General features: G+C 39.3%; 1 protein-coding gene and 2 long non-coding RNA genes across 3 annotated transcripts; 1 reads left to right on the top strand and 2 right to left on the bottom strand.

Moving 5' to 3' along the window:
• Positions 1–31,509: 31,509 nt before the first annotated feature.
• Positions 31,510–112,665, top strand: phf24 (PHD finger protein 24). Its single transcript, XM_017697225.2, has 8 exons — positions 31,510–31,949; positions 58,670–59,079; positions 73,822–74,007; positions 94,044–94,122; positions 97,263–97,465; positions 100,044–100,210; positions 110,663–110,755; positions 111,420–112,665. The coding sequence occupies exons 2-8, from the start codon at positions 58,672–58,674 to the stop codon at positions 111,514–111,516; spliced, it is 1,233 nt and encodes a 410-aa protein (XP_017552714.2). The 5' UTR covers positions 31,510–31,949; positions 58,670–58,671; the 3' UTR covers positions 111,517–112,665.
• Positions 80,059–81,877, bottom strand: LOC119266026. The gene is made up of 2 exons (XR_005131812.1): positions 80,994–81,877; positions 80,059–80,453 (listed from the first exon to the last, which is right to left on the bottom strand). It is a non-coding gene; the product is annotated as an uncharacterized LOC119266026 (long non-coding RNA).
• LOC119266027 lies at positions 88,228–89,512 on the bottom strand. Its single transcript, XR_005131813.1, has 2 exons — positions 89,163–89,512; positions 88,228–88,622 (listed from the first exon to the last, which is right to left on the bottom strand). It is a non-coding gene; the product is annotated as an uncharacterized LOC119266027 (long non-coding RNA).
• Positions 112,666–124,086: the final 11,421 nt, after the last annotated feature.

The following is a 124,086-nucleotide window of genomic DNA, read 5'->3' on the forward strand; positions in this document are numbered from 1 at the left end:
AAAGAGTAAAGTCCAGTTGCTCTGGGACAGATATGTGTACATCTCTTTTTCATATGGTGCCAATTTTTTCCAATTTTTACTGAAAATAATGACTTACTTTTTTTAAGTATTGTCTCCAAATAATGATTTATTTCCTTAAGATTTTGAGTTATTATTAATAAAGCAATTAGCCATGAGGGGCCGTGTGTTCCTGCGGGAAGGGTATTCTTAGGCAGCGTGAAGCGAAGTGCCTAAAACTCTTTTCCCTGTGATAAAATCATGGCAACGCACAGCCTCAAATGATTTATTGTGTTCATAAAACAGCTGCCAAAATAAAGTTTCATAAAAAACCCACCATTTTATCGATTATTATTATTAATAATAACAATTGACATGAACAAGTATTCTGTCAAGAAATGTAGTTTGAGTATAATATTCTTGGCACGCTGCCATATTTCGCTGAATGAGGAGAATGTTCAGCCCTCCATCGCTGTGTATTGCAGTCATTTCAAGAATTTTTCAACTTTCTGTCCTATAACAATGAACACAGCACTGTTTAATGCAAAAACCTTCGCTTTATAAGCACTTTTCAGTCAGCAAATTACCACCAAGAGTGGTAACACTTTATTTGAAGGCTACCTACATAAGAACTTAATGACGCATTCATAAGCACTGAATAATGTGTTTATGAAGCACTACTTGAACATTTATTAAGTGCTTATGTCGGTTCTCCCAACCTGACATAAGATGTTTTATGAAATAAATGACATTGTACTGACATAATATGAATAAACGTTGAACATATTTACAGCACTAAACATATTTAAAACACTATACATGACTATATATGTCAGCATTCTTAAGATCATTGTACTGATATCAGGTTAAATATGCCTGGAAACCACCCCCTCTTCGCTCCATGGCGTGGACAAGATGATTGATGCAATTATGTATAGGGTTTAAATATGTTTAGTGCTGTAAATATGTTCAACGTTTATTCTTATTATGTCCAATGTCAATGTCAGTACAATGTCATTTATTTCATAAAACATCTTATGTCAGGTTGCGAGAACCGACATAAGCACTTAATAAATGTTCAAGTAGTGCTTCATAAACACATTATTCAGTGCTTATAAATGCATCATAAAGCCCTTATGTAGGTAGCCTTCAAATAAAGTGTTACCCCAAGAGTGTTATTTAGCACCAATCCAGCGGTGTCCCTCTTCTCCTGCAGGGGCAGAATCTCAAATGCCTCCCTGCTCCCTATATTTTCTATGATGGCCGTGTGACTCCACACACCCTGTCTCGTCTCCAGGATTGTTATATTATTGTTCTGTTTAGATTATGAAAACGTACAAATACATACTTTTCACCTGGAAAAACGTACTTAAGGTGAACGATCGGACCTTAAAACCACTATTATACCTATGAGGGTGCATTTACATTGTTTGTTCCTTGATTCCTGCACAGAACCTTTATTTCTAACAGTGTAGAGTCGTGCGAGCCATTGGTGGGACCCTATAATACTATTTTGAATGAATGAGTTATTGAATTTCAACAAAGTAAGCAGATATTATGAGATAAATGTTTAATTTTGACATAGTAAGTCAAACTGTAAGAAAAGCGTTGTTTTGGGATCATAAGCCATTATTTTAAAGTTTTTTAAATGACATAAAAATAAATCAATATTTTGTTATACTTATTGTTTTCATGTAGTATGTCAACATTTCATGAAAATAAGTAATCAATTCTAAATAGGTCATTCTTTTGACATAGTAAGAGGACCTGAAGAAAACAAGGCACCAATTCAAAACAGTAAGTCTAAATGATGAAGAATGAAATAATTATTTAAAGATAATAAGTCATTCTTTCAATATAGTAGGACAAAATTTTAAGAAAATAAGTCTTATTTTGAGATGCGGGAACAGCACAAGTTTCAGTGACTGTAACCATAGACAAATTCCTGGTATGTACAAAGACACTCACCAGACCAAAGGCTGGAAGACAGTTAGCTAATGATGCCGAGTATCTCACTGAGATTGTGTAACAGTTTATTAACAGTCAAATCGTCAATACAGTGGCATGCATGGATTCCTTGAGCCACAGAAATGACTCCCTACTTACACCTAACTATACAGATGATGACATGATACATGGTAAAGTCAGCATTTTGGCTAACTAGCTAGCTAACGTAGGAGTACAGCTTTGCATATACGTTCAACTTTTACTAACTGTGTAATAAAAAACACTTTTTAAACATTTTTCAATGACACATCTGTTACACTGCAATAACTAATGAAACACAAAGTACCAAAGCACAGTACAGAATACTGCACTCTTACTCTAGATACCTTAGCTCATCTCAGCTCCTTTTCTCTGGCTTCTTATGTATTTCAATGGCGTTGATGGCATTCACAATGGATCATTATCTGCACATCTGACAGCTAGCTGTGAACACAGTGGATTATTTGTCATTGTTGAGGAACTCTGGGTTAGTGTGTTTTGGGCTTAATAAGCTAGCTTTGTTCAGGCAGCTCTTCAAACCACATATATTTAGGGCCTGTGTATCCCCTGCCGTCTGATGCAATTGAGGGAGGTGGTAATGCCCCAGCTGACAGGCCGAAGCACGACAAACTCTTATTAGCTCTGTTAATCAGGTAGATCAATGTGTCACGAAAGGGCCATGAGCAGGCTCCCCCCTATTGCGTTCCATAATGAGGAATCTATTCACAAGCCAATTAATCTCCCTTCTCAACCTCTGACCATACACACGGCTCTGCCTGCGACTGACGCCGGGCAGAGAAGGCCTGCTATTCCACGCCGCCGCGTCTAATAGAGCTGACAGCCGGCTTTGAACGCCAGAAAGAACATCCTGTGCTGTCTTTTAATGTCAATAAGCTCTTGTCATGGGTTTTTACTTGGTATCCAAAATGAATATTAGGCTCAAAAGGTAGTGAAATGCATTTACAAGGAAGGAAAGAGTGCTTCAGTGAAAATTTAAAATAAGAATTCAGCCAGAAATGTACTTTCAGTTACTTTTTTATAACGTTTCTTTGGTCTGGGGCCATGCACAAAAAAACATTCGTCTCAAACGAGAAGAGACGCTTTGTACCAGAGGTAGAATAACATAATTTACCATCTGTAGTTCCTGGGCAGGTGAACATATGACTAATATTAAAAACAGGAACACAATACAAAATTACGTAAACCACATGCTAACAACCCAGTATCAATTAAATATACAACCCCCTCATGCCCCAAACTTTATCTCCCATTATTCCAAATAGTTCATCAGTCAAAACAAGCGGATGCCTGAAGGTTTGTCTAGTAAAATGACAACTTTGCGAGTGAGATTGTCTCAAATCTAGTCTAACTGTCAAATGTTTCTTATTTTGAGAGGGCTGTTGGAAGATTATAAGATTATATGACTCATTCATTTTGTTTTATAGTTATTTCAAATACTTTTTGTAAGTAAAATTCTCAGTACATTGGCAGACAATGTCAATTACTGAGTGCTTAATCCTTGTTTAAAACAAGTAAAAATATCTGGCCCATAAGTTAAAGGATCTTATCGTGATGTTGGAGGAATGTAGGTCAGTTGCTGGTTTGAGATGGCTTTATTTGGGGCAGTCCAAAACTAAGCACAACCACAGGCAGGCGTGATCAGAGACATATTCATATTAAAAAAAACAAGGGTCAAAGTCAGTGTCTGTCAGAGGAAAATGTCAGGTTGTATTCATTAATAAACCAACCCAATATCTCTGACTTCTAACTTAATCTGCATGGTGACATCCAGGAGCATGTACCAATGTATCAAGCTTTATTTAAACTCAGAATATACTGAGGGAGACTCTCATTTACAATCAGTGGTGGACAGTACCTAAGCAAATGTAATTCGTTACTGTACTTAAGTAGCTTTTTTGTGTATCGGTACTTTACTGAAGTATTTCCATTTTGGGCGACTTTTTACTTTCACTCCATTTCATTTCAAAGTCAAATATCACTACCACTTCATTTAGCAAAATCTGTCATTCCCTTTGGCTTATGTGTGTATAAACACGTAACATGTAAAAATAAAAGAAGCATGAAGCAAAAACACCAATCAGGACACAGTGCGCACTTTGTTTTGAGCTTGAGAGGTTAAACTTTTGGACATACTGACCCTGTGCAAGCACACGGTTCAACGTAAGGCTAACTTAAATGGTGAACTAACCCAACTTTGTGTAAACAGACCACAATATAGAAATATGTACACATATGCAGTCGTGACTGACGTCTTTTTTCTGAATTTACACAAACACTTTCATTTTATAGTAAATTTGTTTTTGCTAGTTTGTGTTTATGAATAGAGATCTACAGATTTAATATCTGGAAAACTCATAAAAACTTGTTTCATACAAGTTTTTATTAAACTTAAACTTGCAACTAAGTTGCAAATAAATCTTAAACTGAAATCTGGCTTGTTATTAAAAAGTTATTTCAGAGCTACTCAGTTCTGCCTAATGAAAACTGTTTGCCTTCAGTGTTTTGTGATCATTTTAATAGACATCAGTGTCAGATTAATTAATGTCATTCTATTAAAAGATTGTTTATCAAGAGGGACGCTTGTTACAGAAATGGTAATAGGACATAAAAGTCATGATTAATCTTTTAATACTTTTACTTTCGATACTTAAGTACATTTGAAGACAAATACTTTTGTACTTTTACTCAAGTGGAGGTCTAAAGGGAGGAACTCTTACTTTTACTGGAGTGATATTTTACCTTCGATATCTCTACTTTAACTCAAGTACATGATTTGTGTACTTCATCCACCATTGTTTACAATAGAGCCAAAAAATTGGATTGTAAAAGCATCAAATGTTAAAAAAGTAATAACAATAATCATAAAAGTAAATTTAATAGTAAAAAAACAATCCCATGCTTATATGGCCATATACTTCCCAAATTGTGAAAGTTAAACTTATTGTTTTACAGATTTACATCTATGGTAGAGATTACTTTCAATGCTATCTTATATTAGCAAAGTTAGCTAGCAAGCCCGCTTACAATAAAACATACAAGCAACAACTTTAAATCTAATAAAGAGCAGGGTTGCTTTCTACTCTGAAAGAACAAAATAAAAAGATAATAAAAAAAGTCTAAAGCCGCCATTTAGCTAAGATTTGTAATGTGCTAGCCATGTAATTGGTTCCTCAGGTTAGAAGTTGTAAAAAAATTACTTTTATTGTTTTTACTCTGTAGCAATTACTAAAACTAAAATCTCTGAGTTGTATACTTTACTGGAAATCAACTCAAGAAAAGGTAATACATATAATTTTATTACACATATTACTTTTAAAGGTGAAAAGATGGCCAAATTACTAGTTTCTTTGCAGCTAATTCTCCACTTTCCGCTTCTGCATATCAACCTGTTCACCATTAGGTTTTGAGTGCCCTCTGCTGCGGCTCAGTGGGTGACTAAAGGGCTTCTTTAATTGATGTGCTTTTAATGATATAAGCAGTGCTTTCTCATGGTAAGAAGATGTGTATGGATTCTTTGATTGACTCTGCTTCTCCTGTAATTCCCTTAAGTGCCCTACGCATGAACGTCCATGGAAAAAAAAAGGGGGCAGTGCTGGACACTGGCCCTGAGGCCCTTCAGAAGTGCAGGAACGCTAACGAGCTCTGCAGCAGAATGGCCTAATTGATGGCTGAGCAGGAGATGGAGGATGGAAAGTGGCTTCCTTCAGGTACTCTCCATTAGACGACTGCCATTATGCATGGACCTGGAAGGAAGCTTCTCGTGCTTCTCCTGTATGCTACTTCCTCAGAAAGAACAACAAAAAAGTCAGCAGATCGATAGCTTTGGGAAATTTATGGCATGTTGGGAGCGAGAGCGAGGGAAGGTAAAAGAGAGATGCTGAAACTGAAGTGCTGAGATAATGTCGTCTTCAGTTCTTACCATGTTGTGGTGAGTTTTGTGTCATCTATCTTGTTTTGAACCCAGCAGCCAGTCTCTTGATTGCTTTTCTGGCTTCACAGATTGGAGCAGCAGAACTTTGCTGAGCTAGACCATGCTCACAGAGAGTGGAAAACAGATAGCAAGCCAGAGTAAACATGAACAGATAGTCATTTAACACCAAACGCATTGGATCGCCTTGCTGTATGACCGCTCGCCAACGACTATGCACTTCAGTATTGAATGAATGTGAGGAAATCTAATAGAAAAACCAAAGATTCATTCATATGGATAAACCGGCCCTGAAGCATGTCTTAGGGATGGGGATATGGGCTTAGATTATGTGTCATATAACCACATATGGGAGAATATGGAGAAGAAAAAAGAGCCACAGCAGCTATCTGACCTCAGACACCATGCTTAGGAATGATTAATGAGCAATCCATGGCACAAGCTCATTTGCATAACCCACTAAGAAGTGCACTACTCTGCGGTTCCCATCATGCCTTCACGTTTTGCTCTTTTCGTCGTCGTCTCACTTGGCCACTAAACAGAGACTGAAAAAAAGAGAATAAATCTTCTTGGCGGCCTCAAGGCCCCATGGCATAGCTTAGCAACACGACTCTCACCACACCTGATTCCACTCATCAGTTAATTATCAAGCCCTTCATGAGCTCAACTAGATGTGCGAAAAAGAAAAAATAGAAAAAATTCTGCCTGGTGTAACACTGGAAATGAACACCATTGTGTAAATACGTTCACTGGCCACATTATTAAAAATACCCACCTTGAGCTTCAACTCACTGGCCACTTTATTAGAAACACTGACCTTGTACTTCCACTTACTGGCCACTTTATTAGAAACACTCACCTTGTACTTCCACTTACTGGCCACTTTATTAGAAACACTTGTCTTGTATGTTGTCTCACTGGCCTCTTTATTAGAAACACTCACCTTGTACTTCCACTTGCTGGCCTCTTTATTAGAAACACCCACCTTGTACTTCCACTCTCTGACCACTTTATGAGAAACACCCAAACAAACACTCACCCTGTAAATGTCATATGTATACAGTACTGCTCAAACGTCAGAGATCACTGTTCATGTATTTCATTTTCAGCAAATATTGCCATTAAATACAAACTATTCATTTTTCAGCATCTGATAAAAATATCAGAAAATATATCTTACATTACACAGGAACCTCAGAAACTAAATATAATATCAGTTTTTCTGAATTTATTGTGTCCACTCGTTAATACAGCTTTCATTCTTATCAGGAGACTTTCAGTTTTTCAAATAAATCTGCAGGGACATTTTCTACACCTCCAAAGTTCAGTCTTAGAAGCTGGTTGATCATTTTCTGAAGTAATCCAAACACATACAGTCATGTTTGGTCATAAGGTCTGGACTCTGGGGTGGTCAGTCCATTGTTCAGCTTGTGTCCGTCTCCTTTTCTCAGTGAGGTCTTCTTGACAGCTGCACATCCTTTCAGACCCACAGCACTCAGTTGTCTTCTCACAATGGAAGGATGGACAGAAACACCTGTGGTTGTTTTCAGATCTGAAGCAGCTTGATTTTCTCCTCTCTCTCAAAGATGAAAGCTTTAAGTGCTGTTTGTCTGATGGGGGCAGTTTTTGTGTCTAGCAGGTCTTTGCAGGTGATCGTTAGAAGTCACATTTTCTCTGTAGCTGTTTTTTTTTCTTTGACCTTTTCGTTCATCATGAGTGGATCATCTTATTTCGAGTGTTCTCAGAGACCTCTCCTTAACAACAAATTGTTTGTTTTGACTGGAAATTTAATAAACCTAGGCAGGTCTCTAATTTTTGCACAGTACTGTATGTGACAGTCTGTTAGAGATGATGGACTGCTGAATTGCTCCCTTTAGAAAAATATGTTTATGCCTTTACACTCATAGGCATTGATATTTTTTAGTGGCATCGGTAATGTGGGCTCAAGGACACTTCAGCAATGCTAAAGTGAATATAAGTGAATCACTGTGGTCTGTCAGCAACTGTATGTAGAGTGTGGAGTTCTTTAGTGCAGCATTTTCTAATGCTTGTGTTGGAGCGTGCCTGTGGTGTTCTTTCTCTGATTAAGCACCCTTTTTGCCAGAATTCAGCAAGGCTTGTCAACAACAAGGATCTAATGGACCTGGTGCAATGCCATAGCAAATAACTGTGTTTCTTGTTTACTCACTATTGTACTGATGCTCTCAAGGCATGCCATTTCACCTACTAGCATCCAACCTTAAATGTCTTTATTAGACTATTTATTGAGAATTTTATCATTACAAATAAAGAGTATGTGATGTCAGTTGTAAAGGACCCATTTGAAGATTTGAAGGATGAGCTGCATTATGAATAAGAGGGAGATAAAAAGATGTCAGCTGTCTCTGTCTAGTGTTGATGGAGGATAGCCGGTGAGATATGCAGGTAAGAAAATGGATCTTCCTGTGAGTGGTAGGTGTCAGTTTTGTCAGTATCTGTTTAAGCAGCCCTATGATGGTTTTTAAGCAGCCCTATGAAAGGGTTTGTTCCACTGTTCCATAATCTGAGAGTATGAGATTCGTTAAAAAGCTCTTCTCCCCTTAATAGTAGCAGCAATGAATCTTGAACATTTGCTATAGCCTTCAGCAAATCGCCCAGGGCCGTAAACCTTTCATTACAGGTCCCTGCTCTCTTTAACCTCTTATTAACCTTCTGATCTCTTTGATTTTTATTCCGTCCCAGTGCGAAAAGAGCCATAATCGGTACGTTGGCTCATTTCTTTTACCAGACTCTCTGACAGTTTCTTAAAAATATAAGTGCTTAATAGGTGGAACCACCTTTGGTTAAGATAAATAATCTTTCTCATACCGGCCCTTTAGGATGGTCCACATTAATACTCAAATCAGCATCTCAATACAAAGAGATAGTCTGTGCTGAGTCTTCATATATGCAAACTGTGTTAGTTTGGTAAAGGATACTGAGTCATGACATCGCCTTTTATACTGACCCCATTTTTATTCATTGACAAATATTGTTAAAGTCAGACGTGAATGGATACATTCTTTTTTTTTTGTTATTAAAATACACCATCCACCTCCTTGTTTCTACACTCCTTGTCCATTTTATCACTTCCACTGACCATACAGCAGCACTTCATAGTTACAGACAGTTTATTAGCCCCCTTTTACCCTGTTCTTAAATGGCCAGGACCCCCACAGAACAGGTATTATTTGGGTGGTGGATTATTCTCAGCACTGCAGTAACACTGATGTGGTTGTGGTGGTGTGTTTGTGTGTTGTGCTGGTGCGAGTGGATCAGACACCTCAGTGTCACTGCTGGACTGAGAACCAAAAACATCCAGCCAAGAGTGTCCTGTGACCACAAATGAAGGACTAGAGCAGAGGTAACTAATAGATGCGCTGCGTTCTGAGTCTGGACCCAGACGCTGTCCTATACAGACCTGCTTTAGCGGTCGGGAAACTCACAGACCAATAGCATGCGTTGTAAAAATCACACGCGATGCTACTCAGCTCATCAGATCTGTGCATTATGCTGAGCACTGAAACTCAAGTGAGTGACGCACACACAGCGGAGGGACGAGGAGAGAAATAGCAGTTGGAGAAGAAAGTGAGTCAAAGGGAAGTTATTTCACATGGTGTGCTCTAAAAAGAGAAACTAACAATAAATGTTGTTGAAATATGACAGAATTATACTTAAATTGATTTGACATTCAGTTGCAGTACACACTAACACACCACCACCATGTCAGTTTCACTGCAGTGCTGAGTGATCCGCCACCCAAATAACACCTGCTCTGTGGGGTTCTGACCTAATCCCTGAAGAACTAGGTAGCAAAGTACAGAGAGAAACAGATGGTCTACAGTCTGTAATTGTAAAACTACAAAGTGCTCCTATATGATAAGTAGAGCTGATATGGACATTAAGTATAGAATCAAGGGGGTGGACTTAATGAAGTGTCTGGTTGACACATATATAATGCTACACAGCAGTAATTATAGAGATTTAAATCACTGAGGATGAAGTCTGGAGATCTAGAGCTTACCTCCATTATGGGCCTCATATCATAAAATGACAAATGTTGCTTGGACTTTTTGAGTGAATGAATAAATAAATTTATTTGATGATTAAAATGTATATAATACTGCGCTGCAGCCATCACTCACATTAAAATCTCAGAGGATAAACATAGGATTAGCCTTAGAGCTTATTTCCATTCTGTTATTACTATCATAAAACAAACACAATGTGACATCACAAAATACAATAGACACAACACAAAATATGTAGACAATCGACACTGAATCATCTGTTTAATGCTTTCTACATACACGATGAAATATATTAAATTGATAGTGTGACCCCCTTAAAGTGTGATCACATTTAAGTAATTATTTATTTTACATATATTTTATACTTATGTTGTTTTGGGTTTTTGTATGGGTTACTGTACTGTAATGTGATGCCTCCAGTCCTGTAGAGGGAGCTGTGCCAGGGGGCGGGTGCTAGACTGTGGCTTAGGTGGGCAACAGGAGAATGTTCTCAGATGAATCTGAGAGCTCAAGCTGAGCACAGTGTCTCATCGTGTCTTCTGTATCCTGTTACCCAGATTTGATCTAGGCCCTACTAACCCCAGGGTCGCATAACTGTTATGTCCCATCCCGTACACCACGGGGGGTGTAACAATAGCATAGCAAAAAAAACCCAACAAAAAAAACATAATAACTTCCTGTGCTTTGAATTTATTAAACACAATAAAAAAGCCAAATCATTTTGGATTCCCATCACGTACGTATATAATACTTTTAATTTCAGCACCCACAACTTAAAACATCTTCTCACATCTCTGTGCCCTGAAACATACACTGGTATGGTGTGATATCTACCTGCTGCAGCAGCACAGTGTGATGCCCCCCAAGTCCACCCTCACTTCAAACACATTTAACCAGTGCAGCTCAACAGCCACATTTTAGTACATCATCATCTAAGGCAGATTACAATTAATGTGGTTTTGATGTTAGATATCATATCACCCAACATGTTATGATGGGTTAAATATTACATATTTTAATGAAAGTGAAAGTGCACATTGTATTGCGCAATTTCTATTTATTTGTGGAATTTATGTCGGACATGCCCATAAGTTAAACTGAACAATTGTCCTCTGCAGGGGGTGTGTCAATAAAACATCAAATTTTTGCTTACAACAACATATTTATACTGGAGAATATCAGTGCCTTGCTATGGCTTGCATGAAATAAATCAATTAAAGAACAATGTTTCTTAAAACTGGCAGGGTTTTTACTGTCTTAATGATGTCACACATTTAGCCCTGTGTGCTCAAGCACTGCTGTACATGCATTGCTTGGGTTCATTACAGAAAGCAATGAGCTGAGGTCACACATCAGTGTCACTGCTAGGTAGAGAGTGGACCGCTACCTAAAAATATCCAGCCAAGAGCAGCTCTGTGGTCAGAAATAGAGCACTGATGAAAGGCTAACACGAACTGCGTACAGCCTCTAACTGTACACCAGCAAGGTGGAGCTACAAGGGAGTGGTTTCCGATAAAGTGGCTGGGGAGTGTATGTTATCTTTATAGCATGTAGAAATAGATCTATGACACAGTCCACTGGAAGCAATAAATAAATAAGTGGAGGAGTTTGTTATAATGTTGCTGAATGTCTTTCATAAGTCCATTATCATCAGCTACATTACAACATCATTCTCTCTGTTCATTAAAGGGCCCATATCCCAATATTTTTCTCATTTTTATTTGTTACCCCGAGGTCCATTTATGACATTGCTGAGGTGTTATATGCCAAAAACACTTGTGATTCATTTTCCATGCCCATTTCCAACCTCTCTTTATCCCTTAAAGTTAAACAGGCTGTCTTTGATACTGTGCCTTTGGGATTGATACATGTAAATAAGCTTTGTCCTGATTGCCCTGTTTTCTTTGCTCAGTCAAAAAACAGTTCAAGCTAAAACACCCCTCTTATCTCCAAAGTGAATGGGTGGGGCTCAACTGCTATAGGCGGAAATATGTAAATGTCTTGGTTTTCTTGACATGAATAAATACATTTGAAACAAACTGTTCTTGTAGGTTAGGGAGTGAAACGTTTTGAAATAATGTAATGTTTATTTACTCCATCAAACTTTTTTATTTGATTAAATAAAGCAAGGAAAATGTAGCTTTCCACAACATGGGCCCTTTAAAGCCAAGTCATCCAAGCAGTAGATATTTATCGAGACACCAAGATGACTTTTTGAACGAATTTAAAAATCTATTCTCTATTTCCAGTAGTTAGATCTCAAACAGCTCACTATTATGAGGTGAGCTACAGCCAATCAATGGACTGTACATTGTATACCCAAAAATAACCCTTCAAATGAGTGAATTCAGCTACTTTGTGCACTGATTGCTGGCATGGGTGTTTAATTGTGCTCATGTCATATGTGTAATCTCCATAGAAAAGCACTGACCAATAGAATGGGATGCTCTGCTCAACACTGGGCTGTGGAGCAGTGGAACTGTGTTCTCTGGAATAATGGAGCTCCATCCAACACCTTTGGGATGAGCTGCAAGTTGGAGTTACTAATGCTCTTGTGGCTGAATGCAAATCCTCACAGCAATGTTCCAACATCTACAGTTAAGCCTTCCCAGAAGAGTAGAGGCTGTTACTGCAACAAAGTGGTAAAAACTCCCTATTAATACCCTTCACTTCAGAAGAAACCTTAGATGAGGTGTCTACTTTTAGACCTACAGTATATGTGCAGCAAGTGGCTAAATCCCAGCCTATGGCCAGTCCATGGCTGAACTGCTCTCTGTTAGTACACTATTTCAGTGTAGAAGCTAATAATCAAATAATTCACAATGTATATAGTGCACTACTTAAGTAATAGGGTGCCATATGAGATGCAGTCAGTGGATAATCTGTTTTTCTTTTATCTTCAGATTCAGAATCAAAATCCCTTTCTTGGCGTGGAAACTTGCAAGCAAGTTGTCTTAATGTTGTCTGAGATGTCTTAATGTTGATTTTAATTTTGTTTTCTGATGCACTGTCGTAAAGTACTCAGTGCTGTATATCAGATGTTGTTACTCCAGAGACAGTGAAGACACTTTTCAGCTCGGACTATCACTGAGAAAAAATTTCTCCCCTCCCACTCCATTTCCTAAGAGTGGTCCCTGGCCTGGCAAAGTGTAAACACACCGTTACGAATGCAGCGAGTTATCGGCGGGGACAGGCGTACGGTAATTGTGGAGGATGTGCGGAGGTGGGTAATCACATCAGCGTAATTGGGAATTTTCCGCTCATTTGGGTCCAGCAGAGAAATCTCCTCTTTAATAACAGAACACACTACTGCTGCTCTACTTTCACTCAACAACACTCATCAACTTAGCATACACATACACACAACTGTCCTCATTTCACTCTGATGCAGTTTGTGCCTTCCCTCACATCAGTAGCATGTCAGCAAACATATTAATGACCAGTGACACTCCAACGATGTATTAAAGCATGTTGTTGTGTAATGCAACATGTTGGGACTGATTGGTCAATTAGTTCTGGATAAAGTATGTAAATTTTCAAAGTTCCCTCAGAGAGCTCGAACTGAGAGGTCATAGCCTGGATGTTCATGTCAACATTCCATCACAGGACTCAATAACAATAACAACACCCCACCTCACCATGTCAGTTAGTAGGATTTGTCATTCCATTAAACTGTAAAATCTAAACACACTGCTGGTTTATACTGGATTAAAATCACTCCACAATTATTACAGTCAGACTGTAAAAACCACACAATGCAGATTCATACTGGGTTAAAATCACTCCATAATTATTAGTGCCAGACTGTCAAACTACATACACTGCAGATTCATACTGGATTAAAACACGGATCTTGTTGGTCAACACAATCAACCTGGGTAAAACATCCAGCTCCAGCAGGGTTTAAAAGCATTATGCCTTTCTTACTGATGTAATGATGTGGATGAAGGGAGACCTAATCAAAGCACAGATGAGCAGGGCACTTTCACTCTGCTTTTACCAGAGCCACGTTTGAATGTTTTTATTTTACCTGAATAATTACACTTTTGTAGATCTAGACATTTTGCTCCAAAACAATGAAATATGTCCTACCTTTCACTCCTGTGATGTTTTCCAACACCTTGTTAACTGTGCAAATTTGAAAGTTTAGTGAATCTTATGTGGAAACCACCAATTGTTGGCTTTTAGTATATAAAATATAATTATTCTTAGATTATTATGAAATATATTATTCTTAGACAGAATACACTCGTCAGTCAAACTACCACATTAACTGTGGTCGTTTGCACACAACTATGTAAATATATACATATAGATGTGTGCAAATGTTTGGGCACACTCTAATTCTACACTGTATGGATTTTGAAAATAATCCACAGAGAACACACTTTAGCACAGTCACTGTTTATTTACTGAACTCAACCTATTTTACCATATAGTAAATTTGGCAAATAGAAGTGTGTTCTCTGTAGAGGATGTGTTAACTTATTTGCAAATGAAAATAAAATAAAATCTGGTTACATAACTTTACACTCCTGGGCCAAAATGACAAAACATTAAGCTTTTAATGGTCTTACCAACAAACCATTAAACTGATAGATAAAATAACGTAGTATGAGAGAGCTTTAAATGTTGGTGTCTTGAGCGCAAATTTGAGAAAAAGAAAGAAAGTCAGTAGTTTTCCACTCAGCACTGATGGCGTCAATCAGTTGAAAAACATTGCCAAGTTTGTTTATGTTGAATGTGAGACTAAATATTTCTCTATGGGGTTCAAATCTGGACTCTGACCAGTCAAAACCATCAGTAAAAAACATATATTGCCTCATCTTTTGGGCCCAGGAGTGCACATTCATTTGAGAATTTTTTTTTTCTTCTTCTATAAATTTGCCACTTTACAAAGTTTTGTTCGGTCAGTGGTGATACTGCAGACTATCTGGAGGGTATAGAATGTACTTTTACTCTTACTTAAGTGCATTTAGTATGTAAGTACTTTAATGCTTTAGTTCAAGTGGTTTAAAAGCTGGACTTTTACTTCTATTAAGTTAATCATAAGCTACTTCTACTTTTGCTGTAGTAAATAGAGTTTGTGAATGGATGGAAGAACCACAGTGGTGTGGAGTTACCACATATGAGCTGGATGTGGTCCTCTGATGAGCTGCTCCAGCGGTAATGATTCTGGTAATGTCTTTCTTCCTGGAACTTTGTGTTTCCATGAAAATGCAACAGTGAGATGAACTGCCCAGCCTTTACACTAAACTCAACTTGTTTTTTCACCTTCTGGCAAAATAAGTGCTCAAGGCACATGGGAAATGGGAACATTCTTCTCTTTTACTGACAGATACAAATGTAGTATAGACTGAAAGTTCAGAATTGATAACGTATGACTTAAGTGCTAAACGTTCTGTTGGATTCATGTTTTAGAGCAATCTCACTTACTTACTTTGAAGTTTTAAGAACCCACATTTGTTACGGTATAGAGACTTTGCAGGTGAGAGAGTTCACTGTGGGAAAAAGGCTGTACCGTTCACCGATAAACGATAGGGATGCCTCCTCTTACCGTAAACACTATTAACTTTGGCATTAAGTGATAATCGTATGAGACGGAAGCTTCTCCTGCCCGTTCTTCTCCTCCATCATCACTCCACCCACCTCTCAGCGTCCACCCTGATGCGTTTTCAATTCATTATGCCCTCAAACTCTTAAGAGCATCCCACTTTAAAATAGTCTAATCTAGCTGAAGTGCGGTGCTGATGAATTAAAGATGCATTGCTGCTTAATTCTGGAAAAAGAAGGCTAAGTACAGGTATGAGATCACACACACACATGCTTGTTTTCATACAGTGTCAGGACGTGCAGAAACATGTTCCCATATGTATTGCTAAAACTGTCACTGTCATCTAACTTAGATATATTTTCCATTCCACTGTAAAGTTACTTTTTTGGAGATACAAAGTTTTATTTTCTGACAGTAATGACAGTAAAACTATTATTTATATACAAATAGTATTAACACTACTAAGTAGTGATTTTATGTGTGCCAATATTTTTACTCAGCATTACTTGTAGTTATCAATACCTGATTTGTTTAATCAATAAATCTTTATATTCAATTGTTAAAGTGGAACCTATGTGACAGCTGAAGGCAACCACAAGAAATCTGGAGCCCAATGTTTTATTTATGCTTGATTGCAATTATTCTAAAGATGTAACGTGTTTTTAAATTAAAGTAAAAAGAAAGTAAAAACAAACTTTACCGGCAAGAAAGCTTTTACAGTACAGTACTTATAAACACTTGTACATAATAATAGTATTATGCATCTATATGTAGTAAGAATTTTTCCAAGCTTAACCTTAATGTTAACCACAGGAACTGGAAAAAAGTGGTTTTGCTTTTTCCGTTTTAGGAGCAACAGTTTCTCTTTTATTTCTCTGCAAAGTCAGGAACATCAGTGCTAAAAATGTAGAAAAACTAACAGAAACTCTAACTAGCTTGTTTCTTCGCTTGGATACATCACAGTTTTCCGCTCCATCTGATTGAATTTGGCGTTTCCTTGAGATTTAGTGCTCCTAATACGCTTTTAATTGTGTTAAATCCTTGTGTATTTTCATTACAGAACCAAAGTGCGGTTCAGCCCCAATTAAAGGATCCTTCTGCTCCCCTGTCACTTAATTTCTAATTAATTGACTCAACCAGACCATCAGAGGCTACAGCAGGAGAAATGAGTTATCCTGCACTGTCCATCAAAAGTTTGGGAACACATCGCATTTCCAAATGCTTGAACATGAATGAGTATGCTTGCTTCTTCTCCCTATACTTAACACTGATTTGGCTGTAGAGGAGCGTCTGACGCTGCAGTGTTGTCAGCTTCATCAGATGGTCTTTTCTTTTTGAATGGAGAAAAAGGACGTACTCTGTCTCACCATCTCAGACATTAAGATATGAGTTTCTTTTTAAGTTAACTTTTTGTTGGATCAAGTTCCAATTAAATATTTGCTCTTCTCCTTTGCCTGTGTGCTACCATGGCTCGGTTTTCACTTTTCTCCCAGTTCTTTTTCTTCTTTTATTGTTTAAAGGGTGATGATAGCTTGCCTCAGCTTCCTGGAATTGGTCAGAAAGTCTGAACCATTCAAAGAAAGTGTTTTCACCCTGCAAACAAACCAAACCATGGCTCAGTTTGATCCAGACCGAGACCACCACTTTTGGCCAGACCAAATTTTGGTCCTTTGCTGCTATTTTGGTTCGGATCAAACTGAAAAGTCTGAAGGTTTGGAACAAGCACGGCAGGTGTAAACGCACCCTGAAACTACCGGTCCACAGGCCACATAAAACCTGTCAAATATTTACCATTTATCTTTAAATCAGGCCTGCAAAATCTTTTTTTTCTTTTGTCTGCTGCTAAAATGTACATTTGATAGGTGGACTGGCTTCACCCACCAGACACTGGCTTGGATATCCATCATTAGCTCTATGAAATCAGCTTAGACTTATATTAATGATTTTAAAAGCAGAAACATAGTGTTGCATGGAAGAAGCATTCAAATGAAAACCTGATGCAGCATGATTGCTCCATGCTGAGCAGACATGAGTCTAATTTAGCCTTAGCTAACTTGGTTCTTGTTTAAACCAGTGGTCAGTTAAATCTGCCTGTGTGGATTCGTTCATTCAGTCTTAGAACTAGAAAATGAATGTTGTTGTTTTTTTAAAGAATTTATTTGAGTTGAATAAAGACTCAAATATAAAACAGGCTGTTCTGGAGAAACACTACCGGCTGGAGTCGGGACTGACTTAACAGCACTATATAATAATAATAATAATGGGAAGAATAGTAAGAGTAATAGGAATAAACTACTTCAAACACATACTCAACTCTTACGTTGAACTGACAAACCTTTTTTTACTGTGTTTTTTACTTAACCTGTGTTTTTATTGCTATAACCTGAGCAAAACACACAAAAGCTTCAACATTAAAATATAGACACTTGTAGTAGACCTTGAAATATTATATGAATACACGATATATTCAACATTAAAATGTCCTCAGGAGCTCAGTCTCTTAAAAAGATCTATTTGCTTGAACTAGAACCCTGGCATCTTTTCTTTGCTGCAATTTCATTTAAACTTGGGCTGAATTTCTAAGCTGTTATGCCAATATTAAGTGTATATTGTACATACTATATGTATGTAATGTATGTACTGTAGTGTATTTGTTGAACTGTAACTGAAATGCAGCTAGTTTGTTTGGTGATATGACTGATGTGAAATTGTGTAGAACTGAGGTGTCACTGCTGTCCCAGTGACTGTTGTTGGGGTAGGAGAGTTGGATTGCACATTACGTTGCAGTGCATGCTGGGAAATGTAGTGCAGTGCACTGTGAAATGGGCTACTGGAAAATGGAAATGCTTCTTTGGGCCGGAGAGGATTGTGTCGTGGAGCTTGTGTTTGATGCATGGGATTTACATGAAGAGATGGCCCTGCATTCAGCCGTGCACAAACATGTGAGTGTCTGCCTCAGCCTTAGTTACACATCACTCAAGAAAATGTCTTAGATAAACAAATTGAACTAATGATACTGAACAATACTTTGCAAGTCATTTGTCACACAAATGTCTTCCTCTTGAGACACAGCAGCCTGAATTGTGAATTCATGTTCAGCCCTTTTAAGCTTTTCTTCTAATTAGCTGACCACAATAGCGACTGCCCACAGTGCCAGTTATGGCCATAAATAAGCCTGAAACGTCCAACACACTTAATTAAAACAGCTGCTTGTGCTATGTTAAAGCTGTGCTGACTTGTTGTAACAGTCTTTAATGGATGTCTGCGGTCCACCCAGCAGAATTATGTGTTGGTGTAGCATACTCTCCATAAGCAAACTCTCTTAATACATCCAGCAAAAAGCCTGAAGCCTGGGCTGCAGTTCAATTCACTCCACTTCACACAGATCTATCAGGTCTGGGCCTCGGCCTGGACGGTAATATAATGCAGCAGCAGATGGACTGTCATGAGTGTCCTCGTGTAGGCACTGTACACAGCTCTCCACAGGCGTAAATGAAACACATCGACAGGTTGAAGTGATGCGAAACAAAACATAGGGTGGTCCGACAGCTACCGCAGAAAGGAGTCGACCGCTTTGGCTTTCATTTCGGGTTTAGATAAACATATTTTAAAGCCATAATTAACACCAATTTTCTGGTTATCCCAAATGTAGTCAAATTAGTCAAGACATGTTTGGTGTGAAGTTTGTTTCTTGTGTTTTGGACTGCAATGATGCGAATGCAGCTACTAAGCAGTGAAAACCTATAGCCATTAATTAGCACTGTGCTAAGTGCATCACACATTTGTTTTAAATGGTGTCGAGGTGTTAAGTAGGGCTGTTCAATTCCAGAAACTTTTGAGTCGGCTCCATTTCTTATTCCACCACATATGGCAGAGAATCAGTGGGGGGCATCTAAGAATAATTGGACTATGTACCAGTGTGGGGGTAATCGGGGAGTCACTGTGTGGGGTAATCGGGGAGTCACTGTGTGCTAATGTATAATGTGCACTCACACAGATAAGCACAAGAACACTGAGACAAACTATAAATGTTAATGTAAGTGTATATCTGTTGCAATTTAACCCCTTTGTTTCCAGGCATGTTACATGCTAAGACTTCAGTGCTGGCTGGGCTATTCTTAGGTTGTAGAAGTGTGTAATAAAACTTTGGCCATAACCAGTGAGGGATATGGGGATAACCAGTGAGTCTCATACAGTGGCCACAAGCTCGTCTTTCTGATACGAAGGAAAACAATCATGTTGTGCAGTTTTTTTCCTCATTGCACCGAGGACAACTTTATTCTCCATAGCATGCTCTCTCATGGACAGAACCACAAAAGCTAAGTGAAATGAGTCAGAGTGAAACACCCACACAGTGCATGAGCAGAGTTTAACCTCAAGACAGCTTCTGAATTACCAGTGAAACAAAAGCAGTGAGGAAAACAATACAGCAGGAGAGTTGAAACATGGAAAATCGTGCATAAATAACTTGCAGCTTTAATGTAGACAATAATACAGATACAAACTCTATAACAGCTGTTTTTTCTTCTGCAGTGGCGGGAGTGAAAAGACTAATAATGCTTTAATCACTGTCTCATTACGGAACTAATGTTCTTTAAAAGATGTGATTAAAAGATTATCAAGCAAAAAGTCAGTATTTTCAGGATATTACTCTGCTGTGTAACACAGTGTTGCTAAGCTGCCTCTATCTCCTGCAGATATCAGGAGAAGATGAAAATGAGGAGTGATTGTAGTGCTCTCTATCAGATTTCAGCATTACTGGCCTTAACACAATTAGAGATCCATTCTATTATGTTGAGCTGAGAAGCATTTTCTTTTCATATCCTGCCTGTGCGGATGCAGGGTGTGGCTATGGCACGCTTTGGACATGTTATGACGTTATGGAGGAAAACATGGAAGAGGGAACGTTATGTTTTTAAGGCAGAGATCGTTAGCTTTTGGTATATATATATACTAAGTGGTCAGTTAGCAGAAGTATATGGTGGCTGTTCCTAAAAAAATGGCCAGTGAGTGGAAGTACAGGGTTGGTGCATTCTATACTATCCGTGTGCTATTTTGCAGTTTATATATACACACACACACACACACACACACACACACACACACACACACACACATATATATATATATATATATATATATATATATATATATATATATATATATATATATATATATATATATATATATGAAATGTTTGATGTTTGTCCAATACTTGGTCAACATGACTGTTACTGTTTGTTTCATATGGGTGCTGCTTTTGAATATAGGCAGTGGTGGAAGTTCGCAGGCCTGGCACCGTCCTTTGCAAATGGGACAGAGCTAAAATCAGACAGAGAGAAGGTTGCTAGGCAACACTTTTGGCAGAAAAAAATGAGAGATTGTTGCTCTTCTTCCTCTCAGTAGGAGCTTCATGTTGTTTTTCTTTTTGCTGTGGCGTAGCCACTGAGAGAGCGGTGTTTAATGAGTGTTTTATCTCTGTGGGTGTGGTTCTGCTTCTTCATGTTGCTCTACAGTATCCTGCGAGTCTTCTGAACAGCCTGGCTTGGCAGACGCTTCTCCATTTGTACCTTCATTTCCTTTTTACAATCATACTTATTTCATTCTTTTGACTTTCTCATTATTTTAGCGTTTAATTGTGGTTATCTTCTTCTGTAAAGCACTTTCAGACTTAGCAACTAAAATGAAATTTGCAATATTATTAATAGTATTGTTTCCTAGTCTTGTTTGAGCTATGAATAATGACACTAATAGACTGACCGACATCACTGAACATGTTTGATCACTTATAGGGGTGGTTAAATTAGACAATGCAAAACCAACTTCTAAGACTGAACTTTGTAGGCGTGGAAAAATATTCCTGCAGATTTCTTTGAAAAACTCACAGCGATGAACGTGATTATTGTTTATGTCTTTTAAATTCTGCTGTATGTAGTTGTGGGCGTTCTACATCTTTTCTCTAAATCATGTTATAATTAAAAAAGTAAGAGTGAAAGTGTCCATTGATAAAGTTCTATCATCAATCTTAAAAAAAAAAAACTTCTACTGGTAGGAAAATGGAGTTACAAATACTAAAGGTGCTCTATGAAGTGGGGTTCAAAAGCTTGAAGAAAGGTTAAATCCATGGCACTCCTCATATATTTAAAAAAACCTTCAATGCAAACAAGAAAAAGAAGAAGTTACAGTCGATTTTCAGCTGGCTGGGTCTCGTTTCTGTGCGCATGCCTTGCCTTTGTGCTTTAGTAATGCATGAAGGCTGTGTCAAAGCAGGGAATTAGCCCAGAATCAGCTCTAACTAATGCTGACGGGCCTGCCGCCGCCACTGAGGGGGATACACACTGGAGCACGCCCAGCGTCAAGGTGAGGACAGTGTGAGCCACTCAGCAGACATCATCTACTAAAACTGGGCTCAGAAGAACAGAGGTTTTAACACCAGGCCTTTATTGCATCATCCAAGTGTGTACTTTTAGCTTCAGAGACATGAGTGTGGGAAGGTGAGGGAGATGGACACTGCAGAGTTGGAACCCATGCACATGCAGGTAAATTTATACATTACATAGATAATGTTAGCTGTAGTGGCTAGCTGATTCTTGGGGCAAAATTAAAGCTCTGGCAACGGCAAAAATTAGTCTTAGTGAGGTCAACCCAGGTATCCTGTAATGTTTGTATCAAGCAGCTATGTTATGCTGTTTCTATCTTCTGGATTGGAAAACATTATTAGACTAATTAGTAATCAACTTGTACATTTTAGTGTCTTCCCCACAACCTCTTGCTCTCTCACACCATCCCCAGTGCAAATTACACAGAGTTCAATTGAAAAGTGTACTTTGTTTGCGTACTTTTTGCAACAATAGTGTTGATGTAACATATTTTGTGGAAATTATGTACATCTAATGAATGGATGACTGAAGGTTTTATATATATATATATATAGAGTGCAGATCCACAGGGAGAAAAGGAGGTGACTCATGCAGTACATAAGCTGCCAGAGCTGTACCTGAAATACTGAAGCATATTTTGCCATGATATGTTTGTATCACTGGATGAGTAGTGAAGATATTTACAAGCCAAAAATTACATTTCCAAAAAAGTTGAGACACCCTGCAAAATGTATATAAAAATAGCAAACAATGATATGCAAATCATGTAAAGCATATTTTAAAAGGAAACTAGCCCAAAGATAACATATCACATGGTGAAACTGACAAATGTTATTGTTTTTTTGAAAAATATATGCCCATTTTGAATTTGATGCCAACAACACATTCCAAAAAAGTTGGGACGGGGGCATGTTTACTACTAGTCAACTCTTCTTTTAACCTCTTCTCTGTAAAGGATTTCAGCTGCTCCTCAGGGTCTCCTTTGTCCCCTCAGGGTTTCCTTTGTCTCCTATATATGTGTGTGTGTGTGTGTTTGTGTGTGTGTGTGTATGCATACATTTATTTATACATATGTTACATATATACACACATTTGCACATAACTGCTGTCAGACCAAAACATTGTATCTCTATTTTTGCTTTTCAATTATACTTTTCAAATATTACTCACCAAAAGGTGTTTTTTGTTATTTTATTCAATATTTCTGGAACCTTACATGCAGCTCTCTTTAGAGTCTATAAAGTGCTCTAACAGTGTCTGTGAAGAGCATTTGGGCATCATGCTGTTGTTTTTTCCCCATCAGCACCATCTGCAGTGGAACAGAAGCAAAGGTCAAGTGAAGTCAATGACATTCATAAACAAAGTTGTTGTTTTTTTTTTAATTTAATTTTCACAATGGAATCTTCAGAAAAAAACACAAGGGGCTGACATTCACTTGTGGAAACACTACAAAAAAATGCATTAACTGTGTTTTCATTCACAGCTAACCTAATTCCCCCATGCCTTCAGGCTGCTACCTCTGACAGATCCTCAATAAATTGAATGCTCTCATGACTCTATCAACAGCTAGAATAACATGTAGCATGACCTCATTCGGGGCTCAACACTCTCCTGGAAAGTCCCCTATATATTGACCCGAACTGGCCACCATCATAGGTATAGATTCAGTGACACATAAGGATTCAAAAGGGATGTTGTTTTTGTTTGTTTTTTTATATATAAATGAGTTTGTTTTGAATGACAGTGCACAATTTACTATACTGAGGAGTCTATGTTCTTCTTTTTGCACTGAGACAAATGACAAAAGTACAGTTTACAATAATTTATTAGCAGAGTTGTTATTGTATAAATAACAATAAAGTATCTATCTATCTATCTATCTATCTATCTATCTATCTATCTATCTATCTATCTATCTATCTATCTATCTATCTATCTATCTATCTATCTATCTATCTATCTATCACTGCTGGGCTTTAGTTACATTGATAGTTATTTATTATTGCCCACCCCTGATTATTTGGTGATATGAAACTGAAGTCAACTGTTTGGCAGCTTCTCAGTGGAATTTTTCTGTTCTACCATATCTGTCTATAAATAACAGTACAGCATATATACAATGAAGTACTTTAAAATATTTACTGGAAGAACCTGTGTAACACACTATATATTTGCTTCACATTGATGTACTATATACTGTTCCACTATGCATGGCATTGCTGTTATGTTACTGTAAAGCAATGCTCTGCTTTTAATGACCAATCTTTCACAGTATGATCCTGTAAATTCACAAACCAGAATTTCACTGAAAAATAAACACTGTAAATTTACAGCACCATATATTTTGGCCTTGTTTGACCCCGCTGCCCAGCCCCACCTAGCAGGAGTGATGTGTGTGTATGATTAGAGTGTAGTGTATGTCTGGCGCTGAAGCACATCCATTCATCATGGTCCTGGACAGAGTGGCTGATGTGCTCGGCCTCCTCCCCTGGGTTCTGCCAAATGAACACTAATGGTGGAGCGATTGCTGCACTGATGGAGCTCTAATGTTGATGGAGGCACTGCGACTGCGCCCTCCTCCACAACTTTCACAGAAAGAGCTTAAACTTATTATTCAATAACTAGTATGAAGGATTTGATAACTCTTTAGAAACTAATATGTGAGTGATTTTGTGCCAAAGAGCTTGTTCTGACTGGTCTTAGGCCCAATTGCATTTCTTATTTTTACCATTACCCCTTGTTTTCGAGTGTCACCTTGTTCCTCAGAACTGAATTACAGTGGTGGTGGTTGAAATCTTCTGCTACATAATGGGACCCTCAAATGAAAAAGAGCATTACTTTATTAACAGGCTACTAGTGGTGCTCTGTAGATGAACCTGGTAGTCTGCAGTGATATTAAAGGAGGGTAAAGTTCAGCAGCCTCACTACTGCGCTTTAGTTACATTTAGGGAATCATATGCTTTTAAATATGGGGGGTGTGATAATTATTTATTATTGCCCTCCCCTGATTATTTGATGATATGAAGCTGAAGTCAACTGTTTGGCAGCTTCTCAGTGGAATTTTTCTGTTCTACCATAAATGGAGCAGTAGGTACATTCTGGAGTTTCAGGCGTCTGTACTGCTCGGCTATTTAAGGTGGCACCGGAAATGTTGCTACCAAGACATTAGCATGCTGTTAGCTCAATATCAAAATATATGCTATTTCTATGATTGTTATGAAGGAAATGATCGTAATACATTGAAACAACATTAAATGCAAATGCACGGCCATCTTGCCAGTTTTTCTCATAACACTCCATTTGGATTGTGCCTCTGAAAACCTCTGTTTGGAGAGTCATGTAGCTCTAACACTTTGTCCTACCTATCTATCTCAACAAAAATCGGGACACCCTACCCCTAGGAGTGAACAGGCAAAATGGAGAGCTAAGGGCTAAGTGGTAGGGACGAGGGATGAAATGGGTTTGGGCCTATGACAAGAAATTTTGTGTAGCTATGCTTTGAATGAACAACTAAAAGTAACCAATTTAATTTTCAGTATCACTTTATTTTGTGGTATGGTAAGTAACTAACATTTATTAGATAAATATGAAGTACTTGAAATACATGTATGTGTATATGAAATACATTTATGGTACATACTTTGCACAAACTTAGTAACTATATGAAAAGCATGAGGTATGTACAATAGAACTTACTCAGAATTGAATGCTAAATGTTTAGTACTTAGTGGTAGTTCAAGATTTCTATAAGTACATGCATATGTGATAGAGGAGTACAGAGTAAAATAGACTATATATATATATATATATATATATATATACATTGCGTTTATAACCATACATAGTGTTCATAAGCATACATAGTGTTCATAAACATACATAGTGTTCATAACTATACACAGTGTTCATAACTATGCATGGTGTTTATGACTGTACACAGTCTTCATTACCATACACAGTGTTAATAACCATATATAATGTTTGTAACTATGCAGTGTTCATAACCATGCAGTGTGTATAACCATACACAGTGCTCATAACCATACATAATGTTCATAACCATACATAGCATTTATAACCATACATAGTGTTCATAACCATGGTATATACCCAATAAGTGAACAATAAATAGACAATATAATAAATAGACAAAAGGCAATAAATACAGAATAAACTACAGAATAAACTGTATACATATTACACAGTACTTGCTGTTAATGTGCCATTTAAAATGAATCTATTGTTATGCTGGCCATAAATACACATATATAATATATATGAGTATTCAGTGGTAGGTGCCCTGCCATTTGTACGTTTGGTCACCTATCTACTCTTCTCTATCATAAAGGCATATTTCCCAGAAGAATTTGGGAGTGCTTGCCACTATGTAACTTCTAACCATGAATTATTCAAGATCTACTATGAATTATTCAGTAGCTACTATGAATTATTCTGTAACCACAATGAATCTTTGATTAATTAAGTTTCTGCCTTATTTTTACATTGTTCACTATAACCTGGTAATTTATTATACTGGAATCAAGTGATCTTAGTTCCCAATTCAGCAGATACTCTCACTTTCACTTTGACACAGGTTGAATATATTGTGGATGAACACGCTGAAACTACTTATTTGACTGAATCCTCTGATTGTCTGCTGACAATTGACAACCAAAGACAACAAAATTTAAGAAATGTATGCAGAAAGAAATGAGTAGTGCGTCCTGCTATGATGTATGGTTTGGAGACTGTGGCTCTGTCTAAAAGACAGGAGGCTGAGCTGGAGGTGGCGGAGATGAAGATGCTGAGATTTTCGTTGGGAGTGACTAGGCTGGACAAGATTAGAAATGAGCAGATCAGAGGGACAGTGAAGGTGGAGCAGTTTGGAGATAAAGCCAGAGAGGCCAGGTTGAGATGGTTTGGACATGTGTTGAGGAGGAATAGTGGATATATTGGTCAAAGAATGTTGGAGATGGAGCTGCCGTGTAGAAGGAGAAGAGGTAGACCTCAGAGAAGGTTTATGGATGTAGTGAAGGTTGACATGGAGATGGTTGGTGTAAAAGTAGAGGAGGCAGGGGATAGGGCAAGATGGAGGCGGATGATCCGCTGTGGCGACCCCTAAAGGGAGCAGCTGAAAGAAGAAGAAGATGCAGAAAGAAATGACCACTGTCCATTTGCTGTGTAGTGATCAGCTAGGTCAGAAGATTCTGCAGATGTACTGGGATTTCACAGGAAAGTTTTACCCAATATCTCTTATGTGTCAGGAGAATAAAAAATGTGCTTAAATATGGTGAGTGTGTGCTGCTGTGACTTGCCCTATGATGCCTCAAAATAATTATTTAAAAGTCAGAGGCTTTGGGTGTCTTTTCACACCACATAATCCATCTTTATGGATTAATGTCACATAATGACTGAAAAAGAAGGTCTGTCTCGATGTTTAGGCCTCAAAATCAAAGATTATACTCATGAAGACGATCGTAGATAATAGGCTAAATTTTAGATTAAGTTCACTTGCAATTCTCTTTAGATTGTCTGATACATCCGCTTGGGGAAGGGGTCCAAAGCCCGCTCTACAAAATGTTCTTCTACACGTTGCATGCAATTACATATTTTCACCAGAGAGGTCTCCAAATCCCCAAATCTTACATAGTGCAGCTTCTTTGGTCAGCTTTTTGGATTAAAGTGGAATTTGAAGTGTGTTCTCTCAGACAATCTACTGATAAAACTAATGCATTGATTTTATTGCATGCAGCCATTGTGTGATGCTTTCCAAGCTTACTGCATCTGCTCTGCAGACTGTAATCTCAATAAGAGTCCATGTTAAGCTCATTTGCATATCCAAACTCCCCAGATAAGTCCACAAGCTGCTAGAAATCGGCAGGTCAAAGTAGAGATCAGCACGTGCTGCCAGTGGTTGTTTAAACCAATAATGCTGCATCTTCTCTTCAGCCAGCCATAGAACAAACAAATGTAATTAAATAGAGTGCTTACTGATTATGTATTGGGTTTCTAATGATTCCAAATCTATATGTATGATTACTTGTAAATATGGGATTAAATAGTCTGATTCTATCATAAAATGGCAAATGAAATGCATCATAAGCGCATCAGCCTGTCACAAAGCAGGTTACAATAAAGTGAACAGATTCTGTACTTTGGCCTTGCAGTAGTTTTCATTGTACATCACGCAATGAAAAAGGATTCAATGATATATATCCACACAAATAAAATACATTTGGGAATATAAAGCCCCCCAGCATTGGGCTGTTGAGCAGTGGTGCTGTGTTCTCTGGAGTGATGGAGCTCCATCCAGTTCCTTAGAGTCAGAGTGATCCAGAACTGATCATCCAACATCAGTACCTGATCTCACTAATGCTCAATCAATGTTCCAACGTCTAGAGTAAAGCCTTCCTAGGGGTGTAGCGCTAAAGAGTGATAAACTCCCTATTAATACCAAAAGAAATGCTAGACAAGTTGTGTCTACACACTTTTGGCCTCCTCGTCTTCTCGTGAGGAAGATGGTCAGAATAGAGTCTCATCCCTCACTCTTACAGTTCTGACCTTCTGGATGAGGTTATTCAGCTGCTGTTTAAAGTGGTTTTATATTACAGAGGCTGTAAAATGATACAGGTGTTCAACAACTGGCTCATCTGGACTGAAGAACAGAGGTTTTGTATATCAGTGATTGAATCTGAGAAAGTATAGAACAGGGCAGCTTCAGCAACAGGAACCCATTTGTTTCTTCTTCTTCTTCTTCTTCCTCTTCGTCTTCTTCATTCGGGTTACTGTATGTCTGGTTTATTAATCTCTTCTGCTATATTTTTGATCATTTGTACTTGATCACTTTTGTATTTTTTCTTATACTCTTTATGTGACCCGTTTTAATGTTTGTAACTGAAACGCTGAATAAATAAACGATGATATCCTTCCCTCCTTTTTTATTTCCTCTTCTTCTTGTTCTTCTTTTACCCCTCCTCCTCCTCCTAATCCTTCTTCTTCTTCTTTCCCTTTTTCCTGTTTCTTCTTCTTTCCCTTCTTACTTTTTAACCTTCTCCTTATTTTCCTTCTCCTATTTCCTCCCTTTTCTCCTCTTCCTTCTTCTTTGTTCTTCCCTTTTTGCTCCCTTTCTTGCTTTTCCACTGACTTCTCCCCCCTCGTCCTCCTTTTTCTCCTTATTTTCCTCTTTCTTCTTCCTCTTCCTCCTCCTCCTTCTTCATCTTCTTCTTCTTCCCCTTTTCCTGTTTCCTTTTCCTAACTCCTTTTTGCTTTTCCACCTCCTCTCCCTCCTCATCCTCCTTTTTACTCCTTATTTTCCTCCTTCTTTTTCCTCCTGTTCCTCCTAACCTCTTTTCACCTCCTCCTTTACTGTCTTCCACTTATTTGTCTTCCTTTTCTTTCTTCTTCTTCTTTTTCTTCTATTCTCTCTCAAGGAAGTAATAAAGCAGGAAATAGTAAACAATGTTTTTGAATGCCAGCTTAAGGAATGCTCTCCCTCTCTCACTCTCTCTCCCTCTCCCTCTCTCTCCTTCTCTCTCTCTCTTTGTTTGTTTCTCTCTCTCTCTCTCTCTCTCTCTCTCTCTCTCTCTCTCTCTCTCTCTCTACCTCTCTCTCCCTCTCTCTCTCTCTCTCCCTCTCTCTCTCCCTCTCTCTCCCTCTCTCTCTCTCTCTCCCTCTCTCTCTCTCCCTCTCTCTCTTTCCCTCTCCCTCTCTCTCTCTGTTTCTCTCTCTCTCTCTTTGTTTGTTTCTCTCTCTCTATTTGTTTGTTTCTCTCTCTCTATCTCTGTTTCTCTCGTTCTCTCTCCTTCTCTCTCTCTCTGTTTCTCTCTCTCTCTTTGTTTGTTTCTCTCTCTCTTTGTTTGTTTCTCTCTCTCTCTATCTCTCTCTCTATCTCTTTCTGTTTCTCTCTCTTTTTGTTTGTTTCTCTCTCTATCTCTCTCTCTCTCTCTCTGTTTCTCTCTCTCTCTTTGTTTGTTTCTCTCTCTCTTTGTTTGTTTCTCTCTCTCTCTATCTCTCTCTCTATCTCTCTCTGTTTCTCTCTCTCTCTGTTTCTCTCTCTCTCTCCCCCTCTCTCTCTATTTCTCTCTGTTTCTCTCTCTCTCTTTATTTCTCTCTCTATCTCTCTTTCTCTTCCTCTCTTCCTCTCTCTCTCTCTCCCTCTCTCTCTCTGTCTCTCTCTTTCTTTCCCTCTAAGGAGCTCTTGGATGAAAGTATGTACATTTAGCTGACCATTAGTTTTGCCCAGTCCATTTAACTGGGCTTATACACATATGGACCACATGAAGGGAAGCACTGGACATTACAGTTACTTAGAATTCATAATCTCATCATTAAAGATTTATTTACTTTGCTTACTGCTTGAGCTAAATAAGAATCATAACCGTTACCCTAGTTGTGAATTTATCACAGCAACATCACAGACATAATAGAGAACATTGTCATTGTTGTTATATAAGTAGTGTCAATATAAATATTACTATTGTCAATGCTGTTGTTGACATAGTATCTGTATTATTATTGGTGTTAATGTCATAGTATAAGAAGATGGATTCGTTTTATTGTTGTTGTTGACGCTGTTGTCATCGCAGATGCAGGACAAAAATTACAGCGTACTGTGCAAAAGTTTTAGGCACCTGAGGAAGTGGTTTATGTGCATATATTTGCTCAGACAAACACTAATATTAGAGTAAACACAAGTGATATTGACAGTGATTTTATGGTTCAATACGTTTATTCAACAGTTTCCAAACCTCTCCAGGAGGAAGATCAGCATTTTTCATGGTTGTAAGCAATGTGCTTACTTTCCCTCTAGGTTCACAAGAAGGTACACGCTCAGAAATAAACGTAGTAAACTGTCACTGGGGCAGTACCCCTCTTGTCTCTGGGGTGGTCCCCTCAAGAGTACATCTCAGTACCTTTAGTCAAGGAAACATAACTGTACCATAATCCATTCAAATGATATTTTCTAAGTTGTACTGACTCCACGTCCTCCGTCTCTTCTCCAGGCTTTTGATTTTGTTGTTTAAAATATTAGTTTATGAAGAGGGACAGATATAGACTTTTCACCTGGAAAAAACATATATAGTATACAGTTGGAACCTTAAAACCACTGTTGTACCTTTAAGGGGGACGTTTACATTGTTTGTTCCTTCGTACCTTGCACAGAACCTTTTCTGGCAGCCTGTTCTAGCCTTTGAGAAATAATTCTTAAGTACATCTCAGATGAAACATCCGACATCTGCCTGTGCATCTAATGTGTCCAACCCCATCAATATTCTAGCTTTATAAATATTCTCTCTGCTTCATCCTCCGTCCTCTGAAACGCCAAAGCAGCCCACATGAGCAGCCCTTTAAGGCATTTGATTTGTGTCAGTGTCTCTGTTCGTTGAAATGATAATGATGATGGTGTTTACAAGCAGTGAAGACGAGGACTCTTCACATTTCACATTTCAGAGGCTGTTTGACGCTCGCAGGCTCACTATAGACGTATTGGTTCTTAGCACGGACGTCATTTTTTTTGCTTCCATTCAGGCCAATGAAGAGCCTCAAGTTTTGCAGGTTACAAGCCCCTCCCCTTCACCCCCCCTCCATCCCACAATCCAGAGGAGCTGAAAGAGCTTCGGTGCCCTGATGAGAGGCAATTAGAAGGCGGACGGATCCCCGTTCATGCAACTTTTACTGCGTGCTGTTTATCGCTTCCAGCCAAGCAGACATCGCCGGCCGCAGACGCTGCGAAGATTTCAGCACTGGCGCTGTCCACTGCGCCTACTACTGACCTGACTGGACGGTCAACTTCAAACTTGTCTCTTCCCAACGCGGTGGCCGAAGGGGGACTGGGCTACAAAAAGGAGACCCAACACTAGTGTGCGGTGCACCGTCACGACCACACACACACACTCACACGCGCGCGCGCTACACACACCCTTCCCACTGCAAGCGAAGCCTTGCAATGCCGGGCTGCAGCGCATAAGGAAACGAGGAGAACCCGAGCGCCAGGTCCAGGAGTACTACCAGAACCCCAGCCAGTCTTAGTCCAGGTATGTACCCATTTCCTTAGAAAACTCTCGCGCAAAAGGCTGGAAGGCGTTTGCTTCCCGCGAGGCTGTGCACGAGCTTCTCGCGGAACGATCTGCAGTGACCGGCCTCCCCTCTGCCCGTGTCTTTGCAAACTCTCAGGGAATCAGCAGGAAGGCTTTGCTCGCTTTTTTTTCAGGATCGGGAATCCGAACCTGCGCGCGAGCATCTCGCAGACAGCGTCCCGGATCTGCAGTGACCGCGCGCGGATGCTCTTTCTGCAGAAAAGGGAGAGTTCTCTAATGTTTTTGTTTTTTTCTTTCTTTCTTTCATCAGCCTCTTTCACCGCCCCTATAAGCGCATTTGAGCCTCTCTGCGCGCAGCTCGAGGCGGCGAGGGTGTGAATTACTGGCCGTCGTACGCGTCCCACTCGCTCGATGTAGGTCAGCGAGCAAGCTGAAGGGTGTGGATGGGCTTCTACACCCATACAAACCCCCCAGCGCTTCTACACCCATACAAACCCCCCAGCGCTTCTACACCCATACAAACCCCCCAGCACGACCCCGACTTCGTGCATCACCTTCTCCTGCAAAAATAAGGTGGCGACCAACTTAAAAACAGGCAGAACTTTAGTGCTGGAGTTATTATATGTGCAGTGAAATCTCCACCGCGTGCTGTATCAGCTCAGTCTGGGTTATCATGGTAAAATGTTCGTGCATCAGCTCGTGACGTATTAACCCCCCCCCCACCTAAAAAAAAGACATAGACTCTTTATGCCTTTAGGGCCATTAAGGGTCCTGTAGGATTTAGAGGGTCCTGTAGTGGGTTCCGCATGAATGGTTTTACACTGTCATTCTGTTTTTGCATGTCCTTTCAGTGCTGGCTATCTGGTGACACAGTGGACCGAGGTTTACTGTGATATATACAGATCGAAAAATGTGTTCAAACTGTGCAAAATTGAACGCACATTTTCTATTTTCTTGCTGAATTTTATACTGTGCTCTTGGTTTAGAGTTAGACACGGTGGAGGCCACTGTTCAACCACAGGAGGTGCCCTTTATTAAACACCAGGCGGAAAGACGCATAACATAGAGGGGGTGGTCACCATCAGTCACAGGATAAACCTTCACAGTGACCCCCTCACGCACAAATAACCTGCGCCCTCGACACCCTAAAACATAACTAATACATTCTTACAACTTAGACGAACAAACAGCAACAGTGACAATAAACCCTTTAGGAGGGTGCATCCCTGCCATGAGGCTCCCAAGCTTCTCAGAGGCAGTGCAACCCCCCCCACAGCAAAAAACACGGTGTTCTCTTTTATCTGCAGCGCCTTTTGCCGGCCTCCCTTTTCCCGTCAAAGCCGTCATGCTTGCCGTGCTGCATCCAGTATCATCAAGCCTCACGCGGCAGCTTCATTGTCGAGTCAACCTGTGTCAGCTCTGTAATTGAGCCTTACCATGCTGTCTCACCTTGAAGTTCTTTGTAGCATAGTTTCACTCTGGACTGTTGAGAGGCACTACTCCACTTCTGACACCACAGTGGTGTCAGCGTGAAGTAAGACAAAAGGGAGGCCATAATCTCACCACAATAAGTGCTCTTTATTAGAAAGACGGTAAGGCATGCAACATCCAGCCAGCCCCAAAGGGCACGTTACCACCAATCACAGGCTTCAACTTCTTGATGACCTGTTATTTGTTAATTGAATTGTTAAAAGCAGTGTACATAAGCTATAGAATGGGTTTAAGTAACCTATTTAGAAGCAGTGATGTGATATTAATGTGATGTGATGGTTTTATTAATGTGAGTGATGTTTTATGATCATATGTTTCTATGTGTAAGTGTGGCAGATCAGACTATTTTAATTAAATATCTGCGCATCAGTTGTGAAGCCTCTAAACCACACTGGGCCTTTCTGGGTTAAAAACACTGTATATTGTCTTTATGGTAGAAGTTGCTACATTACATATTTCATTTAATCAAGATTCCAAATAATGCTTAACATATTTGCAGTTTCCAAGTCACCCCCAAAATAACCCAATTGATTTTTTTTATGCACATATGGTATTTTTGTCACATGTCATGATGTGACGTTAGAGTTGGCTATATGGTGTAACAGTTAAAAGTGTGAATTTGATGTGTATCCATGCTGAGAACATCCTGTCTAGAGAAAACAATCTGTTTACAAACTCCTGTTCATGTTTACTGAGGTGTAATTGAAGAATTAGACATTATTATTGCATTTACATTACATTTATAGCTTTTGGGTGACACTCTTATCCAGAGCGACTTACAATTTGATTGTTTTACACAAGTAGGCCAAGGCGGTGTTAGGAGTCTTGCCCAAGGACTCTTATTGGTACAGTGTAAGGTGTTTGCCCCAGTTTACAGTGTAGAAGGCAGAGGCGTTAACCACTACACTATCCCAACCACCAGCATTATTGCTGCACACCATGATGCTTTGATTTATTTATGGACATTTTTTGTGATTAAATGTTTTTATTTTTTAAGATACAGACCCAAAATAATGACATCAACAAAAGAAAAAAGAAGGCAAAACAAATAAATAAATAAACAAATTAACAAGTTGCAAAATGGAGCACATTTATTTAAAAAAGAAAAACCAAAGAAACAAAAAACATCCTCTGATAAGTATATCAAGATGGACAGAATTTCAGACAGTATTTTGAGTGTCTTGACTACTTATAACATCCAAACATGACAGAAAAGTGGGGATGAATAAAAACAGCGGTCATCTTCATTGTTTTATTCAAATACTTGTGTAGCTTAATTGATCTGTCATCAGAACCCTGAACCTGCATGAAAGATCCTTTATTCAGAGGATCCTCTCTATATCCTACATACATTATTCATGCTAATAAAATCATTTCATTTATACTTTTAAATTCTATTTACACTGAAAATCAGGCAGAAAAGCATAACGCATCCCCTTTTCACAGCAATGTCTAATCTAGTAATCTGCTTTTTAAACCAACATTTCAATAATGCTCCTTTTTTCACCAGGGGAGCTAGCTATGTTAGCATCAAGCTAGCTAGCAAGATTTTCTTGCCACTATAGGAGATTTTATGCAAGCTCTAGTTTAAACAGACATTGTTCAGCTCATAACAGGCATGTAAGTAACATTCTTTGTTTCGTATATCTTTTTGAAGTAATAGGCCTGAACATGAAGCTCTCTGTTATTGTTGTAGCGTTAGCCTGATAGCCGGTTAGCTTTCTGCTATCTGCTCTTCCTACTGGTGAGTTATGAGGAGAATATAACATGTAAACCTGTTAAAGTGAGTCTGTTTTCACTAGCAAATAGTAAAAATGAACTGGAAGTTCATCATCTGGTTGCATTTTATGCTAAGATTTACACTCTTAGCAACTGGGCTTTTTAAAGGAGTCGTTCACTGCTGAAGCTCTGTGCTATTCGTGTTTGTAGTGTTGTCATCATTACAATGGAGAGAACTGATCACTCAAGCCACAGAAATGTCTAGTCCAGGGGTGGCCAACCTTTCAGACACCAAGAGCCAGAACAAAATGCTCATTACTACTAGGAGCCACAGGCTATATTTACACAAACATTTATAGTTTTTAAACCCATTTTCCTGTAGATGAGTTTAGTGGGATTTCTGGCATACTTTGTTTTCCACAATCCATTTCAAATCTGGCTTGTATTCAGTTGGTGCTACTTGAAGCAGTTCTTTCACACGTTTCAGGGTGGAAAATCCTGATTCACAAACATAGGTTGAGCCAAACATTGACAGGAGCTTCAGTGCAGCTTGTTTTACACTGGGATACTTCTCCACAGGCACGATTTTCCAAAATTCCAGGGTTCCCTCATGCAGAACAGACCTGAGTCTGTCATCTTCAAAAAGTTCAATCATCTCCATTTCAGATGTAGCTTCATCTGTCTCCAATGGGGCTTTCAAACAGTCTGAATCAGCAGCAAAAGGGTTAACAAGGAATGTAATTTGTGGCCTTTTCAGCCTTCTGTCCTCAAGGTTCTGTTGCAGACTTTCAAGAAGTGTTGCATAGTGTTCAGTTCTCCCTTTTAGGACCTTCGCTGCTTGGGCATTTGCATTTGACAGGAAATGGGACTGGACTGGAAATGTGTTAGCTCTCCCTTTTTAAGATGAGTTTTAAACAGCATGAGTTTCTTAGCAAATGCAAATACTGACTGCACTAGATCAGGTAGCATCTTTAATTTCCCCTGGAGATCAAGGTTCAGGCTGTCCAAGTGGTGCAGCATGTCCACCAGGTTGGCGCGCAGTGAGGTAAAGTGGCGCTGAAGATTGGAAGCTTTAAAATTGGATAACAACGTTTGGCATATCAAACAGAACGGCTTCCCTTTCCACTCAATAAAAAAATACAGATCCTCCCTCTCTGGTAAGAAGGTTCTGTGTTCATCTTCATATTTTCTTTTGGCTTTACATTTGCCCAACGCTGCCATGTTTTGGCGGTTGGATAGCTGGTAGCCAGACTCAGCGCGTGGTTCTGCTGCGACGTTCTCCTTGCAGGGGGAGGGGCGAGGGTGTAGCATCACCGAGGCAACAGACTTTGGCTTCTTCCAGCACGGAAAATATGACAACGTATGCATGCAACAAAAATAAATATATATTATATATATATTTAATTGTAAGTAGAAGAGCCGAACATATGCAGGCAAAGAGCCACATGCAGCTTGCGGACCGCGGGTTGGCCACCCCTGGTGTAGTCTGATTGATGAAGACGGCGACATGCTAAAAGCCAAAGTTAGCAAATTTAGCAAAGTTATATTAATGCTAATTAATAATTAATGCTAGCTTGATTGTGTTGATTGGTGGCTAGGCTAAAAGTCATGATTGGTTGAGCCCACAGGGATTCTCAATGGCTATATGATGTATGGTGGAGCTTCATGTGTCTCAGGGGAAGCTTGTGGTAGCCTTCACCCTCTCAACTTGGTAGCACCGTGTGAGAGGAGAAGTCCTAGCAAACGGGTGGAGCTGGCAAAATTATGGAAAGTGAATAGTTTTCACAGCAGGGGCTCTCACCCCTGCCCTTTCACGCCTCATTGCCTGCTAGCAGCTCAACAGAGTCACAACATTCAGAGAAACAGTACTGTCCTCGTTCATCTGATGAGTTAAAGGGTTAAATATCTTATTAGATTATGTGAATTTAAAATGTCAGAGCTGATTTCCAGTCCACTGGTGGAAAGGACACTACAGAGGCCGCAGAAAGAAATGTGTCCAGCTGTAAACACATCTACTCATAGTAGATTCCTTTTTCAAGTAGCCTTGTCATTGGCTTTATAGCCAGGCAAATTCATTCACAGCTTATAGGTATAAATCTGTCATATACAAGTTCTTTCTGAGCAGCAAATGACCTTCAGTGGGATGTCTGGTCTGTCATGTGGAGGTCAGCTCCCCTGACCTTCTCCCAGCAGTAATCACTGCAGGTTGTTGGCAGTGTTCCTGTACCAGTTTACTGGTCCTCTCTCTGTCATGTAACACTTCTTTTTTTTTCTGAAGAAGAAATGACCTTCTTTAGGAGACTCCTTTCCGGTCTTGCGTTTCCTGACCACATCACTGCTGTGGGAGTAAACCTTGTCTTTCCTAACGTCTCATCAGCTGTCCATTCAGAGTCTTCTTTAACTGATTAAGTTCATATTTAGGACATGATTCACATCACTGTAACGGGGAGCGAGGAGGCAGACGCGTATGCGGAGATAAGCTTTTTATTATGGGCAAATCCAGGGTCATAGTCTAAACGGTCCAGGGTCATAGAACCAACACGGACTGATCAGGGGGCAGACATGACAGAAACCAGAATCAAACAGAACAAGCACAACAGTACAAACAACAGTACATAGGCCAGTACAAAGACCAGCAACCAGACAGGGGAAAGCACAGGCTTTAAATACAAGAGGAACAGACGGGAACACATCAAGGGTGGACTCACAAAACGAGGGGGCTGGACTAAAAAACCAAAACAAAGAACATGTGGGCTAAACCAAAACAACACGAACACATGGACAGGAATGGGAGGGACCAATCGTGACAATCACTATAGAATAATTTGTTTCATCAGGGTAAAAATGATTGTGAAGTGTATCTTTTTTGTGGTTTTGTTTGTTCAAAATGATCATTTGTAACACACAAAAATGTCTACAGTATCTACATATAAAAATGAAAGTGAAACAGCATTGAGAAATCACAGTATTACAGGTGAAGGTGTGGAATAAAAAGCAGAAGTCACTTTTTGCTTTAGCTCTAAAGAGGACATAAATAGGAAAAACAAATTGTTCTCACTTTCTTCAAGTAAAAGCATTTGATGTCATATATAAACTGATACAAATGCAACCTTTTTCCCCAGCCTGTCCGTTTCACATGTAGACACTGAGCTGCATAGCAGCCCTATTTGAATTTGTACTTGTGATGACACAAAACCAAGCTGTTCAGCCTACAGCTCATCGGCCCTCCACGTCATGCCGACGTTATAAGGAGTATTTAACCTAGATTGTTTTTCAAATGAGGCACAATACAAGGCTTCCATCCAGAACAGAGCTCATTTACATATTTCAGTCTCAAAGGCTCAGTGACAAAAACAGCTTGTTTAATTCCAAGACAGCTTGGAAAAGGTAATGTAAAAATGTATTAGAACTGTTTTTGGTGTATAAAAAGTTATATTAGTGGACCTCGAGTGAAAAAATCTTCACCAAACATGCAAACATGAAACAAAGCTATGCTGAGAAAAGATGAGTGGAATTTGCTTGAAATGACCTTGAATGTAAAGAGCAGCTTGTTTGTTCAAATGAAAAATAAACTAAAAAAAAGGTCAAAAAATAAAAATTTTATGTTATATTGAAATGTGAAATGATATTATAAAAAAAATACCAAATTGTCTTTCATTAATAATATGAATGAAATAATAGAAATAATAATAATAATTGTGTCAATGTGCCACATATTACCATGGAAATTGTCATTTCAATCAGATGAATTCAGAACATCGCTTTTTTATTGTAGAAAGATCTATAAGCATGACTCAAGACATAATGCTAATTCATGGCCATTCGTTTTTATTCATAGCTAGCAGCAAAAACCACTTTTACTGATCTATTATTTTAATAATAATAATAATAATAATAATGTAACATCACATGTAGAAAAAGACAAAGCCAAAAAAATATGTAAATAAATAAAATAGCACTGAACCACTATAACGTTTAACAAAAGGCCTTCCTAAATAAAAATGTCTTCAGGCAGATTTAGGAACAGGCCAGTGTTGGGTGTGTTTGCTGTTTGTAGCTCCTGTTCTGATTGACCTTTTTTTCAACAGCTCAGTCCCAACACTCAGATAATCTGTCTGATCTGCCTCCCTGCCTCTAGAGCCTCAACAGCTCATTCACTATTCTCTGCTAGAGCCACAAATCCTGCTCCTCTTAACTGCAGCTTCTTCAGCAGATAGAGAGACAGACATACAGATAGATAGATAGAATGACAGACAGACACTTGGTTGTTTTGGGGGTTAAAGTAGCAAAAGTCTCTGGACACTACGTACACGAAGGCTGCACAACATGGACACGGAAAGGTCAACAATTGAAAAAGTAATAAAACAGGAAATCTCTCTCTCTCTCTCTCTCTCTCTCTCTCTCTCTCTCTCCCTCTCTCTCTCTCTCTCTCTCTCTCTCTCTCCCTCTCTCGCTCTCTCTCTCTCTCCCTCTCTCTCCCTCTCTCTCTCTCTCTCTCTCTCTCGCTCTCTCTCTCCCTCTCTCTCTCTCTCTCTCTCTCTCTCTCTCTCTCTCTCTCTCTCTCTCTCTCTCTCTTCAGATCATTTTCATTCAAATTCCTCCATGTCTGTGAGCCGTCATTGGGCCAGCGTGAGAATCCACTCACAGCTTACCCTGTGTGCTGTTTGGCTGCTCTTGTTTAGAGCATCTTAGGGGGCCCAGGGTTACAAACACAGAAGCAGAGTGAGGGAGAATGCAGGACAAGAGCTCTGTGTGACTTGTGCTTGGTAGAAAGATTAGAAAATCTAGACAAACGAAACAAACAAACAAACAAAAACAGCACATTTACTCTCATCTATTCTGCTCAGGCTCCTCGGTACAAGCCAATGCTGCACAGAGTGACGAGATTATGCAGTTATCACTCCGCGGCTCGCGCTGTCTTACAGCACACGTTGCCGGTGCTTTTGTTTGGCTGAGTTTTTTTCGGGTGGGTGTTTGTGATTCTGCTGGCGCTCTGGCAGAAGGTGGCCTTGCTGAACTCGTTAGAGTGATTAGTTCCAGGGCTTTTGCTCCATGTGCTGCGGAGATGAGGGACTAGAATCAATGGGAAAAAGCGTTCCCATGGAGAGAATAAAAGCTTTGTAGCCGCCTCATTCACACAGCGTGTCCCTGCAGGAGAAGGGAATGAAAGGCTGAGCTGGTTGGGATTCCAGTCAGTGTGATGCGGAGTGGTGGTGAAGGAGAACACGGTGAAACATGATATTACAATGATGACAGCATGTAAAAGCAATGCCTCATTTTGGTCGGGGTAAAGTGTCACAGACCGTAACACATGATTTGGAGTGTTTCTTGGGAAAGCAAACAATTACAGGCCTGTTGGAGCAGGATTCATTTCAGGAATTATGATAGAAGTGATTACTGACAACAATTTAGCCCAGTATAAATTCTACTTCTGATTCAATGGTTTTTGCAGTCTAACACTAATAATATTGTAATACTGAATAATTCACTTACACATGCTCTGTCCATTAATGCATCCTGTTACAGAGCACTGGCCAAAATCCCTTTCAACCTAGTGAGTTCATACTGGAGCACTTAAACATTTGTTTAGGTTTGCTGCATTGCATTAAGCTCTGCGCTGTGGTAGCTAATTAAAAGTTCTGTAAAACTTCTCCAGATCTCACAATAGCAGCGACATAACAAAACAAAACAAAACATTTCTGTGAGTGGAGCATGGATAAGTCACTACTAGGGTCAATTGCCTTATTGGTGGTATTGATGGACAGAAGCTTCCCTTACTTGGTTTCTATGGTTACTAGTACCCTCTTAGCTCTTAGCTAAAGTGTAAAACTAAAGAAGTCAACTTTGAACCCCATACACATCTGAATGACTACATTTGTGGTAAGCTGTAAGATTCGTAGGGGTCATTCTCCATTTGGAGTGTGAATTCAGGTGAATACATTTTTAAAAAATTAATATATTTAATCCCACAACTAAATAATCTTAATATGTCCATTATCAACTCCTATTATCACATATACAGAAAGGAGATCTTAATTCCAAACATGTTACAGTCACTGGTGTTATATGAAAGCGATGTAACACCAGTGACTGTGACTCCAGTGACATTCTGGCTAAAACTGAGGATTTTGTCAATTGGACTCATTGGTGATCAGGTGACCTTATGCAGCTATCAGTAATAAAAAATGATACTTTGCCAAAATTTGAATTACCCAGATATTAGGGCATGTAACACATAAGGTGTGTGCTACCTGATAAAATTATTGATAAATTCATCAAATATAGTCAGCAAATGTGGACTTTCTCATGCCTTGAGATGCTTCCTCTCTGACTGAGCCTTGACTCAGAAAGAAGCAGTTTAATAGAACTGGCAATATGTTAAAATGGGATAGAGTCCTGATAACAGCAGTGACCATAATGAATTCTTTAAATAAAATACATATTTTTAAAATGTAGTATAACAGTAATGATACAAAAACCAAACATTAATCTGTTTCATACAATTGCCTGAGATAAACCTCTTAAAAATGTGTTTTATATTAAAAATGGTTTTTCAAATGTTGAAAATAGTTTTTGTGACAAGCTGTTTTACATATGCAGAGCGACTATAAAAGAAAAATCAGAGAATCATGAGGGTAAAGTATTATGTAATCTTCTATCTGTAATCAACTATGTAAGTGTACTGAGGTGTATTTACACTCATCTTGCATTTGTTATATTGTAATAATCATGTTTTTCTCTATCTGTTATATTTACGGACTACTAAGCTTTTTTTCCTCTGTGTGTGTGTGTGTGTGTGTGCGTGTGTGTTCTGTTGAAGGCCTCTTCTGCTGCTTCCTTTAAGAGAGGAAGCTAATGTACAGAATAACATGTCAAGGTTATGAGAACAGTGTTTGCCAGGGGTATCTGTTTATGTTGAAATAAGCTTTTCCAGATGTTTCCTTATGGGATGTATGGATGTGTGTGTGTGTGTGTCCCTAATCATCTTATGTGTGTTTGTCTCTAATGTATGTGCGCACATTCACTGTATATAAACCAGAGTCATCTCAGACTTTGGGGGGATCCCAATTCGGCCTTCGGGACTCTCAACTATCAGGGCTTTAACACTATCTTCTTAATTTGAAATAAAGTTGTTCATGTTTAAATCCAGATAGTGTCTACAGGGCTTTCGTCTCCCCACCTACACAACTTAGAATAAACAAGGGCACTGACTTTTGGAGCTGTGCATAATATTTTAAGCATATTTTTAAGCCCTGCAAACTTTGTGATGTGGCCCCCCCCTCCAAATGGAGAATCACCCATAGACCAACAAACTATTACTTTAAAGTCAATCTAAAATCAATTTTTTACTTTGTTAGTTCATGTACCTGATTATATTAAGCATGATTTATTGCATCACATCAACTGAAGGAAAACACGTTTGTTTTCGCATAAGCTTCCATCAACATTTGTCCACCTCAAAATCATTGGAACCTGCTTTATAGTTGACCTAACCATGTCATAAACATGCTGTGGCAGAGGTCGTATTCTGTCATGAGTTGTTGTCCTACCAGCATCATCAATTGTCATGAAGGATGTTAAAATGTTTGATGTCATGACAGCTTAAAGAATACGTTTAGCTAAAATGATGTGACATAAGCTGTCCTGACATCAGTCATTTTAACATCCCTCATGACAGTTACTACCAATTAAAGCTTGACACTGTTATATTAATGAACAAAACCTGTCACGACAACATTACAGCATGACATCTGCCATGACAATGTATCAAAAGAGAACTTCCAGATGTGCAAGCAGGATTCAGGAAAGGCAGAGGACCGAAAATGATCATTGCTGATGTCCACTGGATTGTTAAAAAGCCAAGGAGTTCAAGAAGGAAGCCAACATGTGAATCATTCACAACAGGACAGCCTTTGATTGTGTTAACTATGTGCAATTATTGACTATTCTCAGCAAATTGGGAATACCAGAGCACCTGAATGGCTGTGTTCACATGCAAAGATTTTTGCCAATCCAATTGAGTGCATTCCGATTACAGATTCAGACTGAGGTGTTTATATGCTCATTCTATTCAACAATCTGATGGAAAATCTTTGTTCACATGCTCGCTACAAGTAATCCGATGCAAAATGACGCGCATGCGTGGAGAACCACTTAGAGTAAACATTACCATGACAGCCAACATCACATGAGGTCCAGTCCGAGTGAGCTGAGTTTCCAGTAGGCGCGCTTGTGTTTTTAATTACTTTAAAATTATGTCAGACTCAGAAAAACGTCCTTCACATGTATTTATTAAAGAAGGCCGAGAGGAAGACGCTGTGATCCAAGACGCATAAGCTGGACGTCCGTCCCACCGCCGTCTTTTAAAGAACAAAGCATAAACCTCGTCTCCTCTGCAGATCAGTTTTGCTCCGCCATGTTGAACAGTATAAACTTTTGCCAGAGCCGTTTGAGTTCCTGCTTTCGCTATGACACGACACCCATGCGCAGAACATACACATTCCGATTGGAATGTAATCGGATTCAGGCATTTACATGGCTGTGAATCTTCTATTTAATGGATTATTTACAGGATTACCCACCTCGTTCAATCGGACAGAAATTGTATTCCAAATGAATGTTTGCATGGATGTATTCTGTTCCGATTGAGCTATTAGTTGGATTATTAACAGATTATTTGGTTACATGTAAACATGGCTAATAATCCGATAACTGCAGAAAATCAGATTTTCTCAGAAATACAATCAACAAATTTCTATGCAATTGAGCAATCAGATAACAGGAAACTCTGGGTCTACATAAATCAGACATTAATCAGATTTCTGCTTTACAACCAGACAATAAACTCACAGAAGAAGAACGTAAACGTGAAGTAAATCTCAAACTTCATGCTGTGGCTTTTTTTAAAAAATGCTGCACCACTTTAACTGAAAATATAAACATTGAAAGATGAAGAATATTTAAATTCTTGTTTTCGTAGAGCATTTGGTTTCAGCATCTCTCCAAAGGTGTTTTGCTGCTGTCTCGCGGCAATTTCCAGTCCTGCTGTCTGTTTTCACACATGCCCAGACTGAGAAATCCGAAAGAAATGAGAGTAAGGGACTGAGAAATCTGACTACTGAGCCAAAATACAGGTCTTTTATTGGACTTCTGAATCAGATTTCTACTAGAAATCGGTGGATGTTGTTTACATGACCATTTGACAAGTCTATTATCAAATTATTGAGTGCATGTAAATGCCCTCACTCAAAGAAGCAGATAATTGACAAACAAACTGGTTCCACATCAGAAAAGGAGATTTGACAAGGCTATGCCTCACAGGACTGTCAGACGATGAGGACTCAGGATTGGTGGAAAAAACATCAATAACCTTCGACATGCGGATAAAACACTCATAGTGGAAAATCTAGATTTTAGAGATTTTTTAGATGGGACTTCTGTTCAACATGCCGGAGGCTAATGTTAGGACAACGAAAAGACCACTAACTGATGGAGAGGATGTGGAAACAATTGACAGCTTTTGCTTCCTCTGATCATTTATTTACAACAACGGATCCAGCTCAGGAGAAAAAGGAAGGAGAAGCTTGTGAAGATCTTCAAATGCAATGACTTGTCTCAACAAACAATACTCGGAATTCTGGACAACAAAGAACTGAGACACAAAAGATATTGGTATCTTAAACTTTTGTGTGGTCATAGACTTTTAAGAGAAGCTTGGATGGCACAGAGAACAAGACATTGGATTCTCAATCAATTTAAACCTCATCTCTCATTTGAAGCCCAGAGAATCTGAAGCTGGCATATTTTGTACATATTCTTAGAATTCATCAACACCATTATACTTGGAACAGTTGAAAGCAAAAGAGGAAGAGAACAGCGAACCAGATGGATGGATACAAAGGACTCAAGAACAAGACAATAAGAATCCTAAAGACAACATATTCTGGAAAAGCACTATCCATAGTAGTCACTTAAACGTCAGAATCGACATAATGGCATGTAATAATAATAATAATAATAATAATAATAATAATAATAATAATTGCATGTCAATGTTATGTAGTAAGGTTAACATTAAATGTTAACAAAACATATTATGAGTTTCACTCAGGAGTAGGCCACACAAGGAAAGTACAATTTCTCATTCATATTCACTTTAAGTGCTTTGCTCATTTAAAGCCATGTTTGAAGATCAAACCCTTGACCTCTTGACCCATGTCCAAGTTTCCTGGCTTGTAAAGTACCAGAAATGCCAGAAACACAGCTTGTCCTCCTACTCTGAGCTCCTGTGTGAAGCAGCAGGCCCTGGTTAAGAGGATAGCCAGAGAGTAAGAACACAAATGGAGAGAGTATTTGCAGTGGGATGTGGGTTTGATGAAAAAGTAAAACATGGACAGCTATGAGAGGCTCGCTGGGCCTCTGGAAAATGATCTGAATCTGCCACCTCTGAGATTATGACAGAATCCCGTTCATCTCTCTGCAAATTGACTCCTCTCGCAGAATATACCCCCACAGCTACTAGAACGCCACACACATCCCTGCTTCTTAATATTCTCCACTGGGAGACGGTCTCTGATGTAAAGAGGAAGAGAATATTCTGAGCCAAACCTATGAATTTTAAACGGAAAGTCTAATTATTTTCCTCTTCTCTGGCAGGTTTGATGCCAACATCTCTATCAGTGATTCCATAACTGAGTTTAGGGATGGAAAGTGGACTGAATAACTTACCACTGGCTTTGCAAACTAGTACAGCGAGCGATTTCCAGCAGCCATTGTGTGGATTCTAATGCCATGGATACAACTGGCAGACCAATTTTAGCCTTTATAGAGCTTTTTGGTAGTACTTTACTGTGGAGCAGTGTTCATAAGGCTTTATGACACCTATATAAGCTTGTAATGACAACCGACAGACTTATAGAAACATTTATAAACACTTATTCTAATAGGCATGATTTGTCATAGAGATTGCATTTGCCTAATTTGATGTTATGTTGACATAACATCTACACCAATCTGCAAATCTGTCTATCTAGTGAAGGAAAAAAACTACTTTTAATGTCAGTCAATGGAACCAGATTTTCTTCCAAGTCATTTTGAGTCATTTCTTTTGGTCCGTTCTTCATGAAATTTACATATAATGTGAAGGCCATCAGGGATTTTCAAATTATGTCAACAACTGAAAAATGACAAAAATGGAGATATGAGGTTTTCTTCCAACAGCAGTGATATGTGTATTAATAAACTGTATAATTGAACTGGCAAATTATTACGTTTGTATGTATGTATACATAATATTGTCGCTGTCCAATGAAAAACAAACACATCTCACAAATATGAGCTTTGCAAGAGAGAGCAAAAACACTGTTACCTTTCAATGTAAGTCAACGTAAAGAGATTTTGTTCCAAGTGATTTTAGAACGTTTCTTTTGGTGAAGTCGTCATAAATTTTTTACACAACACAAAGGAGAGCTGGTGTGTTGAAATGATGTAGAAAACTAAAAATCAACAGAAATGGAAATACATGCTTTTCAGTGGACAGCGACGATATGCATGTGTAAAGTGACAAATTATTGCCCACAAACCTTGTGCTCAGGCAGTCGGCATCCTCATAATCTTGGCTCTCGGGGAAAATTGAAATGCCTCTGGTTTAAAAACAGATTTGAGGGGGAGGGGAAAAAGATGTCAATCCCAAAGAAAACTTGACATGAGTGATGGCTGCTTATACCTCTGAATGAGTGCAGACTCTATATTCAAATTCCATAGAAGGACTAGATTATAAATCACCAAGACAGTGAGTTTATTTCCAGATGAAGAGCTGTTTAGCCTGTTTATGGCAGTTAATGTTTAGAATGTCACAAATATGCATTGAATGCTTTTTACATTAAATCAGCTTTAAAGAAGGCCAAGAAAGACAAAGGCAATGTAATTACCTGATGCCTGAGTAGTCTTGTTAAACATTACAGTGTCGATTTTTTAAGAGCTTTCAGCAAAACTCGAGTTAAATGAAATATTGATCAAGTCTAAAAGACAAAGCAGGGCATGTTAGGCTTTCTGCTTCAGTGATGTTGGCCTGTCTGATCATGTTGCAATTTTTGGGGAAGAATTCCATCTATTTTTCACAACGGCTGCATAATTTAATAGGAATAGGAACCAGGGGTTGCCTTGTCTACAACACAAATATAGCCATTTACTTTACCAAGCAAAACCATCAGTGAACCTATACGCATCTTCTGAGTTTTTATATGTGATGTTAATTATTGCAAAATATTGGTAAATCAGAAAAAATAATGTTTTCTTTTGGGACTTTTCTGGCTTTTACTTCTCTGCCTATACATGAAAGGTAATGTGTTCATAACTTTTTTATTTAATAACTTTCTGGCATGAGGATAATAAATGGCCTATAAGGATAGATCTAATATATGGCTTTCTAGCAGTGATATCTGGCTTCTGTCACGATTGGCCCCTCCCAGGCCTGTCTATGTGTTTGTGTTGTGTTTTGGTCTAGTCCATGTGCTTTTTGTTTTGATCCCAGTCCGGCCCCTTGTTTGTTTACTCCACCCCTGATTGTTCCCATCAGTGTTTTCCACCTGTGTCTTGTGAACCCTTGTTAGGCCTCTTGTATTTAAGCCCTGCGTTTTCCTTAGTCTAGTGCTGGTCTTTGTTTGAATTGTTTGGATGTTTATGCTTGTTTGAGTTGTACTTTTGCTATTAGTTCTCTGTGTTTAGCCTGTGTTCATTTTGTCATGTCTGACCCCCATTCTCTCCGTGTTGGCTATTTGAACCTGGACCATTTTGACCATGACTCTGGATCAGCGTATGCGTCTGCCTCCTTGCTCCCCAGTGTTACAGCTTCCATCCTTCAAGCTGGAAGGAACACATTTCACATAGCCCCTGATAAACACCCCAAAGCAGCTGTAGTTTTTCAAAGTTCTTTTACCTTCAAGACGCATAATCAAAAGGAGGTTTTCCAGTGTTTAAAGAAGAAAATCCCACTTTGGAGACCATTGTGGCACTGAAGTAGGAGGAAAGTAGACATCTTTACAACAGATGAAGTACTGATTGAAATGTTAATTATGGCCAGAGTGCTTGTGTAAAGTTTAAATTATACAGGGATTTTGAAAAAAAAGTTCAACTTTGTGATCCTCTGCAAACACATTAGTTTACTAACACAGAACAGAAGTCATTAAATGGTTATTAACAGCTACCCACTGCAAATCCAATTTCATTCCTTAAACAGGTTTATTTCCTTCCAATTTATTATTCATCATGTTGGTCAAACTAATTATATGCTGTGGAAAGTTTCCCTCTGATAAATTGTGTCAGGGAATTGGACTTTCTTGGCTGTGTACCTGAGGACACTTGGGACACTTTGCTGTCCAATTAGTATTCAGCAGGTGCTCAGGTGTTTCCGTGTGATGTTATTATTGTTTATTCCATATAGAGGCCTCCTCTGCATTAATAATGTGTGCCCAGGCATGCCATCAAATACAAGTACTGCGTGTGCTTGAGTATGTTCTATTAAAGTTTTGGTTGCACAAAAACCACTGAGGATCTCAAAATATGGTCTTGAAGAGTTATTAAAGGAATATTTTCATAAAAGCATCAAACTAGCACAACTTTCTACTCCGAATAATAGTTAAACAGCCAAGACATGTTTGGTTTTCAAATGTTGCTTCTTGGGTTTTGCACTGGAGTTACAGGGCTAATGTAATGCAAGTGCATGCCTGCATCATCACTTGACTCTTGTTTACTTGTTCAGTAATTTCTAGTAGACTTGCTTATGTGGTTTCTGACACTGCATGACACACTGTTATCGATATAAATGGACAAAAATACAGGCAATGTTCAGGCATCAGCAGTTTTATATATATATATATATATATATATATATATATATATATATATATATATATATATATATATATATATATATATATGTGTGTATATATAGTGGCATATTGTCTATTTTTCAAAAGGTTTAATAAACCAGGGTTTCTGCAGACATTCTCATATAAAATTTAATACTCGAGTTATATAATAAAATGTCATTTCAAACCAGATTTGCGGTGATAGCAAAATAAAAAAACAACTTTTCAAAAGACCCACATCACCAAATCTACGCATATGTATGCTAGATTGAAAGCAGCTAACGTTATTTTAAAACAAAATATGTTAAGTTTAAAATGAGTTTAATACACCTCCTTATGTCCCTATAAGCATATCTCTTCTGTGTTTCTGTATTTGTATATTTAAAATATACTTTTATGCCTTTAATTTAGCTAACTAGCTAACTTATCTTGCTAGTTTTGTAGCTAGCTTGCTGCTATGCAAATTAGGTAAAGTAGCTAATTGAACTGGATATTAGTTTGCTAGCTGGCTGAATAACACCAGCTGGATAAGGAAGGTAAGTTCGCTAACTTTAATATTTTTATTTTCAAGCAACTAAAAACCTCATGGCAGATCAATGATTGATCAAGTGTTCCTGTTTTATGCAGATGATAATTAAGATGAGAAAAGCTGACCAAGCTATCAAACATAGCAAACATTAGTGATCACTTACTAAATAACTATTTCTAACTTGAAAAAAGATTTTAAAAATAGTCGGTCAGTTAGAAATGTTACTTCTTACTTAACAAAGCTTTTGCTGGTAGGATTTCTTCTAAATCATTAAAAACGTTGACAGGCTCATTTAACTAATTTAACTAGGCATAGTCAAGCTACTAAGCCCTGTAGAGAGCTTATAGCTGAGCTTGGGCATATGGGTAAAACAACAACTTTGACTCATTGGCCATCCTGATTGGCTGATGGAGATAGCACCTCATATTGCCTACCTATGCTGCCTTTATTGTGTGAGAAACTGGGAAATACCAATTTTCCCACTTGTAAATTGTGCTCAAATGGCTGACAAAGTTGTATTTACCACTGCTAAACCCTGGATTCTATATGAATCTTCTTCTCTTTGTGTTTGGCGTATGACAGTGGTGGACAGTAACTAAGTAAATGTAATTAGTTACTGTACTTAAGTAGTTTTTTCGTGTATCTGTACTTTACTTAAGTTTTTCCATTTTGGGTGACTTTTTCCTTTCACTCCACTACATTTTGAGAAATCTGTCGTTCCTTTTGGTTTCGGTGTGTATAAAAATGTAACATGTCAAAACGAAATAAGCACAAAGCAAGAACCCCAATCAGGGCACAGCGGTCACTTTGTTCTGAGCTAGTTTTGACCTGTTGGTCATACCGACCCAGTGCAGCACAGGGTTCAATGTCAGTGCAGCAGCATAAACATTTGGGAGCACATACGTCACCTAAATGATGAACTAACCTAACTTTGTGTAAATAGACCACAATATAGAAATATGTCCACATGTGCAGTTTGACTGGCATGTTTCTTTTTTTCTGAATTCATACAAACACTTTCATTTTATAGTAAATTAGTTTGGGTTAGTTTATGTTTATGAACAGAGACCTACAGATCAGTACAGTAAAGGAAAACTTAATTGTGATCCTGAGTTTAAAGCAAGTTTTTATTCAACTTGTAACTAATTTACAAAGTAATCTTAAACTGAAACTTTGCTTGTTTGTAAAAGTGATTTCAGAGCCACTCGGTTCTCCCTGATGGAAACTGTTTACCTTCAGTGTTTTGTGCTTATGATCATTTTAATAGACGTCAGTGTCACTAATTAATGACGTTGTATTAAAAGACTGGTTTACCAAGAGAGACACTGGAGGATCTTCACCTGAAAGGAGTTCATGAAGAGAGTCTTGTTATAAAAATGATAACAGGACATCAGAGTCATAATTAATCTTTTAGTACTTTTACTTTTGATACTTAAGTACATTTGAAGCCAAATACTTTTGTACTTTTACTCAAGTTGAGGTCTGGATTAAGGACTTCTACTTTGACTGGAGTAATATTTTACCTTGGGTATCTCTACTTTAAATCAGGTGCATGATTTGTGTACTTCGTCCACCTGTTGCATATAAGTCATATTTACTGTTTAACTACGTATTACATACAGCTTTCTGATGTGCACCTGAACATAGTTTGTAAGCTATTTTAAGTAAGAACCTGTAACTTTTTACAATACAGACTCTACAGTTGTTTTCTGAATTATGAACACTCAAAGAATCCTTTGCATGATCAAAAGGTTCTTTGCGTGGTAAAATGTTTTTTCAGACCGATGGAAAATGTGCTGTAGATGGTTCGACATAGAAGCTTTTTGAAAAGGGTTCTATATAGCGGCAAAAGGAGTTCTTCTATTGTTACAGGCTTCACATCCTAACGATAGCAGAACCCTTTTTGGTGCCATGTAGAACCCTTTTAAAAGGTACTATATAGAACCATCTACAACACATTCTGAAGAACCATTTCACCATGCAAAGAACCCAATAATCATGCAAAGGATTCTTTGAGTGTTCATGATCCATTTCTTTTCGAAAGAACCCTTGAAGAACCATCTTTTGTTAAGAGTCTACATGAGCTCAGCGCAAAAGTACAGAGGCAAACTTCAGACACCAAACATGCCTCGGCTCCATTTTTGTAAGTGGAATATTGAATAAATCGGATTTTTTAATACCAAACTATAACTAACACAGGGAGCTTGTTAGTGAATGTAAGCTAATTGGAACAGAAGCATGATGAAATGCAGCTTTCTCTGTAAATCACTCACAGAGGCTGATGTTAGAGCTACCTGGAATGCTTTATGAGCACCAGGCCTGATCTATTATAAGTCAGAGCTGCAGGATTTTACAATTTATTGATCATCGCTTAAATCAAACATATTAATTCATAAATCGAGCAGACAGAGACTCCCGATCAGCGTGTTTCTCCCTCATGGCTGTCTGAAAAGCCAGACTTGTGTCTGCTCGCTGGCTGATCCTGAAGAAAACAGTGCCATGTTGTGTTTGATAGTAAAGCTCAGATTGAGTCCACAGGACTCAGATTAATTATTGCAGTGAGCTTTCTGTCACACACATGCGGGGCGAGTGGGGATCTGAAGCTCCAGAGCGCTTTCCCGCCTTCGCCGGTAATTAGAGTTGGCCACAGAACTCCCAGCCCTCAGGAAACAGTGGTGACATAACAGCACTGATTGGCAAGAAGAGAGAAGAAAGCTGTGTGAGAAGGGCTGGCTGAGGACAGCGGGCAGTCACAGCTCCGAGATGATCAAACTCACTTCCACAGAATCTCTCTGATATCCCTTCTGTTTCTTCTTTCAAATCAGCACCAGACTTCTCTCTTTTCTGCCTGTTCCACAGAAATGCTCCTAAATGAGTCTTGGCCTGGATGTTGCATTCTAGATAAAGCCTTCAAGTGTTGTAGAACCTTAATATGATGAAAAGGATATATTAAAATGTTTTTAACACTATTTATTCTATCTAAGTAATCACTCTATCTAAGTTTTCAGCATCAGAAAAACAGCTAACAGAAAAACTACACAACAGCCTCAACAACTAAATATTATATCACTCCTTTCATTATTTATTGTGTCCAATCTTTGTCTTTATTGCACCTTGCATTCTTTTCAGGAGACTCACTTTCAGTTTCTCAAAGAACTCTGCAGACACGCCTCCACAGTTCACTCTTTTAAGTTAGTTGATCATTTCCTGAAGTAATGCAAACACATTCAGTGATCTTAAGGCCTGGACTCTGGGGTGGTCAGTCCATTGTTCGGCTTCTTTGTTTGGTGTGTCTGTCCCCTTTTCCAGTGATGCTTCTTGGCAGCTACGCATTCTTTCAGACCCATAGTACTGAGTACTGAGGATGGACAGAAACCTGTGGTTGTTTTCAGATTTTTCATATTTCATATTTCAATTTCATATTTTATTTATTTACTTTAACACAATACTCTCTTTCAGTACTTTTGGCAAGGGTCATTTTTGATGTCATTTATTTTATCAAGCCAGAAATTGTGTACATATTTGGAAATTTACTGCATTATTTCTTTTTCACTGTTGAATTCAAACACTCTGGTACAATTCAATGTAGTTGACAAATCACTCATTATATACAACAACATGCCTTGTTCAGTTTGGGATTTTCAGCTTAAAGTTTTGAATTTTGGGCAAAAAACTAGATGCATGCTTTGAATATTATATATTATAATCAGTTATAACATAACAAATCAAACAATTTGCCATCTTCAGATGCTTGTTCACGCCTGACTAGACCAAATACGGGTCTGGTTGATGAGTTTCATTCACAGGAAATGCTGTGGAGAGAGAGAGGACTGTTTCAGGATCTTATTCAGATCAAGTTTCACACAGTTAGCTCATTTAACTGCGATTCAGATTGAGGCACAGCTGCTGTAAGTGCTGCGCAATTATAGCGCCAGCGCAGAAGAACCTGGCCAAGCAGAAAGCTTCAGATTAGGCTCATGCAGCGCTGTCATTGTTCTGTTTCATTTTGATGAAGCATGTTCTTTATCCATGACTGGTACACCTCTCAGTATAGACACTGGGCTTATTGCAGCTGATCACATGACCCAGAACCTGAGAGACACTGGAGGAGGAAGGAGGAAGGACTTAGCTGAAGTAAATGCAGGTGTGTGCTTGTGATGGTAACATTGACTCAAATTATATTTTATTTAGCATTTTAAAAGAACAGTTGGAAAATCTAATTTACACAATTTTAGCGATGGGGCTAATTTTGCAAAAACTAGTGAGTAGTCACCTAAATCCTTTCTGTAAATACCTCCTCACAACTTCTCTCAACCCACATCAAGGTCTTCAAAAAGACTGTAGATGCTTGTTTATGTAGTTTTGGACACAGTAGGATTTAAGATATGTAGTTGTAAGGGCTGTAACTAGGTTCAAATGTTTAGTGAGGTCCATTTTGCTGAAAAGTGACCTACATCTCAGTTAGTATAAACTAACTGTTGATATATGAGTATTACACCACCTATAAGTTCCATCCTAAGGTTTTTTTTTTAAACCAAATCTTTGCACCTTTTTGGCCACCATCCATAACTGTTATGCATCTTTTCCTTTCATTTGTTTCTTCCCCATCACTCCATTCTTCCTTTAACTGCTATTACGCCTCCATAAACATATTTGACTGCAGTTGCCCTGTTTACGTTTATTTAAGTAATGATTTAACTATTTCTATGTTTATTTTCGGCTGAAAAAACACGTTGAAACCTACATTAAATCAAGCGAGAGTTTTATTTTATTTCATTTACGTCTCTCTTTTTCTCTCTCCCCCTCTCAGTCTTTGCTGATGTCTTTAGCATCTCTGTTCTCACTGATAACTGAAAAGGCACGGATTTCACATAAGTTACAAAAAGCTGTCTGTACCCCAGAAAACGGGAAAGGCAGCTACTCATACAGTTAATGAGACAAAATTCAGCCTAATGTACCTTTTGATTCCTTAATAATGTTAGCTACATGATGCTCTACCATCACTATGCTGGTTAACACTTTCTCATGCCAGTTGTTCTATGTTATGAGTTGGTAACACAATATAACTTTGATCATCTAATCACTAATATAGCCAACTACAGAGCCTGTAGATTAAACTGAGCAGCTACTGGAGCTAGACTAAAGCATGCTGATTTAATTGGCAACATTAGAAGCAGTCTAAACAAATAATGAAATATGGAATTTGCATTGTACAACCTTAATATGTTAATTGTGCTCACAAACTCTCAGCCAACTACATTTGTACCATAGCAATGTCATTTGTTAGCCTACAGCATGTGTGCTGCATATCTGACAATGTCTAGAAGTCAAAGTTACTCTGGTGACGTTACTCAGGGCAGTGTAACGCGTACAGAGATAAACGGTGAGGGCAATTACATCTTTGGCTGAGCCACAGCTGTTGTGAGGTTAGCTGAGATCCAGTCATTGCTCACTGGGTAGTTTTGCCACTTTTGTCCATACTGAATCTCATAACACCCTTCAGAAATCTCTGAGGACCTCAGAGTCTTAACACTAGTTAAGCGTTACAAACGTGACAGGTGCTGGTTACTGAAGCAATTGCGGATGGCAGCGGTTGCTAAGCAGTTATTGGAGTGTTAAGAAAAATAAGACAGAGCTTGGCAAATTTTGATGGGCCAGAGTAGAGAAAAAATAAGACATTGTAAATATTCTGTCCCCATTTGATTGGGTGGTCTGTAAGACCACTGTATAGACTACTGTATTTTCATAAAGGTGCTGTTTCTATGTTTAACCTCATGGATAGAAAAAAGTGAAAAAAAAAAACATTCCTTTGGAAACTACCAAGGTCCGTACCTCTGTGTCCTCATAACTAGTTACAGCCATGGTAGCCCTATGATACAGTTTGGGCACCCCTGGTTGAGTTTTTTTTTTTTTTGTAAGTGAAAATACATTAATCCATCTAAAAGCTGCACTACGTAAGTTTAAGGGAAACTTCTTTCTACTTCTAAAACTGTACTTCTGTGGCTGTGTGACTTACATATTTGTAACTATGGCTGCTGGGTGTTTGCTTTTGGAGCAGGGAGTCTAATTGTGATCTCTGGTTACTATTGACGACCAGATATTAAATGTCCAGTTGCAAGGACGGACCCTAGAAGTTGTGCTGAAATTTTATGCAGCATGTATGTGATGTGAAGGAAGGCAAGATGGTTTGCTTTTTTATTTTATTTCTTTTTTTTTTGATCATTAAGCAGAATGTACCATCATATGCAGTCATGTGGCGAGAAATAATAATGCACATATAACTGACACATCAAAGCTGCTCACCCTGCTGTCTTTCCTTCTGGACTAACTTCATGCAAATGAGCTGCGTGACTGTAAATGAGCTGAGGTAACTGATTGTGTCACATCCACAGTCACACACTGAGATTCAACACTAGAACACACACAGCAGGAGATAAAAGAGTTGGAAAGAATTTTATGTATTCAAAGGATAATTAGCTTAGCTTTTTAAAAGTGAACTTTTAACGTTAAAACCTGCATTAGCAGCTTTGTGGTACAGAAATAGCCTGCTTTGTAAACATGTTCCCGTTTTGCATCTCAACCTCAGCATGCTGTAATGGAAACACATTGTTAGTTTAAACAGTGCAGAGTCTCAAATTGAAACAAATTTGATGTTGAAAACATCTCAATTAAAAAGCTCCACTCTAAATCAAGCACACATAGGCCTTCCCTACATTCAAATCATTTCAAAGTTCAGACCATATTATTGGTATTATTATTATTATTATTATTATTATTGGTATTATTATTATTATTATTATTATTATTATTATTATTATTATTATGGTAGCAGTCAACCTTCCTACATCCCTGCCTAGTTTAGTTTCAGTCTAAAGGCCCTGGAGTTGCTGAAGCTGATAAAGTGCTGTTCTGGCCTCATCATCGCTCTTCTCTCTCAGCACTCTGTCAAACGGCTATACTGATCTGTGTTAGAAAGATCAAAGACCTGTACGTGCAAATGATAAAAAAAGGAAAGAAATGAAGCTGAAACTGATATTAGATTTTTTTGGAGCATCAAAATGTAATGATAAGTCAGGTGGTGTGAGCAGTGCGTCTAGACCTAAAGCGGAAATGAAACGGCTACTAATACTGGCTTTATCTTTGCACTGTACTTTTATCCTTATCAAAGGGATGTTCTACATAGAACCACCTACAGTGCATTCTACATCAACATAAGAACCCTTTCATAATGCATTCATAGAAAAAACATTGAAGAACCATCTTTTTAAGAGTGTAGTCTACGTATGAACTCACAGGTGGAGTAAACGCCCCCCTGTTCTGTTGTTATTTCGCTGTTACTGTTTTTAGCAGTTGCAGTAAAATAATCGGGGGGGGGGGGGGGGGGGGGGGTGGGGGTAGGTATGGGGGGGTTACCCCTACTGTCCATATCACTGTCCTTTCTTGTTGATTCAGAGTCAGTGCTTCTCTTTTGAGATGCTAAATAACAACAGTGTGGATGGGTCTGCTCTACAAGAGTTCAATAAATACATTATCAAATGTTGCAATGAAATATTGGTTAAATCTGAGTACCTGTCCAATAGCTGTAATTTTAGGCCAATTATCTATGACGATTTTTAGAGTGGTCCTTTGTAGATGATTAATAAACTCTTAACAGATTATCAGTAACACATCAACAACATACCAGGGATGTAGCAGTAGTGAATCATCTGAATACACTGGTAAATATCTTAAAGGTGTGCTGTTGATACATTGCTTAAATAGATTAAGTAGATGTGCTGTTAATATGTTACATACAACTTCGTACATCACTGCAAAACCTAACCTTACCAAACCTTACCCAAAACCTAACCACAATGCTAGTCCTAATACTAACTCTAATTTTAACCTTGACCCAAAACCTAATCCTAACTTTAACCTTAACCCAAAACCTAATCGTAATTTTAGCCTTAACCTAAACCTTCACTCTGGCCCTAATCCTAACCCTAAACTTGAATTCAACCTTTACTATGGCCCTATCCTTAACCTTAACCTCAACAGCTAATCCTAACCCTCACCCTGCCCCTAATCCTGACCCTAATCTTAACCACAACATAATCCAGTTAAGATCCAGTTACAGGATGGTGTTAATGTGTCTGCAACAGCTTGTTGAGGATGTTGAGTTAAAGTGATACTTTATTAATCCCACAAACGGGGAAATTCCACCTCCGCATTTAACCCATCCGTGAAGTGAAACACCACATACACACTAGTGAATAGACACACGCACACTAGGGGGCAGTGAACACACTTGCCTGGAGTGGTGGGCAGCCCTATCCATGGTGCCCGGGGAGCAATTGGGGGTGAGGTGTCTTGCTCAAGGACAAGCTCAGTCATGGACTGTCAGCCCTGGGGATCGAACCAGCAACCTTCCGGTCACAGGGTCTGTATTAGACCTGTCACACGTTCAGTTCCCCACAGGTTAAAACCTACAGACACCAAATAAAGAGAAAAACAGCTGAATTTGGTATAAACACATTTTATTTACTCAGTTAATGAAATGTCTCTTCAGTGATCTACTGAATGTATTCCCTGCTGCTACATCATTGAGATGTTGTTGACGTTGCTGATGCTGTTGAGTGTTTATTTCATCTAAAAAGACCCACTCAAAATAAAGCATTACCCAGTTATCTGCCCATACTGATGGAATTCCTATGTCCATTAACAGTATGTCACAGTGTCAGAAGCCACATAAGCAAGTCTATTAGAGATTACTACATGTGGACATCAAACAAGATTGCCTGCATTTGGGCCAAGACGGGAAAATTTTAGAAATCACATTTTTCACTTTAACCACTTCACGCAGCACTCAACACTCAAGTGCTAAATGACCTCTTTCTTCAAAATTCAATCACCCAGCTCATCTTCTAGCACGCTCTTCTCACTGTAATATATAATGTGAATTGCTCAGCATTTTAAACCAGTCAAAAAAAGAGCAGCTGATACAGGCTGATTTGCGCTGATTAAACAGCTCAGCTCTGTGAGTGGGAAAGACAGCTAAAGCAAGGTTTTCTGCTGATTCCTGATTCTAATCTCTCTCTCTTTCTCTTACTCTCTCTCTTTCTGTGCTGCAGCCATGGGCGTTCTGATGTCCAAGAAGCAACAGGTGGAGAAGGTGCAGAAATGCAGCGTGGTGGTCTCCGCCTTTCGAGAGGGCCTGAAGAACCAGTCCAGCTCTGTCCAGGCCCACAACGGTGCTGAAAATGCTGGAGATGAAGCGCTGGAGCAGCTGGACACAGAGGAGTCCGGGCATAAAGAGGATGAGGGGAAACCCGGCCCGTCCTCGGCCCAGCCTGCCTCCGCCCCGACCAGAGAGGAGAACAAGGTCAATCAGGAGGCCTGGGGTCGGCTCCGCGACGGAAAAGGGGTGGAGCCAGAGGAGTTAAAAAAGGCACATCAGCTCACGCCCCCAGCGTTCGTGCGGCCGAAAAGGCAACCCAACGACGACCAACCACTACAAATAGAACTCGGACAGAGAGAGCAGGTAAGAGCGCAGCACAGAGGGAAAGTGGGGCTATCCAGTGCCAAATTAAAGGGCTCTTATCCTACAATTTTCCTTGCATTCATTTTTTCCACTTAGGTCCACTTTTATCTTGGTCTGGGTTTAACATGACCATTTTCCAACCCCTCTTCATCCTTTACCATTACACAGGCTTTTTTTGTTACTGTGCCTTTAGGACTGATATGTATGAATGACCTGTGTCCTCATTGACTTATCCTTACAGTGTCTTGTTCACAGAAAGCAGCCCAGGCTAAAACACTCTGTATAAGTGGGCAATGCTAAACTGCTGCAGTCTGAATAGGTGGATATATGCAAACGCTCTGTTTTTAGTGACATCATAAAAACAGTACATTTCAAATGGTCTGTTTTGCAGGTTATTTCTAAATTTTGGACTGCAGTGACTAAGGAAAGAGAACAGTATGCTTGTTTTAAAAAGTTTTTATTTTTACTGTGAGACCAAAGTTTGAGCCAATTTGGCATAATGGTCCATGTCATCGCAGTCCAAAGGAACACAAGTATCTCCAAAATGGTAACTTTACAGGAGAGGGCAAAAACACCCTTAACTTTAATGTAAAGAGATTTATCTTGATTGATTTTGAGGCATTATCGGTCCAGTCATCATGAAATTTTCACACTATGTAAAGAATAACTGCCACGTTCAAATAATGTAGAAAAATAAAAATGGACAAAGGTGGAGATTCATGTTCGGCTCTGTATTAGTTTTTAAGGGGGGAACCTAAGCATGCTCCAATTTGGCATGACAATTCTTTGAGGATATGTTTTTAGCTGATATACCATGTTTAAGGCGGTATTGTGGAAGGTAAAATGATGTCTGCAGAGTTAACATCCCACCTTCTTGAAGTCATTGTTCCACATTTAGATGTGCGCCTACACAGTGTATTTTTTCCTGTGATACATCCACCTTGTGATACATCCACCTTGCTGTTAGTACACTGTGCATGATTTTACATTCAGTAAAATAAAATTATGCTGATATTTCTAAAGAGATTCAGTAGCTGTATGATCCAGACTTCCATTTGCAGGAATATCTACAGTTTTGACTAGGAACTACTCAAAATGAGGATGCCAAAAAGGCTTCTTTGAAGTCACTATTTCCCAGTGACTATTTCTCAGCCCTGGTCCTGGAGGCCCACTGTCCTGCACTTTAGTTATCCACTTTAGTGTTTTCTCTGCTCCCAACGCACCTAATCCAACTAAACAGCTCATTAACAGCTCATTACTGAGTTAAAGTATCTGTGTTAAGACAAGGAAAGCACTAGAATGTGCACAGAGTGGGCCTCCAGGATCAGGGTTGAGAAATGCTGCCATAGAAGAACGATTTTTATCATTGAATGCTTCTACAAAGTAGTATTTGTGTAAATGAGATGCTTTAAAAGTGCAACAGCCACTTTTAAAGTCTTCAAGTCATTATTAGAATGTACAATTCACAAATTGCATAAGAAAGTAAATAGTATGTAAGTAAGTAAATGAATGAATACATAAACAAAGTTGATGATAGAATCTTAAATAATAAACTGAACCATTTAGGAACATTTTGTGGTTTATATAGAATATATATTTTTTACTTATTTATGTAAATAAATAAATAATCACAATTTGTCCACTGACAATCTTGGTCAATCAAGAACGATATGACTGATTATTACACTGAAAGAAGGCAGCGCTAATGGAGAGAAAAACAAAACAACAGTAGTAGGAATCAAATAAATATCAAACCACAAAAGGCACAAAATCATGATCCAAACAAAGCCCCTATCGTGGACGGGATGCCATGGCAACAAACACAGATTTGCTCTCTACCTTCTTTTCACACGCTGCTGTCAGACTCATTGCTCTCTTAACCTGTGTAAAAGTCATCTAGTGCGCTGCCCAGCGAGCTGATCCAGAGCCCTGATTCACGTCTCACCTTGGACCTTCTTTCAGGAGAGGTATAAAACACGCGTCAGTCCAGCCTTTTATTCCCACGCTGATCCCGGGCCCAAACGGGCCCAACGCGCTCGGCTGCGGGGGCGGCTCTGTTTCCTCAGACCAATTCAGTCTTTCATCCTCAGAAAGTTAGACTTAGATTCCGGCTCTGTGTTAAAGGGCGCCATCAGCAGAGCTGAGTGACCATTACTCTGTTTCTCCTGTTTACAGTCTGTGGGCGGAATGAGAGAGAGAGAGAGAGAGAGAGAGAGAGAGAGGGAGAGAGAGAGAGAGAGAATAATTAAAGAAAGAAGAGAGAAAAAAGACAAAAGAAAGAAAGAGAAACACAAGAAAAAGGAAAGAGAGAGACAGAGCGAGGATAGTGAAAGAGAAAAAGGCAGAAGAGATAGAAAAGAGAGATAGAGAATTAGAAGAGGGTAGGAGAGTTAAGATGGAGAGAGAAATAAGAATGAGAAAGAGAGAAAGAAAAAAGAAAGAGAGATAAGTTGGAGAGAGAAAGAGGGAGATGGATACAGAGAGAACAGTAAGAGGTAGAAAGAGAAAACGAGAAGATTGAGAGAGGAAAAGGAGCGGGAGAGGAAGAGGAAATAAAGAGATTGAGAGAAAAAGGCAAGAGAGAAAAGATAGAGACTTCAACGTAAAATCCCTTTATTTATGCATCATTTAGAAAAGAGCCACAATTAAGCAGTTAAAAGAGAAAAGAGGCCGGAAAACAGGAAAGATTTACCTACTTAACCTACTTATCTACAGTTCACCTGCGTCATTAACACTAACAGAACATCCTACAGCAGAGAAAGAGAGAAAGAGAGAGAGAGAAAGAGAAAGACAGCATGCAAGAAAGAAAAGAGAGAGCATATGACATACAGAATAAGAGAGACAAAAGGAGAACGAGGGAGAAAGAAAGCCAAAGAGAGAGAGAAAGTGAGAGAAATAGAGAGAGCGCCATGAACTGAAATAAAAAAAATTAAAGAGAGGAGTGAGAGAGAGAGAGAGAGAGAGAGAGTGAAACGGTGAAAGAGAGAAGAGAGCATGTGAGAGAGAAATTGAAAGAAAAAGAGTGAGAGAGATACAGAGAGAAAGAAAAAGAGAAAGAGTGAGTGAGTGAGAGAGAGAGAGAGAGAGAGAGAGAGAGAGAGAGTGAAACAGTGAAAGAGAGAAGAGAGCATGTGAGAGAGAAATTGAAAGAAAAAGAGTGAGAGAGATACAGAGAGAAAGAAAAAGAGAAAGAGTGAGTGAGTGAGAGAGAGAGAGAGAGAGTAGTGAAACGGTGAAAGAGAGAAGAGAGCATGTGAGAGAGAAATTGAAAGAAAAAGAGTGAGAGAGATACAGAGAGAAAGAAAAAGAGAAAGAGTGAGTGAGTGAGAGAGAGAGAGAGAGAGTGAAACGGTGAAAGAGAAGAGAGCATGTGAGAGAGAAATTGAAAGAAAAAGAGTGAGAGAGATACAGAGAGAGAGAGAGAGAGAGAGAGAGAGAGAGAGAAACGGTGAAAGAGAGAAGAGAGCATGTGAGAGAGAAATTGAAAGAAAAAGAGTGAGAGAGATACAGAGAGAAAGAAAAAGAGAAAGAGTGAGTGAGAGAGAGAGAGAGAGAGAGAGAGAGAGAGAGAGAGAGAGAGAGAGAGAGAGAGCGAGAGTGGGCGAGCGCCACTAGGGTCCAGCTGATTAATTCGGGTCAGTGAGGCTGACAGCGTGCTGCTGGTTGAGGACCCTCCACACTGAGGCTTTGTTTACTCAGCCACTCTCGCGGCGCAGGAGAGCGGAGAGAGAGAGGCTCCTCACTGCACTCGTTTGCTGTGAACGTTCACGCTCACTCAGAGGGTCTTGTGAAGTCAATGGTAAAGGTGTTGTGCTATTTCGTTGGAGAGCTGAAAGCAAATGCATAGTACAGTAAAGTAGCAGTATAGTATAGTGACAGTACACTCACAGTACAGTAAGAGTACAGTCACAGTACAGTAACAGTACAGTCACAGTACAGTCACAGTACTGTCACATTACAGTCACAGTACAGTCACAGTACAGTAAGAGTACTGTCAAATTACAGTAAGAGTACAGTCACAGTACAGTAACAGTACAGTCACAGTACAGTCACAGTACAGTCACAATGCAGTCACAGTACAGTAACAGTACAGTCACAGTATAGTGACAGTACAGTCACAATGCAGTCACAGTACAGTCACAGTACAGTCACAGTACTGTCACAGTACAGTAAGAGTACTGTCACATTACAGTAAGTACAGTCACAGTACAGTCACAGTACTGTCACATTACAGTAAGAGTACTGTCACATTACAGTAAGAGTACTGTCACAGTACAGTCCCAATACAGTCACAGTACAGTCACAATGCAGTCACAGTACAGTAACAGTACAGTCACAGTACAGTAACAGTACAGGGTTGGGATAGTGGGGTGGGTGGCTTAAGTGGGTGGCTGTGAGTTCAACACATTGCTACAACTCAGACTCGCAATGAAAGTAAGTCCATATGCCCCCTATATACACTGATTCATCAAAAACAGACTATAGATGTCATTTATATTTTCTTTTATTTTCTTATGCTGGTCTAAAATAAACCTGTAAATTAAACCTAAAATTAGTGTTTGACAAAGCCTCTTTGCTCTAATCATATTTATTATGACAAAAATATTTGTCTGTATTTATTTGGAAAGCTTGTCTGGTTCAAACATCAAATAACCACTAAATGAATAGTGTTTGTATCCATTGACCAGGCTCAAAGGAGAACCCTACTGCATTTTTCTAAATACCTATATAATAAAATGATTAAGATGTACACAACTCATGAAATGCTCTGTTCTAGAGGGACTTATTGAGTCCGAATTATTCACAGTGGGGGTGATAGGAACCAGACGTTCACCTCTAATACCTCCTTCACTGACAGCCATCAACCCACAAAAGGGTTGCTAATATGTTGCCTTAAGATTAAGTTACCCTCAGTCTCACAACAGGCAAATTTCACCTCCGCATTTAACACATCTGTGCAGTGAAATATCACATACACACTAGTGAGCACACACATACTAGGGAGCAGTGAGCACACTTGCCTGGTGCAGTGGGCAGCCCTATCCCGGGGAGCAGTTAGGGGTTAGGGCTGGTTCCCTGACCTCCAGCCCATGACTGCCCCTGTGATGGAATTTGGTCTTTTTAAAATACAGTCATGATGGAGCGATACTCGCAGGGTGTTCTGAGACAAGATAGTCCCCAAAGAAAACTTAGATTTTCAGGTTTTCCACTATGTTGCCAATATTAACATTCCAAATAAAAACTCATGTAGATTCACTGGTGATTCTGGACAGTAAATAAAATGGCTATATTTGTGTTAAAGAGATGACGACCCCTGGTTCCTATCAAAACTGCTGTAAAGAACATCTGTAAAGTTCACTAGCTTCTCTACAATGAACCATTTCACACCAAAGCACTCAACCACTGAATTATGTAAAGAAATGTAAAAATGGGTGGACTTCCCCTTTAACGGGTAAGGTTGGCAATATTTGCCATACAGCAGCATTTTTCCATTTAATAGCATATCGCTGCTGTCGGAACAAAACCTCGAATCTCCATTTTTTTTCAGTTTTTCAGTTTTTGACATAATGTGAAAACGCCTGTTGCTCTTTACATTGTGTTTAAATTTCATGATGCATGGCCCAAAAGAAACGGCCCAAAATGACTTGGAAGAAAATCTGGTTCCATTGACTTACATTAAAAGTAAAGCACCTCAGGATATGGTTAGTTATGTGATGAGTTACATTTACATTGGATTTATATTCTGTATCTACACGATTGAGCCTGATCAGTCTGTTTGTTCTGAAGTCAAACAACAGCAAAAACACAGCAAAATATCTCTTCTTTTTACAAACACATCTATGGTTATTACTGACAGTACCTGCATATTTCCACATGCTTTCTTTGCTTGTTTCAATGAGCTGTGAGAGAAAGATAATTAAACAACGTGCAAAAAGAGACATTCCAGGATGTCTATGCCACTGAGTACCTAGCAGAGTTAAAGCTTAGAGGAAATCGGGGGGTAATTGCATTGGCAGACGGATTCTTCTCAACTCAGAGAAGGTGGGCCAATGTTCTGGGTCAAATTAAATCCCAGGACTCTGACAGTGAGGATGACTGGCGAGTGACAAGGTGACTCTGACCATTTCTGGCAGTCAGGATCAGCCCAGAGTGAGAAGGAAAGTCTTACACCCACACACTCAGAGACTGATGTCACTCTGCTTCACTGATGGAGCCAGTGAGGGCAGAAAAGACCAAAGTTCTTAATCAACAGCTCTTCTGCACTGTAAAAAAAACAGAAAACAGAAAAAAAACAGTGTATTTCAGTTGTTCATATGTAAACAAGGCCAGAGTGGTTTGGTGTGAAGTGATATACTGTGTGATATGAATGATTTACCTGCTTCCAGACAAATATACAATTATGCAAATTAGAAATCTGAATTTCTATTACATTAATTAATCCTGGTGTTTATTAGTCAGGTAAATCATTTAAACTCATATGTATCTGATAAAAATGGCAGCAGTTGTAAGTCATTCTTCTGACTATTCTCAGTATTGTGTGCATTCTGTCTCTTTTTAGTGAGTCAGATCAATTGGTTCAGCTCCCTAATAAGAGTCGGCTGTTCATGCAGTAGCTTTGTGATTTGTCATTAATCCAAACTAGCTAAGTTAGTGCTGTTGTTTAGCTGAGTTAGTGCTGCTGTTGTCACAGGATGAGCTGTGAGAGGCAGAAATCACAGGCAGGTGAGCAAAATGCAGGCAAATCCGACCAACCACCAGTCATTAACACACAACAGCAGGTAGAAGTCAAAAAGCAGAAGAACTAGTCTCGGAAACACAGCTAAGAATTATACGAACCCCCACAGAACAAACTCACACCCAAAGAGTGCAGCACAATAAGCAGCAAGTGTTGTGGATAATAAGATAGTGTAACCATTTGTTTTGTTCTAATTTACTGGAAAAAAAAACAGCTCCTTAATGCAAGTTGGCTCCTAATGTTCACCTAAAACTGTCGGCTCAAAGCCCTGACTTATGCGTCACTGATGCATCACTAACTCTCAGAGAGACTGGTGGGTTTTGTTGCATAGAATGACCAAGAAACACTTAAATTGACAGGAAGGGGTTATTTGACTGACAGGCGAAACCATAAACCTTTGTTTTGCCTGCTGTGTTGGGGTGGGGGATTCCACAAAAGGTCCTACAAGAAAAACACAGCCATGTGTAACAAAGTAGTATGTCTGCCAAATCATATGAAAACCCTTGAAAACCCTTTAAAGATGTGATGTGTGAATGCCAGTTTTTTAGGGCTCATTATTATCTTGCTCTGAAAGGATTGTTGTTTGTGAGTTTGCCTCTCATTGGACTGATACATACCAGTGCACAGAAGATAGCCAATCAGAGTGTAACCGACAAAATTCAGATAGCTGTCGTCACCTGAGTGGACAATAACTCAGACAGTCTGTGAGCTTCTGTGGGCAGAGACTAGCCACAAAGTTGTACTTTTTTGATATCTTAGGAAATTACCTGTGCAGTCTGCTGCCTGCTGCTCAGCAGCCTTCTGGACCACCATGGAGCTTTCTGCTGTAGAACACAGCAGACCTCACCTGCATGAACAGACACTCCTGATGCTGCTGCTGCATTATTTAATCACAGACGTTGCTTCTTCTGCTTTTCCCCTGTACTGTATCTTATACTGATGGTCAAACCTCATTCTCTGCTGTTATCGTTTACTGTCCAAAGTCGACCAGAAAGAAGACGGGTTCCTCTTTTGAGGCTTGGTTCCTCTCAAGGTCTCTTCCTCCTGCTCTTAGAGAGTTTTCCTGCCAATGTCACCAGTGGTGGTGTTCATGGGGGCCGTTGTAAAAAACACTATATAACTTAACTTTGACTTGAAAATCTGAATAACATTATTTTAATTATTTCTAGGTATTTTTGTTTTAAGCCATTTTATCTAAATTAAATTGCCTTATTTCATGGGAAGGTCATTTTATTTATAAGTTCAATCGTCTACCGACGAAAAGACAACTTGACTAGATAAAATTACTTAAAACAAGCAACAATGTGTAGAAATGGGTTGAATAATGTCTCTCACAATATTTTTACATTCACATTCTCATGATGAGAAATAATATTTTTGATATTAATATTAAAGAATGTTATCTAGCAAACCTTCAAGGCTTTACTTTTTTGATAAATAATTAAATATATATTGGCAATATTTTTCAAAAAGCAATAGCTTCAACATTTGATATGTTGTCTTTGTACTATTTTTAATAAAATATAGGGTTTTAATAATTTTAACATTTTTGAATTTTGTTTTTATTTACATGTTGCACAGTGTCACAACCTTTTGGAAATGGGGTTGTATATTGAGTTGCATTAAGTATTTCTAAGATTTAAACTGTAATTATTGCTGTTTTGGTCAGCAATTGGGAATGTATGGAATGTTGGATTTAATCAAATGATTTGCAATGTAGGTCTAAAAGTTTGTAGACACCTGCTCAACAAGCGTTTCTTCTGAAATTAAAGGTGTTAATAGAGAGTTTGTCCTCCTATGCTGCAGTAACAGCCTCTACCCATCTGGGAAGGCTTTACACGAGATGTTGAAACATTGCTGTGAGGATTTGATTGTGCATTAGTGAGGTCAGGAACTGATGTTGGATGATGAGTTCTGGATCACTCCAACTTATCACAAAGGTACTATAGATGGAGCTTCATCACTCCAGAGAACACAGTTCCACTGCTCCACAGCCCAGTGCAGGGGGCTATATACACCTCTAGTCCACGCTTGGGGTAGGGCTTGGTAACCTTAGACTCCATGACTGCTCCAAAGCTCCAGCAAAGTAGCTGAATTCACTCATTAGAAGGACTATCTGCATATTCGACATGGCTGTGCTACCACAAGATGTATGTTTTTAAGGCTGAATGACATTTGTTATTTTTTATCCTGTGTACACCGATGATGAAGGCTGAATTGTTTTTTTTTTTATCAGTGTATTATACAGAGGATTAATCATAAGGTGTCTAAAATCCTCTGTTTCGTATCCAAATTGTAGCACATTCACAATTTTGATAGTGCTGGAATTATGAGGAGAGAGTCAGAATGAGAAACGCTTGTTCCCCTGTATGGGTGTTTTGTGGGAGGCTAATTGGAATGCTGATTAAGCTGACATTAATGAGGTCAGCCAGTTCTGGCATGAAGAGCATAAAAAAATATAACCACCCATTACACCAGTAGCTCTGAATGGATTTTTCAGCCCAAGCGGCTGCAGTTAAATGTGCACTGAGGACAGGGACAGGAACAACGGTGACAGGCCGGAAACATGCTATTTTTTATTTATTACATTTGACTGCGGTGACGTTTGAAGGTATACATAATGAATGCCAGTTAGTAGGGGTGTAAAAATGCATTGTAAATAATTGATCTAACGGTGGTGATTCCACTCTATTGATTTTGGGAAATTGATTTAATAATTCAGATAGTTCCGGTTCTAATTGTCAAGGTAAAATACACACGACTACATTCTGTATTAATAAGCCAAATCAGTGAAGGACATTGTGCTGTGCTCACATGAATCACAGAGTAGAGACAGATGAAGTAAGAACCCAGTTTGGTTGAAACGTAAGTGGCTGACAACTTCTAAACAACTAGAATTAGGTGCATCAACTTGGCAAACGGCTGCCAGACTGAACTGCCCCTCTATTAACAATTAGTGTGAGGCTTTTTTAACTGAATGACAACTGCAAGGTAAAAAGTAAAGAATATCTTGTCCCTATATTGTGTATATAAGTATAATGTGCATATATGAAATTGTGCACATGTGGTTGAATCCTAAATGGCTCTTAATTAGATGTATGCAGTGTTTGGGTGCAGGAGCCATCATTTTAAGTGATATGTAGTGCACTATGTTAGGAGTCGAGAGAAATTTAAGATTCAGGCCTAGTGTGGGAAAAAAGGATGTGCAGCACAGTGGAAATTAGCATTATTCTTATACTCACTAAATTACCACTGCAAAGTCAATGCTTCTTGAGAGAAGCCAGCTGAGGTGGTTCGGGCATCTGGTAAGGATGGCCTCTGGACGCCTCCCTAGGGAGGTGTTCTAGACATGTCCGACAGAGAGGAGACCCCGGGGAAGACCCAGGACACGTTGGAGGGATTATATCTCTCGACTGTCTTGGGAACGCTCGGTATCCCTCCGAAAGAGCTGGAGGAGGTGGCGGGGGAGAGGGAGGCCTGGGCCTCTTTGCTTAGGCTGCTGCCCCCGCCCTTCGAACTCGGATAAGCGGTGGAGGATGGATGGATGGATGGATGGATGGATGGAAGTCAATGCTAATTTCCACTGTACTGTACATCCCTTTTGTCTCCCACTAGGTCTGACTCTCAAATGGCTCTCGACTCCTTATATAGTACACTATGTATCACTCTAAAAAATGGCTCCTGAACCCCCACAAAAAAATAAATAAATAAAGTCCCATTTAGGAATTTTGGTTGCTTGAAACGTACATGAAACTAAATGTTACTTGAGCTGCATAATGGCAAGCGTCATGCAACTCACTTTCAATGGATTAATGGACATAGGAAATAAAACAGAGGATGTTTACTGGATGGTTGAAAAGGAGATCCTCCTGATAGACGTCATGCGAGGTTGGTTGTTTTTCATTTTGTCAGTTACCTGCCACAACAACTAACACATGGGTTTCTCAAAGCCACTGGTTTTACAAACAGCTAATGCTACCATCTAATTCAACAGGAGCTTGTACTGTTTAGTCTTCTAGGCTGCTGCTATCATCTACATAGCTAAGTTATTAATTAATTTATTTAATTTTTTGTCACTTGATAACTGCTAATTTCACAGAAAGCTGTAAGTATCAAGTTGTTACCTTGCAACTTACAAGTGTCACTATGTAAAGTCAACCATAAGTCAGGGGTTTCTCTATTAAATGCCGCCAAGTGATGATATTATTTTGATTATATGATAATTGAAATGATGAACAGAAATGTCTGTGAGCAGAACATTGGGCCTTGTTCACTAATATCTTACTAAGTTTTTCCTTAAACTTCTTCTTGTGAAGGTCCTAAGAAAAAGTCTACGTTGGATTCATGACGTGTTCTTAAACCACAGAACTGTTCACACCTTTGTGCTCTTGAGTGTGTGTAGATTCTGTTCTTACACTAAGAACTAATTCCACATAAAACATTGATAAATAAACTGCAAAAGGGTTTTATGGTTGGTGAATGAGGTCCATTGTTTACTGGCAATATTAGTTCACTATAAATGAGTTTCTTTGTGGAAAAATTGTGTATTATGATTATAATTAACAATAACTGAAAGGTATTCATGTTGTCAGCGTTTCAGAAATGGAATGAGTCACTTGAGATGAGTGTGTTACCGTGATTTTATAACAGTTAAGAGTGTTTTACTCCACTTTTCTTTAATAATTACTTTTGGAAGAAAAAACACTGCAGGTGAGATGTTTAGTGGAGGTATCGTTCAAAATGCCACCTCTTATAAAGTGACTCTTCTATTGTTTGATGCAGTAAAATCCAAGAAAGTGTGATGGGTTTTAAGAACTTAGTTTGATGGAGAGTTTTCTTTAGACACTTGAGCTAGAACACATTTAAAAAGAGTGGAACTTTTGAATACTAGTGTACAGTAGTGTATGAAATTGTGAGATGTAAACACTCGGAACCATGCAGGGGAGATTATTTCTATATTTAAATCTTGCAAATGGAAGAGGGTTAATGGAGTGACTATAAAAATTTTATTATGGAAATACAAGTTCAGATGAGGGTCGAAGACGGCAGACTAAACTGCTCTACAGTGCAGTCAAATCTACAGACAAAATGACTGTATTATCCTGTTAGTATATACTGCTTGCATCTCAGTGTGGGCAGAAAAGGAAAGACGTAAGTAGTTGAAATGTTGGAAATGATAGTTTATCGTCTCCTCTCTTACACACTTTACTCAACTGACAGAAAAAAGAGCTTGCGTTGATTTCGTTCATCTCCACATTAATAAAATATACCACATCAACACTTTTGTCTTTCTGTTTACTTTTGACAATATTTGTTTTGAGGCAATAAAGTTTATTCATGTGCAAGCACTATATCGCTGAATCAATCAGTGCATGAATTGGTTAATACTTTATAATTACCTGGTGATTTGAATAAACCGGAATAAGCTGCTGCATAGAAAAACAAATGTTAACGGTCATTTTTTGATAAATGATGTCATGAAAGCCAACACATATACATTCACTATATTGCCAAATGTATTCACTCATCTGCCTTCACACACATATGAAATTGAGTGACGTCCCATTCTTAATCCATAGGGTTTAATATGATGATGTTTTAATATGAACTCCTGAAAACCCCGCACCATAATCCCCCCTCCACCAAACTTTACCCTTGGCACAATGCAGTCAGACAAGTACCGTTCTATTGGCAAGTGCCAAACCCAGACTCGCCCATCGGATTGCCAAATGGAGAAGCGTAATTCCTCACTCCAGAGAACGTTTCCATTGCTCTAGTGGCGGTGCTTTACATTATTGCGTTCGCTAGGTGATGTAAGGCTTGGAGCTGCAGCTGCTCGGCCATGGAAACCCATTCCATGAAGCTCTCTACTCACTGTTCTTGAGCTAATCTGAAGGCCAAATTAAGTTTGGAGGTCTGTAGCAATTGACTCTGCAGAGAGTTGGCAACCTCTGCTCACTATGCGCTCTGTCATTTTACATGGCCTACCACTTCGTGGCTGAGTTGCTGACGTTCCCAATCGCTTCCACTGTTATAATACCACTGACAGTTGACTGTGGAATATTTAGTAGCGAGGAAATTTCACAACTGGACTTGTTGAACAGGTGGCATCCTATCACGGTACCATGCTGGAATTCACTGAGCTCCTGAGAGCGACCCATTCTTTCACTGTTAGTAGAGGCAGTCTGCAGGCCAAGGTCCTTGGTTTTATACACCTGTGGCCATGGAAGTGATTGGAACACCTGAATTCAATGATTTGGATGGGTGAGTGAATACTTTTGGCAATAGTGTAGTATATAGTTATAATGATATATATAGTAATTAACTGCATAGCTGACATTTTGTTGTTGTGGCTCTGAACTGGACTCGAAATAAACAGTAATTATAAATCTCACTGTAAAAATGATGCATTCTAAATGATGCAGGTCAAGCTTCTTTTCCAAAATGAAACAGGAGTAATTATTATTTGCAAAGAAAACAGGGAAAGTTACTTGTGCAGTCTTACGCAGCCTGTCTCTGTTATTGCATTGGGGGCAGAGGCTTGTATTTCTTAGGTATTTCTTAGAAACAGTAAATTTCATAGGACTGTTTTTTTCTAACATTACTCTTATGGCACTCTTAAGCACCTTAGCCTCTTATGTTCTCTCAAATCACTATCACTGTCTTAGGTTTACTTGCTAGCTATTAACGCATTAACCCACCCCCATAACATTTTCAACGATAATAAAGAGGAAACATAGATAATATTTCAAAGCAATTAAAAAATAAGAATAAAAATGACATGATCCGTAGAGGACAATAGAAAACATAGGCTCTCTGACAATATATATTTAGTGTCTAATGTGTATATATTTTTGTTTATTTTTACTTATCTTTGTGTTTCGGTACTACAAGGTGGGGTACACACCTAAGGTTTTCACTTACCTTTGCACCTGTGTCAAAGTGATGTGACAATAAACATGATTTGATTTGACTGTCAGGGGTCTCTGGGGGATCGGGCGAGACATTTATAACATCTTAAATATGCACTTCATAGCATGTTTAAATCCACATATATAAAGTGTGCATGTCTTGTATGATATTAATATGGATTACAACATCATTTTACAAAATCATTTTTCAAAATAAAAGTTCTCATTTTTATTTAGAAAAACTATTTTATTTTCAAGAAACGCCTCATTTTATCCCTTTGGCCACTTTATCCCTTTGGCCACTAAGTGCTTTGACACTTTTCATCTTCAGGTTCATCTTCTTTTTTTTGCATTGTTTCCTAAACATTTGTTGATTTCCACATCAGTTACTACGTGGACAGTAAATTACTCATAAGTATGCTACTCCAAGGGAGTTAATAAATAACATAGCATACATAACATTTTCCTCAACAATGTATTGTTGAATTTACCCAATAATATTTGCACAATAAAATTTTAAAGAACATATAAAGTAAAACGGGGAAAAGAATAAAAATACAGAATACAAATGCTTAAGAAGAAACAAAGAATTACAAAGAAGTTGAAAGTGTTAAAGCACCTAATGACCAAAGCAGTGAAGCAATGCCAGTTTCCTATTGGCTGCCCTGAGATGAGGCATTTCACTGAAAAGAATATAATTTATCAAAATTAAAATAAGGACTTTTATTTTTTTAAAAAGTCTTTCAGTAATATGACATAATAGTTCATGATGTGCTTATGTAAGATATTATAAATGTGTTATGTTAACACAAAGTAAAGTGTTACATTTAATTAGTAATTGAAAAGAGCAGATGCTCCCATCTGAAGTGTTTATGCTGCAGAGCTGAAGTCTGGACTGGTCACTTGTTTCACATACATGCTACACTGATGTGTCTTGTCTAGTGTGGTTTCTGTTCTGTTTTTAATGAGATTCACAAGATATCAGATTTAACGTTAATTTATAGCGATATTATGGTCACTTACCAACTACTGAATTTCTTACTGCTGACTGACCCCAACGTGTCTGTTGTTTGTTCTCTTTCTGGCACTGGTCAGCCGGTCAATGATGAGATGTGCGAGGTGTGTGAGGTGTGGACGGCGGATGATTTGTTCCCGTGCCGGACATGTACGAGGGTGTTCCACGATGGCTGCTTGCGAGAGATCGGATACCTAAGGGCAGATGCTCTGCAGGAGATGCGGGAGACGGCACACACAACTACAGGCTGGAGCTGCTACTACTGCGTGAGTCCACACTCACAAACTCTTAGTTCACTTGATCAGAAACCTCTATCTTAGCTCCACCTTGGTAATGTACAGTTAGAGACCATCTAAAGATGAACCATTTTCCATCAAGGTCACTTTCTGACCACAGAGCCATTCTTGTTCTGGATATATTTGGGTGGTAGACCACTCTCAACCTATCAGTGACCATAGTGGAGGGCAGAGGGAGCTGGTAAATGAACTCTAATGTAGTAATGGATTACATAGCTTTTCTTAAGGTGACTCAACTTGAGGACACCAGAATTTACCCAGCTCAGACTTCTTAGTTGAATCAAAAGTTCTCTCTTGTTTTAGTTTTGAATCTCAGTCAGGAAAATTATAGGCAGGACTTTTTTCATCACATAATCCTGCTAGACAATTTTCCTTGTGGTTACACACTTATGGGTGGCTGTGGCATCAGTGGGGTTCAAACTGACAATCTCCTGGTGTAGTGATGACTTAGTCACTTGTACCAATCAGGAACACATGAAGCAACTGTAGGCACACTGTAGGCAATTTGTTGGCAATCGGCTTTGCTTATTGGTGTAGTCTCATATCGTGCAAATGTCTAGTAATTCATCTCAACATCAAAATATTGTGAGTTTGAGTTCCAGCAATACCACAGCCATCTATACACAGAAGCCCAAGAAGAAAAAATGCCAGACAAGACTGTGTGATGGAAGAAGTGCCAGCTAGTGGGGAAACTAGGGGAAAATATGCATTCTATTTTGTTTATCTGAGATGCAGGCCTAGGAACTGTAGCTTGGAGAATTTTTGACACAGCTGAGACGTTTGAGTTGTGTGAACTCTTGTATCCTCAAGTTGAGTCAACTCAAGAAAAGCCATGTAATCAGTTACTATATCATTTTCAGCTGAGCTCACCTCTCATTTTTACAGTGCAGCAAAAAAAAATGAGCTGCACTGTCACTGTAACTAAAACCGGCTTGTACAGAATTTATCAATTTATATTATTCATTACACAGAAATGTACACAGAAGCGCCAACAACTAATTATAATGTTAGATTCTGTGTGTCCGCTCTTGACCTTTATTACAGCTTCCATTGTTTTTATGAGACTCAATTTCAGTTTTGAATTCTGCAACAACACCTCCAACGTTCAGTTTTAGAAGTTGGTTGCACTTTTGGCAATCCCAAATTTAGTGATGTTGGGGGTGGACAGTGCATTGATCTGATTAGATCAGAGAAAACGTATTGTTTTCTTTATATAAACTGAGTCTACATCAGTAGTAAAAAGACAGAGTAAAAGTAAAAAAAAGGCAAAAAAAGCAAATGAATGTGTAGGATGCAAACTCTCAACAAGCACAGACAACCCCAGGAGACACAGTGAATGCTCTTTAATTGCACATCATTTGGAGATATTGGGGGAAAGAAAAAATGCTCACGCAAACGTTTTGGCAGCTTTCACATTTTATGTCGTTACTGTATATTAAGCTCAGCAATTAAACCGTGCAAACTGTATACATGTCTTATTTACATTCTTTCTTTATTATCTTATTTTCACTTCAACAAAATGTGCTTTGATTGGGGTGTTAAATTTAGCTGTATATATGGTAAAATGGGCTGTTTTTCTCTAAACAGACAGTTTCTGTGGCAGTTTATTTTTTAGCAGTATAAAGTCTTTCAGATATAATTTTAACATCCACTTTTTCTTTTTTTCACTGTAGAAATCACAACGATATAACCCTCTTGAATGTATTGTTATTGGCATTGGGATATTTACCTTGGTATTACATGGTATTACTAATCAGATTGAAAAGAAAATTAGTGGTATTTCCAATCCTGTCTCCTTTTCTCAGTGAGGCTTCTTGACAGCTACACATGCTTTCAGACCCATAGCACTGAGTTGTCTTCTCACAGTGGAAGGATAGATAGAAACACCTGTGGATGTTTTCAGACCTGAAGCAGTCTTGATTTTCTCCTCTTTCAAACATGGAAGCTTGAAGTACTGTTTACTTTTTTTCTTGTGTGGTTATTAGGAGTAGAGGTCTGCACTCTTATGGGATTCCCTCTGTACCTGTGGGACCCACCACACATATCTTGCGAAACAGGACTAATTTTCAGTGCTGTGCGTGGGAGTAGCCCCCTGCAGGCAAGAGAGGGACGAGGGTTGAGGACAAGAATTCCTGCACATTAATGAACAGCCTAAATGAAGTAGAATGATCATATATAAACAATATAAAATAATAAAACAATTCAAATGAATTAAGTAATTCATGACATGCATATTCTTGTAAGCTTACAGAGATGGCAGAGCCTTCAGTCCGATGGCAACAGCTGCCAAAACACCAAAAATAACCACTCTGTGGTTTAATTCCTGCTTTGTCTTTACTGGAAGTAAGTGGCATCAGATGAAGTCATAGTATGAAGAGCCTGATTACCATGACTGCTGTGTTATTTAGTGTATTAAACAGTGTGAATAGACTATATCAAATATTGGATGTCAGTCTTCATTGATGGAACTGCACAGGTGGGAGCAAGCCAAAACATTTTGGTCACAAGCTGGAGCAAAACAAATGACTATGATTTTCTGCAGGAGTGGGATGAAATCTTTTGGGAGTGGGTGGGAGCGGGACTAAAAACTGTCCTCCTGTAGTTAGGTGTCCCAGTTGGTCGTTAGGAACACTAGTTTGGGAAACTTCTATTTTTTTTTCCTTTGACTGTCTCTATCCTTGTGCACATGTATTGTCTTATATTAAATTATCGTAATATTTAATGGAAATTAAATAAATAAAGGTGAAGAGTGGGTTCAGACTACTACTACTAGTAGTGCACAATACTGCGTGCACTAGTAGTTAACCCTGACTCACCTGATCACTGTATCTCAACCTTGGGAAATGTTTTATACTGTGGCTTCAGTGAAAAATAGGAAGCGGGAAATATAGCTCTTTAAGCAAATGCTCTTTTATTGAACGCATCAGCAGGTGAGAACCTCAGCTAAGAAGTGCTGAAATGACCAGGACAGCAAGCAGCTCACTTCATCCGTACACTTTCACCTGACCGTAGGTGCTAAAACTGCAATAACTAGCCCACAGACCAACATAATAACACAAACAACGTGTGCACACTTTTTACTAGCAACAACATTTGTGGCAATCCAGTGCATCCATGGACATATGAGCCATTTGCTGGACAATTCCAATAAACAGGTTGCTCTCAGCTTAACTATTCTCAGAGCAAACCAGCCATTCTAATCCATTGTATCAGTATTTATTCCATACACAACATACAGTGTATTAAACCTCCTTTTGCCCTAAAGGTCATTTTGCATTTACTCAGGTTGGGCTCAACGCACTTACATCAAGATTCCCCCTGGTGCTAGGTTCGGGAAAGGTTATAGGAAAAAAGAGCATGTAGTGGATCATTGTGTCATGTTGGAGGGTTTGTACTCGTCTGATGGAGTGGTCTCTGTGGCTGCTGGAGGTTTGTAAGCTGTATGTGGGGAGAGCGGCTGTCAGACTCTGCCAGCGTCCTTCAGACTGAAGCACACGGCTTATCACAGCCTTGCAGGCCTCTCAGGCTTAAACTGTTCTGCATGCTTGTGGAAAGTGTGAGGTGTTGTTATATTGTGTGAGAGTCTGAAGATTGGGAATTGGCCTTATTCTATATATACAGATCAATGCATGCATGCAAGCACAAAAAGGCAGGCACACTAATTCATGCATATGCATGCTTTGTTACAACCTCTTTTTTTCTTTTTTTACTCTTCTTTGGAAGAGTATGAAATGTTTTAGTGAGCAAAAACCACATCGGAATCAGAAATGGTTTCCATTACTGGTTTACACAACTGCCTGTATAGATGCATGCACACTAATTCATGCACAAAATTCCTAAATCTACACCACATTCACACTTTTCAAGAACACTGTCGCATTCATGCTGTTCTAGAATGTTCTCCACATTCACACTGTACTAGAACTGTGTCTCCCTTTTACTCGGATATAGAATGTTTTCCTATCATTCACACTGTTCTAGAGTTTATTCACTTAGTTCTAGACTGTTCCCCTCGCATTCACTCTGTTCCAGAGCCCATTCACCCTGTTCTAAAATGTTGTTCTCTGATTCACCCTGTTCTAGAATCATCTCCCCCATTTACTTTGTTCTAGAGTCCGCTCACACTATTCTAGAGTTTCCTCACTCTATTATAGAAGATTCTACTCTCACTCACACTGTTCTAGGGTTCATTCACTCTGTTCTAGAATGTTCTCCATATTCACATCATACTAGAACTGTTTTTTTCAATTCACTCTGATATATAATGTTCTCCTCTGATTCATTCAGTGCTAGATTTTATTTTCTCTTTTCTAGAATTGTCATTTACAGTGTTGTCTACAAGGTTCTGCTCTTATCACACTGTTCTAGAGTTTATTTCCTCTGTTTTAAAATTGTCTGTCCCATTCCCACAGTTCTTAAGATCATTTGCACTGTTCTAGATTTGTCTCACCCATTCACTCTGTTCTATTATTCAATCACACAGTTATAGAATGTTCTACCCTCATTCACACTGTGCTAGAGTTCATTCACTCTGATCCCATTCACTCTGTTCTATAGTCTATTCACATTGTTATCGAATGTTCTACCCTCACTCACACTGTTCTAGAGTCCATTCATTCTGTTCTAGACTGTTCTCCTTTCATTCACACTGTTCTAGAGTTCATTCACTCTGATCCCATTCACATTGTTCTAGGGTTCATTCACTCTGTTCTAGAATGTTCTCCATATTCACACTGTACTAGAACATTTTTTTCAATTTACTCTGAGATAGAATGTCCTCCTGTCATTCACTCTGTTGTAGATTTTATTCTCTCTTTTCTAGAATTGTCATTCTCACTGTTGTCCACATTAAATGTTCTCCTCTCATTCACACTGTTCTAGAGTTGATTTCCTCTGTTCTAGAATTGTCTGTCCCATTCCCACAGTTCTAGAGATCATTCACACTGTTCTAGAATTGTCTCAACCATTCACTCTCTTCTGTAGTCCATTCACTCTGTTCTAGAATGTTCTCTATATTCATACCATGCTAGAAGTGTTTTCCCCATTTACTCTGATATAGAATTGTCTCTCCCGTTTACTCTGTTCTAGAATGTTCTCTCATTCACACTGTAGTACACTTCAGGTTCATTTTGTTCAAGAGTGTTTTCTTCTCATTCGCATTGTTCTAGAGTGTATTCACTCTATTCTAGAATCATCGGATTCGGTGCTGTATGTATCATAACAGCTCACACACACACCTACACACCCACCCACACTTCCCCTCTTCCACAGCTTTCAGGGCAGTTTCTCACCCACCAGCCTGCTGCTCCACATGTTGGACTACAAACAGCTATTAGCAGCTGTGATGCGGCCTCATTCGACAGTTTGTGATTGTTATTGCCGATGCGTCTCGCGCGCGTTTCCTCAGAGGACTCATTTCACAGCTCATCTGTCTGCTTTTCTCACTCCATATTCCCCACTGCCTAATCCCCTGCGTCTGCGTCTGTGTCGGCCTCCTGCTAGATCTGAGTTCGACTGCTTCTCTCAGTCATCAGTGGACATGATTTGTTCCATGTTGTTCTGTGTAGTCGCTCTCATTAGGCAGGTTTCAGCACAGATCGACCTGGACTGAGGGATAATCAGTAACGACAGCAGCATCTCGCAGGTTCCAGCAAAAGGACAGTCATTGAAAATCAGTTAGAATAGATGCTTAGCCAGGTTGTCACATTGATTTGTAGGCTGTACTTGTCATCCCAGACAACTCTTTCCAGTCATGAATGATGTAACTGCCACTATCATCAGCAGAGGTGCTTTTAATGCACTTTTAACCAAGATGCAGCTTCCTAAAGACACAGCCTTATCCGCGATGCCCCTCATCTTACGCCTATTAAACATTTTGCTGATATCAGACATGTGTAACCCACTACTGGGTATGTACACGTCGATGGTAGGCCAGGTTCAATAGGTTAAAGAATAAGAGACACTAGGTTCTGAGGAGAGAGTGGAAAAGACAGTGCAATTAAAAGACACCACACAAGGATATAAGTTTTTCTTTCTTTTAGTAATAAATTGAAAGGTTGAAATATTTACAATTACCCGAAATAAAAGATCGGACCCTTTAAAATAAAATAAAAATGAATTGTCTTTCAAAACTTGGGAAATAGTCCTTTAAATCCTCAAAGAGAAAAGTTTAGAGAGTTCCTTTCCAGGAGTTCAGTTCAAGGCGTTATTCCTTGGTTCAGTTCGTAAAGTGTTAATTCAAGTCAATAAGTCAAGTCAGTCATAGTCAGTGATGTGACACGAGCAGGCCACAATCCTACCAGATATGCCATGTGCAACGACATAGAACAGGATCACATTCGAATGGGTGGGTGGCTCGCCATCTAATGTAGTCCACGAATCCTCAGCGAAATCCAGATCCAGCTCAAAAACTTGACCTGTGTAACCATACCCTTAGTTAAGCTACACATACAGGCCATAGTTCAATTCCTATCAAATATCATCAATCAGTTTAAACTTAAAGTAGTTGTACAACATTAATATCAATCTTCTCAAAAGAAAAGCTATGCAAACTGCATATACTTCATTTATACTGAAAACCATTGCATACCATTCAGTTAAATTAGCATTATCAAGTAAACAGGATGAATACTATGAAATAACAACATTGTATACTGAAATCGCGATAACCTTGCAATTATACACAACATTACCCTGTACAGAGATTATCATGAGGACACATTCAGCTCTCTCTCCTTGCACGTGCTGGGTGCGGTATTACAGCATGTGAAATACAGTCAGCTCACTCTGAGCATTAAACTTACTAATTTCAACCAAAATGTACCCTCTCAGGTTCCTTACAACAATTATTAACAAAACAGATTACAATTCTCAAGTTTCACCGAAGTATTTAGCAATGATAACAAAATATGACTTCATCATTACATCAGTAAGGAAAAATAGACAAGTTGCCTTACCGAGACGATTCAAACAAAAGAAATACTCGACGAAACAAAGCTTCTGGTCTTCAAACATACAGCATTTACAGAGCTGGTCGCTCAGTACTCCAAAGGAAACTTAAACTTCGTAAACAACTTAGAATTAGTTTCTTTCAATTGTTTCTAGCTCTGAAAACGTGGAGTTTCCAACTCTCTGGCTCTCATCCGCTCAACAGACTGAATGGCTCCATCAGAAACCGAATGCTTGCTAAACAGCATGTCAAAATAAAAGAACCAGATCGTAACTGTCACAGTAAAAGTACTGCTATATCAAATACATTCAAATCGTGTTTTTAACAATAACAACCCATCATTCATGAATTGATTCACTAGGATTATCACTATTTATTATCCCATTTTACTATTTATGCTTTTTATCACTAATTATTGTACCTTTTTATTATGCATTTGTCAACTGGGTTACACCCTCCCTCTCTAAACTGGCATGAGTCCCTTCATGACATTTTCACGTGGGAGAGGATTACCCTCAAACGTTTCAACTAAAGCATTGTTGAAAGCCTCAAGGATAGTCTGAGCAAAAGAAATAAATGGTTTGCCTAATTGAGGATAAGTAAACCTTCCGGGTGCTCTTCTCTGACGTTCAGATCTACGCAAGGCGTCATGATCTGGCTCACTAACACTATCTGGACCTTCTACAGGACTTAACTCAGGACAGGGGTGAGTAACTGTAGGATAGGATGTGTCAGTGTTAGGAATGACTGGCAAATCAGATAGATCCAGCAATGGGGTTTCATTATCAGTTTTTTCAGTTGGAACAACTTCTGATACTACAGTATCATTCTGCTCTTGAGAAAGGGTAGTTGTCGACTTCGGCTCACTTAAAGTAATTGGTTCTTCCTGATCATTTTCTGTTGGTTTCGCTTCTTTAGGTTCAACGGATGACTCAGGTTCGGCATTCATGTTGCTCTGGTTCGAAGGCAATTCTTTTTCTACAGGTTCTGCATCAATTGGATCATCAGGTGGAAACTGAATAAGGTCAGGTTCTTCTTCTGTCGTAGAAGAACTTGGGATATCGGAGCATTGAACTTCAGGAGTGATATCAGGTAAGTTTTCAGGTACAGTTGATGAATGAGTCTGAGGACTTGGTTCATTTCCAGGCTGTGCAACGTCTGGGGTTTTTTCAGTAGGATACATCACTTCAGGACCAATGATTCTTGTCTCCACTTCAAACCGTAGAGGATATGACAATGAATAGTCCTCTTCATCAGACTCGACAGGGTTTTCAGCTGGCTGAAGAGTACTTTGTCTGGTTCTGGGTCTAGAGACTCGTACAGGCTGTTCAGGCTCTGCATCTTCTTCAGCAAGAAACCCGCATGGCAGTAGGAGATCCCTGTGTAGAGTACGGGTGGGTTCATCCTGACCCGCAGGACACACCGTGTAGACTGGTAGCTCTCCTGCTCTCTTTTGTACGACATACACAGTGGGCTCCCATCGATCAGCAAGTTTATGCTTGTTGCGAAGTCTGAGATTACGTACAAGAACGCGATCCCCTATCTCCAGACATGACTCTCTCACTCTCATATCAAACCTCTTTTTGTTTTTGTCAGCTACTTTCTTTGCATTTTTCATGGCAATGTTGTAACTTTCTTTCAAGTAGGACTTCAGATTTTTCACGTACTGGGAGTGTGACGTGGATGAGGCTCCTTTTACTGGTAACCCAAAAGCTATGTCGATCGGCAATCTGGGCTGGCGCCCAAACATGAGCTCGTATGGGGAATACCCAGTCACCTCGTTCTTTGTACAATTGTATGCATGAGTTAGTGGCTTTACATACTCACGCCATCTGGTCTTTTCTCTCTCCCTCAGGGTACCCAACATACTCAGCAGAGTACGATTATAGCGCTCTACAGGGTTACCTCTGGGGTGATAGGGACTTGTTCGGACTTTCTTTGTACCCACTAAGGCACAGAGCTCTTTGACAATTTGTGACTCAAAGTCACGGCCTTGATCGCTGTGTAGGCGCTCTGGGAAGCCGTAATGGATGAAAAATTGCTCCCACAGGCAATGTGCTACAGTGATGGCCTTTTGATCTTTCGTGGGTATCGCCACAGCATACTTGGTGAAATGGTCGGTAATTACTAATATGTCCTTCGTGTTGTGGCTATCCGGTTCGAGGGACAAGAAGTCCATACAGACCAGTTCCATGGGTCGGCTGGTTTGGATACTGACCATCGGCGCTGCCTTCTCTGGCTGATGTTTGCGCTTGACACACCTTGGGCAGGTTTTGACCTTTGACTCAACATCTGCTGACAATTTCGGCCAATAGAACCTGGACCTGGCCAGCTCAAGGGTGCGCTCGATACCGAGATGACCCATCTCAACGTGGAGACTGGTAAGTACGGATGGCCACAAAACACGTGGAAGAACAAGTTGGTACTCTGTCCGGTCTTCACACTGTCGCTTACGATATAACAGTGAGTTTTTGACTTCAAGGCGGCTCATCCCTCTCAGCATAAGCATCAGCTCTGGTGATTGCACATCCGGTTGAGGTGCAGGCTCACCAGATTCAAGTGCCTTGATGATCACGCTGATTGAGGGGTCTTCTCGCTGTAGTCTGGCTATTTCACCCTCGCTGTGCATTGGGACAGAGCAGAGGCCTTGTAACTCTGACTCCACATCCTCATACACAAGCGGAATGGCATCAGGGTGGATAGCGAGTGACTCTACAAGACAATGAGATGCTGACTCCTCATTCAGGGCTGCATGGTACTGACAGGTGGCCTTGACAACGTCCACAGGAGTTTGATGGTGAGAGGTGAACTGATGAATTTGCAGACTCTCCTCCTGTGAGCAGTTGTCATTCACCAGTGGTCCATGTGGCCTCCTTGACAGACCGTCAGCGTCTTGGTTTTGCTTGCCCGCACGATACTGGATGTCAAAGGAGAAGGTGGACAGGGCAGCTAGCCAACGATAGCTGGTCGCGTCTAGCTTTGCCGTGGTGAGTATGTATCGAAGCGGATTGTTGTCAGTCACAACAGTAAACGAATGCCCATACAAGTAGTCTTGAAATTTTTCGACAACGGCCCATTTTAAGGCTAAAAATTCCAATTTATGGGCTGGGTATCTGGCTTCACTTTGTGACAGGCCTCGGCTGGCGTAGGCTATTACGCGCTTCTGTCCATCCTGCTCTTGATAAAGGGCAGCTCCGAGTCCCGTAGTGCTTGCGTCTGTATGCAAGACGTATGGCAACTCTGGATTAGCAAAACCCAAGACTGGTGATGAGGTAAGTCTTTCAATTATCCTTTCGAAGGCATTCTGACAAGCTGTTGTCCATCTTTCTCCGAATGGCTCCTTCGGATGGAAGTACCTCGCGTCAGTCTTGGTTGTCTGGGTGGACTTCCGTGCTGGAGGATATCCCGCAGTTAGGTTGGTCAACGGCTTGACTATTTTTGAATAGTCCTGCACGAACCTCCGGTAATAACCGGAGAAACCGAGAAAAGAACGGAGTTCCTTCAAGGTACGGGGTCTCGGCCAAGTCTTGAGTGCTTCGATCTTCTGGGGATCGGTCTGCACTCCTTTTTGTGAGACTATGTGCCCCAAATAACGGACAGATGTCTGAAAGAAGCGGCACTTATCAGGAGATAACTTTAGACCATTCTCCCTCAGACGATCCAGGACTTTGGTTAGACGAGCTTCGTGTTCCTCCAGGGTTTGGGAGAAGACGATGATGTCATCAAGGAATACCAACACTTCACGCAGATGGATATCTCCCATGCACTTCTCCATTAAGCGCTGGAACGTGCTTGGAGCGTTTGTGATTCCTTGTGGCATACGATTCCACTCCCAAAATCCGAGGGGACATACAAAAGCAGTTTTCGGTTTATCATCTTCGTGCATCTCAATTTGATAATATCCGGATTTCAGATCCATTACGGAAAACCACTGCGATCCGCTTAGGGCAGAGAACGACTCTTCAAGGTTGGGTAACGCATAGGCATCTTTGATCGTTTGCATGTTCAGCCTCCTATAGTCTACACATAGGCGTACGTCGCCATTCTTTTTTTTCACTATGACTATAGGTGAAGCATATGGGGATTCAGATTCACGGATGATACCCGCTTCAAGAAGGGTTTGAAGATGTCGTCTCACAGCGTCGTAATCCTTAGGATGGATAGGACGGGGTCGGTGCTTAAATGGCGTCTCATCCTTCAGTTTGATACGATGTTTGACTTTCGTTGCGTGACCAAAATCAAGGTCATACTGCGAAAACACGTCAGAGTATGTGTTCAGTGTCTCTGTTATTCGTTTCTTCCATTTTGCAGGAAGCGGAGAATCTCCGAAATCAAAACTTAAGCTGTTAGTTTGCTGCTCATCCTGACGGGGCTGTTGCTGACTGGAGCAGACGGTGGGTGATGACGACAATTGACTTAGGTTATAGGTGTTGTAGGTCTGACTGATTTCATGTGGGATACAAAGTTCTGCAAGGACAGAGTTACTTGGCAAGACAATGTCATGGCTGGTTTCATTTCGCAGCACTACAGGTACCTTGTATGGGTGACGTGCTGGAATAGAGATCAAGCAGCTATCGATGAAGATTCCCCCTGGCAAAGACGAGATTGAGGGTTCTTCAAGCACTGCCCATTTCTCATTGTTCGCTTCACTTCTGGAGACAAAGCCTTCCAAGACAACTTTCTGTCTGGCAGGAATGATACCTTGCTCATGACGACCTAACATAACAACACCAATCTGACCCTCTGAGTTTTGCTTTTGTCTGAGTTGCAGGGTTTTCAAAACTTGTTGGTAGCCACAGTATGTGTTGCTTACCAGAGGATTTCCGTCACAGAATTGTTCATAAAGGGGGTCTAAAATATTTGTACCGATCAGTACAGGCACGCTACTGTTTAAGCGAGTGTCTGGTACTATCAGGGCAAGAGTCTGCACTTCAGGTTGTGAAGCCATGAATTCTCTGGGAAACTGCATACTGAGCTGTATATAGCCTAGGTACGGGACTGCCTGGCCATTAGCACCTTCAACTTCCAGTATGTCACTGACTGGGTGTATCGGGTGATTGGAGAGGTGTGAATCGTAGAAGGACTGAGACACAGTCGTAACTTGTGACCCAGTATCAAGCAATGAGTTACATTCAATTCCATTAACTTTCACATTTGCTGTGCTCTTATTTCCTACTAAGCCTCTAGGCAGTTTTCCAGTTCTTACAGTTCTGTGTTCGTTAAGTGTCACTTTTTTCTTGGTTTTCGGTGTCGCGGGGGGACTGTTAGTTGACTCTGTTCCTATTTGCCCCTCAATAGGAACAGTTACTCGTTTAAAGAACTTTCAACACCAGGGTTTGCCTTTTCCCATGCTCTCTGTCGTTCTTTCAGCTCTTTTTTCTTTGCGTTAACTAGTGCAGGGTTCGGCGGATCAGTGCAGCAGCTCGCTATATGCCCATCCTCGCCACATTGAAAACAATACCACGGTTTGGGTCTTTTCGGGATGGTGGCGAGTTTTTGTGCTGGTGCTTCAGCACTAGGTGGTTCTTTTGGTGTAGGTTTCTGCTGTTTCTTTCCAGCTTGGGGTTTATTGGGCGGTTTGTCTTTGGGGTAAGAGAGCGCTGCAACCTGAGCTTGGAGTTCGGCTATCTGCTTTTGCAGCTGATTCATCACTGATGGAGGAGCTTCAACTGAAAGTGGTAAGTCGTACTCAATGTCAGGTTCACAAAGGTTCTGTGCTTGAACTTGAGCTTTGGTCTTTGAGAAGCCGAGATGCTGTTTCATTCTGTTTGCTTTAGCTGTTTGTTTATCTTCTTCAGAGCGCAAGAGCAACAACAGCTCTGAAAAGGTGGGTGGTTTCTCCTTTCGCTTTTCAAGCTGAAGTGTGCTGATCAAGGTATTGTTCCAACAGCCTCTGCAGAATTGTTTCAGAAGCTGTCTTTCGGAATCAGTTGGTGATACTGCCTTCACCTTCACAATCTTGTTCAGAGCAGCCTGAAGACGATGGAGATAACTGGATGGTTTCTCACCAGAGTTCTGGTTGATGTTAAGAAACTCTGCGAACAGATCGTCCCCATCTTTCACTATGTCATAAGCAGAGTCAAGCAGATTGAGATAAGCTCTGGGGGAAGCATAAGGACCTAATGACTTCACTACTGTAGCAGCCGGCGCTAAGAGACTGTCAACAATCTTCCTCACAAGTTGTCCTTTGGGGACAGCAGGATCAGCCAAGTAAAACTCCACACTATTTCGCCATGTGTCGTAGTCAACCTCAGTGTTAGGACACGGTACTCTGCCCGAAAAAGTCCTCAGCTTCACTGAGTGTAGGTCTGAGCGAAGGTCGGAGCTCTTCACTACATGCTCAACAATGAACCGTTGCATCTCAGGCGGGTTCAGGTGATTGGGTGCTGGCTTAAGTTGTGGAAGTGGTTCAGGTCGGCTTATATCAGGTGTAATAATTTTAGTGGGCTCTGGGGTGTGTTCGTTTTGAGTTGAGTGCGATTCTGCAGTTTTGAGGTATTCTTCATTTTCAGGGTCAGTATCAGAGGGAGTTTGTTCTGCTGGTTCATCATCTAACATTTGCACCAGTTCACTTTCAGCTGCTGGCTTTGTATGGGCAACAAGGTCAGAGATTCTGGCTAACTCAACTTGTAAGAGCATTTCAAATGATTTCCCACTATGTTTGGCAATTTCTCTAAGCTGAGTTATAAATGACTCTGTTAAACCTGTACCCTTTTCGGATGAGTACACATTTGCAAGAGCATCAACATGGTGAACAACATCAGTGTTACCGTCACAAATTCTGTCAAAAGGCAAGGAACCTTTCAGTGTTTCAACAGCTAACCCAGATTCAAATTCAACAATTACCTGGTCGCTAGCATCAGGCACTTTAATTATTCTTGAAATTTTGCCATACTGTTTCAAATACTCAAAAACCTCATTGTCAACCTCAGTTTCAGATAAACCCTTTATGATAAGAGAGTTAGGTACCTTCACACTTTCCATCGTAATGACTTCCATTGTAGTCAAAAAGTAGAGCTTAAATGAAATGTTCACAAAGCGCAAAAATGCAAAAATTGTGGTGATTGCACTCACTTAAACACAATCTCCTGGCTGGCTCGCCAAGTTTTACCGTGTAACCCACTACTGGGTATGTACACGTCGATGGTAGGCCAGGTTCAATAGGTTAAAGAATAAGAGACACTAGGTTCTGAGGAGAGAGTGGAAAAGACAGTGCAATTAAAAGACACCACACAAGGATATAAGTTTTTCTTTCTTTTAGTAATAAATTGAAAGGTTGAAATATTTACAATTACCCGAAATAAAAGATCGGACCCTTTAAAATAAAATAAAAATGAATTGTCTTTCAAAACTTGGGAAATAGTCCTTTAAATCCTCAAAGAGAAAAGTTTAGAGAGTTCCTTTCCAGGAGTTCAGTTCAAGGCGTTATTCCTTGGTTCAGTTCGTAAAGTGTTAATTCAAGTCAATAAGTCAAGTCAGTCATAGTCAGTGATGTGACACGAGCAGGCCACAATCCTACCAGATATGCCATGTGCAACGACATAGAACAGGATCACATTCGAATGGGTGGGTGGCTCGCCATCTAATGTAGTCCACGAATCCTCAGCGAAATCCAGATCCAGCTCAAAAACTTGACCTGTGTAACCATACCCTTAGTTAAGCTACACATACAGGCCATAGTTCAATTCCTATCAAATATCATCAATCAGTTTAAACTTAAAGTAGTTGTACAACATTAATATCAATCTTCTCAAAAGAAAAGCTATGCAAACTGCATATACTTCATTTATACTGAAAACCATTGCATACCATTCAGTTAAATTAGCATTATCAAGTAAACAGGATGAATACTATGAAATAACAACATTGTATACTGAAATCGCGATAACCTTGCAATTATACACAACATTACCCTGTACAGAGATTATCATGAGGACACATTCAGCTCTCTCTCCTTGCACGTGCTGGGTGCGGTATTACAGCATGTGAAATACAGTCAGCTCACTCTGAGCATTAAACTTACTAATTTCAACCAAAATGTACCCTCTCAGGTTCCTTACAACAATTATTAACAAAACAGATTACAATTCTCAAGTTTCACCGAAGTATTTAGCAATGATAACAAAATATGACTTCATCATTACATCAGTAAGGAAAAATAGACAAGTTGCCTTACCGAGACGATTCAAACAAAAGAAATACTCGACGAAACAAAGCTTCTGGTCTTCAAACATACAGCATTTACAGAGCTGGTCGCTCAGTACTCCAAAGGAAACTTAAACTTCGTAAACAACTTAGAATTAGTTTCTTTCAATTGTTTCTAGCTCTGAAAACGTGGAGTTTCCAACTCTCTGGCTCTCATCCGCTCAACAGACTGAATGGCTCCATCAGAAACCGAATGCTTGCTAAACAGCATGTCAAAATAAAAGAACCAGATCGTAACTGTCACAGTAAAAGTACTGCTATATCAAATACATTCAAATCGTGTTTTTAACAATAACAACCCATCATTCATGAATTGATTCACTAGGATTATCACTATTTATATATCCCATTTTACTATTTATGCTTTTTATCACTAATTATTGTACCTTTTTATTATGCATTTGTCAACTGGGTTACACATGCTTTTCTAGGCATTTATGCATCAGCAGGTACCAACCTCAGTCTGGAGCACAGCAAGCTGAAATGCCTCAGGCTCTTAAAGCATGTGGTGAAAATCTCATTTACATAATATTTCTCTTACTCCACTCACATTAGCCACAGTGCAAAACTAAAGAAGCAAACAGCAGACACCAAAGATAAAGTTATATTTATTATTCAAAATCATTAATATTCAACATCCATCCATCCATCCATTTTCTAAGCCGCTTCTCCGTCAGGGTCGCGGGGGGGTGCTGGAGCCTTTCCCAGCAGTCTTCGGGCGGAAGGCAGGATACACCCTGGATGGGTCGCCAGTTCATTGCAGGGCAGACAGACACAGACAGTCACTTTAGGGCAATTTAGCATGTCCAATCGACCTGACTGCATGTCTTTAGACTGTGGGAGGAAACCGGAGAACCCGGAGGAAACCCACGCAGACATGGGGAGAACATGCAAACTCCACACAGAGAGGACCCTGGCCGCCTGGCCGGGGAATCGAACCCAGGCCCTCCTGGCTGTGAGGCGACAGCGCTACCCACCACGCCACATTATTATATACACATAATATTCAACATGTCTTGGCATATTTAAATTTCGGCTAATGGGAATTTTGTCAAAATGTCAATTAGACATTTAAAAAGGATGGTTGTTCAAAGGTTCTTTAATAAAGACAATGGTTCTCTGTAGAACCATGAACACTCATCAGATTGCTAGAGAATGTCCTGCAGATGGCTCTATTCTTCTTTGAAAAGGGCTCTCTATAGCACCAAATAGGGTTCTTCTGTTGTTACAAGTTTTGTTACAGTAAAAGATAGTGGTATAGAACCCTTTTCAAAAAGGTTCTGTACGGAACAATCTACAGCACATTCTCCATCAATCTGAAGGACCATTTCATGATGCAAAGAACCATTTAATCATGCAAAGGGTTCTATGAATGTTCATGGTTTCATATAGAACCATTTTTTATTAAAGAACCATCATTTCTAAGAGTGCTTTAACACTAAAATATGCTCTAAAATACTACCATGGCTGTAAATCAATGAGACACATTACATAGACTAACCAGGACGGCACTAACTGACTGCTATTGTTTAGATGAAGTATTCCTTCAATTGAGAAATCAAGCTGAAGAAAAAAGACATTTGAACTGTGTCAGATTCCTGGACAGCCTCCTCTCATGATATCATTAGAGATCAACCACCACATGTAATGATGTGATTTATTCCTCTTCTCTTCAAGTCAGTTCAGTTTGACCCCCCTTGGGTAGCGCTGTTGCCTTGCAGTGAGGAGGGCCTGGGTTTGATTCCCTGGCCGGGTGACCGGGGTCCTCTCTGTGTGGAGTTTCCTCCGGGTTCTCCGGTTTCCTCCCACAGTCCAAAGACGTGCAGTCAGGTCGATTGGACATGCTAAATTGCCCCTGTGTGTGAGTGACTGTCTGTCTGTCTGTCTGTCTGTCCTGTGATGGACTGGCGACCGCCTTCCACTCGATGACTGCTGGGATAGGCTCCAGAACCCCCCCGTGACCCTGAGGGAGAAGTGGCTTAGAAAATGGATGGAGGGAATTAACTTCAGTTGGGTTTAATTCAGTTCAGTTCATCCCAGACAGTATAATGCTTTGTACAACAGACTTTGTCCCAATGCAGATTTCCAGCAGTGCATGCCCAGCCACCCTAATGATCAAGCAATATTGCATCAGATGTTTTTAGTGGGTGAGAGGTCTGGACTGCAGGCAGGCCAGTCTAGCACCCACTCTTTTACTATAGAGCCATGCTGTTGTGCTATGCGCAGAGTGTGGTTTGATGTTGTCTTGCTGCAATAAGCAAGGCCTTCTCCAAAAAAGATTTCCGGGAACAGTGATCCACACGGTCTGGCTAAAACTTCAACTTTTTTAAAAAAGGAGGAAGGCCAATTGCTGAATATCTTCTCGCAGCCCTAGAACTGTACTAACTGTCATCAAATCATCATTACAGTGGATAAATAAATTAGTCAAACCACTGAAAAGACAAGATGAGGACAACAAGCTAAAAGCAACAATTAGCAAGGTAGCAACCTGTCTAGATGTCTTTCCTCAGCTTGGCTCCTTTTCTCTTACTGAAAGGATATAAAACTTCTCTTTGGTGCCAGTTTACCATTAAACAAAAACTGTTTTCATAAAGACTTTGTTAGCCAACTGAAATAAGAGTTGCACTACTGCTGCTTTGATTGTATTTATTAGCCAGCGGCAAAGCTAGCAGTCAGGATTCGTTGACGCGCAAGGGATTCCTGATGGTTGTATGACAGTGAGCTGAAAAGTGGCCATTTTAGGGGCATCACTCAATCACATGCAGAAAGCCTATGCAGAGTGAAGTCATATTTATATATCGTTCTTTCTGGTCTCATTGTAGCACCAAATAAATAAATAAATAAATAAATAAATAAATCATTTTGTGTGATGTAATTGGTCACGTCACAAATACACTGCATAACATTTCAGCACTTCCAACTTAAAACACCTTCCCTGGATGAATGAAAACAAATACTATGAAATCATGAGTTATGACAAACTGCCGAGGCTGAAGGATACAGAGCTGCGCTGTTTATAATAATATTTCATTAGTTTATAAAAGCTAATCAGGTGGTGTTTCTGTTTTGAGTCTTTGCCAGTGCTACACTACCACAATGTTTCATATTTCAAACCTACTGGGCCAGATCATGCGGGGGTTTCTCTCTGCATTTAAGTGTGCGATGATTCAATGCCCTGAGGGTCTTCCCCTCCCGCTTCTGTCCCCGCTGTTAAGACGGGGCTGGGCAGAGCCGATAAAAACGGTAAAAATCTCCGTCGCCCCCCGGCCCTAACGGCTCTTAAAAGCTTCCGTTTGAAGGCCAGTGGTTAGTGAAATGAGCAGTATGGCTGAGGATGAGCTTTTGATATCAAAGGGACCTGCCTGCATTTGATGTTGAAGAGCGTCTTCCTCCACACAACTCAAACTCATCAGGCCTTTTTAAGAGTCCAATTAGCCAGCGTGATTATCATCCTCTCTCTTTATGCCCTATTCAACCACCTCTTTCAGAGAGAGCGAAAGAGAGAGAGAGAGAAAAAGAGAAGGAGAGAGAGAGGTGAGGCCTACGTACAATGATACAATAGCTTAAGGTAATTACCTTATAAAAGCTTGTTAAAATTAGCTTCGTAAAAGGACATTAATTCATTATTTTGTTTAAAACAAAGTCTTATTTCTAACCTTTTCAAAATAGCTTGCATTTAAGTTCATGATGGCGTTTACCATGTTTGGTTCCTCGAAACAGACGATGTCCTGTACTTGTTTCTGCCTCGCTGCTCTGATAGGCTCACGGTAAACTGGTGAATGGCTATTCATTTTCTGAAAAGTTGATGCAGGTGTGTTGCAGTGGGAAAACTCCACCAGGATGGGTATGAGTGAAAACACTGCATTTACGTGCACTAAATAATCAGATAACTGCAGAAAATCAGATTTCTTGAGTAATCAGATATTGGGACAACGCTGGGTCTACACGAGTCAGGTTTCTGCTTTGCAGCCATTAGATGGATATGTGTGTGATTTCTAAAACTGGGAAAGGAATTTTGATCTTTGCAGGTGACCAAGCACATCAACACTTATAAACATGTTCTAAAGCAGGTGTTATAAAACTTGTCTGTTTTATCTAGCGCGGTATTCTTTGTAGATAAGTGCAAATAGTGTTCACAACAGGGACTCTGATCCCTCCCCTTTCGCCCATCATTGCTCGCTAGCAGCTCAACAGAGTTACAACTTTTATCACTGAAGGAATGAACTGCTGTGTAATGGGTTTAGTGCTGTGTTACATGTTATTATATTCAGTCTTGCATGTGTTGTGCCATGTATGCAATGTGATTATACTTAAAGTATTCTGTTGTGCCTATTCTTGTTTATCCGTACATGGTCATGTCTGTCACTTGTCATGCATTGGCTGGGCATAATCTTGGCATCAGTCCAGCCTGTATAATTGTGACTCTCCATTGTTTAATGGCTAAATGTCTGGTACCTGCATGCAAGAAATAAAGATTCAGTTCCCTGGTTTTTGTGGGTTTGTATTCTTCAACACACACAGCGACAACAGTGTCCTAGTACATCTGAGAGCAGAGTTTGGAGGAAGATATTTTATTTCAGTACATTAGTCATAAATATCCAGCGGAATGGCCCCTAGAGAATCTGCAGAAAGACGATAATCATGATTAACTACAGAGAATGACGTAACAATCATGATGAATTGTTTTTACAACTTGACTACCTTATTTGTAATATTTTTTACATTAAATAAGACTAACCGTAGTGACAATAATAATCAATAATAATAATGTTAACCAATTACCTTACCTTTTCTTTGTTTAAATGAATAAAATATGCATTCTTAAAGCCTTTTCTTCCACTCTCCACTTCAGGACAATGTGAACCTACTTCTGACTGAAGAGGAAATGTACAGCCTGATGGAAACTTTCAAGCAATGCAAAATCATTCCAGGTAAGTCCAGGTATATTTAAATCACCCTTCTGTGACTCAGCATGAAAACAAGCACCTCAGATGGTGTTAACATATTAAAAACGTCATCATTCATAAATCACTGTGGTGGCTTATTGACCTGTTCATTCTCTGCTCAGAAATGCATCCTTTCATAGCGACTATTGCCAAGTTAGAAAAGGTTTGCAAAACGTTGGTCAGAATCCCATTCAATTTGAGAAACTACAACACAGCTAGTTTTGTCAGAACACCAGTAGGGAGCTCTCAGGGTATTCCAGGTCTTCAGAGAAGGCTTATAAATTTCTGTAAGATACAGAAAATCTGCATATATTGCAGTAATACTCATTTAGTTTTTAACAAAAATCAGTAGAATATTAAATTGCCAGTAGGAAACTATTCAATCAGGATTTTTTGAGAATTGTGGAATTTTCTCTATGTTAACTACTGTTGGTGCAGGAAAGCTAGAATAACCACCAATTTAATAAAGACTTCACTCTTGTAATGCCGATGTAACGTAAGAGAATTCATGTTTGTCCGAGAAGCATGAGAACTGTAGTTCATCTGAGGTTCTACATAATTCTAGTGATAACTGGTTGTCTGCTACAGCTGCGTCAGAAAGAGATTATGTTGACAATACTGGAGTATTCCTTTGAGAAGAAAATGAATAGGATCCCATTGAAACATAATGGCTCAGCAGACATCTAAAGATTAGCGGGTTCTCATCGGCTTATCCTGTCTATATAGTACACACTGTTTGGAATGTAGCTTGTGTCCAAGAAGTAACTGGAAGTCAATCAAGTGTTTCCCTTTCTGATTTTTAATGTACAACCCCAATTCCAATGAAGTTGGGACGTTGTGTAAAACATAAATAAAAACAGAATATGATGATTTGCAAATCCTTTTTGACCTATATTCAATTGAAAACACTACAAAGACAAGATATTTAATGTTCAAACAGATAAACTTTATTGTTTTTTGCAAATATTCACTCATTTTGAATTTGATGCCTGCAACACGTTCCAAAGAAGTTGGGACAGAAGTTGTTTACCACTGTGTTACATCACCTTTCCTTTTAACAACACTCAGTAAGCGTTTGGGAAATGAGGACACTAATTGTTGAAGCTTTGTAGGTGGAATTCTTTCCCATTCTTGCTTGATGTACAACTTCAGTTGCTCAACAGTCCGGGGTCTCCGTTGTCGTATTTTGCGCTTCATAATGCGCCACACATTTTCAATGGGAGACAGGTCTGAACTGCAGGCAGGCCAGTCTAGTACCTGCACTCTTTTACTACGAAGCCATGCTGTTGTAACACGTGCAGAATGTGGCTTGGCATTGTCTTGCTGAAATAAGCAGGACGTCCCTGAAAAAGACGTTGCTTGGATGGCATCATATGTTGCTCCAAAACGTGTATGTACCTTTCAGCATTAATGGTGCCTTCACAGATGTGCAAGTTACCCATGCCATGAGCACTAACACACCCCCATACCATCCGAGATGCTGGCTTTTGAACTTTGCGCTGATGACAATCCGGACAGTCCTTTTGCTCTTTGGCCCGGAGGACACGACGTCCATGATTTCCAAAAACAATCTGAAATGTGGACTCGTCAGACCACAGGACACTTTTCCACTTTGTGTCAGTCCATCTCAGATGAGCTCGGGCCCAGAGAAGCCGGCGGCGTTTCTGGCTGTTGTTGATATATGGCTTTCGCTTTGCATGGCAGAGTTTTAACTTGCACTTGTAGATGGAGCGACAAACTGCGTTCACTGACAATGGTTTTCTGAAGTGTTCCTGAGCCCATGTGGTGATATCCGTTACAGAATGATGTCGATTTTTAATGCAGTGCCGCCTGAGGGATCGAAGGTCATGGGCATTCAGTGTTGTTTTTCTGCCTTGCTGCTTGCTTGCAGAGATTTCTCCAGATTCTCTGAATCTTTTGATGATATTATGGACTGTAGATCATGAAATCCCTAAATTCCTTGCGATTATACATTGAGAAACTTTAACTGGCTCTTAAACTGTTGGACTATTTGCTCACGCAGTTGTTCACAAAGTGGTGAACCTCGCCCCATCCTTGCTTGTGAATGACTGAGCCTTTCAGAGACGCTCCCTTTATATCCAGTCATGACACTCACCTGTTTCCAATTAACCTGTTCACCTGTGGAATGTTCCAAACAGGTGTTTTTTGAGCATTCCTCAACTTTCCCAGTCTTTTGTTGCCCCTGTCCCAACTTCTTTGGAACATGTCGCAGGTATCAAATTCAAAATGAGTGAATATTTGCAAAAAACAATAAAGTGAGAGATTTGGGAGCGATCACTGATTTTGAATATGAGCCATGTTCTAAGCAGGTTTTGGTTAGTTGTCAGAAATGGAAAGCAGTGGCGGCAGCTTTATGGCACTCTTTACTGAAAGAGTCACTGTTAAACAGATACATGCAAAGTACGATGTCTGATAATGTCTAGATGCCCACTTTAAATTTAGCGTGACTGAAAAATGTTCATGTGAATTGTTGTTAGCTTAGCGCTAGAGTCTCATACAGGCACTAGCAGAAATTAGCATTATCTTAGAGGTGTTTTTATCCTTGAGTTTTGACTTTTATGTATCAAACTAAAACAATAGCTCTAATAGTCTCAGCTCACCAGTGCAAAACACCTATTTACTTTGGGTCATTCCAGTTTTTATTTAAGGTCAGTACATAACATTGACCTTACAGTTTCAAAAGCTTCAGTGATTTTGCTGTCATGCTAACATCAGTCGGGTACAAGTTTTGGCTCCCTGGTCATATTCCATGTATTGTTGATAAGCACATTTTAGTGCACAATTACAGTTTTTCCCACTGAATTTAACATATTAGGAAAAAAAATAATATAAAACACAAATTAATGCATGTGCAAAAGTTATGGCAAATTAAGCTTGTCTTGGCAAATCTCTATCACTTGGATTTAATCATGCACTTTACATTCACATGTTCCGAAAAGAGTCGTGCCCTGCAGTTTCTAATAAGATTGAAAAGGAGTTTACCAGCTTGTTCAGTTTCACAGTAGGAGCTATTAAAAATGCATTTGTTAGCAAAGTCTAGATAGGTCACTTAGCTCTGTGTCTGATTATGGCTGAGGTTCTTATGCTCTGTCGCTGCATTTCAGAATCCTGCCTCGTCTCAGATGAGCTCCTCCAGTACAGGCACTTCGTGTCGAAGCAGCTGTTTGAGAAGGATCTGACGGACGAGCAGGAGGAGGAGGTTCTGGCCCAGTTCGCTGCCCTCGACCCGGAGAAGAAGGGTCAGATAGAGTGGTCAGACTTCCTGTATCACGAGACCCTGTCAGTACTGCAGAAATTTCGAACAGAGGTAATGAGGGTCCAGGTACAGTGGGCTCATTTAGCTCATCCAAGAGTGTAGACAGGACTAAAACAGCTAATAAAGCTGTCAGTTTGAAACACTAGGAGCAGCTTATATTTAATAGGCTTGCTATACTTTTAAAATGACGATTCTTTAGTAAAGAGAATAGTTCTATGAACACTTGTAGAACCCTTTGTATGATTAAAGGGTTCTTTGCATTGTTAAATGGTTCTTCAGACTTCAGAGAATGTGCTGTCGATTCTATTGTTACATGTTATCTCAAGCCTCTAACAATAGAAGAACGCTTATTGGGGCTAGAACCTTTTCAAATAGGTTCTATATGGAACAATATAAATGCACTCTCCATCAGTATCAAGAACCCTTTCATGATGCAAAGAACCTTTAAGCATGCAAAGGGTTCGTTGGGTGTTCATAGTTCTATATGGAGCCTTTACCTAAGAACCCTTTAAGAACCATCTGTTTTTGAAGGTGTAGTTTTAAAAACAAAGGTCTTACAAATGTTTTATCAGCAGAGAAAACATCTCGGCCCCTAAAAGAAAAAATCACTGGATAAAGCACAATTTCTGGAATGAAAAATAGATTTTTTTAGCAATGCTAAAATCATTAGCAACAACAGCATTTTACACAGTTTTAATTTTATTTAGCGTGACATAGTCTTTAATAATCATACTGACTACTTAATATAGAGATAGGATGGGTAAACATATGAATGAACTGTTCTCACCCTCAGGCAGCTACACATACAATCACAGTCAGAGCATTTAAAGAAAGCAAGTGAGAGAGAGAGAGAGAGAGAGAGAGAGAGACAGACAGACAGACAGACAGAGGGAGAGAGAGAGAGAGAGACAGACTGTGTTCTGTGATGACCTGACAGAGCGTAATCTGTAAGGTGAGACTGAGGAGCAAATGTACTCTCGTGTGCAAAAGTGTGGGTACCCCTGGTCAAATGACACGTTTTGTAGCTTATTTAAATGTAAAAAAAGCTACGTTCACACAGCAGGTAAAAGTGGCCCACATCTGATTTTCTTACCAAATCCATTTTTTTGTGTGTGGCTTTTAAACATGACCTACATGCAACGTTCGTCGCATTAGACAGATCACGCTCCTAGACTGACCCGCATACGCAAAAGAACAGGGCTGCACGTTGCTTCACGTGGTGGCTCATTTAGAAGTAGAAAAACCATAACTGCCAACAAACACCAGTCGTTCCCAGAGGGTTTAGTTTCATCTTTGCCACCATTACAGGAGCCATCATGAAGCTTCATTGACTGACAGCTGGGCTCATCACCCAGAGTGTGTCTGAGCTCACTGTAAAAAAGGCATTGGCAATTCTTTTGTTCGTGTCCTTGGATTCTTGAAACTTTGCTTTCAGACTTTTAACTGTTCTTTGACGCCGCAGCTTCGCTCTACTATGGCATTTCTTTCAAAATCTCTTTGAACATGGAGGGGTTGTGGATTCATCTCTTCTAATTTTTGGGTACAGAAACATCAGGCTAAATGTTTATGAGGTCTCAGCAATGCAAAATGATGGTGAATGTCGAGTTGCATTGACATAAAAGTAGCATGAAGTCTGATCTGGCTGTTCAGACTGAGTTGTACTGCCACATATTGGATACGTGTCGGATTTCTGTACCACATGTGAAAGCGTCTCAAATCGGAATTGAAATATCAGATTCAGTTTGTTTTTTGCTGTTCACACTGACACACAGACGACACTCCTGTGCCACATACTGAATAAAGGAAAAGATCGGCTTGGGTCGGTTTTGTGAAACACCTCCTCTATACAGAACACATTTCTGCACACTTTAACGCACAATTACTGTTTATTTGCTGAATTTTGCTTATTTGGGAAAAATAAAACACCAAATGGGGCCAGTGCAAAAAATGCACATTTATCAAATCAAATCAAATCAAATTTATTTGTATAGCGCTTTTTACAACGGATGTTGTCACAAAGCAGCTTTACAGAATTTCAGAAAAGAAAAAGTTTCAAGAGAACTGTAAGAATGTACAGAAACCCCCCAGTGGGCAAGCCAGGGGCAACAGTGGCAAGGAAAAACTCCCTCAGAACTGAGGAAGAAACCTTGGGAGGAACCAGGCTCACCAGGGGGGACCCATCCTCCTCTGGTCAAACTACCTACAAGTGATTATACTACTAATATTAACAGCAGTAATATTGATATTAGGAATAACTAGGAGTCTATGAGAACATCAGCGTAGGGTGGGCAGCTCATCCAAGGTAGGTGGTGGTAGCTGGGGCGTGGGCAGCTGGTCTGAAGTGGACTTATAATAATAAGTAATATATATATATATATATATATATATATATATATATATATATATAATATATATAATAATATAATATTTTATATTATTTTTTTTTCTAAAATTTGCAGGAAAATGGCTTATTTGAGCTCCCTGTACAGGATGTGGGAACTTAGATAATCAACATCATGTAATTTGCCCAAGGGTGTTCGAACGTTTGCAAATGACTTTTAGGCAAACATTGTGATAATGATTGTCAAACCATCTGTGATCCAGTTCTATTTTATGGTCTTGTCTCCAGAACTCGCTGGTGCGTCTGCTAACGGCTAAAGAGCGTGACCGAGCACGGGCCATCTTCCAGAGCCTGGACCAGGATAAAGATGGGGTTATCACAGGAGGAGAGAGCCGATGGGCCCAGGCCTCCTGGTTCCACAAAATCAGCAAAGAGTCGCAGTCCTGCAATGTCAGGTGGGCCAAGAACCTGCCCATCATTTAGAGTAATCACCGCACCGAAAGACTCTTCACTCTCCTCACTCACTGTCAATAACAGGCACTTTAATAATCAGGGATGAGATGCAGTTAACCCCTCAAAAGGCCAGGGCCCATCTACAGGCCAAAGGTTTTGTTACACGCTCCTACAATCTAAGAATAGCTCTGCCAGTTTGCGTTGGAGTCCCTGTAGTTACTCAATAAGAACTCTTAGTATGTAATAAGTCTGGGATTTACAGTTAAATAATGGAAATCAATCTCAGAAACCAGTAAATCTCCAAATGCTCCTCAATTTTGAATGAAAAAATAACAGGGACAGCAACAGCCAGTGTAGTTGTGTACTGTTAACAAATGTAACTGCTTCTCATTAGAAGATCCAGTGTGGTCTCACTATTACTTTGCTCTTGACAGATTAGCCTCCTTAGCAATAAGGTGGCTGATACACAGTGATGTGCAAAAGTCTAAGGCTCTTAAGCAAATTGTCTAAAATCAATTATCTCAGCGTTAATGAACTGATTAGATAAAGTAGGTATTAGCCGTAACAGTACATTGACGTACATAGAATCACTACCTTTTGTATAAAAGGGCCCATATCCTACATTTTTCCTGTGTTTTATTTATTTATTTTTGTTGTTTTTTCACCAAAAATAGGACCATTTTCTTTCTATAGGCTATTTTTGTCTTCATGCCTTTAAGACTGATATATGTAAATGAACTCTGGCCTCCTTATAACCTCTGTGTGAGTGGTCGGGGCAAACCTGCTGTAGCCTAAATAGGTGGACATACAAAACAGGTGCAACACATCAGTCCTCTGGTGATTGTAACTGGTGAAAGGAGGATTGAGGAGGTTTATGAGTCATGTGATCTCCAACGGGATTCTGGGAAATGGAGTCCCAGTGTGAGTCTGAGCTGGAGGGCCACGTGACAGAATCATATAATTATTCGGTCTGTGGAAGGGTCAGCGATAATCTCCCCTTTGTAAAATGAACTGCACCATCAAATGTGAGTGCTACTTCAACTAATGTTACTACCTAAGTCACATCATAACTTCACCTCGTCCCTCGAGGAGTTAGTGTACCAAATGTGATCAATTTACCAGATTGTGTTAAAAGTTTAAATGGAGCTTGTTTACTGGCTCACTGTAATGCATTCTAGCTGCACTATATACTCTCTGTTGTGAGATCCTATGTGCTGTGCCTTAAGAATGCAGCTTTAAGACTTTTGCACAGTACTGAACCACACTGAGGGATTTCAGGCGTAACATATTAAGTGAAGGGGAAGCCGTGCCAGCTCATCAGAAGTGGGAAAAGCGAGAATTGAAAAGTTTCAGGAAAATGCATAAGCCAGGCAGGGAAGGAGATAAAGACTGACGTTAACGGAGGAATTTTTGACAACCCTGTCATGTCAAGCAGCATCTGAGAGCTAATAATTCAGAAATAATGTATTCAGCATCAGAGAACAGCTGTGAATGTGCTGTCAGCAGGCTCAATGCCTCATGGAAGGTTTGCAACATGTGATTGACAACATTTTAGCACATTTCTCTGTAACAGATCAATTTATTACATGTATAAGTTTTGAATTAGCTGAATTCGATGAGTGGAGTTAATGCCACATCATCCCTCTTCTTTGTTCTTGTGAAAGTTAGCATAATTATTTTCCTCTCCGTATAGCTCTGTCTTTCAGTTTGAAGGCACATTGCATCAGCACATTGTGAAAGCTGTCTGAAAGCCTGTCTGTCATACGTCTTAGAGAAGTTATTTTTAGGTTAAGGTTTGCATGCAAATCTCTGGCTGTATCTCAAATGCTCTTGTATAGCTACACATTACATATATGCATACAGCATGGCATGAGCTAATGACTTGTGCAGTGGTGATTGAAACTTTGTGAACCCTTTAGAATTTTCTACATTTCTACATAAATTTGACCTAAAACTTCATCAAATTTTGACTTGGTCATTCCAAAAGATTCATTTTACTCTTCTTTAACCATTCTTTCCTAGAACGGCATGTGTGCTTAGAGTTGTTGACTTGCTGCATGACTCGGATCCTCTTGAGTTTCAGCTCACAGATAGATGTCCTGATATTTTCCTTTAGAATTTGCTGGGATAATTCAGAGTTCATTGTTCCATCAATGATGGCAAGCTGTACTGGCCCAGATGCAGTAAAACAGTCCCAAACCATGATACTACCACCACCATGTTTCATAGATGGAATAAGGTTTTTATGTTGGAATACATGTTTTCACTTCCCCAAGCAACATTTTTCATTTAGGCCAAAGAAATCGATTTTGGTCTCATCCGTCCACAGAACACTGTCCCAGTAGCCTCCTGGCTTGTCCATGTGATCTTTAGCAAACTGTAGACAGCCAGCAATGTTCTTTTTGGAGAGCAATGGCTTTCTCCTTGCAACCCTGCCATGCACACCATTGTTGTTCAGTGTTCTCCTGATGGTGGACTGATGAACATTAACATTAGCCACCGTGAGACAGGTCTTTAGTTGTGTAGAAGTTATCCTGTGTTCCTTTGTCCCTTTGCTGGTTGGTGGTGTCCAAACTGTTCAGAGATGGGTTTGTAATCTTTTCTAGCCCGATGAGCATCAACAACTCTTCTTCTGAAGTCCTCAGAAATCTCCTTCCTTCGTGCCATCATACACAACATGTTGTGAAGATCAGACTGTGATAGATCCCTGTTCTTTATATTAAACAGGGTGGTCACTCACACCTGATTGCCATCTCATTTATTGAAACCTGATACCTGACTCAAGTTTCTCCTTCAAATTATCTGCTAATCCTAAAGGCTTACATACCTTTGCCACTCACAGATCAATACTAATAATAATACTGGATCATTTTCCTCAATACATAGATGACCAAGTGTAATATATTGGTCTCATTTGTTCAATTTGGTTTTCTTTATCTACTATTAAGACTTGTGTGAACATCTGATGAAGTTTTAGGTCAAATTTATGTAGAAATGTATAAAATTCTAAAGGGTTCACAAACTTTCAAGCACCACTGTACATGCTAGTTGGGACACTGTGGGCAGATTTACTAATCCTTTCCATTTTGTGGCTTTTAAAATGCACTAAATAGGGACAGCAGCCCTTTACTATGATTAATAAGACCAAAGGGGCAGTCAGGGGCACTCTTTTGTGCTTTTAACCTGATTGCATATTGATGCTGTCCAAAGAAAAAGATGTCTCTCCATATTTGTCATTCTTTATATTTCTGTATTATCTGAGCCCAGCAGCTGTCCTTTATAATTTGTAAAAGTGTCATGATGAGTAGACCAACAGACATGCTCCAAATTCACCTGGAATAAAATACGCTTCACATTATTTTACATTAAAAGTTAAGAATGTTTTTGCCTTCCCTTGTAAAGTTACTGTTTTGCCGATGTTTTTCTTTGGACAGCAACAATATGTGTTTATAAAAGCTTCCCTCTCCAAGTGCAAAATACTGGGAGTTTAGTATAATAAAATACTCCAATTTATGAAGACTGGTAGTAAATACTGACTGAATGCTTTAACATTTTAAGCTGCTATTTCCTAAAAAGTTTGGTATATTTCAATCTCAAGAAAATGTTTTTTTTATTTTGACCATAAACCACAAATGGAAATAGATTTAATTTGGACAAAAAAACTTTTCTTCTATCTGGTGAAAACAAGTTTTAATATCAGTGACCATGTGCATGGGTGTTTTAGAAGATAAGCTGCTAAATTGGCCCCCACCAGGACAAAGTGTCTTTAGATGGTCAGTAATTAGTGCCTGTTTTAGTAAATCTGCCCCGAGGGTCAATTCGGACACTGTTTTGGAATCAACCTTTGCTTCTCTCCATAATGTCTTTCTGCTGCTTTTATCTTCCATGCTAACTCACTGCTGTCATCCATCTTTCCATCCTCAATGTGGTTACTGCATGTGTGTTTCCTACACAGACTCATGGGATTGTGCTCCCCTATAGTGAATATGGGGTAAGTCACAATCAGCATGAGCTTCAACCATATACAGATTTGTTGGAAAATGTTAAAGTGTAGTAACGCAAAAGTGCTGACATGGCTAACAACTCTTATATAACAACTCTTAAATCTGACTTAGTTCTGCATTATCATATCATTATATGTTTGCCATCATAGTAGTAGTGAGTAGTATACCTGTTTATCTGGTATACTGGTAAAATGCATCCAGTACTTGTACCAAAATTCAAGTGTATGTTTTGTCATAACAATTATACCAGTGTGCCACAAATAAGAGAAGATATCTCAACCTACAAGTAATCCAAACCACACTATCTTTATACCATTTAGCTGAATGAGTTGAGTCAGGGATGTTTCAGCAGCCCCTTAATCATCCAAGCTTTCTGCTCCAGTTCACTTTGTTCCTGAGGCAGGAAGGAACAAAAAGACATGGCCTGCCTTTTGAGATTAGCTTTAGCCTAACATAAACAGATTGCTGTGGACCTGCTGGAACTGAAATGTGAATGACTGTAATATTTTCCAAATTCCAGTAGTGTTGGATCAGAGAGTGAAATAATTCCTAGTATTTGACAGGTTCTACGCTGGCTACTCTTGTGTTGGCTGCCTAAATCAGTAGCCATACTGGCAGTCATGCTAGCTTTAATGGAGCCAGAATGTTTGTTTCAACTATTCTCCTTCTGGAAGTGCTCTTTACTAGTTTGGTGCTTCACTCTTCCAAACAACAACTGAGATCTTGTGCATCTCCTCTTATGTTTTCAGTCTGAGAAATGACTAAATTCATTCTTTATACCAGTCCCTTGGGAAATTCTTCAGATTCATAAATATGCCACAGCATATTTTAAAGTCTTTCATGGGTATCCTGGACATAATTACAGTTGTTAGGCTGTGAAGGACCAATTGGGTGAACAAATTTGCTACAGCACCACCCTGAGGCAGACCAGTGCTGCATCCCTAGTAAGAATACTAGAGACAGATTGATCCCTAGTAAGAATACCAGAGACTCTCTGATTGTGAGTGAAGAAGCTAAGTAATGACCTTTCCTCAAATTTGTATTTGAGTGTATTTTCCTTAACTGACAACATAATGTCTTAAGTTTCTTTTCAGAAAACATTTAGCACTGTTTTAGCCAGATCGGTGGGTCTAGCGTTAGAAAGAAACAGTAGCATAGGTTTATGTCTCTACTGTTCAGTTTTATTTTTACTGTTTGGCATAATTTTTTATTTGCTTATCCCAGAATACTAAGCCACTCCTAACATGCAAAAACAGGTTTACTTAACATAACCTCACTCGACATAGTTTCAAATGTTTTTGACAGTAGAAATATGATGCGGGAAAAACATTTACCAGTGTTATTTTCAATAAATACATATTATTATCTAATGGTCATTTTTTCAGAGCTCTAATTGCTTTTTGCAGCTAATGTTGTTAAACGCAAGTTTAGGCAGATCATGGGAATCATGTCGTATTTTTGAATGGTCAGCAATAATGTTATACAAGTGACCTATCCAGCTTACAAACTATGGGACTGCGCTACTAAGTTGGTCATATGTGTGGACATTGAAGAGTAATTTCTCTTGTGCCTTGCTGTGAATTACAACTGTAAAGTACAATTGTGGGGAAACATTGTGAGCCTTGATGTGTGTGTGGGGGTAGCTATCCTGACACTAAACTAAGATACTGTTTATTCTTACAGTTAAGAGGGACTGCTAGTTATCATGCTCTTGTAAATGAAATTAAGCACTTCCAGTAGAATCCTGCAACAGGTATAGCTTAAATAAGCTACTTGCTGAGTTTTGTGTAAAAACACAGAGCAGTGGTCACTGCATGTAGTAGAGAGGAACATGAGTATGCAGTGTGTATAGTGCTGTCTTCGACTGGTACATTGACAGATCTGACATCATTTGTGCCAAATGTAGTCCCATCCAGCATATAACTGAAGAAAATGGCAGAAAAATATAATTTCAAAAATCTCTCGGCGGAAAATACAGACAGCATTCCTTCTGAACCAGCTCACAGTCAAAAATCACAAAAATGATAATTAACAGAAGAAAATCACGAAAATGAGTAGACAGGGGTGTCATAAGTCTTTATCTTTACGAGAGAAGAGACTTAGGAGACCAAGGTTCGCAGGAATGATGATTTTTACACTGCCTTTGAGTTGCCACTGTTGGCTTTCTCAGGGACTCAGATGCTATTATAACTATTTTACATTTACATTTACGGCATTTGGCTGATGCTCTTATCCAGAGCGACTTACAATTTGATCATTTTACACAGGTAGGCCAAGGTGGTGTTCGGAGTCTTGCCCAAGGACTCTTATTGGTGTAGTGTAGGGTGTTTGCCCAGGTGGGGATTGAACCCCAGTTGGGCAAACACCCTACACTACACCAATAAGAGTCCTTGGGCAAGACTCCGAACACCACCACCAAATATCTTACTTGTGTAAAAGAGTGTTTTGTTCTGGCTGCCATAAAAAGGATTTTGAATGGTCATGAATGAAATTTGTGCTATTAACAATACTTAACAATGAATAACAACTAAAACATGGCAAGAAGAACAGAAAATTAGAACATAAAACAGTTCCCAACAGGGGCTTTAAGCAACTAAAATGGTTTTAATTGAGAATGTTTAATACACTGAGATTGTCAAGCTATTATGTGCGGATTTTACATACACATTGACTGAAAATGAGTTTAATCGTACTTGATAAATAACTGTGGGTGAGATTCGTGTTTGCTCATTTCACAGTGAGATATGACTGTGCACAGGTTTGATGAATAAGGGTGTTACTAACAACATTTTAGCTGTCACAGGAAAACTTTACAACTTCATTTTTGTTACAGTTCTTTACAGTTCAGTAGCCCAAAATGATTTGAAATTGTCTTGTTACATTGAGTGCATTGTTACATCGATCTGACTACTGACAAAATCTGAATTCCTGCAGTTATCGGATTATAAAGTGCATGAAAACACACTCATTGATTTTTCATTGAAGTTAAGAACATTTTATTCATTTTTTCTCACTTTATATTACAAAAAAAGTTTGTAATATAAAGTGAACATTTATATTAAAACAAAAAGAAAAATGCTGTCTCTATCATTCTAATCATCATTACTATCCTCCTCCTCCTCATAGCTTTTCTGAGCATACCCATGTTGGTCCTTAAGGCTTTGTTAGCTAAAGCTGACCCAACCTTTCCCATTTCAGGATCAAACAAGAGGCTTTTGTTCTCTTTAGAGAAGCCCTTAGGAACATCTCTCATCTGATTAAATGGGCACTGCAGGTTAAAGGGCTCTGTGCGTTTGGCCTCCACTTTCCATAAACAAGATTTCATTCAAATATGTGCTCATTAAAATCAGCTGAACGCTGAAGATGAAAGAGAGGAGTCTGGAGAGGCTATTTGGGTTTGTTTACAGGGCACTGTTTCACCACAAAGTGGCAGATTCACACTTAAAGTGATGACCTGCATTGCAAATTTTAATGTTCAAAACATGCTTATTTGAAGGATTTGTGTATAAAATAGGATTTTATTTTCTTGTATTATTGTAAAAGAGTGTCAGAATATGCATATTAACATTTATTTTATGGAGATTGTGAGAAAATATGCACTGTGAATCGAACACAGTTTCATTTTGTTAGATGCGGTCTTGTTTTGGCCCTGGAGCCTGGACTGAAAAAAATAAATGCAAAACGAATGTTGACGTTTCATTTCTGTATTGAAAATGGATCATATTGTGGTGCAATAATCAAAACATATATCATGGAATTTGTATACTGTTACACCCTTATTCAATATGTCAATATGATAAAACACTCAGTATGTTAAAAAAAAGTGCTTGAACTTGTCTAAGTTGGGAGTTGGAGGCAGTAACAAAACACCAGTCCTGTACATGAGTTCTCTGGGACCAGAAGAAGGTTCCTTTAGTAAAGTAAATGATTCTATGTAGACCTGTGAACACTCAAAGAATGCTTTGCATGATTAAAGGTCTCTTTGCATCATTAAATGTTTTTTCAGATTTATGGAGAGTGGGTTTTCTATGGCTCTATATAGAATCTTTTTGAAAGGTGTTCCATATAGCACCAAAAAGGCTTCTTCTCCTGTTATAATATCAAGCCTGTAACCTTGTAACAAAAGCGAAATGTCTTTTGGTGCTATATATAACCCATTTCAAAAAGGTTCTATATAGAACCATCTACATCACATTCTCCATCAATCTGAAGAACCCTTTAACGATGCAAACAACCCTTTCATCCCACTCAAAGGGTACAGACTACACTAATTGGTACAAATGAGCACTGATTTAGGGCTAGATAGTGATGTAATTATATAGACATATTAAATGCAGGAGTAAACTTGAGAATGTTTAGCAGTGACTGAGTAGGTTAAAGCGTGATGGAAGGTTTTAAAACAATATTAAGCAAATAAAACAAAGGTGCAGCAGATGTGCAGCTTGGTATATTTGAGGGTTAGGATTTAGGACAGACACCTCCCAATTACCCAATAAATGATCATTTGCTATAACTGTAGCATATTACGATCTCTAGTATATGACACATAACAAACTAGATCATGCACCAAAGAAGATGCAGTGTTCTCTAAGTAATCAATGTTTTTCAACTCGCTTTCTACCTCCATATGAACATGTTAATTGGCTTATGCACACATGCACATTTGATGTCAAAACACTGATATCTATTCACAAAGTTATGACATCAGCAATGGAGCCATGTGCACTACACATAGTACGCTACTTAGTAAGTAGTAGTACATATAGTATAAATAGTACAATACTCTTAGTAGTAGAAATAGTACAGTGCTTAGTAGTTACATAGTAATGTTGTATTAATGATAAAACATCTTTTCAGACTCTGATGTTCTATTATTAAAGCTGTTGCCCACCACCTGTGCTGAATTGGGCTTATGCCCGGAGCTTAAGCTTAACTTCTACCACTGACCTACTTTATTAGCCCTGAAAACATCACACACCACTTATTATATAATTATATATGGGTCAATATAGTCAAATATAGGCAGAGTTTGCTGTACTGATTTCTCATTTCAGGAACATCCAGATTTCTGGTGATTATGGACGCATCTAAAATAACACACACATAGCTGTCGCACAAAATTGTTGTATCTGTGTGTTTGTCATTGTGCATAATTTGAAGTCTAGTTATTCTTTGCTTTGTGTTAAAATTTCATGATGAATGAAATAGAAATTGTCTTAACACTTAAAGTAAAAAGACTTATCTTGCTACATTAACTTCAATTACAAGTTAAGAAAGTTTTTTCTTTCTCCTGTAAGTTTCCCACTTTGGAGGTACAAAGTTTTGTTCCGACAGGGACAAAATGTGTTTTACCTATAAATATTTTTTTCACATGTGGATCATTCTACTAGATTAGTTGAAAACTCTACTAGAGAGTTGAAAACACATTGCCGAGTCACTGGACTTTAGATGAAAATCCTTTTGCTTTCAGTGACCCTATACCTTAATTATGTTTACTATTTAAATGATTTTTTTTTCACTACCAAAACAATTTTAGCACTACCCAATCTTTATTAAATGTTTCAATTTTGACAATTTCAGCTCATTTTGAACAAATCTCATAAAAAACCTAGCCACACTTCTTTTTCTGTAGTTATTTGTTCTCTATTTTATTTTGTACAATGTTTTACATTAAAAAGCCAAACTTCAGTGACCCCTATATTTTAAATAGCCTACAGGGTATCAAACAATGCCATATCATGTTTTTATGATTTTTACACAAAAATTTCAGATATGCAGTTATTCATTGCAAAGGCTTAATTGTGTACATATAAAACCATCATATTTTTATTGTAACAAAAAGTTGAATACATTGAAAATGTATTTAGGTAGCAACTTAGTGATTAGGTAGTGATATATATATATATATATACATATATATATATATATATATATATATATATATATATATATAGCAGTGTATGTGTGTGTGTGTGTGTGTGTGTGTGTGTGTGTGTGTGTGTGTGTGTGTGTGTGTGTGTGTGTGTATTTTACAAATTGTATATATCTAGCTTTTAATATTTTCCTTAATGCCTGGAGTTTCAATAAATCAGAATATAAACCTTCATTGTTTTTTAAATACACACACACACACACACACACACTGGGTTTAAATATTTTTTGTTTTATTTATTTATTTTTTTTTACTGTGGAACTGAAGTTTGAATATATGTATGAAAGCATGTAAGTGTAGTGAATGATAGATGTTTAGAATGTGTGTAGGCTGTTATGGCAGATCCTTTCAAGTCTGTGAGTAAACAAAAGAATAACGGTCTAGAAATGAAACTCTGGGTTGTGCTCAGTGACCCTGTCTGTGCGCGTGAGCCTGTGTGAGGGAGAGAAAACAAACAGAGCGATGGACCAGACTGAGCTTGAATATGTGGTGTTTTAACTTGTTTTTCTTTCCTGCAGTATCAGCCATGTCGGCCCAATATCAGAGAGCAGCCCAGCCAGCTCCAGCAGTGACAAGAGCAGAGACAAAGCCATGGAGAAATATGACAACAGGTCTGTACGGAAAGCGTATATATTTGGACACCTACACATCACACCTACAGCTTTTATGGCATCCCATTCTAAACCCATAGGCATTAATATAAAGTGGGTCCCTCCTACAACAGCTTCCCCTCTTCTGGAAAGCTTTCTACAAGATTTTCAAGTGTGTCTGTGGGAATACTTGCTCATTCATCCAGAAGAGCATTTGTGAGGTCAGACACTGATTTTGGATAAGAGAGCCTGGCTCACCCAGCCATGACTTTATGTACTTTGCGCACTGGGGCTCAGTCATGCTGGAACAGAAAACGTTGTTCCCCAACCTGTTCCCACAAAGTTGGAAGCTTGTAATTGTTCAAAATGTCTTCATCTGCTGAAGCGTTAAGATTTCTCTTCACTGAAACTAAGGGTCCTAGGCCAACCCCTGAAAACCAACCCCATAACATTATCCCTCCTCCACCAAACTTTACAGTTGGTACAATGCAGTCAGGCAGGTAACGTTCTCTTGGCATTCACCAAACCAAGACTCATCCATTAGACTGTCAGAAGCGTGATTCATCACTCCACTGAATACGTATCCACTGCTCCAGAGTTCTTTAGTATGACCCATTTTACTGCCAGTGTTTATCTATCTGCATAGCTATGTACGTGTTCTACACATTCTTTGCGTGTTTTTCAGGCCGGTGACGTGGGACGCTTTCCTGCGTGAGAGCGCCATCTACATCCTGGCTGCTCGGCCCAACAGTGCTGCCATGCACATCCGCCTGCCACTGTAACCACGGCTAACGCAGCCTGGAGCACACGCACAGCAGTGAGGGTCACACAGCACAAAGAGGTGTGGGACAAGCCCCGGCACGGAGAGAGGACTGGACTAAACGACTAAACAAGACACAACACTCAGAGACTCTATAAGCCATCGACGCACCTTTTCTCAGACCACTCTGTCAAACTGCATACTGTTTTTCGCTCTTACTTCAAAACTTCAGCACGCCAAGTGGCCACATGGAAAAAATAAAACAGAGGTTTTAGGATTATTGTGAGATGTTTTATCTGCAAACGTGTAACACTTCTGATCATGGTCCAATGGGGAGAGAAATCATTATTTCTGTACGTAAAGCTGTAAGGAGCACTGCGATCCACTGCATAGGAACAATAGCAGAACCATAGTATTGTACCGTTAGCCTTTAATTTTACAGTGTTAGTCACTTGTGATCAGAATATGTGTGGGGAGCACCACAAACCCCAGTTACAAAGGCCATAAATCAGTGGATAGCACAGGGACTAAACAAGGAATGAAAGCTATCTGCATATAAGATATAGACATATAAATATGAATATACACAGTATATATTGATATGTATTATATATGTGTATTTATTCCTGAACCTTCCAGATGACCTGCTGTTTTTTTTAAATGGTTTTAGATGTTGTTATTTAAAAAAAAAAGTAATATTATTATAGAGGTTAAATTAATCAGTGTTGACCTAATAGTCATTACAGAGGCCCACTATCAAAGACTAATATATTGGCATGTAATTAAATTAGCCTTCTGATTATTGATTATTAGATTCTCCTGATCAATCCCTGAATGTGTTTTTACTTATTATCTTTTTGCAGTTAGACATTGAAGAAATGGAGGGGAAAAATTAACATGTCAAAATTTTAGATTGTTATTAGAAGCAAAATATGCACAATCCTAAAAAAATAAAGGAATACGTAAATAAATAACTCTGTCTACACTGTCTAAAAGCTCTTAGAAAATGGTATTGAGTGGCTTATTCTGTGTTTTTTTTTTTTTAATGAGGGTACAAGGCCATGTATTTGCTTCTGCGGTAATCACTTTTTGAAGGGGAAACTGGTTCCAATAAAAGTGCAAATCTCCACAGTGATGGAAATAAACGCATGGCGTTAATTCAAAAAATAAACGGTGTATTCCATCTTTATACTGAGCGTCAGGGTTGGAATTGTAGAAAAGGTGTGTGTGGGGGTGTTTGGGAGGGGGGGGGGTCTGCCTGTGAGGTGACTTAATGGTTTACATAATATAACTACAAAAATATCTGCTCCAGCCCAGCAAACATGGTTAACACATAAACCTGGACCAGAAGCAAATTTAACATTTTGAAAAAAATATCAAATGTGCCATTACTTTTGTGCAGTCCACATTTTATTGTTTTTTTGCCCAATATGATAATTCAGTAAATAAACAGTAACTTTAAATGTGTAGAGGATGTGTAAACTTAAGTATGATTTAGAAAATCAACAAAATGTCACGTGACCATGGTGCCTTTTAAATTTTGCATACAACTGAAAGTTGTGCATAAATGCAATTTTCACAATGGATATTTTTGGGGGTCATTTCACTTCATGTATTTTTGTGTATAAAATAGTTAAAAACAATACTTTGTTATTGATCCAGCCTTATTTAAAAAAAACAAAACATACTTCAAACCCTTTATGAGAAGCCAACAAGATGACTCATCAGTTGCTGGTCTAATAACCTTTTCTAAGTTAATTCATTACAATATACAGTTGTACGCAGATGTTCGGACACCCCTGCTCGAATGACATGTTTTGTTGATTTACTAGGTGAAAATGAATGAACACATTATGTACAAACAAAAAAAAACCTTTGCATTTTTCTATACAGTTTAGTGCACAATTTCTGTTAATTTGATCAGTATTACATATGGAAAAGGATAAACAAACAAACAAAGAAACAAACAAACAAATAAATAAGACATAACTTTTTTGATCAGGCCACATTTTATTTATTTACCCCCCCCCCAATATTGTTAGTTCAGTAAATAATCAGTAATTGTGTTTTAAAATATGCAGAAGTGCGTTCACTTATTTCCACCTAGAAAATCAACAGAAGCATGTCATTTGACCAAGGGTGCCTTATGTGTGTGACTGGGTAGTAAAAAAACTGATTTAGTATGCTTGGTGGTCTAGGTAGGTTTGATGAAGCCCATAAGTAGTAAAAGAAGATGGTCACCTTGTGAGAGGACATTCATATTGCCAGGGTACATAACACAGGGCTACTCAAGGTCAATTTTGGCACTATTATGGGGAGTCCCTTTACTATAAGGGGACGTATGGGACCCCTAGCAATCATTCAACTTCAACTCTGGATGTAATTTCAACTAACAGCTAACCATCAAGCTTTATTAGTGCACTAATTTCAATTTTCCATGTCTACTGTCTGAGCAACAATGAATGTCACAAAGCGACTTGGCAAAGTGTCTACTGCCAGTGTTTGTCTATGGAGATTGCATGGCTATGTGCTTGATTGTATACACCTGGGTGTCTCTGAAACACCTGAACTTATTAAACAGGAGGGGTGTCCACATACTTTTGATGATATATTGTATAATAAAAACATTACTTTCTGCAGGCTGTTGTGCTCCAGCACTGAACCCCATTTTATATTATCTTCAAACAGACCTCAAATATGGCTGAAAATGCATGCAGTGCCATGTGACATGCCGGTTTAGCGTGTCATCCACAGTTTATTGAACTCAGTAATTCAGGATGAGCAGGCATACTTATTCCGTGCTAGTGAAGCTTTCTTACTCTAATAAGAGACACATAAACAATATTTGAGAAGAAGCCCAGACTAGGACTGCCCTGGGAAATGCTGCTGCTGTAAGTGATGTGCAGGGTGATGAGATCTAACAGAGCTCCAGGATAAGTTCCTGTGGGAGCTGGGCTGAGGCTGCAGTAATGGCAGTGCAACAGTCCCCTCAGGCTGGCTGATTTTTACAAGAGAACGGTTTGTGTGAGCCGTGCTGCTCTTATGTCTTTTCTCTGGAGACATGTCCACAATCTGACATTCCAAGCTAAATACCAGAATACAAAATACTCAAATACATGAGAACTATACTGTCTATTGATTTTACTTGATGGGAAGTAAGATTGTGCTTAATGGGAAGATTCAGCCCCTGAAAGCCCCATATTATGGAAAACTGACTTTTCCGGACTTTCTTAAATATAGAGTTTGCTGTAGTATGCAAACATTGGTGAAGTTATAAAACATACCTCTCAATTCCTAGTTTGTACAGTCCATATGCGTAAACCAAACTACAAATTTACGGCAGTTAAGCTTTGCCCATTTACGCTGAAGTTATAAGGAATATTTGAGTCTGCTTTTTGAACAAGACCCAATACATGGTAACTAATAAGGACCTGTTTACATATATCTTAAAGGCACTGTAGCAGAAACAGCTTGAGGTCATATAAAAGTGAATTAGGGCTGTTTTTGGTATGTAAAACCTCATGCCACAAATGGACATTGAGGGAAAGGGTAATATCTAAAACAAATGTAGGAGGATATGGCCCTTTGCATACTTCTTATACAGTTATTCAGTCAAAGGGCCCATGTTTTTCATTTTACCTTCCATTCATGGTGTGAACCCATGACATTTTCTGCTGCTTGATCCACCATAATTCATTTTTCCAACCTCTCTTTGTCCCTTAGAGTTAACAAGCTCTTTGCGTGCTGAATCACGTATCTTAGAGCAGAAAAAAACTAAAATGTTCAGAGCAGGGGATCCTCATGACCGGGACTGGTAGTTTCAAAATGTTCACTTGTCAGTTCATGCAGTGTGTAAATGGAGACTAAACTGCAAAAACAGCCTGTTTTAAAATCAGTTCTTTTTTGGTGCACAACATCGGCAAAATAGTCCCCAAAGATAAACATCATAGACATTATGATCCACCATCCACCTGGTGGCGGTATACCTTCTGAGCATGACATATAAAGCTCAGAAGGTGTACCACCACCAGTGAACCACGTGTAGGTTCACTGGTGGTTATAAATAGTAAATAAAATGGCTACATTTGTGTTGCAGTCATTGCGACCCCTGGTTTCCATCACCACCACTGTAAAGAAATCTGAGTCTCTACAATCAATCATTTCACACCAAACCACTCTGAACGACTTTGTGTCAATGATCGCAATGACTGAATAACCGAGATATTTTGGAAAATTGGTGGAACTCCCATTTACAGCACCGTAACAAAGCATCTGGTTTAACTCTAGGGGATAAAGAGAGGGTGAGAAAAGGTCATGGTAAAGTAAAAATCAATTATGACGGCTTTTGGTTTTGATCTCAGAGGATATCAGAGGGCACCAATTAGCCTCAAGAGGGGGAATTCTACAGCGCAAACAGGCTGAAAAAGGCATTTATCTTGTTTATTTTTAAATGGCTGTTTTTCTGAGTGATTTCTGAGTTTATTTTTATCTTTCATTAATAAGAAGAGGAGGGAAATGCTGATTTATTCTATGGGATTTGAAGGCAGTAATGCCTGTTGGAGGGAATAAGCCTCACCCACGCAAACAGAACAACATCAGCTACAAACGACCACCCACCCACATGCACACGCACACACACACACACACACGCACACACACACCCACACACACACACACACACACACACACACACACACACACACACACTCTGAAATGCCGGTGAACGCTTGCAGGAACATTCCACATCTCACAGTAAAGGTGACCTGTGCCAAAATACATGAGCACACAGAAAGAAAGCCAGCTGGTGGAGTCTCTGCGCTGTAGCCTGGGGGAAATCCTGTCTTGTTACTTTGTCTCCATCTTTTTTAAGCACATTTTCATGAAAAATTAAGAGGCTCCTCTGAAAGCCTTCTCAGACGGAATGCAGTACCTCTATCCCCTCTCAACACTGCACTAAATATACATCATGGCAGCAGAAGAAAAATACTACTCATAGCAAGAATTCAGTGCTTTGTGGGTCACAGTTGCACATACTCCTCTGCAACACTTCCTCCACACTTTTATTTCTGTGGCATGTGAGAATATCTTGCCAAAGCTCCTTTTCAATGTATATGAAGCTGAAAATGGAAAGGATGGAGCTGAAAAGGAAGATAAGGACCTAGCTTTAGCATGATGAAGCTAGTGAATGTGAATACGTATAATGATGTGTTTTAATGGCCACGTTATGAAACACCTTACATGTACTTCCACTCACTGGTCACTTTATTAGAAACACCTTTCACATACCCTCAGTGGCCAATTTGTTAGAAATAATAACCTTGTATGTCCACTCAATGGCCACGTACGCTCAATGGCCACTTTATTAGAAACACTCACTTTACACTTATACTCACTGGGTACTTTATTAAAAACACCCACCTTGTATGTCAACTCACTGGCTACATATGATTAAAAACACCAACCTTACACTTACGCTCATTGGCCACATTATTAGAAACACCTACCTTGTACGTCAACTCACTGGCCACTTTATTAGAAACACCTTTCACATACCCTCAATGGCCAATTTGTTAGAAATAATAACCTTGTATGTCCACTCAATGGCCACGTACACGTACACTTTACACTTATACTCACTGGGTACTTTATTAAAAACACCCACCTTGTACGTCAACTCACTGGCCACTTTATTAGAAACACCCACCTTCTACTTAAGTTCATTGGCCACCTCATTAGAAACACATACCTTCTACTCATGCTCACTAGCCACTTAGAAACATCTACTTTCTTGTTATGCTTACTGGCAACTTCATTAGAAACAACTACATCATACTTCCACTAATCGGCCACTTCATTAGAAACACACATCTTGTGTTTTCAATCACTGGCCACTTGAAAATATCCACCTTGTATGTCAACTCACTGACCACTTCATTAGAAACATCAACCTTGTACGTGTGCTTACTGACCACTTTATTTGAAACACTAACCTTCCACTTACGATCACTGGTCACTTTATTAGAAACACATACCTTTTATTCATGCTTACTGGCCACTTTATTAGTAACACCCACCTTTTACATCCACTCTTTGGCCACTTTATTAGAAACACCCAGCTTTTACTTGCAACCACTTGTCACTTTACTAGAAACTCAGCGGAGAGACAGGGATCTTTGGAGTTTTATCTAATGTGTATTTTTAACATTAACCAAAGGTACAGAGACTCCTTCAAATGTCAGATGTTATTGTGTTCTGAAAGTGCACATCTCTTTCAGGAAATCTAAACACCTTATGACCTTAACACTGTTTCAGGAGCTGGACAGAAGGCCTTCCACTTTAAATTAGCCAATATAATTAAAATGTGACAGAGGAATCAACAAATCCTGTTTTGATTTCAGTGGTGGATGAAGTACACAAATCATGTACTTGAGTTAAAGTAGAGATACCCAAGGTAAAATATTACTCCAGTAAAAGTAGAAGTCCTTACTCTAGACCTCAACCTGAGTAAAAGTACAGAAGTATTTACCTTCAAATGTACTTAAGTATCAAAAGTAAAAGTACTAAAAGATTAATTATGACTCTGATGTCCTGTTATCATTTTTATAACAAGACTCTCTTCATGAACTCATTTCAGGTGAAGATCCTCCAGTGTCTCTCTTGGTAAACCAGTCTTTTAATAGAATGTCATTAATTAGTGACACTGACGTCTATTAAAATGATCATAAGCACAAAACACTGAAGGTAAACAGTTTCCATCAGGGAGAACTGAGTGGCTCTGAAATCACTTTTACAAACAAGCAAAGTTTCAGTTTAAGATTACTTTGTAAATTAGTTACAAGTTGAATAAAAACTGGCTTTAAACTCAGGATCACAAATAAGCTTCCTTTACTGTGTTGATCTGTAGGCCTCTGTTCATAAACATAAACTAACTGAAACTAATTTACTATAAAATGAAAGTGTTTGTATGAATTCAGAAAAAAAAGAAACATGCCAGTCAAACTGCACATGTGGACATATTTCTATATTGTGGTCTATTTATATAAAGTTAGGTTAGTTCATCATTTAGGTGACGTATGTGCTCAACGTATAGGTGACGTATATTTCTCAAAAGGTAGTGGAGTAAAAAGTCAGATATTTGACTTTGAAATGTAGTGGAGTGAAAAGAAAATGTCACCCAAAATTGAAATACTTAAGTAAAGTACAGATACACAAAAAATACTACTTAAGTACAGTAACTTTTACTTATTACATTTACTTAGTTACTGTCCATCACTGTTTGATTTACAATGGGTGGGACCAATTTCATGAGCTGTGATATATCCAGGTTTCAGTAAGTTGCTAGAAATAGTGGACTGAAATGTATATATCATTATTAATTAATATTTTGTCAATTTTGTTTATTGAAATATTAACACTTTTCTCAGCAAATAAACAGATTTTGAAAGTGTTAACATGTCATTAGAAATGCAATAAGGGCTCTAGCTGATATTAACAGTATCTTAGAGGTGTTTTTTCAGACCATTTCTTTTGACCACGTTTTGACATTTATGGCTGAACCCAAAGACCTAGCATGAATAGTTAAGGTTCAACGACTGAACCATAGTATATTCATTATAAAAGAAAGAATAAGCACACACAGAAGAGAGAAGAAGCTTGTTTCCTCAGGCTAAACTGACTATTAGCCCTTGCTTTATGCATCTGCAGAGGTCACTGTGTCTCCAGGCTTTTCTTTCAGCTTTAAGTAAAATAAACAGCAGCATCACCTCCACCACTGTTGTTCTAAAACTATTAAGAATGCTTTTAACATCCACAGGCACTCTGCGTTGGCCTGGGTTTCTTGTTTGCTTTTTGCATGAATGAGTAAATCTAAAGATCTTGAGATGAGACCTGCCCCACAGCGAGGTCACCTACATGTATGATAGAGGACAAAAAGGGAAGGAAAGTGTTCTAGCACAGAGGAATTACACTCAGTGGCAGAAAAGTTGCATTTGCTCTCATTTCAAACAGTTTAACAGATATGGAAGGAAAATAAAGGAAATAAAAACATAAAAAATACTGGAAAGTAAAAATATAACATAATAATATATTTACATATAATAAAGGGAAATAAAAGCTGATGAATAAAGTATCAGTTATCAATAAAAAAATGTAAAACTGAAAAGAAACAGATTTGTATAAAAAAACAAAGCCCAGTGAAAGGGAAACCCCACCAATTTTTCAAACTTTCTGCATAATTAAACGGTTAAGATGTAAACAGAGTTTATTTTAGAGTGGCACAGTGAGAAACATTCTGATCTAGAGAAAGTCAGAACACAGTGATGGTGATAGGAACCAGATGTCCGCCTCTAAAAGCTCCATCATAGAAAACTATTACATGAAGTTGTCATGAAAACATTGCCTTAGACATTGTTTTACAGTCGTTTTGATTAGATTTTGGCCTATGTATGTATTTTTACATGCATTACTGATGGATATGTACATGCAGGCAGTTTTGAGGCAAAATTGTTCCCAAAGAAAACTTATTTGAATACTTTTTTTATATCATTAACATTAGATATAAAAACTCAAAGGGTCCACTGGAGTCAGTAAGTTTCTCTACAATTAACTGTTCCACATCAAGCCACTCTAAATGACATTAACAATTGCATTATGCAAAAAATGTGAATAATTGGTGGAATTCTCCTTTAAACACTAAATTATAGAAAAAAAGATATGAATATAATATGTACATGTATTGCAAGAACCGTGCACTAGTTCAGTCTATTTGGAAATATATCATTACAAATACATATTTATGGTAATGATAGAAATACTGTAGGTGACTGTGTGTATGTCGTGTCCTTTGCCATAAAATAACATAAGAAAGTCCTACATGGGTGGAATTAACACAGCCAGTCAGCGTTGATGATTTTAGCTGCTCATGCTCCTCTTCTCTTCCTGCTCTGCAGACTCTGTCATCTCTTCAGGGATGAAGGCGGAGTGAGAGGAGACTGGAAATGCAAATACTGATATTATATTCAAATATAGCCTCTCAGACAGGAGGGAGAACAACCTGCTTAAGACATGTGACTTAAACAAGCAGCAGATACAGTTCACAGAGCACCAGAGATACAGAGAGAGAGAGAGAGAGAGAGAGAGAGAGAGAGAGAGAGAGAGAGAGAGAGAGAGAGAGAGAGAGATGCATGAAACATAAATCTTTTAAAGAACTATTATATTCCTATAGTTATTCTCTTTCTCTGCTTCCTCGTCTTTTTCTTTTCTCCTTTCATCCCATTTTTATCTACATTTCTCTTCCTTTACTATTTACCTTCTTTCTTTCCCTCTTTCTTTCTTGTCCTCGCCTCTCATTTTATTTCCTGCTCTTCTCTCTCTCTTCTTTCTCTCCTCTTAATTTCTATCTCTACCCTCTCATTCTCTTCTCCCATTCTCTTTCCTACTCCATTTTTCTTTCATTCCTTCCTTATCTTTTCTCACTCTACTATTCCTCTCTCTCCTTTTCTTTCTCTTTTTATTTATTTTTTGTTTTCCTTTCTTTTCCTCTTTTCCTCCTCTCTCTCTCCTTTACTATCTTTGTTTTCCTTCGTCTCATTCCATCTCCTTCTCTCGCTCTCACTCTTCCCCAGCCCCCTCTCTCTCCCTCACTTCTCTTTCACTCCCCCCCCCCTCTGCCACCCTCTCTCTCCCTCACTTCTCTTTCACCCCCCCCCCGCCACCCCCCGCCACCTTCTCTCTCTCTCTCCCTCTCTCTCTCTCTCTCTCTCCCTCTCTCCCTTTCCCACCCTCTCTCCCATCTCTCTCTCTTCCTCTCTGCCCTCTCTATCTCTCTCTCTTCCTTTCCCACCCTCTCTCTCCCTTCCTTTCACATCCTCTCTCCCTCTTTCTGTCTCCCTCTCCTACCCTCTCTATCTCTCTCTCTCCTCTCTGCCCCCTCTCTCTCTCTTGCTCTGCCACCCTCTCTCTCTCTCTCACTCTCACACATCCTTTCCCACCCTCCCCCCACTCCCTCTCTCCCTCTCTCTATGCTGAAACAGAGAGGACAATAGCAGTAGAGGATGAAGGCAGAGTGAGATTTCAGCAGTAGAAGTAGTGGTGTTGGTGGAGGAGGGTGATGGGGGTGGAGGTGGGGGGTGGTGCTGCTGCTTTCCTGGCAACCACATACTCTACCACACCAACCCGCAGCACTGAAAGCTCCTCCTTTATTGTTTACTCCTGCTTTACTCTTTACATCGCTCCTCATTTTATAGTTATCCTGCAGGCGTGAATCCTAAAGAGCATTGGGAGGAATGAAGGAGAGCCAGTAGGAGGCAGCACTCAGACAGAGAGAGCACCACTGTCACAATGATAACTTTACAGGAGAAGGAATAAAAACCTTCTTGATATTAATCTACATTCTACATGGGGGGGGGGCGTTGTGTACTTCTGGTGCCGGTCCCAAGCCCGGATAAATGGTGAAGGTTGCGTCAGGAAGGGCATCCGGCGTAAAACTTGTGCCAAAACTATCATGCAGATCACAAATATGATTGCCATACTGGACCGGTCGAGGCCCGGGTGAAGGGAACAGAGGGAATGAAGAGGTGCTGGGTATGTATGGTGTGAAAGACAGAAATGAGGAAGGTCAGATGGTTGTAGATTTTAGGACATGTATGAGGATAGTGAGACAGTGGTGAGGTGTGCAGTTGGAGTGACAAATGGTTTCAAGGTGAAGGTAGGGTTACATCAGTGATCAGCTTTGAGCCCCTTCTTGTTTGCAATGGTGATGGACAGGTTGACAGATGAGGTCAGGCAGGAGGCTCCATGGACCATGATGTTTGCAGATGACATTGTAATCTGTGGTGAGAGTAGAGAGCAGGTGGAAGAGAATCTGGAGAGGTGGAGGTTTGCACTGGAGAGGAGAGGAATGAAGGTTAGTAGAGACAAGACGGAATACATGTGTGTGAATGAGAGGTGGGAAAGGTGAAGATACAAGGAGTAGAGGTCGTAAAGGTGGATGACTTCAAATATCTTGGGTCAACCATCCAGAGCAATGGACAGTGTAGAAAAGAGGTGAAGAAGAGGGTGCAGGCAGGATGGAGTGGGTGGAGACGGGTGTCAGGGCTGATGTGTGACAGAAGGATAGCAGCAAGAGTGAAAGGGAAGTTTTACAAGACAGTAGTGCGTCCTGCTATGATGTATGGTTTGGAGACTGTGGCTCTGTCTAAAAGACAAGAGGCTGAGATGGAGGTGGCGGAGATGAAGATGCTGAGCTTTTCGTTAGGAGTGGCAAGGCTGTACAAGATTAGAAATGAGCAGATCAGAGGGACAGTGAAGGTGGAGCAGTTTGGAGATAAAGCCAGAGAGGCCAGGTTGAGATGGTTTGGACATGTGTTGAGGAGGAATAGTGGATATATTGGTCAAAGAATGTTGGAGATGGAGCTGCCGGGTAGAAGGAGAAGAGGTAGACCTCAGAGAAGGTTTATGGATGTAGTGAAGGTGGCAGATGATCCGCTGTGGCGAAAAAACAAGAAGAATATATACACACACACACACACACACACACACACACACACACACACACACACACACACACACACATATATACATATATACATATAGAATTACTACCTAATCACTAAGTCACTACCTAAATACATTTTCAACTTTTTGTTATAATAAAAATATGATGGTTTTATATGTACACAATTAAGCAATGAATAACTGCATATCTGAAATTTGGGGGAAAAAATGTGAAAAATGGGACAAAACGGTGCAAAATGTAAATAAAAGCTTTTGTAATGATGTGCAAAACATCTATAACATCTAACCCTATATTTAATTGAAAATAGTACAAAGGCAACAGATCAAATGTTGAAACATTATTATTATTATTTTTGAAAAATATGTGCCAATTTTAAATTTGATGCCAGCAACATGTAAAAAAGATGGGTTTAAATGATTTGCACATCACTGCATTCTGTGATCCATATATATATACTGCTCAAGAAAATAAAGACAACACAAACAACACAATATAACTCCAAGTAAATAAAACTTCTGTGAAATCAAACTGTCCACTTAGGAAGCAACACTGACTGACAATCAATTTCACAGCTGTTGTGCAAATGGAATAGACAACAGGTGGAAATCATTGGCGATTAGCAAGACACACTCAATAAAGGAGTGGTTCTGCAGGTGGGGACCACAGACCACTTCTCAGTACCTTTCTGCTTTCTGGCTGATGTTTTGGCTACTTTTGAATGTTGGTGGTGCTTTCACACTCGTGGTAGCATGAGACGGACTCTACAACCCACACAAGTGGCTCAGGTAGTGCAGCTCATCCAGGATGGCACATCAATGCAAACTGTGGCAAGAAGGTTTGCTGTGTCTGTCAGCGTAGTGTCCAGGGGCTGGAGGCGCTACCAGGAGACAGGCCAGTACACCAGGAGACGTGGAGGAGGCCGTAGGAGGACAACAACCCAGCAGCAGGACCGCTACCTCCACCTTTGTGCAAGGAGGAACAGGAGGAGCACTGCCAAAGCCCTGCAAAATGACCTCCAGCAGGCCACCAATGTGCATGTGTCTGCACAAATGGTTAGAAACCAACTCCATGAGGATG

The sequence above is a fragment of the Pygocentrus nattereri genome, chromosome 18 (genome assembly GCF_015220715.1).
Source record: "Pygocentrus nattereri isolate fPygNat1 chromosome 18, fPygNat1.pri, whole genome shotgun sequence".
Lineage (NCBI taxonomy): Eukaryota > Metazoa > Chordata > Actinopteri > Characiformes > Serrasalmidae > Pygocentrus > Pygocentrus nattereri.

Excerpts from the sequence above, each read along its gene's own strand:
- phf24 (XM_017697225.2), top strand. The coding sequence starts at position 58,672 with ATGGGCGTTCTGATGTCCAAGAAGCAACAGGTGGAGAAGGTGCAGAAA. Across the intron at positions 59,080-73,821 it reads AACTCGGACAGAGAGAGCAG|CCGGTCAATGATGAGATGTG; the intron begins GTAAGAGCGCAG and ends GGCACTGGTCAG. Across the intron at positions 100,211-110,662 it reads TCGCAGTCCTGCAATGTCAG|TATCAGCCATGTCGGCCCAA; the intron begins GTGGGCCAAGAA and ends TCTTTCCTGCAG.